The 144,179-nt window shown below is 43.9% G+C and overlaps 1 protein-coding gene across 2 annotated transcripts; it reads right to left on the bottom strand.

Annotated features, from left to right (window-relative positions):
- Positions 1–17,174: 17,174 nt before the first annotated feature.
- On the bottom strand, positions 17,175–116,603 carry P3H1 (prolyl 3-hydroxylase 1). 2 transcript variants are annotated; one of them, XM_083162779.1, is made up of 15 exons: positions 116,067–116,603; positions 110,903–111,055; positions 94,003–94,192; positions 91,543–91,674; positions 80,107–80,246; positions 74,085–74,174; positions 72,800–72,852; positions 69,598–69,719; positions 64,943–65,070; positions 54,138–54,233; positions 40,247–40,397; positions 33,193–33,310; positions 23,119–23,194; positions 18,810–18,950; positions 17,175–18,669 (listed from the first exon to the last, which is right to left on the bottom strand). In XM_083162779.1, the coding sequence occupies exons 1-15, from the start codon at positions 116,571–116,573 to the stop codon at positions 18,412–18,414; spliced, it is 2,355 nt and encodes a 784-aa protein (XP_083018905.1). In that variant the 5' UTR covers positions 116,574–116,603; the 3' UTR covers positions 17,175–18,411. The 2 variants fall into 2 exon arrangements, with proteins under 2 accessions (XP_083018905.1, XP_083018906.1); XM_083162780.1 differs by lacking the exons at positions 17,175–18,669; positions 23,119–23,194 and having other exon boundaries at positions 18,823–18,950.
- Between the last annotated feature and the right edge of the window lie 27,576 nt (positions 116,604–144,179).

Raw genomic sequence — 144,179 nt, forward strand, 5'->3', positions numbered from 1 at the left:
TACCGTCTTTGCAAGTCTCGTGCATTCAGAGGCTTTCAGCGTATTATTTATCCAGTGCTTCCTGGCTCCTGTTCCGCCGGTCTCATCCCAGCATCTGATCCATACTAGCTGGTACTGCTCCACATTCCAGCATTCAGTTCTGTGTAGCTGGTACTGCTCCACATTACTGCATCTGCTCCTGTGTAGATGGATCAGAGGAGCTGGAATGGTGACCCCCGGGTGCATATCACACACCTATAATGATGCCTCTTACTGAAGTCATGGCATGATGCAACCATACTGGTTTGTCCTAGGGGAGTGTAAAATTAGGGAGTCGTGCAATGAATGAGGATCTTGTCTGTGACATTATAGTGAGAATACTAGGCTGACGCAGCCTGGCTGACTATTGAAAGCTGACTATTGATATTTTGTCAGCTTTTAAAGTAGGAAGGTTTTTAAGTAGGGAGAAAACAGTTACATAGCTTAAAGTCTTGACTGGAATGGAACAAGTGTATGTAACGCCTGTCTTCTTCTTATTCATCTCATTACAGGTTTTTAACTTTACATGCCATTGCCAGTATTGAGTCACCATCACTCTGCCTTGCATACTGCATTATTATAGGTATTTAACTTTACATGCCATTGCCAGTATTGAGTCACCATCACTCTGCCTTGCATACTGCATTATTATAGGTATTTAACTTTACATGCCATTGCCAGTATTGAGTCACCATCACTCTGCCTTGCATACTGCATTATTATAGGTATTTAACTTTACATGCCATTGCCAGTATTGAGTCACCATCACTCTGCCTTGCATACTGCATTATTATAGGTATTTAACTTTACATGCCATTGCCAGTATTAAGTCACCATCACTCTGCCTTGCATACTGCATTATTATAGGTATTTAACTTTACATGCCATTGCCAGTATTGAGTCACCATCACTCTGCCTTGCATACTGCATTATTATAGGTATTTGTGCAATTGTATTAAGAATTAAAGTGGGTTAGATTGTATTAGTGGCTGGGATGGTATGTAACCTCTTACCATTTATTTGTTTATCTTAGTTTTATTGCTAGTGGGAGAGGGGCTCTGGCTGGGTGGAGTCTCAATCAATTAACTTAGAAACAGCTTTTAGTATTTAGTGAGAATACTAGGCTGACAATTGCTATTTTGTCAGCTTTTAAAGTAGGAAGGTTTTTAAGTAGGGAGAAAACAGTTACATAGCTTAAAGTCTGGACTTAAACTGGACAGAAACTGCCAACCAACTTGACATCAAAGTGATTCAGAAAAACAGAAATCTACAGCAACTCAGAAAACCAAGGGACTGCTTTGAGTGAGCTCACTTCATACTGACAACATACTATTATTTATTATTATTTATTAACAGTTTCTTATATAGCGCAGCATATTCCGTTGCGCTTTACAATAGCAGACAGTGATACAACAAAACAGTGTATTTACAGACAGTCAAAATGTAGGAGGGCCCTGCTCGCAAGCTTACAATCTATAGGACTACTCCTGGCTATCTGACTATTCATCCAGAATATCACCATTTCTGCAACTGTTAAACCTTTATGCTTGTATTTGCACTGTCTGTTTTGAAAATGCACAGCTGTACCGCTAATGACTTCACCACTCCTGCTCTTCCATTGATAGTAGGTGTCCCCCATTATTTTATTCTTGGCCCTCTTCTTCTCTATCTCTATACGTCCTCTCTGGGTGAGCTTATTTGCTCACTTAACTTCCACTATCACCTTTATGCTGATAATACTAAAATCTACCGCTCCTTTCCTGATCTCTCTCCCTCCATCCTCACTCATATCTCCTACTGTCTCTCTGCTATCTACTCCTGGATGAACCAGCGCTTTTTTAGTAAATATCAAAGACTAAGCTGACCTCTTCCCACCCTTCAGCATAAAACCTGACCATCTCTCATCCTAACCTGCTGTTTATGCCCACTACTTTCCCTTCTGTGTCACCCCTGTCTGTCTAACCCTCTTCTTTTAGAATGTAAGCTCTCACAAGCAGGGCCCTCTTTCCTCATGTGCCTTTCTTAGAATATATAAACCTCTGCCACCCTGATGATTGCTTCAGTGTCCTGTCCCCTGATACAACTATCGGTATTAACCATGTACTTGTCCTAAACTGTCTTGTACTGTAATTTGGTATGTGTTTTTGCTCATAACCGCGTCCCCGCAAAGGGACGCGGAATACATGTAAAGTAATCTGCGTCCGCTCGCCACGCTTCGGGCTTCCACGCTGCGATGCTATTACCCGGGGCTAAGAGATCAGTGAATAAATTACATAGCAAAATCGCATCGCACGGCCGTTATAATGGCCCATGCGATGCGATGCAATTTTCCTACGGTGCCGTATGTAAGAAACTTGGGCGCTGTGATAATACACAAGTACTAATTTCTTTTCTCAAAAGGGTGCAGTGGAATTGCCTACACTATGTAGACATGCTTGACTTTGCCAATGTGGGAAGTACAGAGAGCGGGACTCAGCAGGTGCCTTCCGATCCACTGTCCCAGTCATGCTCTAGACAGGGGACTTCACTGGCGGTCTCTGCTCCTTCATGTGACAGCTGCACTTCTGCCTTCTGAAGTCACAGGATGGTGAGGTCATCATCATCTTGTGAATCCTCCTCCGACGATTGGGCTCCTTTACTATGTACACTGAAGGGAGGCATGCGGCTGCCCCAGGTCTCCTTTGCAGTGGCCAACGGGTCCCAGCTGAATCGGCCATGGAGTCTCCTCTTGAGCGGCTGCTGGATTGGCCACTGGGTCTCCTGTTACGTGGCTCTGGCAGTGGCTGGGCTTCTCATTTGGAGCTGGGTCTCCACTCACCTGTGCTGAAGGGGGCGCGACGCTCCGCTGCCCGTGCGACAATATTTAAAAAAAAGTTATAAAAATCAAGAGTGTGTGATTCCTTTGGGGCCCCCGAAGCCTCTGGGCCCCATAGCAGCTACATCCATCCCCTGCACCCTCTTTAGTTACACCACTGGGTGTAACTGGATGGCAAGGATGTGTTAAGTATTGATATTGCCTATTTGTAAATCCTTGGTGTGATCTCAATAAAGGGAAAGTGGACATAAAAGCGACTATTGGGCAGGGCCGGATTAACAATGGGCCTGATGGAGCTACAGCTTCAGGCCCACTCTCCAAATAGGCTCATTTTGTAGCTGGGGGCCAGGGCTTTCCAACGAGCCCAGCCTCGCATCACTAGCCCCCTGAGAACCGGAGATACCGCCAGGCAAACCTAGAACATTTTCCCCATAGGATAACATGGGAACCGCTAATTCCAACCTCCACCCGGTTCCAACGGCTCTTGTATCACAGAAGCTGGAGGTTGATCTCAGTCGAACCCAAATCGCTGGGCCTTCAATCTGATACCTGGTCCATATGGGTTCATTGGTTCTAGAGATATTGCGGGTAAACCGATTTTGTTTCATTTCTGAAATGTAATTTCATGGCTGTTCATGTTGTTTGAGGACAGATTTCTCTGGAACCAAACGGCCCAGTTTCACGAGACCAAAATCATTCGAAGCCTACATATAAATGGGTCAGTTGGTTCTGAAGATATAGCTGGTTGTTTAAAGGGGGGCTGGGGTGGTTTTCTCTCCCCCTCACACCAGAAAATGCTGGTGTAAAAGGAGCCAGTCCGGGAATGTCCCTGCATGATCCTGGGACCATATTCGCGGGTAAGTCCCTGCATTTTCTGGTGTGAAAGGGGTATTATTTCAAATAGCTCGGACATGCAGTGCTCTGAATACAGCCGGACAGCCCCTGCTCTCTGTCCGGCTGTCATTTATGTCTGGCTGCGGCTGTCCCCCAGCTACCGCGAGCATGTATTCCCCCTTGGCAATGAGCATGTAATCCCACATGGCAACGAGCATGGAACCCCTGGCAATGAGCATGGAACCCCTGGAAATGAACATGAAACCCCTGGCAATGAACATGTAGGTAGCAGCACTTATGTAGCATAATTTTTAATCAGCATTATGGTGTTTGGCATAATACACAATGGAGATTATAGTGTGTGGCTTAAAATTTAATGGGCATTATAGTGTAAATTATAAATGCGCGCCGAAGGCTCAATCTGTTTGGAATAGTGCAGGTATGTCCAAACTATGGCCCTCCAACTGTTGTGAAACTACAAGTCCCATCATGCATTGCCACAGTTTTGCTATTAGGGAATGCTAAAACTATGTTGGGACGTGTAGTTTCACAACAGCTGGAGGGCCACTCTTTGGACATGCCTGGTATAGTGTGTATTTTGGCTCAATCCATGTGGCAAAATGTGAATTTTGCCTTAATCTGTGTGGCATAACGTAAATTTTGATTAAATCTGTGTGCCATAGTGTGAATTTTGGCTCAGTCGGTGTGAATTTTGGCTCATTCCATGTGGCATAATGTGTAAGAGGCAAGTACAGTATAAGGGGGTTACTATCGTGTTGTGGTAAATTTAGGTGACCACATAAAAGGTGCTGAAATGTTGTCTACCAAGTTTCGTCTTTCAGTATTTTTTTTTTATGACATGAGTGCCGCCTCACCCTGCAAGTATCTTAGGACACTGAGATCCTGCGGGTGCACCTTTGGAGTGCACCCACCAATATATCTCCCTGCATTTTTCTTATGCCGACCCCTGCCTTTTCCAGGCATATATAATTAGTTGAAAGTATTCACACAAATAGAGACACACCCATGAGTAGACCACCCAAACAGAACACTGGTCACGCCACCCACATTATTAGGTGCTGACCACAATCCCTATTATTGCGCATTATAGGCCCTTGATCATTTTCAGCTCCAGGCCCATTTAGACCTTAATCTGGCTCTGCTATTGGGCCATAAACATATCTTTTACCAGAGTTGTTGTATTCCAGCAGGTAATACTCAGGGCATTCCATTTCTCCCACATGCTTCCATACAGTGAATGGCTGTCAGCACTTTGATTGGTGGATAGTTCCATCTACCAATCAGCATGCTGAGAGTCATATTTCTGGCTATCAACTGAGAGGGAGGTATAGAAAGCTGCTCCCCAGCCACACTGGTTGTGAAGTCTGGATCCTAGTAATAGAATATTACTAGAGAGGAGACATGCCAGAATGCACTTCTCTCCAAGTTAGATCTACTGTAGGAGAGAAGTTGCCTTTGATTTGTGGACAATAATGTAGGCTATACAGATTTGTATATGTAAAGACTCGACTGGATTTAGGAGTATTTCAGGAAACACGTCTGGTCTGTCACAAATGTGTGCTGAAAATGATGACTTCCTTCTCCAATGGATGGTTGCGGACACATAGAGGCAGCAGAGTAGACACAGTTTGACTCTGCTTCGGTCCTCTCCGGCTATAGTCACCTACATTGAACTCTGGATACTTATGCACACCTTCAGGCCATGAACTCCACCTCTCACTGACCGGTCTACCCATCTAATTGGGTGAAACTAATTAAAGCCTTCCAGTTCATTCCAGACCCAGAGCAAGATATCCTTACTGATCAGCTTTAATCCTTATGTGTGACATCATTGCTCTTTACTTTCTTCCTTTATGTTGTGTATGTCAAGTGTGTTCGGTATTCGGTATACTCTATCTTGTCCATTGTTTTGTGGACTATCACAGTGCCTGTTCTGGATTTTAATGTCAGTTATCAGAACTGTCCAATTAAAAACTTTACTATCGGGAGATATTATATTAAAACATATTTTATTAAAATAATTATAGAAAAATTAATGGATTTAGTTGAATGAATAGAAGCAAGAATATCTAAACATGTTTGTGATTTCAGACAGTAGCCAGAAACAAAAAAACAAGAGATTGTATGGTTTATTTTGTCTTTAGCTGCAGAAATATTTTTGTGCTTAATGGTTGATAAGACTATTATAAATAGATTTTTTTTAAAATTACTATTCTAAAATTCTATATTTCATAAATGGTGTGGTTTACAAACCACCATAAGAAAATTGGGTACTTATGTAATATCTGGGCTCCCATTTTTCTTATGAGACCGCGTCCCCTAGCGGGGCTCGCTGCGCTCACCACGCTTCGGTCACGGTGGCTCGCTGCGCTCGCCACACTATGTAAAATCAACTCCATGCATAGTTGGATAGTAGGGGGTATGAAAAAATGGGGTGCATTTAACATGGGAGCCCAGATAATACATAAGTACCGAAAATTGAGGTTATACAATACACATTATATAGTAGTCCATTCTGAGGGTGGGGCAACGGCATACCTCCCAATATTTCAAACTGTACGTTCCGGTGCTCACCCCAAAAAAGGTGTGGTCTATGGGGAAAGGGGCATGACCTTGCGAGGATGCCACAGGCCTTATTACATCACCACAGGGGCATGGCCAGCACTACCGTGTTTCCCCGATTTTAAGACCTCCCCCAAAAATAAGACCTCCCCCAGATTTTGGACGCTGGTCCAAAATAAGCCCTCCCCCGAAAATAAGATCTATCCAAATTTCAAAATTTTCCATTCAGCAAATCCCCCCTGATGTCCCCGTCCACCAGCCCTAACTCCCCTCACCTGCATGGTATAGATACGGTCAGCAGTGACTTCTACTGAAGCCGCTTCTGCCGTACTCATGGTCCCAGTCATGCATTGCAAGCTGCGCATGACGTCGTTGCGCAGATTACGCAGCTGCAGAACGGCTGTGGCGCAGTGCTGGAAAGTTCTGTGCTGTGTGTCCTGTTACCCTGATTTATCGCGATTCAGTAAGTTTATTAAGGAGCACTGGGGGCAAGTTAATTAAGGAGCGCTGGGGGCATGTTAATTAAGGAGCACTGGGGGCATGTCTATTAAAGTAAGCCCTCCCCCGAAAATAAGACCTATGGTCTTTTTTGTTGGTAAAAAAAAAATAAGACAGTGTCTTATTATCAGGGAAACACGGTATGTAAGCTGATGGCCATGCCCCCCCCCCCCCCCAGCTCCTCTGAATAGAAGCTGTGTGCATGCTGAGCAGACAGGGGGACTCCCAACTGTCCCCTTCCTGCCATGGGCAGGACAGTGCCAAAAAAAATTGGACTGTCCTGGAAAAGCTGGACAGTTGGGAGGTATGCAACTGTACCTAATGGAATGTGTTGTAAAATGGAAGAATCTTCAGATTGCATTTTAAAAGAACATATTTCAATCTTGCCACTAGACTATTCTCATAAGAAAAACAGACCAAAAATTGTCATGTTAGAAAATGTAAAATTAATATAAATCTACCATAGATGGTACATTACTGCCCTCTTGAGGACAATTGGAGAAAACCATGCATGTATACAGTACAAATGGAAACCATCTTGTTATTTGAAAAAAAAAACTGTTTTTAATTATATTGAAAGTGGGTATGATTATCAGATAAGATTTCATCTGCAAAATATATATTGCATAATTTTTGCACTGTCATGTGGCCTACTCCACATCTTGCTCATTACAAAAATAAAATAAAAACATGCCTATAACTACTTTGGCACACAAACGGGAAACATTCACAGCCAAGCATCCCTGAAAGTGACATCATCAATAGCATGCCAGCCACATCAGAATAAACTATTGGCAAGGATGTAATGGGAGCCAGTTTAGGTCCGATTTTGTGAAATGTCCAAGTTTTCTACAAATGTCAAGTTCATTAAAAGTCAGATGCTACAAATGAGAGTTGCAGGTAAAAATTGGGATCCAGAAGTTTTGCCCAAAACTTACAACTTTGCAAATGTAATGGGAACAGACCCACAAAACAGCATCAACATAAATTAGAGAAGTTTTTTGGGGATGCACTGTATTTGGCAATGTTTAAATTAACTTAAAAACACAAAATGATTTCTAACTTTAAAAATGCAAAATATACTTAATCTGTCAAAATAGGTAATGTGCAGGTTTTTTTCTTCTTATTTTTTTTTTTTTTAAGCACATTGCGGTGTGAATCAGATGAATAAGCTGCTTCTGCTGATTGTATCCAGTGTGCCTATATTCTGCAGGTAACTTTTGCAAAAATGTTTCCATACAAAATTTTATGATCATGTTTTCCATCCAAGTAATTTAACATAAGTTGTTATGCAGATATCCCACTTTTCTGCAGGTCCTACTCTATTGCTCAAAATAATTACCATAAATAGCTATAACATGAGTGTTTAAGATTAGAAATGCCACCTGATCTAAAGCACACAGCAACTTTGCTTTTAAAGGTGAGCCAGTTACCATCACACCTGTTGTAAAGCACCTGGGAAAACAGTAGGCTTAAATGCATTGAAAATATACATGAACTAAAACGCCTGTTTTTTTATTATAGTTAGTCAATATAATGATCGATCAATCGCTCTTGATTCTTTTGAAGATGTGATGTTGCTATGGGCAACCAGTCTATAGCTATTATTTTACAGAAGGTGTAAGTAGATTCTGACTGGTTGCTATGGGCAACATCCCATCTTCAAGAGAACTCCCATTTTAGTAAATAAAGTACCCCATAGATTAAAGTATGTCAGCACTCACGGACAGTGTCACAGGCAATAATTCTGTTTCTATGTTTTGGTTTACAATAAACCATGGTCTGGAATACTTGATTGGCACGGGTGTATTTCACTATGTACGCAAGGTAAAAACAAAACTTTTTATATTTGTATTCCTGATGAACGCCTAATAAAAACTAAAACAAAGAAGCAGAATTACTGCCTACAATTATGTCTGTGACTGCCACCAGACTTGTCTAGGTCAACAGTCAGTAGGTGAAACACTAATGGTCGAAAGTGAGTAGACAATATGAATTGTCAATATACACTTGGTCAACATAGTAAAAGGTTGACACAAGTTATGCACGTTTTTTGGTGTCTGTCGACATGGGACACCACGTCCCCATGCTTCGGAAACACTATTATACTATAACTATGTCCACTTGGATCGTGATGCAAGAACAAATATGTTAAAAAATCATGAAAAACTTGTGTCAACCTTTTCCTGTGTCAACCCTGTTCATATCGACATTTTGCTTGTGCCAACCTGTCAATGTTGAATTAGTGTATGTCAACCAATCTTAGGTGTCACTGTTATTACCATTAATGGTCAACCAGATACCGTGCTTTTCCACAATGGCAGACACTCAACCCTGGTCCTTAAGGCACACTAAAGGACCCCAAAACACTAGTGTGATTTGACACATTTTCACCCGATTCGGATGGATCAGGATGAGAAATCTAGTGAAATCAGGCCAAGTCGCATGTGTTTTACATCCGCTTTGTATTGATGCATGGTCCCATGCGCATCAGGTCAGAGGTCGGACGTGTTGCACTTAAGTTGTATGTGCAACCTTCAGCAGCACATCGTGGGTGCAATGTATTACATCCAACTTCCCTTGAACTATCCTGGCAGCCGTTTTACATTTGATAAGTGGCATGTAAATAATGGCCCATCAAGTGCTATGTCCGATGTGAGCCTCCCAACAAGCTGCCAGGGTAACTCAAGGTAAATATAGTCCAAATTGCCCATAAAACAAGTCGGACTAATGAATGGGGGCCTTAACATTGCTGGTTTCAGAGATATCCAAAGCTTTGCCTTTTGGTCTATAGATTGTACACAAAGATCCAAGTATCATCAGCTGTTATCACTCAAAACAATTAGACTCACTTTGCACATGCTCCAAAAGTTTGCATGAAATTGCCAAATTGGGTTTTGACGCTGGTCATTTTGATCATGAGTCAAAACCTTGGGAACCAATCGAGCACACATCTTTTGCTTTGCTAATTCTTTTGTCACAATCTCTTGCACAGTAATTTTTGGAAGTCCAAACCTTTCTGCTACCATTGTAACACAAACGACGGTCAGTGTTCATAACATCATGCATTTTGTTCCACATTTTGATCATTTGGGCTTGTTAAAGGACATCCAGAGCTTAGTTCATCCTTAAACTTTTCTCAGAATCAGCTTTATTGGTCAGGTGTGTAACACCCGTCGGGGTGATAAGGTAAGTATATAGGAATTTTTCACTTAGATTAACAATTTCTATTCAATACTCTATCAAGGATAACAACGTTTCAATGAAACAAGATCAAGATAAATTTTATTATACTGGAATCTCGAAGTCACTCTGGAAACTGGAGAAAGAGAGTCCAGCAAACTCAAATCACATAACAATAACTTTTTCAATGCAGTATCAAACAAAATATTAGAACAAAGTGTATACACCTTTATGTCTCTAAATAGTGATCACTATTTCTGTGGCAATGAAACGTCTCAAATAACGTAGATGTGACTATCGCCACAGAATGACTATGCAATAAATACTTTTACTGTTTTTTTATAATACTAAACAATCTTTTGCTTTTTATCTTATTACAGGATATATCAACAACTACAGATCGAACAATCCCACCCCGGGTATACCCAACATCAAAGGTAAGTAATATGTGATCCAATGGGACCTTACAGTAGTTCATAGAGTTTATTCCTCTACAACTGCAACCTTGTGAGCAATTGGACACTCTATCTCTCTATCTCTGCAGAGGCTGCCAATTAATGTATCTGATACAGTTTAGAACAATTTATATGAGCTTCACTGTGCACAGGCTAGGTATTCACTAATTGCTCGGTATAGGGATTATTGGCTATTGTCTCTCTCTCTATCCGGTTCTAGTTGAAGTTGTCCTCCTGAAATCTTCCGGTAATTATGGGTGCTAGGTATATATGGAGAGGCGTCCCCTGATCCTGTACTTGCGATCGGGTTTAGCCTGGTTCTTCTGTTTATGTTGACTTGCAGGAATAGCCAATAACTACTATTAAAGAAGGCAGTCAATGTTATTTTATCTTTATTAAGGCGTCCCCAGACCCACAGAGGAGTCGGGTTTAGCCTGTCTGCGCTGTCTATTCTGATTACTCTAACCAAGAGAGGTAATTCTCCAGTGCCTCTATAACGAGTGGATACTGTATTATCACTAACAGGGGCGTCCCCTGACCCACAGAGGAGTCGGGTTTAGCCCTCTTCTATAGGACAGTGTCAGTATTGGGGGCGTATCCACGTCGTGATGCTAGGTGGGGGGCCGGCCGGAGGCGGGGATTAACACTCACCGCGATCCGGGAAGGGAGCTCCGATACTTCCGGCTGTACCCCTGCGACGAAGCAGGCCACTCTGGACGGCTTGCGGCGGTGATTCCTCGTAGCTCCCGCTGCGTCGGCTTTTATGTCAGGAACAGCCGGGTGTACTTTACTACTGATCGGGAGGCTTCTCCTAGACCTCTGGTAAGCCTGTACGCGGTAACTTTTAGTTATATTCAGCCGCTACTGCTGCACACAGTTCCTCTCTCTCTGTACTCTCCGGGGAACTGCACCACGGAGCCAACAGCCGCTTCTAACGTCCCCCAGTCCCGTGCCTACCGTTGCTTGTCCCTCTCTACCTCGAGCTGTGTAACTTTATTCAGAGACTTACAGCAACAACCGCTGCGTCCCTGCATGAGTCCCTCCGACAAAGACAGCACATCAGTCTAAAACATTTTTAGGAGCCCTGCTGGGGTTCCCAACGGGTCATTACATAGCTTAACAAATAAAAACTATTTACAGGTCACACATATAAATGTGGGGTTCTACAGGTATACTAGGAGTTTGATTTGGATTGCTGTGCAACAGCTGGTAGGTAACAGTTCAAGGTAGGTAACAGTTCAACAGTAACAGTACAGATATACATAACACATACAGGTATACGCTAATCCTGGGGATTATAGAGTCAGGGAATATATATTTTCACAGTGCCTACGCAGCCATCAGCAGCACCACTAGTCGTTGCAACAGCCAGGCAGGTAACAATACAAGCAGACAGTAGTTATCACACAGGGAGCATATACCCACCGAGCAGCCCAGTGCCTAGGCAGCCATCAGCGGCACCACTGGTCATTGCAACAGCCAGGCAGGTAGCAATACAAGCCCCTCTCGAAGAATTTAAACCAGCTGTAAACTTGCATCTTGGAAAAAGATTCCTCCCCAAAGCCCTTTTGAATCATAGGAAGAGTCTCTGTTCCCAATTTCCCGAGTTTAACACAAATATGCATATTGCTCGATGGTACCCTCTTAAACCTTGACCGAAGTAAAAAAAAAATGGACACTTAGTTTACAGCTCGATCTGTAAGCTGTAAAGGCTCACAGGCAATGGTCACTGACAGGAATGTGTAGCTGAGGTACCCCTCCACCCATCCCACTCCTCAGTGCCGCCATGCGCCTGTTCTGCGTGGTGTGAAAATAAAGAAACAATTTTGTACTTTGCAGACAGACCCTGTATAAAACACATAAATGTGTCAAAACATGACATTTGTAAAACTTTACTTGTTCGGACTCTGAAAAAATTGTCAAATTACAAGAAACATTTTAACAAAAAACTTTCTTGATTGTAGAACATCTGTTTTACAATGGAAGCAGCATTTTTAGGTACTCTTAAAAATTTGTATATTTTTCACATCAAAATTATTTAAAAATAAAGAAATTAAGAAATTTAGATTTTGCTTCAACTCACTGATCTATTAATACTCCCTTGCCCTACAAAATTCTCTCAAGCATTGGTCCTCAATTATGACTTCCATGGTTTGGTCATTAGCACACACTTCCATATTTCCATTTGCTTCCATGTTTCTAAAGAAACACCATGCATTTTACACAAAATGAAATCAGACAAAGATTTATAAAAGAAACATTTATTGAATGTGAGCTTTTGAAATAAGGCACTTAAATAACCAGAATTGGACTGTGGTACATACAGGTCACTCGCAAACAAAATTGACAGGATTTATTTCTAAACTTTTTTTTTATACCGGTTAAACTGCTGCAACCAGTTGTAGTGTAAAAAAAGTACAGTAAAATTTCTCACACATTAAATATTCAACCAATTGAAAACTTCTAGATTAGGGAAGGTCAAATTTTAAACATTCACAATGTCATTGGAAGAACCTGGTCATATTGTATTACTTAGTGTGCTTCTGCCATGTGTGGTATAATAGATTGAACATGTATAGTTCGGGAATCGGTACATCTGTCAGACCAGACTTAGGTATACAGTCATTAGGTCGACCCCGGAAGGTCGACTGGCCCCAAGGTCGACATGGGCCAAGGTCGACCGTCATTAGGTCGACATGAGTTTTTCACAGTTTTTTTACCCGAATGTCGACACGGACACAGTTGGAGTTCAACTGCAGCCGCTCGCTATGCTTCGGGCACGGTGCCTCGCTACGCTCGGAACACTATTTCATTCTCCCACCACGCCCTAGTGGATGGTAGGGCATGAAATACCGCCTGTCGGCTCAAAAAACAGTGAAAAACTCATGCCGACCTAATGACTGTCGACCTGGAACCATGTCGACATTGGCCCATGTCGACCTTTAACTGTCGACCTTGGGGCCAGTCGACCTAATGACTGTTGTGGTCTGACAGATGACCGTTTCCCATAGTTCGACCCCAAAAGGTTAGCAAGCACAAGGTCAACATATAGAAAAAGGACAAAACAAGGTTGATGTGATAATGGTCAACACAGGAAAAGTCAGCATGGGTTTTTCATGTTTTTTTGGTTTCAGTTTTTAGATTTGATAACACGGACCCCAATTTGTGTATCCCCTTCCTCGCCAAGTTTCAGGCAAGGTGCCTCGCTCCACTACAGCTGCACTTGGTACACTTTACCATTCCCAGCTGGAGTCCATGTCAACCTTTTCGTGTTGACCATTGCCATGTTGACCTGTTGCTTGTGCCGATCTGGTCAAGGTCAAGCACACGGTGTCATCCAGTAGCCTGTTGACCTAGAGTCACTGTCGACCTGGTGTCAGTATTTATTTACACATGACTCATCTTGCAGCAATAACATTTTAATCACAGGCACTGTATACAAAGATGCAGTAACCATTATTGCATCTATCTCTGGGGAATGGGTCATATGGTGGACTGCACTAAGGTCCACATGCATGGGACAACCACTGAAGATTGACATAAGCCAAGGTCATCATGGGGTGTTTCACTTTTTTTACCCGAATGTCTACACAGTCGACATGGGTACCGTATCGGTGCACCGCTGTACTCGCCATGCTTATTCAAAATACAACATATATAGATGCATTTGAACATTAAACAAAATTAATTTTGCTATTTAATACAGGAGACTGCATAGTGGGCTTCTGTATACTGGATATTATAACAATGAAGAGATATAGCATCAGTGACAGAGGCCATCAAATAGAATATTCATGTGTAAATATTAAAATTGCTGAAAATTTCTCATTTAAAAATTTACTGTAAAATTCAAATATTAAAACCTTTAAAAAGCTGTAATTTGGCCAATCTTTCTCAAAATTTGCTTACAATTTTTTTTTAATTCACTAAGAACATGATTTAAATGTATCCAAAATGAATAAATTGTTAATTCCTCCCCCCCTCCCCCCCCTCCTTAAAACATTGGATCACGACATTGGAACATTGCGACTTATTTCCCAAGGGGTTTCTCATCTGTGGGTATCAATTTACATTTCCTGAGTGTCTGCACCTGCTGGATGGGGTAGACCTGCCATGCTGGCCAATCAGCAGCACAGAAGGTCCCGAGAGGGTACAGGGTGGTAGAGGGGCCAGGAGGTTGATCACAGTAGCTAGAACATTATCTCTAGGCAACAGGCTACACTTATCTGACTGGTCACATTGTTTGCAACAAGATCAAAAAAGGCAACCAATCCAATCAATTGGTTATTTATTCTTCTTTAGGACACCTTCCTTTAAAGTAGTAAATCTATGAAAAATATTTTTTAAATAAATTGCTATAAGCAGCAGCTTTGTAATTTCTTTTAATTTACACCATTGTTAGCATGCTGAAGAAACAAAAGTAAAGTTCTGCACAATGGGCCCGATTCAGATTCAAATGCAAGGAGGCAGCATGTCGCAAAATACATATGTTCTATTTTGGGTTGGGGGAAGGGGTGTAGATGGTTAGTTTCCAAAATGGAGACATCACATTTGCTTTTTTGGGGTGCAGAAGCCAGGATCTCAGTTGGAAAACAGACTTCTAGGCCTCTAGTGGGAGGCTAGTTGGGGCCCATGGAGTCATTCAGCAGGCTAATGGTGGTGCAAGTGATCGGATGCACCACCTACTCTGTATGTATGCTCCACCTACTCTGCCAACACATGAAATGATGAGCATCTAAGTCTGACAGCTATACTTTCCCGCCCTCCAGAGATATTTTGAGAAGAGATAAATAATTTGTAGGACAGCGAAGGAAAAGGACTATAAAATGTATACTTAACTTGCCAATTAAAAAAAGTAAATAAATCCTTTAATGCAAAACTGCATTTGCTTAGAAAAAAAAAAAAAAAAAGATTTAATTAAAGGAATTTAAAAAAAAGTTCAGTTACGAAGGAGGAAGGATTGTGGCTATACTCTGCACATTTTAGGTAACATACAACCTAATTAAAACCTTTAGCAATTTAAATGATATTGGTCTTCTAAAATAGTGAAGTATGTTCATGCAAGCAACCATTTATTTCATCCAGGGAGTAAGTGAACTGTGGCACTTCTAGCAGAACATTTTCTTTGTTAAAGAAAATATCTTCCCTATGACCGCTCTTAGCTTTAGAACATGTAATTTTTCAAAGAGGTATTGAATGTTATTACAATATTATAAAAAAAAAAAAAAAAAAGAATACCTAGACCTATGCAGTAATGCATTCCATTAAAAATATAAACAATGCGTACCTCTGGTAATACTGACAAGTCACATAATTGTAACAAAATAACGATTAGGTCACTGCGCAGTAAATTGATAACTGGCCGCACTTAAAGAGAGCAAAGAGGTCTTCACAAGACCAATAAAATTAATAGAAAAGTACAAATTGCTCAATCAATAATGCGCCATAATCAAATTATGTTTAACAAACACACAAATCAATACAACGCTTACAAGTTATATAAGCTGGAAAGTCCAATTTGAGAATTGATTTAATGAGTTTGCCCAGATTCTCACAAGATGATTGCCACTTTCGATGTAAACTCCCAATGAAGGGTACCGGAAAAGGAAGCACAGATAAAACCACAGGTGCACTACATTTTACACATAAAAGCTTTTATTAACAAGTGCACTCACAATTTTAAAAAGGGTTTAAAGCATATCTACCACTCAGTGGTACTGAAGAAAGTCCAAAGTCCTGACTAATCAGCAGTGGAGGATACAACCAAACAAGGCAAGGTCCTTCCCAAGGTCCCCCAGTTAAGTCTTTCCACGCTCGATCGATCCGTGTTAGAAGCCAGTCCAAAAAGTAGTGTCTTAATGCATTTCAAACCATAAAGGTTCTTCATCAGAAATCAAAAGAAGGGGGGTTAGCTCTTGGCCTTACGGCCAGAGATAAAAGGGCACCTGGTGGGGTGTTTGTCAAGCTGCTCCTACTGGGGGGCATCAACCCCTAGAGGGTAAATACAACAAACAAAGGGTGGAGCGCTATGAAGTATGGATCAAAATGGTTAATGGTAAAAAAACAGTTAGTCATTTATTATATAGTATCTAACAAATGATACGGTATAAAAACATATATCATGTATAGTTAATAAACTTATATGTTGATTAAAATATTGGAAGTTGTATACTTATTGGTATGGAGTCCAATAGGGAGTCTCAGTGGAAAATATTGGAGATAATTCATTTGGGCTTGTTTTGTAGGGCTGGATAATTGTTGGGTCCATAAACCTCACTGGATCTTTATTTACGCTGGAGGACGTGGATGAACCCCGGATTGGAATTTGGGGTGTCCTCTACGATTGCACGTATTTGTAATCCGTAATTGGTAGGTGGTGGAGTCCCAAAGTAGATTTAAAAGGATAATGCCTTTCTCAGCTCCTGGCCCAGGAATATTGGTGGTAGTATCAGTCTCCAAGAATAGAATATCCAATACCAAATAGAAGTATTCACAACAAGATCAAATCAACAGGTGCTTCTTCATCAGAAATCATTTTACACTGCATCTTTGTCTCATATTTATTCACAATCTAGTATAAATATGAGACAAAGATGCAGTGTAAAATTACTTCTGATGAAGAACCTTTATGGTTTGAAACTCGTTAAGACACTGTATTAGGAATGGCTGCTAAAACAGATTGACCTTACCTGGTGGACTTTGGGAAGGACCTTGCCTTGTTTGGTTGTATCCTCAGCTGCGGATTAGCCAGGACTTTGGACTTTTTCAGGACCACTGAGTGGTAGATATGCTTTAAACCCTTTTTAAAATTGTGTGTGTATAAGGTAATGCACCAGCAGTTTCTATCTGTGCTTCCCTTTCCAGTATCCTTCATTGGGAGTTAACATCGAAAGTGGCAATCATCTTGTTAGAATCTGGACAAACTCATTAAATCAATCCACTAAATGGACTTTCCAGCTACTATAACTGTAAGCCTTGTATTGATTTGTGTTTTTTATTAAACAGTTTGATTAAGCAATTTTTACTTTTCAAGTCACATGGTAATACCGTAAAATGGTCTCCCCCTACATTAAAATAGTTATTTATATTACATTTCATTGTAAATGTAGGTGCCCTGGTGCACCCAAGCAGAACATGGCAAGCAACATACCTGTCCAGCTCATCTTATCACACTATACAAACTTTAGCACCCACATATTGTAAGCCACAGATCTGTGCTCCAATCTTAAAAAGTAGGTTTGTGACCTCCCAAAGGACTATTTCCTTTGCACCTTGGAATTGACCCTTATTGTTTCAAGAACATAAGCTAGCAACACCAAGTTCATAAGTACAGATCAGATGATATGTCCAGCTCTCAGTTGGGAAACCAGAAAATTTGTTTTCCATTGGAAGAAGGCAAAAAATTATAACAGCAGCTTGTTATGATCACAGAGTGTATTCGCCAGCACCTCGGGCAATATATAATTAAGGCCATTTGGGACAAATTTACATATAGAAGTCCTGGGGATGAGGCATTTCATAGAATTCCTCTTTATACTGGTGTTCAAGGATAAAAAACTGCTCGGTAAAGACTCAGCAGGAAATATTGCACAATTTGCTGTAAGAAGAAAAAGCACCTGTATCAATCATCTATACATCCAAAATTATTTCCACATAAAAAAAGTACATATAAAATGATTTCTTTTTTTATGTGGCAGAAAACTTCAATTAAAGTTTTCATTAATCGCTCCTCAATGTGATCAGCTGTAAATGCCATGATGAAACATTTTCAAAGGGAAGAAATTATTGGTAAAATTTGGCAAGTTTAGTTTCAGGCGTACACCCTGGCAAACTGATTAATCAAGTTCAGTGATAAAAGCGCACAAAATGAGGAGACTCACTTTAGAGAAAAATAAAAATTATGAAAATACTTAATGACTGTTTGGTTTCTCTCATAGTGATATCTGTGGAAATGTGTCCCTGATTCACAGATTTCGTTAAGGCAGAAGTCTTTAGGTCTTATGCAGGACAAGGTCTGAGCTAGTGTTATAATTCTGTCTTTGTATTCACAGAGTCCAATGATGGCCGGTGTACTCTTTCTTTAGGGGAATCCATCTCCGGTGCTTTGGGGGGTTCCGGCGGTGTGAGTGCAACATCAGGTGGTTCACCAATGGAGGTCTGCTCTCTTTTATCATCTTCTGAAGTTTTTGTTTCCAATTTCTCTACTGATTCATTTTCTGGAAATAAATTTGTCTCTTCGACATTAAACAGCATCTTTATTAAGTCATCAGCTTGCACCCGTTCCTATGAAAAACATTAAAGCACATGTTTAAGTACGATCACTCTAATGTGCCCTCACATAGACATAACATAAGACCCAATTGTTGCATACTGACCCACCACAGACACACAGAAGTGTTTCCCACGTGCAAAGTCTCACTTACTCGCTCATTGTGTCTGGGATCAAGCGTAAACCACAATGCAACTGCACATCTTTGGCCCTTCGTCACTGCTTTCACTCCATGAGGATTCTCAGACCCAGAAGAGAACCCCACCATCCGTCCACACTGTGGCTTCACTTCAGCCTGAAAAGAAACCAAGCAAAACAGATTACAATATATTTTATTCAGGTTAATTCAATAATGAACATTGAAAAATATATTTCTCAGTTGCAAATCACAAGCAGATTTTTTGAGAATTTTTTACTCATTTTACAGACACTGGGCAGATGTTTGAAGCAGTAATAAGGGAGCCGGTGGAGAAGTTTCCCATATGAACCAATCAGCTGCTCTGTATAATTTTAAGTATGCAAATTATAGATGTTACTTCAGGGCTGATTCTTTGCCATGGGCAACTTCTCCAGTGTCTCATTTCTCCCTTATCACTGCTTCAGACGTTCTGCCCCACAGGCTGTAAAATTACAGTTAGAATGGGATTGGTTAGTACTTTATACATATACTGCGATTCCCGGAATCGTAGCTGAGCTCTAGCTGGCCATACAGTAGACACAGTTTTATCCAACTAGTTGGCTGGTTGGAAAGAACCTGGCAATGCTCGCAAACCAATGAAAATGGACAAAAAAGATCAAATCCAGCAAGTTAATTAAAATGGTTTAAAATGACACAGCTTGTCTGAACAATAATTTTTGTCCATTTTCCAGGGGTGGGTGTGGAGTATTAGACAGAACGTGTCTAGATAGTCAATAGGTCAACATGAAAGAGGTCGAAATGGTTAAAATGGTCACAAGGTCCACACAAAAAAAAAAAAAAAGGGACGACATGGGGTTTTTATGTTTTTGTTGTCAATGCCGACATCTATCGACATGATACCCCGATAGGTGTAATGTGTAATGGATGCTTTGCTCCGCTTCACACACTTTACTGTTCTCAATCCACGTTGATGGTAAAAGTATTAAAAAAAAATAAAAATAAAAAAAAAGTGTGAAAATTTCAGGTCAAATTTTTGCTCAAGGCAACAGTGCATGTCTATCCTTTGTCTGCGTCGACCTATTGACTATACAGACACTGAAAATCTATCAAGTGGTACCATTTTCAGGGTTTAATAGCAAAAGATCGGAACTAAGGGCCTTATTCTAGTTCACTCTTTCTGTCAAAATCCTTCTTAGATGGACAAAACCATGTGCAATGCAGGGGGGCAGATGTAACATGTGCAGAGAGAATTAGATTTGGGTGAGTTATTTTGTTTCTGTGCAGGGTAAATACTGGCTGCTTTATATTTACACTGCAATATAGATCTCACTTTGAATTAAAACCCCACCCAAATCTAATACTCTCTGCACAAGTAGCATCTGCCCCACCTGCAGTGCACATGGTTTTGTCCATCTAAGAAGGATTTTGTCAGAAAGAGAGTGAACTAGAATAAGGCCCTAAGTCACTGGTGACCTGGAGTTATTAACATCACGGTGAGCATATTCCTACTACACAGGCTGTCTGGTATCCATCTGGTCATAACAGCCTACATCTTTGCCCATTTGTTTCGGAATACTTATATTGGCATTATCCCTGGGCACCGCTGTTGTGCTTGATATACAAGAACTCTTTGTCCCCCCTGCTCTATAGACTTGAGCTTTGCATATAAACCTCTAAGCCTCATAAATATCTACAAAAAGGCGATTTGCTTTATTAAAGAAGGGGAAAACACTCAAAACTAAAAAACATCCTTAAATAGAGACGCTATATGCAATTGGAATGCTTAATCCCCATGTAAGCTTCAAGTGACTTTGCCATCCTAAAGAGGATATACAAACATAAACATTGTTTGTTTAAATGTATACTTGCCATATTGTACTAGTGTCCTCAATATTTTCTATTCAGAAAGCATTATTTATTTTATTGTATTATTAATAAATGTATTGATATTTATGACAACTGCGCTCTCTTCTTTTATGTGAATTATTTAATAGCAAAATGCAGATTGTCAGAATGGAAAATCTGGTAATGTATGGAAGCAAAAGACACATGGGCAGATTCAAGGGGGGGCACCCAGGCAATGCGTGCCCCCCCCCCCCCCCCCCTTCCTTGTCTCTGAGGACTGGTGCTTTCCAACGAGCCTTGCCCTGCGTCGCTAGCCCCCCGGGAAACGGAGATACGGCTGGGCAAAGCTGGAACATTTTCCCTATAGTATAACATGGGACCTACTTATTCCGACCCCCCCCCCCCCAACTGGTTCCGATGGATGCCAGTCCCCCCCCTGGCATCACAGAAGCTTGCGGTTGATCTCATTCGAACCCAAATCACTGGGCCTTCAATCTGATACCAGACTGGTTCATATGGGTTCCGGAGATATTGTGGGTAAATCGATTTTTATTTCAGAAATGTAATTTTCATGTTCTTTGAAGGAAGATTTCTCTGGAACCAAATGGCCCAGTTTCACAGGTCCAAAATCATTCGAAGCCCACTCAAAAGTTCTTCAATATGATATTGGGTCAGTTGGTTTGGAAGATATAGCTGGTTAAATAATACAGCTGGTTAAAGGGGTAGGGGGAGAGGGTGGTGGTTTTGTCTCCCCCTCACACCAGAAAATGCAGGGCCTAGGCTGGTGTAAAAGGGGCTAACCTGGGAATGTCCCTGCATGATACTGGGACCATAATCCTGGTTAGTTACTTCATTTCCTGGAGTGAAAGGGGTACTATTTCAAATAACCGGGACCTGCAGCGCTCCGAATACAGCTGGGCAGCACCCCGCTCTCTGCCTGGCTGTCACTTCTGCCTGGCGGCGGCTGTCCCCGAGTTACCGCGAGCATGTATTCCCTCTTGGCAATGAGCATGTAATCCCACCTGGCAATGAGCATGGAACCCCTGGCAATGAGCATGGACACCATTGGCAATAAGCATGTAGGTAAGCAGCACTTATGTAGCATAATTTTTAATAGGCATTATGGTGTTTGGCATTATACGTAATGGACATTATGGTGTGTGGCTTAACATGTAATGGGCATTAAAGTGTAAATTTTTAATGCACGCCCTTTGGCACGCAAAGTGCCTGTTTATGAAGCATTATGTTAATTTTGGCTCAATCCGTGTGGTTTGTGAATTTTGGCACAATTCGTGTGGCATTATGTAAATTTTGGCATCATGTGTAAGGGGCAGGTATAATGGGTTCTAGTATTTTGTTGCATAATGTGTTGAAGTTGTATATGGTGTGGTACACTACACTCAAGTACACACCATGTTTTGAGTGGCCACACACCCTTTTCCGAAGCGCGCCTTTGGCGTGCTCACACATACAACATCCTTTACTTTTGTCGCCAAGGTGGGCCTGTTCCATCAACACCAGGGCCTATTTTCTGCCATCTCTCTGTTCTCTCACTGCTCTCTTAGTGGTGTCAGTGTACATGCTAAGACCCCCCACACCCCAACCCCTCTCCTATCTTGGTGCCCCCCCTGTCTTTTTCAACTGGATACGCCCCTGAAAAGACATTCAACAAGTTGGATACAAATTTAAGGTTTAGTGCAGGTGTGGCTGGACATTTGTAACCCAGGATCTACTTTTTGTACACTTACTTACCGGTGATCTACTAGCATCTCCCCTTGAGCAAACTATTCCTCTCCCAGTGCAATACGCCCCTTACACATTATTCAACATGGAATGCACCAAAATTCTCATTCGGCCACACAGCATGAACAAAAATTCATATTATGCCACACGTAATGAGCCAAAATTCACATTTTACCACATGGAATGAGCCGAAGTTCATTTCTTGCCAAACAGAATGAGCGGTAGGAGGGGGGTCAAAAGTGTAGCTTCATCCCACTTGCTGCCTGTGATGAAGGATTGTGCCCCTCACCAAAAGTGTGTGTATAAAATTATATATACACATACATACATACATACATACATACAAATATACATATGTACACACAGACACTTTTAAGAGGGGTCAAAAATCCCTCCCATCACATAATTCTATTGAATACTATGGCGGTGTTCAATCTTTGACGATATTTCCGACAGAGGAAATATCAGCACTCACCTATTCAATGCTGCCATTAACGACAAAATTCAAGGTTATCAGATGTCTCTTTTGAAAACTGGGATATGTTTGGTCGGAAACTGCAGCTGATTGTCTAATTCGCTGCTGTTTTTCACCAATCCATTGACTTTCCGACACTCGACAGCCGGAACATTGAATTCCGGCTGTCGAGTTAAAGTCAGAAGGTAACAGGATTCTCTAACAAGTGTTATGCAGTATTAGTCCTGTTATATAACAAATGGTAATATGATAAATACGTACAGTGACTGTTTTAGCATCCAACTCTGTAAAATAGAAGTGTCCTCCCTCAAAGTCTCCATTTAAATACAATATGGCACTGAAACCGAAGAGATCCACCAGTTAGAAAGCTCAATTAATGAAAAATAAAATGTACAATTTGCTTGCATTTGTGGTAAAAATTTGAATTAACACAGAATACAAAAAGCTTTTAAAGGTACACCATATTCCCAATTGTAAGGCACAACAGAATATGACGGCACTATATAAGCAAACATTATCAAATCTTATAAAGAGGACAAGGAGAGACATTGCCAACAACAAGAGACTATATTTCTTTTCATAGAAAGTACTAGATCATTAGCTCTGAAGTACCTGAAACTGGTCATGTTTTCACTGCGCTAGATCAAGGATAATGAAAAGCTGCACAATCATTTTTCAATCTAGGCTTACCATGCTATCGGTTTAAAGCAGGTTACTAATGAATTACACAGGTTCTGTGGCTGGTTGATTGGGTGCCGGACGAGAGCCAGACAGTCAGGGTCCCGAAAGGCATTCACCCAACGTCGGGATCCCGACTGTCAAAAAAACGACAGCTGGGTTCCCGACGGCCGTATGCTATTTTCCCTTGTGGGGGTCCACGTCCCCCATAGAGGGAGAAGAGAATAATTGGCTTGCATAGCGAGCCATCGTACCCGCAGTGTGGCGAGTGCAGCGAGCCCGCATGGGGCTTTGTTGCGCTCACCATGCTGTCTGGGTCCGGCCAGTCGGGATCCTGATGTCGGGCTAATGACTGTCGGGATCCCGACTGTCGGACCCCTATACCACACCCGGCTGATTAAACTGGCATTTCAGCTGGTTGTAATCAGACAAAAGAATCTGTGTAATCCATAAGCACCCAGTTAAAAAGAATAGTATGGCAAGCCTGCTTGGTTCTGGTCAGTGTCTCAATAGATAGTCAACACCAAAAAGTGTTTTTTTTTTTCTTATTTATTTTTTTGAACGGTTTCATACTTTACCATTCACATGGACTACAATTGAGAACAGTTAAGTGCAGCTTCGCTCACTATGCGAGGGTACACTAATTAGGGGTCCATGTCGACATTGACACAATATATGTGAAACGCTCATGTCGACCTATTGCCTGTCTATCTAGACAAGGGTTGGGCAATGGTTGGTCCTCCAGCTGTTGTTGGACTACACATCCCAGCATGCCCTGCTACATTTTTACTATATGGCTATGCCAAAACTGTTACAAGGCATGCTGGGATGCGTAGTTTAAAAACAGCTGGAGGGCCAAAGATTCCCCATCGCTGATCTAGACACTGAGTGGGGAATTTACTATGATGGGAGTTCTATTTCACATCGGATGTTGCTATAGGCAACCTATCAGACTCTACTTCTTTATTTAGCACTTTCTAAAAGATACTAGATAGTATCTGATTGGTATCTGAGCATGTTACAATACCCATTGACACTGGCAAGCTACAATATCTACAAAGAGGTCTCTTGGAATCCCTCATGGTGAGTGAACTCTGGATAAGGCTGCAAATATCGGGAAGAGCCAGCAGTTGGGGGCAGCCACGGAAGGCTGAAGGTGGTGAACTGGACATATCCTAAAATCTTTTTTGTATCAGTTATGTATTATGATTGGCAGTCACTAGCATTTGTTTATGCCTATCACTTTGACAGTAATCAATATGGTTTGGTCCTGGACCACCAACGCAAGGCACCCCTGAATGAGCCTTGTGGCACCCTAGAGTGCCTGGGTACACAACTTGGGAGCCACTGGTATATAATATATTTTTTTTACTGGCCGGGGGAATTTTTAATTGATTGAAGTAATGAATAACTGTTGAAATTGGTGAATAATAAAAAAAAAAACACAATAATAAAAAGGAAAAAAAGATTTTGGCATTATTGTAAAATTTCAAAGCAACTATTGTGGATTGTAATAACAAAGTCAGCTTAACCCCTTCCCGACATTTGACGTACATGTACGTCATGGTCGGGAAGTACTTCCCGACATTTGACGTACGTCATGGCTTCTAACAGTCACTGCGTCTATAGACGCGGTGACAGTTAAGAGATGTCTGCTGTCCCTGACAGCAGACATCCCCCCTCGCCGCCCAGGGGGGGCAGGGGTGCCCCCCCCGGTCGGCGATCGCTGTGATTGGCTGTTCAAATCTGAACAGCCATTCACGGCGTTTCCTGTGTTACCGGCGGCTAAGCCGCTCGGTAACACAGGGATCGGTGGTGATCGGTGCTGTTAAGTACAGCACCGATCACCACCGATGAGCAGCACCCCCCTCCCACCCACCCGGCACTAACCCGCCCGGCAGCAGGCTCACCCGGCAGGCAGGAGCGCACGCATCCCCCTCCTCCCTCCCCCCCCCCTGCCAGCCGCAGCAGCAGCATGAGCTGCATAAAAAGTTAAAAAAAACAATGTTAATGAACTGAAATATATATATATATATGTGTATATATACATATATATATATATATATGTGTATATATACATATATGTATATATATATATATATATATACACACATATATATATATATATATATACACACATATATATATATATATATATATATATATATATATATATATATATATATATATATATATATATATATATATATATATATATATATATACATATATATATATATATATATACATACACATATATATATATATACACACACACACACACACACACATATATATACACACACACACACACACACACACACACACACATACATACATACATACATACATACATACATACATACATATACAGAGCGAGTAGGACTGGCACTCGGAGCTGAGGGGAAATGGGTAGGGGTGCCTTCCACAATAAGAATATAGCTGCGAGTAATCCAAATAAAGGAGAACAGGAGGCGGCACTCTCAGTGTAAAAGCGTGTATTAAATCATCAAACCAAAAAACAGCAAAAGTGCAGGCGACAGCCAGTGTGTCGACAGTTTCGGAGCCCAAAGCTCCTTCCTCAGGACAGGCTGGTCACATAACCGTGAGACAAAGCGTGTGATACAGAAAACAAACAAATAGGCATACCAAACACATTTATATAAACAATCAAACTTACGTGATCAATGTGCCGCTCTGGAGTCGGAGATGGGCTTCCGGCAGCGTCACCACGTGACCTCTGACGCGTGTGAGTTGTCAGGGCAACCCGCTGGCGTCCTCTCCAGGCTTCCAGACGGCAAGTGCTAGGGATCAATACAAGGTGCGCGTTGCTATGCAGCATACGGGCGCACACAGGACAGTGCTGTGTGACAAGATAAAAAAGGGGAAATTGTTTAAAAATGTTAAAAAACATGGAACTCATTAAACGTAAACATAGTATGTTGGAACATAATAAATTAAAGATTATTCAGCAATGATCAAGTGTGATTGTTTGTAACCTGGGCAACTTCTGCTGCATATGCATAAATAAGACTTGCTCACACATACATAATACTTCAGTTCCGTAGGTAAATGCATATAGACAATATTTATAAATAAAGATTACTCGTATAGTGTTCCACTCTATGTCGTTTTTGGGTGATAGTTAGAATATATTGAATCACATATATATACCACGGGTTCTTAATGCCACATGGCCATTGGTCACCACTGATCATGAGTTACCATGCTTTGCACGATCTTCCCTGATGCCTAGCTTTAAAAGAGGCCGTAATATCCGGGACATCTTGGTTAAAACCAATCTGATCCCACCAAGCCCCATTGGTACCCAAATGAAAGCCCCTGGCTGTTACAGGTGCCCCATGTGTGAAACCTGCAGGTATTTAGACACAGGAACGTTTTTTAAACATCCAAGATCTGGCCACAGACATAAAATCAACCAGGTCGTAACCTGCACCACTCCATTCGTGATATATATTATCAAATGCCCATGCGGGCTATATTACGTGGGCCAAACCAGCAGACCCTTTAAAGAACGGGCAGCAACACACCGGTCAGCAATTAAAAACTGCCTTGCTGGCAAAGATATTGACCAACCGGTCGCCCGCCATTTTAAGGCCCACCAACATACATTGGTTAGCCTACGCTACCAAATCATCGAACATATTCCACTGCATCCTCGTGGCGGAGACAGATTAAAAAGACTCCTACAACGGGAGACTTATTGGATCCACGTTCTTGATACAGTTGCCCCTCGTGGCCTAAATGAAAAAACTTCCCTTAACATTTTTTTGTAACATTTTTTTGTAACAATTCCTTATACTTGACATACACACCTATCTTTATGTATAAAATCAAAGATTGGCCCCAATATCTAACTTACTATCCAGTTTAAGGTCCCTTTGTAAAAGACTCCCCTATAGATATATGTGATTCAATATATTCTAACTATCACCCAAAAACGACATAGAGTGGAACACTATACGAGTAATCTTTATTTATAAATATTGTCTATATGCATTTACCTACGGAACTGAAGTATTATGTATGTGTGAGCAAGTCTTATTTATGCATATGCAGCAGAAGTTGCCCAGGTTACAAACAATCACACTTGATCATTGCTGAATAATCTTTAATTTATTATGTTCCAACATACTATGTTTACGTTTAATGAGTTCCATGTTTTTTAACATTTTTAAACAATTTCCCCTTTTTTATCTTGTCACACAGCACTGTCCTGTGTGCGCCCGTATGCTGCATAGCAACGCGCACCTTGTATTGATCCCTAGCACTTGCCGTCTGGAAGCCTGGAGAGGACGCCAGCGGGTTGCCCTGACAACTCACACGCGTCAGAGGTCACGTGGGGACGCTGCCGGAAGCCCATCTCCGACTCCAGAGCGGCACATTGATCACGTAAGTTTGATTGTTTATATAAATGTGTTTGGTATGCCTATTTGTTTGTTTTCTGTATCACACGCTTTGTCTCACGGTTATGTGACCAGCCTGTCCTGAGGAAGGAGCTTTGGGCTCCGAAACTGTCGACACACTGGCTGTCGCCTGCACTTTGCTGTTTTTTGGTTTGATGATTTAATACACGCTTTTACACTGAGAGTGCCGCCTCCTGTTCTCCTTTATTTGGATTACTCGCAGCTATATATATATATATATATATATATATATATATATATATATATATATATATATATATATATATATATATATATATATATATATATATATATATATATATATATATATATATATATATATATATGTAAAGATATTCCCGACATAAGACGTATATATACGTCATGGTTTTAAACTGTCACCGCGTCTGACAGCAGACATCCCCCCTCGCGGCGATCGCTGCGATTGGCTGTTCAAATGTGAACAGCCAATTGCAGCGTTTTCTGTGTTACCGGCGGCTAAGCCGCTCGGTAACACAGTGATCGGTGCTGTTAAGTACAGCACCGATCACCACCGATCGCCAGCCCCCCCCCCCCCTCCCACCCGGCAGCCCCCCTCCCTCCCACCCGGCTGCCGCAGCGCCAGCACCCCTCCCACCCCCCCGCCAGCCGCAGCGCCAGCCCCCCTCCCAAAGCTGGTGACCAAAATGGGGTCACTTGTGGGGGGGTTCCACTGTATTGGTGCTTCGGGGGTCTTGCTAATGCGACATAGCACCCACCATTCATTCCACCACCAAATATCACTCCTTCCCTTCTGAGTCCTGCCATGCACCCAACTGGTATTTTTTGGTCACATGTGAGGCATTGCCGTACTCGGGAGAAATTGGGGCACAGATTTTGGGGTGCTTTGTCTCCTTCATTCCTTGTGAAAATGAAAAATTTTGAGCCAGAACTGCATTTTTCTGTAAAAAATTAAATTTTTTTACACAAAAATGCAGATCTGGCTCAAAAATTTTCATTTTCACAAGGAATGAAGGAGACAAAGCACCCCAAAATCTGTGCCCCAATTTCTCCCGAGTACGGCAATGCCTCACATGTGACCAAAAAATACCAGTTGGGTGCATGGCAGGACTCAGAAGGGAAGGAGTGATATTTGGATTTTGCAGCACAGATTCTGGTTGAATGACCCCCGAAACACCCATACAGTGGAACCCCCCCCACAAGTGACCCCATTTTGCAAACTACACCCTTCAGGGAATTCATCTAGGGGTATAGTGTACATTTCAAACCCCCAGGGGTTTCACCAATTTTGATACAACTGAGCTGTGAAAATGAAAAATTATTTTTTTTCATTTTCACTGCCCAGTTGTACCACAATTGGTGAAACCCCTGGGGGTTTGAAATGTACACTATACCCCTAGATGAATTCCCTGAAGGGTGTAGTTTGCAAAATGGGGTCACTTGTGGGGGGGTTCCTAACTTTTAGCATCTTATGGTGCCTAGAAACCTACATGGTGCCTAAAAAATAATCTCATAAAAAGGAGGCTCCAAAATCAAGTAGGTGCTCCTTCTATTATGAAGCCTGTGGTTTGGTCACCGTGCACACTAGGGCCACATATAGGATATTTATGAAAACCAAAGAATTGGGGGAATCAATTTTTAGTCACATTTCTCTAGTAAAATCTACTGTATTCGTTAGAAAAATTTATTAAAATTGAAACTCTGCAAAAAAAAAGAAATTTTGAAATTTCACCTACACTTTGTTTTAATTCCTGTGAAACACCTAAAGGGTTAACAAACTTCCAAAATGCTGTTTTGAATACTGTGAGGGGTGCAGTTTTTGAAATGGCATCATTTATGGGGGTGTCTCACATACAAGTCCCTCAAAGTCACATCAGAACTGAACTGGTCCCTAAAAAAATCAGTGTTTGAAATTTTCTTGAAAATTTGAGAATTTGCTATTCATATTTTAAGCCTCCTAGTGTCCAAAAAAATTAAAATGAGGTTGAAATAATGATGGCAACATAAAGTATACATATGGTCTATGTTAGTTATTAACTATTTTGAGTGGTAAGATTATTTGTCTCACAAGCAGAAAATTTAACATTTTGCAAATCGCAAAATTTTCCATTTTTTTACGACATTTTGGTATTTTTCACAAAAAAACACAGACTGTATCGACCAAAATTTACCACTAACTTGAAGTACAATGTGTCACGAGAAAACAATCTCAAAATCACTGGGATAAGTAAAAGCAAAAAAAAGTTATACCCACTTAAGTGATTCATGTCAGATTTGAAAAAAAGGGCTCTGTCAGGAACGCAAAAACTGGCTCTGTCAGGAAGGGGTTAAGGTACTTGTATATTACAGCGGCGCCCATGGCATCGCATATCATAAGGCATGCGATGGTATGCGATGCGACGCGATATTGTACAATGTCATACAATGTAAAAATTGTATGACATTATGTATGGCATGCGATGCGATGAAAAATTGTATAAGCACCCTAATGGGTGCTTACAATGTTAAATGCACCCCCACGCCACCCCCCCAATATAAACGTGAACCCGAAGCGTGGCGAGCGGCGGCGGTACGCGTCCTCCGACCTTTTCATACCCCCACTATCCATGTCGGCGTGGAGTTGAGAATAGAAAGTGTGGCGAGCGCAGCGAGCCACCGAGCCCGAAGCGTGGCGAGCGCAGCGAGGGGATGCGGATACCTTCACAGGTATCTGCGTCCTCTCGCGGGCTTCACAGGTATCCGCGTCCGCTCGCCACGCTTCGGGCTCGCAAACTTTCTATTCTCAACTCCACGCCGACGTGGATAGTGAGGGTATGAAAACGTCGGAGGACGCGTACCGCCGCCGCTCGCCACGCTTCGGGTTCACGTTTATAGTGGGGGGGTGGCGTGGGGGTGCATATAACATTGTAAGCACCCATTTGGGTGCTTAAAAGCACCCTTTAGGGTGCTTATACAATGTTTCATCGCATAGGGGGCCAAAATCGCGTCGCATCGCATGCCATTGGGTGCATGGCATGCGATAAAAACATTGCGTGAAGTACATCGGGGGCGCCGCTATAATACACAAGTACCCAACAGAATTCCTCAGACGAGTAACAACTTGTGAACACACCTAAAAGCTGGAAATGCAATTATGAAGTATAAATTCTATTAATACAGATTAATACAGATATTGGTGCTCCCACACGAACACCATCACAAACAGTCTTGACTACAAAGCCCCAATATTAGAGTTGTTAGTATGAGATATGGAGAATGGGGTATCTTCATAATTGCATTTCCAGTTTCATCATGCGGTGTAGGAGCCACTGGCCCGGTCTGTCCTGTGGAAAAAGAATTACATTTACAAGTGTATTTCTTGAAAATATCCACAGAACATATTTGGCATAAAAGATTGTCTGTCTATGGTCATAATCACATTAGTAGTTTCCCAAACTCCACCATTTAAAAACACCCATGCTTGAGCACAGTTGAGCTTGGGCAAAAGTGACACACTATATTGTTCACAAGATTGCTCAGACAGGACTTTGAGCAATATTGTGAACAATGTCACCTAGTGTGTACACTTCATGTCATTAATGATGCACGATCCCTCATGTCATTAGTGACAGCCTCCCTTGCCCGAACATTTTTGGACAAGGGATTCCTCATTAATGACGGTCATGCTGCAGCATGACATTAGCTCCCCCAATGTCGGCCTCCTCGAACCTGGCATTGGCAAGTGTGCATGCATTTCCTAATGCCTCCCCTCTCCGCCACAAATGACGGTGGAGATCGGGTAAGGTGTATACACTATAAGTTTAAGTGAAAGATTTCTTTCAAAAAGATCTTTCACTCTGTCTTCTAGCGTGTACACGAATTGTCGTTAACGCACGCGCTACCACAGATTGTTAATCATCCCCTCTCTCATTCAGCATGTCCGGGCGAGAAAGGTCCTCATTAAAGATGTCTAAGATGGCCATGTGGCAGCATTGCTCCTCCCCAGCGCTGTTTACTTCAGAGCCGGCAACGGGTCTTCGCCACCGATATTGGCATTGGTAAGATTGCCTAATGTGCATATGGTGCTTTAATTAGTAGATCTATTTGATTTAACTATCGGTGCTCAGCCATCGACTGCCTTATAACATGGACCATTAAAGGTGCTTTGAGGACTGCGCTTGGGAACCTCAGCAGTATGAAGCAAGAATACAGAATAAAATACAAAAAGAAAACCAACACAGACACCGACACAGATATTAAGACACTGATGCAGACATACACACAGGAGTCATTCCATGTCCGTTCACCCAGACATGTCACGCACCGACTGGCAATTCTGAGCGCTTTTTCAAAACTTTGATCCCATTTATCTGAAAAATTATGAGGCCTAGAGAAGAAGTATTTTACATGGGTTATACAAAGTACATGAAAATAGAGGAAAACAAACAAAAAAAAAAGCACTTGAAGTGTCAATATGCCATACACACTTTGCGCAGGATTGCCATCATTTACATATATGGATAAGATTTCTCCAAGAGGAGAAAATACTTTAAAATGTACCTATATGGTCTTATTCTGGTTTGTAGGGTATGGCACAGCCAGAATGTGATCTATTGGGTTATCACTCTGCTGAGGACACAGGCCCTGGGTTTGGCACACCTAGAAAATAAAATGATACACCACTGTTTTGTAGAGCGGTCCCGTTCTCTGTGCTCTGCAGCATTTCAATCATGAGGTTCCCTCACATTCGTATACTGTATGTATACCATCAGGTTCTGTAAAAATCCAAATCAAGCCCATAGCTAACAATGCAACCGTACCCAATCTAGAACCATCATAGAAATTAGGTAATGTCCTAAAATAAGAACAGGCCTGATTTTGAGGCACATAATGCAAATTAAATTCCGGATACCCATAGTGACAATGTGCTCAAATTCTGATTTAGAAGCATAATTGCTGCTCTCGTTATAAGAGCAGTGCTCCCACCATATGTAACCCATAATATGTGCAGGAGATCAACATATATTTTGCATCCACTGCGCAAACACACTCCATTTAGCAGTTGCTAGATACGGACATATATGTTGTGAATGTTCAAATATTCTCTGTCAAGTGCTCAGGAATTTGTGAGCACTATATATACATAACTGGTAGTAAATAAATATACAAAGTTAATATTCACTTCAGACACAATACAAAGTGAAAATAAATTGCAGTCCCTTTAATATAGTCATAATAAAACAAAAATTACCTGTAATCCCGAAAGGTATATGCAGGATGCTCCTTTATACACATCAATGCTTCTGCGTTAAGAATGCAGTTATCAACGTGAACAGGATGACTCAGATCATTTCGATCGGCTTGTTTCTCTGCAAAATGATTATGTTTTAAATTCAAAGAGGGGAGAGTGGGGGAAGAAATCAAAAAACAAACTTTACATAGACCAACAGTACTAAAGTAAGTGGGCCCACACATCAGGATCAGGGAAATCCAATATAATTAAAATTTATGGACATGCTGAATCCAAAACAGAACAAGATCAGCAAGTTATGGATTTTTAACATGTTCTTTGCAACTTCCCAGACAGACTACCAATCCTCAATGTTTGCTTATCTGCGTTTTTGATCGCTGAGAAGCATTATCAGTACAGAGAATCCAACCATAATTTATGGCCCCCATAACTTAATTAAAGAAAAACACTGGGGAAATATTGTTTTTAAAAAGGATGTGTGTGGTGGCCCACATCCCCCTCTTCCTGAATTTTAATATCACAGAAAGACCCCAGGGTAAAGAATACTCTTTGTTTCTGAGAGGTCACCCCTATGTTGCTGTCTTTTCTTTTTTATTGGATGCTACTTGTAGCACTTGTATATGTAGAAAACTGCGGATTATACTTACCGATAATTCCTTTTCTTCCTAGAGATCCCATGGCAGCCAAGACCTTGGGATTTCATCCCTCTCCTACTAGTTAGACAGGCTGTTTTTTCCTTAGGACCTCCCTCTTCCAGTATAAATCCCAGCTCCTCCCCATCCACCTGGTCTTTTAAGTGTCTCCTTTACTCAGTCCTGGAAAAAACACCACAAGGGGAGGGAAAACTAATGGCTGCCATGGGATCTCTAGGAAGAAAAGGAATTATCGGTAAGTATAATCCGCAGTTTTCTTCTACGATCCCCATGGCAGCCAAGACCTTGGGATAATACCAAAGCAAGAACAAAAAGGGAGGGAAACTAAATCAATGCCAAAAAATATTTTTTTAATCCTCAAGGACACTTTGAAGCACTTGATCTCCAAAGCAAGACTTTGATACATTAAGAGCATAATGCTTTGCAAATGTATGAAGGGATGACCAAGTTGCCGCACCGCAGATATCCTTAACCGAGGCTTGAGCCTTCCTTGCCCATGAGGTCGCCATAGCCCTGGTGGAGTGTGCCTTTATAACACTGGGAACTTCTTTGTCTTCCCGCTGATAGATGAATATGATCAGTTCTCTGATCCACCTCGCCATCGTTTGTTTAGAAGGTGACAGACCCTTTCTCACCCCTTCTGGGATAATTAATACATTTTTCGACTTCCTTATGTCCTTAAGTCGGTCTAGGTAGATGGTGATTCCTCTCACCATATCCAATGTGTGCCATTCCTCCTCCTTCACATCCTTTGGTTCAGGATGAAAGGCTGGAAGTGTAATTTCTTGGTTGAGATGGAACGAACTGATTACTTTCGGCAGAAAGTCTGGGTGTGTCCTCAACACTACCCGATCAGCAAATATTCTCAGATAAGGCTTCTCAGTATACAGAGCCTGGAGTTCACTGACCCTCCTAGCGGAAGTGATTGCGACTAGGAATACTATCTTCCAGGTGAGAAGTTTCAAAGAAGTCTCTGTTAATGGCTCAAATGGTTCTCTCATAAGAGCATTCAAGACCAGGTTTAGGTCCCATGGAGCAACCAACGACCTTACTGTGGGTCTAATTCTTTTAACCGCATTGCAGAACCTCTTTATGAGACTTTCCTCTGCCAGTTTTCTATCAAGTAAGATACTTAAAGCAGAGATCTGCACTTTTAATGTCGATAAGGCCAAACCAGCTGCATAGCCATTAAATAGAAACTGAAGCACTTCGGGATTGGAGGCTCGCTCAACCTTTTCTTCTGAGCCCTTCCAGTGAATAAACGCCTGCCATACTCTGTAGTATGCAAGCGAAGACACTTCTTTCCTAGCTTTCAGTAACAAGGAGGTAACCGGTTCTGAAAGACCCTCTTCTCTCAGCAGCTTCCTCTCAATTTCCAGGCCTTTAGAGATAACATCTCTGGATTTGGATGATTTACAGGCCCATGAGATAGAAGGTTTGGAATGACCGGGAGAGTCAATGGTTCCTGTATTGCTAGCTTCAGAACCGTCGAGAACCAAGATCTTCTTGGCCAGAAAGGAAGTATTATGATGACTGTCACTTCTTCCTGTATTACCTTTTTTAGCACTCTGTGAATCAACGGGAATGGAGGAAAGATGTACCCTAGACGACATTTCCATGGAATCGAAAAAGCATCTACTGCTGATGTTTGGGGTAGATAGTACCTTGAGAAGTATTTCCTCACCTTCCTGTTGATATTTGTAGCCATCAGGTCTATATCTGGGACCCCGAAAGACTTGACTATCTGTTGGAACACTTCTACATTCAGCTCCCATTCGCCGGGGAGGATTTCGCTCCTGCTCAGGAAGTCTGCCAACACGTTCTCTTTCCCTGGCACATGAACTGCCATAATGGAAAGAACACTCTCCTCTGCCCACATCAGGATTTGACATGACTGACATCAGCGCCCGACTCCTGGTGCCGCCTTGATGATTGACATGCGAGACTACTGTCATATTGTCTGAAAAAACTCTGAAATGCTTTCTTCTGACTCTGTGCTTTAGGCCTATCAAGGCTCTCCAAACCGCTTCCGCCTCCCTCCAGTTGGAAGACTTTCTGCTCTCTTCCTCTGACCATGACCCTTGGATAGTTTGATCTTCCATATGGGCCCCCCAGCCTGAGGCACTTGCGTCTGTAGTTAACACCGAGAATCGAGGAAGATTTAGAGACACTGCCTTGTGCTCCATCTCACGATCTGTCCACCATAACAGAGAGTCTCTTACTGCTTTCTCCACCCTGATAAACTTTGTGAGTGGCCATTTTCTCTTTATGAAGGGAAGAAGCGCCCACTGAAATTTCCTTAATCTCCAGTGAGCCCATGGGATTGTGCCGATGGTCGACATCATCATGCCGAGAAGTTGAAGACATAACCTCAGCTGTGAGGATTCCATTCCCATAATATCTTCTGCCAAATTTCTGATCTTCTGACATCTTTCTTTTGACAGACGAGTCTCGAATCTTTCTGAGTATCAGAACCCCTAGAAACTGGATTGATCTCGTTGGTGTTAATTGACTCTTTTGGAAGTTTATTATCCATCCTAAGCTTTGAAGCATATCTATCACCCGCTCTAAGTCTTCCATTACTTTTCTCTTTGAGGACGCCGCTATCAACAAGTCGTCTAGATAGGGCCAAATACGAATCTTTTTGCTTCTTAGAACGGCAATTATTGTAACTAGAACCTTCGTAAAGACTCGGGGAGACGTGGCTAGGCCAAAAGGCAGGCATGTGAACTGGAGATGCTCCTTCATCACAAAGAATCTCAGAAACCTTCTGTCCTGGATCTTGACTGGCACATGGTAATACGCATCTTTTAGATCTAGCGAGACCATAAAGTCTCCTTCTTCTATCCCCGCCAGGATAGTCTTCAGGGTCTCCATCCTGAATCTTCTCACATCTATAAAGCCGTTCAATCTCTTTAGATCTAAGATAATTCGATCGCCTCCCGTACTCTTCTTCACCAAAAATGTTTGAGTAAAAACCTTTCTTTTCCTGCCGGACTGGAACTGATTCTACTGCTTTTATCTCCTTCAGCTGTTTTAACAGTTTTCTTAGCTCCATCCTTTCCAGCGCTGTTTTGGGTCTTCTGGATTCCCAAAAGACATCTCTTGTAGGCTGTCTCAGAAACTCTATCGCATATCCTCTTTCTACAATGTCTATCACCCATTTGTCTTGTATCAGGTCTTTCCAGAGGTTGGCAAAAACCAGTAGCCGTGCTCCCACCTCTGGTATTCTGTGGCTGTCATTGCCGCCCTCCTCTTCTTGCAGACTGCCGAAAGGACTGTCTTGATAAGGGAAAGGAGCCCCTCTGTCCGTATGGTCTTCCCGGCCTGTAGGACTTAGCCTCTCTAGAAGAGACTGGGTATGGGAACTTGTTCTTTTTATCCTGAGGTAGTCTTAGTGATTTTCCTCCTGTAAGCCTATGGATTAATGCATCCAACTTTGTTCCGAACAAGTGAGAGCCTTCGAACGGAAGTGCTACCAATCTGTTCTTCGAGTTAGCATCGGCGGCCCACGATCTCAACCAGAACGCTCTCCTCGCCGTTACGCCTGCCGCCATAGACCTGGCTGCAAAAGATACAATGTCCAGTGAAGCCTCACAGACAAATTCAGTCGCCTTCTGCATGGTCTCGAATTTCTTTAATAAATATTGCTTGGAGATTCTCTCCTCAATATCTGAATGTAACTCTGTTCCCCATAGTCTCAATGCCCTAGAGACTGATGCCACTGAGACTCCTGCCTTAAGGGACACCGCAGCTGAGAAATGAAGCTTCCTGAAAGCTCCCTCCATTCTCCTATCCATAGGCTCCTTGAATGAGGCCCCATCCTCAAGCGGGAGAGTGGTTCGGGAAGTAAGTTCTGCTACTGCCGCGTCTACCTTGGGTAGGGAACACCAGTTTAGGAACACATCATCTTTGACCGGATACATTCTGTCTATTCTAGACAGTTTACCCTGTCTCTTGTCCAAGTTAGACCACTCCTTTGTAATTAGATCTTTCATGACCTTATGAATTGGAAAATGTCGGTTCTTTTTGGATCTATCTTCAAACAGAATGTTCTCCCCTGTTTCCGTACTAACTGGTTCTTTATAGTTCATGGTTTTGTAGATAGCTTTCAAAACACTCTCTCAAAACTGAAGCTCCTAGCCTCCTCCTTAATCTCTCCAGATTCCTCAGAGGACACATAATCTGGATCCGGAATTCCCCCTGACGCAGCATCATCATCATCGTCATCATTATCATCGAATCCGGCCTGATCCCTAGATCTCTTACTCTGTGTTCCCAAATATTCTTCTTTGGAAACAAAAGATATTCTCATCCACTCCATTAAATCCATCAGGATTTTTGGTTGCTCGGGAGTAGGAACTTGCTGAACATCACATTTATCGCATACTGATTTTGTCTGAGGTCCGGAGAATACTTTATCACAGACCATGCAGCTTTTATCTATATTTTTCTTTTTTGCAATTTTCTTCTTGGGAACCACAGGATTGGCAGGCACACTACAAAACAGTAAAAGCCTGTCACTATCATAATAAATAAATAAATAAAACTTCCTACCTAACCAAGTAATACCGGAGCTTACCTCACAGGGGCACTATCTGTCTTTGGGGGGGAAGGCGAATCCATTTTAGCAAAAATAAGCACGCAGTCCTATAACAGATATACTGAATTAAAACATGTCCAACAGACATCACTCCAGGAGCTAACTGCAGCAGCAGCCAGCTCTTACCTTATCCAGCAGTATAGAACACCAGATGCAGCAACTTCTCTCACCAGCAGCCAACTGCATACTGCTGCTAGAACGTACAGGGATTTAAATAGCCTGTATGCTGAACTTTCCCGCTGCGCCCGCACCGGAAGTGCGTCACGCTCCAAGACTTATGGGCAATGTAGTCCGTACAGACTGCCTCTATAAGTCAATCCCGGAAGTCGCGTCTGTAACGCTCTGACTTCTGGGAACTGTAGTCCGCGACCACGCATCCCGGAAGTCGCGGACACGCTGCCAGCCGCTGTAGCCGGCTTGTATGAAGCTCCAGGAGACTTACCCCCGCCGGAGCTCCGAGTTTCCAGCACCCCTGGACAGGACTCAATGCTGGCCACGCTCCCAGGTCATTTCTCATGGGCAGGAGACCGCAGGTCCACGCTCCCATGCTGCTCTGTCCCCCAGAGTGCTCCCTATACCTTAAGGTAAGCTCCCTAGAAAAAAACAAACCTGCTCTGCCTCTCTAACTAAACAAAAGGAGACAGGAAAAAAAAAGACAAGGTGTATGGGGAGGAGCTGGGATTTATACTGGAAGAGGGAGGTCCTAAGGAAAAAACAGCCTGTCTAACTAGTAGGAGAGGGATGAAATCCCAAGGTCTTGGCTGCCATGGGGATCGTAGAAGAAAATATGGTCTGCATTGGGCTCTTGCGACCCTTGTGTTTCTATTTATGCTACTCTGTTGGTTGACCACTTTAAAATAAAGAATTATATAAAAAAAAAATAAGAATGAAGTGTGTTCTTTAAATTGCTCTTCATTGGGTAGAAGTTGGCTTTATCTTTGTGCATGAGTTTGTACATCTGAATCTCCATTGTACATCCATTTCCTAGTCTATAGAACAGAGGACCGGGCAGGGTACCATTCCTTCTGCATTTATAATAAATACATTAATTATAAGAATAATAAATCACCACTAATCAAACAATGAAAAAAAATATTTATTTTAGGTGGTTCTGTAAAGCTGGAGGGGCACTTGGTATTTTCATTGTGCATGTGTGGGATAGTAGGAAGACCTGACTGCCATTTACACCTGTGACTAAGTAAAAGTATAAAGTAAAAAAGATTAAAAAAAAAACACTTAAAAAAAGGTCTAAAATTTTCATAAGGAACAGAACAGAGACTAAAATTATTATTAATGTGAACACACACACACACACACACACACACACACACACACACACACACACACACACACGTGGGCCATTACAAGAATACATTAAATAAATTATTGTCACCCTTTCTTTGTTTAGTAAATGTGATGCTAAATAATGAGTTTAATAATAATAATAATAATTTTATTTATATAAATCATTTAGTCTTCAGTGGGGCAGGCATACACAAATAGCGGTGGGGTTTACCATACCATCAGGTATGTCCAAACTGTGGCCCTTCCAACTGTTGTGAAACTACACGTCCCAGCATGCCTTGCCATAGTTTTAGTATTCCCCAATAGCAAAACTGTAGCAAGGCATGATGGGACTTGTAGTTTCACAACAGCTGGAGGGTCATAGTTTGGACATGCCTGCCATACATAGTGTTTATGTAGTTAATAGTAATGAAGTTGTACAGGAGATGGCTTATAAGATCAGGAAGAGATTTTCAGAGACAACTACAGAAATGATTACCCTACAGTACGGTACCTTCAATAGCTGTCCTGCAGACCAAATGAGAATAGGAAAAATACAGCGGGACTTCCAAGCGGAAGTAAGACTCCACCACACGCCTTACTTTCTCTGTAACATTATAGTAGAGGTGTGCACTCTTCAATGGGACTTTCCCTTCTTGTCCCAGCTGAAATTACACAAATACAAGATTACTAGGTGTACAATGGAGGATGAATAAAAACACAATTATAATAGAAACAAAATGGTTGCAGTGTGTCCCTTTTTCCCCTAGAACAAAATACATTTGTGTAAATATATGCACTATGACAACACAGACACAATATAATGAAGCAACAGTGGCAATGAAAATGGGAAAATTAAACCCATCCTATATTGTGGGGAACACGTTACTTTACATTTGGGTAATGGGACTACAACACAATTAAGTCATGATCCATGACGCTTAAAGTAGTAGCTATTCAGACTGAAGCAATCTTTTGCAATAACTGTGCGTTACTTGTTTCCTAGCACGGCTCCCAGATTTCTTACGTAGGCAAACGTAGTGAAATCGCATCGCATGGTACTCTTTTTACCGTGCGATGTATGCAATGCAATTTCATGCCCTCCTGTCAGTCAAAACTCCAGAGGCACCAAGACAACATAACCACAGCCTACAGGAGCCATTTTAGCTGCTGTGGATCGTGTCCCTGTCCATCCTTGAAATACAGTAAGTTTCTTTGCCTGTATCCAGCGCCTGGGTGTTGGTGGGGGGGATGCCAGATGAGTGTCGGGGGAGGGGGCACCAGATGATTATGTGCAGGGGGCACCAGGGGGGGGGGGGGGTCATGTGCAGGATGTGGGTGATATAATCATGTACAGGGTGGGATGATTATGTGCAGGGGTGTTGAAGGATGTACAGGGGGGTGTCATGTGCAGGGTGAGGGTGAGGTGATGATGTGCAGGGGGGGTGATGTGGAGATTATGTGCAGGGGTGTTGAAGTTTTACAGGGTGGTATCATGTGCAGGGTGGGGGTAATATGATTGTTATACACCACATTGTGGTGTAATGTTATTGTACTGTTGGAGCACACTGCGGTGTCAAGTCATTGTTAATAATGTAATGGAAGTGTAGGTTGCTGTGTCATGTTATTGTTATTGTACATGGAGTATAGGTGTACATTTTTTCCTTAGATGTACATGGAGTATAGGCGTACATGCCACGATCAATGGGCAACAAATTTTTGGCTCGTTTTATCGATATTTACAAGGAAAACGACTGCCTCTGGAGGACCGATCATAGGGACTATCGCAATCAGGCAAAAAGGAATCAGGCATATGAGAAATTGGTTCTTTACAGTAGAGCCCGTGACAGTGCTTCAGACTCTCGGTGGATTCGGAGGAAGATCGCAAATATGCGAACAGTGGTGGTGAAGGAGTATAATCAAGTCCTGGAATCGCAACGTTCAGGAGCCGGGACTGATGACCTTTACACGCCAAAATTGTGGTATTATGAGCGAATTAGGTTTATCGTTGAACAAGCTTCAAGGAGAAGATCAGAGGGTACTCCTATGGATGAAGACTCTCCGTCAAGTGATTCACTTGAAGATCCGGAGAGTGTGGACATAGTAAGTTTTGATAGGACATGTTTTGTATGTAACAAACTGTTAAATTGATTGATATTATAATATTTTAATTTTTTTCTAGAAAGTTACCCCTGTGCCGGAAGCAGAGACTGGTCCTGTCGTGGAAGCAGTGGCTCCTCCGGAGGAGAGTGCGTTTGGACCTCCCCGAAGGAAGCCAAGGAGGAAGCAGCCCTCCCAGACGTCCAGCTCTGTTGCAAGCGGCCAAGAGCATTGTTGTAGGCATGCGGAGGAAGCGCTCAAAAATCCCCCGGATTCATTTAAAAATTTTGCCAACAATATTGCCTGTGAGATGCGGTCCATGGATCCAGACCAGTTCCGCATCTTTAAGCGGTTAGTACATTGCGGTATGTCATGCGCAGCAGACAAAAATTTGTCTGATGAGTGTGACATAACGCCATGTCCTATAAGCCACAGGCCATTGCCCCCACCACCCAACTACCCACATCACCGCCCTATGTACATTGCACCGGGTAATCCTCCGCCTCCACATTCTTATTTTTATGTGCCAGGGCCCCCTATGCCATCCACCACTGCCACCTCTTCATTGTCTGGTGGTGTGAATCCCCTACCCCAGAGGATGATGCTTTTTTTAATTAATTAATTTTTGAATTTGGCTACATTTTTTTATTTAATGGCTTATAACAATGCTCTTGTTCTTCTCCTTGATTAGTTTGTTCAACGATAAATTTCTTTGCTCATTTTACCTCGATTTCGGTTTGTAAAGGTCACAGTACGGTACTTCTGAGCATTGTGATGTCCGTACTTGTTATTCTCCTTCACAAACCACTGTTCGACATTTTTGCATCTTCTTCCGAACCTATGGAAAGTTTGCAGCACTGTTTACAATGCTCTACTGTACGAATCAATAGTTTCGGTTTGCCTGGTTGTGGTAGTCCCTTTAACAGAGGCAGTTGTTTTCCTTGTAGATTTTGATAAAACGAGACCTCCTAAAAAAAAAAAAAAAAAAAAAAAAATCATATAATATATATATATATATATATATATATATATATATATATATATATATATATATATATATATATATATATATATATATATATATATATATATATATATATATATATATATATATATATATATATATATATATATATATATGAAGAAGAAGAACGAGGCGGCACTCAGCAGACTTAAAGTAGGTAGGTCCTTTACTCCAACAAGTTTCGGGGTCACCCCCCGTCGTCAGGGACAGACAGCATACAATTCACAAATCTTAATGGAAACTGCCACACATACATATACCAAACAGGAGCCCGCCCCCCATGCAATTACTCTCTGATAGTACTCACCTGCCGGGCACATGGGATCAACCAAACACACAGACAAGGCCAAACGGTCCCCCAGGTATAGGTGTCCCCCCCGCCCAGCAGCCGGAGAAATAGGTTCCATATGCCACCATCCCCGTGGTCAGCCGCCAGCCGGAAGTAACGGTACAGCGGAGAACAGACAGAGACCGCATACTACACTTCCGCCAACCAGTCAGCTAGCGTCCGCCAACCACACCCGGAAGTGCGGCAGGCGGCCAGCCAGCTCAGCGGTACAGGGAAATGAGCAGCCGATGACTGTGAAGAACATCCGCCAACCAACTAAACCGCGGCCTGCCAACCAAACCCGGAAGTGCGGCTGGAATCCCTAGATCTCCAGACGGAGCGCTAACTGAGAACTAACAAAAGTTGGATAAAAAAGGAAACTTTAATGCAAAATAGACATAGAAGAATTGTACATATATAAACACCTAAAATATATGCATTTGAAACCAGAAACGGCTAACGCCCACATGCGAGGACCAGCAGGGTGCAGAAATCCCCATCCTGCAGCCCACACACCGGGCGACGCCAATCCCACAATCAAATGCACATAGTGCAAATGCAATAAACAATTTATCATAATGAAACCAAACCCATAAAGACAAAAACACTCTATAGAATCAGGGACAATATATAGAAACCTATCGGACTAGATCCAATCAGATAGGCTCAGGTGGTAAGATTAATGTAAAAAACCTCATCAATATTGAATATAGTCAACAAAATAAGTACCTAGCTTTATACTAGAAAAACTAAGTACAAAAAGTAAAAAGATGTTTTTACTAAAAGACTATATGGGGATGTAACTAATACATAAGCAGGGGAATATTTAGAGGATGGATTGGTGTAGAGATAGTGGATTCACTGCTTATAGGTAACACTGCAGCCCCAACGTCTCATTGAGACCCTTAGGGGCCAGTGTACCAAGCATGTAGATCCATCTACTCTCTCTCTGCAACAAAGCTTTATTGCGGTTACCCCCCCTCAGGGATTTGGGGACCTGGTCTATGATGATGGATCGAATTTGAGCCACAGAATGATGATAGGCCAAGCAATGCCTGGCAAAGGGTTGGTCCGAATGACCTGATTGTATGGCCTGGTTAATGGCTGTCCTATGTAGGGCCATGCGCTCTTTAAACTGGCGCTGAGTTTTCCCCACATAGGACAGCCCACAGGGACAGGTGAGTAAATAGACAACATACATCGAACTACAGGTCAAAGGATATTTGATAGGAACCAACCTCTTAGTTTGAGGGTGTGTGAAATTTTCGCCCACCAACATAGTTTTACACGTAGCACACCCTAAACAGCGAAAGCATCCGCTCCTCCTGGTAAGGAAATGAGAGGGTGCCGACTTATCCCAACCCGTGATGTCCAGTTTGACCAGGTGGTCTTTTAGATTGGCCTGCCTGGAATAGCTGGGCATCAGATGAGTGTTAAAAAGAAGAGGAAGGTCTCTATCTGTGGAGACAATAGGCCACCACTTCTTTGCTTGTTTAGTGGTGACTTTGCTGTCCATGGAGAATTTATTGACCCAAGGGAACTTGCCTTTGGATTCTAACGTATCCAAATTAGGTTTGGGAAGTAGGGTTTGATCCCTACTAATCCCCAATACTTTGTTTTTAATTGGCAGAAGGGCAGAACGAGGGTATCCCCTCTGAACAAATTTGTCCACCATGGACTCTAAAGCTGCTGGTACTGCTGCTTCCTCTGAAGTGATCCTTCGTACCCGCAACAATTGTGAGTACGGTAGACCTTTACGAACCGGTATAGGGTGGGAGCTATTGTGAAGTAAAAGGGTGTTTCTATCAGTGCTTTTGGTAAACAAAGCGGTGACTAATTTTCCCGACTGGAGAGAGATATCCACATCTAGAAACTGCACATGTTGTACATCCACATTAGAGGTAAATTGAATCACACCACCTAAATCATTGTGACCCTTAAGTAACTCAACCAAGGAAGTCGGACTTTTGGACCAAAAAATCAACAAGTCATCGATGTAACGGTAATATAAAACTACCCCATCAGCTAACTTGTCCCCTTGGAAGAATAAAGATTGTTCCACACTGTACATAAATGTGTTGGCGTAGGCCGGGGCCACAGCGGACCCCATGGCCACGCCCGACCGCTGTATGAAGAACTTTCCATCATGTAGGAAATAGTTCCTAGTTAATACTAAGACCAACAATTTTACAAACAGCTCTACAGGTGGACCAAGGTATAATGGATTATTAGTCAAAAGAGATCTCACTGCCTCCACACCTGCATCATGTGGGATACAGGTGTAGAGGCTAGTGACATCCGCGGTACATAGACAGGTTATAGCAGACACATCATGGGTGAGGTGCAGGTCCCTCAATATCACCAGCAGTGTGGTAGTGTCCTTTAAATATGCAGGCAGGGCTTGGACACATGGATTTAATAATGAGTCCAGAAACACAGAAATTGGATGGAAGAGGGACCCCCTGGCCGAGATGATAGGACGACCAGGAGGGTCCCTCAGGCCCTTATGTATCTTTGGAATTGAATAGAAGAGCGGAACTCTAGGATAGTCCACTGTAAGGGCGTGTTTCAAGTCTGTCGAAATGTGTCCTTCCCGTACTGCCTGCATCAAGATAGCATCAAGTTCCACTTTGAAGCCCCAAGTGGGGTCTTTGTCTAATAAGCCATAAGTATTAGCGTCACTAAGTAAGCGGTCACACTCGAGACGATAATCTTGCACATTGAGGACTACCACCGCTCCACCTTTGTCTGCCCCGCGTATGATAATATCTTTGCGAGCAGACAATGAACGGAGAGCCGTTCGCTCAGGTGGCGTTAAATTGTGGTGGGTATATTTCCCCAATGCGGCATGCTGAAGGTTTTCTCCTTGTTGCTCCATCAATCGGGTGAATGTCTTGACCGCCGGACTGATGGAGATAGGATCAAATTTAGATCTTGGTGCTATTCTTTTTAGTTTCGGAGGGATGTCACTAGTGGATGTGGCAGGCATGTTAGTTATGGGGTTTCTCCCAAAGTGATCTTTTAAACGCAAGGAGCGATTCAGTCTAAAAGTGTCCACTCTCCACTCAAATGGATCCATACGTTTGGACGGAATGAAAGACAACCCTTTTGCCAGCAATTGTAATTCCACTTCTGACAATGGCACAGACGATAAGTTGAAAACTAGGTCCTTTTGCCCTTTTGACCTTTGGCACCTCTCTTGCCGGTGATTTTGGCCTGAGCGCCTCGTCCTCCTCCTGTGGTTGGCACTGGCTCCTTGAGTAACATGGCCCTGGTTTTGGTTCCTAAAGGGCGACCACTGTTGCCCCTTGTTGATGGGCCTGAGTCAGCCTCACTCTGTGATGTGCTTGAATCCTCAAGATCTCTTGGGCCAGGACGCGGAGTCCGTTTTCTGTATGGCCTAGGTCTCCCCTGTGACCGATTAGGATTCAACCAATCATAAACCCGCTTTTGGTCGTAGTCCTGTTGGACCTTGGTGAGTTTATCTCTTTTAAAGGCAATGAGATTAGCCTTATAAGTGTCCATCTGGGTTTGCAGCTTGTCCATCCAGTTATTGTCAGAATCTGCCACAAGCACCTGTAAATGCACTCTCTCAAATTGCTCAATTTTTTCTTGGTAGATGGTTTGTTCACGAGTGGATTCCTCCACTACCAATAGAAGCAAGTCCATGGAGCATTTGTTTAACACCGCCAACCATCGGCGGCAGAAGGCGGCATTATGCCGACCGATGGTTGGGGTATTTTTAACGCGAAAACCGCGTGGTATTAACTTGCTTCTATAGTAGTCAGAAAGACTGATACTGTGATACTTGAAATCACATTCTTTCTGTTTTAAACGGAGCAATTGTTTAAATAGTGCTTCAGGTACCATAGTAGTTACATCATCAAGCATGCTTTGTTTGTTTAAAATAGAATCCGCATCACTATCAGACAAGCTCAGGAATTCCCTGACGTCCATCTGTATAAATTCTAACGCCTGCTCCATTTCTTGTGTGGCAGACGACATGATAGATGTAAACAGGTGCTTATAATGTGGCAGATGTAATCGCTACACAGCAGAGGGTGAACAGAATTTGGTATGACTGATGGCACAGTCTTACTTACAGTTCTGGTGCCTTGGTAGGTACTTCATGGATCCAAACTGGAAAAATGAATGTCCAATATAGCATGCGGGAGACCCGGCACTCAGATGAATATTCCACTAAACTGGATATGTAACAGGAACTCTGGCTGTGGTGCCTTCCTAAGGAGGTCAAAATAGATCCACCAAACAACAAGAAGAAGAACGAGGCGGCACTCAGCAGACTTAAAGTAGGTAGGTCCTTTACTCCAACAAGTTTCGGGGTCACCCCCCGTCGTCAGGGACAGACAGCATACAATTCACAAATCTTAATGGAAACTGACACACATACATATACCAAACAGGAGCCCGCCCCCCATGCAATTACTCTCTGATAGTACTCACCTGCCGGGCACATGGGATCAACCAAACACACAGACAAGGCCAAACGGTCCCCCAGGTATAGGTGTCCCCCCCGCCCAGCAGCCGGAGAAATAGGTTCCATATGCCACCATCCCCGTGGTCAGCCGCCAGCCGGAAGTAACGGTACAGCGGAGAACAGACAGAGACCGCATACTACACTTCCGCCAACCAGTCAGCTAGCGTCCGCCAACCACACCCGGAAGTGCGGCAGGCGGCCAGCCAGCTCAGCGGTACAGGGAAATGAGCAGCCGATGACTGTGAAGAACATCCGCCAACCAACTAAACCGCGGCCTGCCAACCAAACCCGGAAGTGCGGCTGGAATCCCTAGATCTCCAGACGGAGCGCTAACTGAGAACTAACAAAAGTTGGATAAAAAAGGAAACTTTAATGCAAAATAGACATAGAAGAATTGTACATATATAAACACCTAAAATATATGCATTTGAAACCAGAAACGGCTAACGCCCACATGCGAGGACCAGCAGGGTGCAGAAATCCCCATCCTGCAGCCCACACACCGGGCGACGCCAATCCCACAATCAAATGCACATAGTGCAAATGCAATAAACAATTTATCATAATGAAACCAAACCCATTCTTCTTGTTGTTTGGTGGATCTATTTTGACCTCCTTAGGAAGGCACCACAGCCAGAGTTCCTGTTACATATCCAGTTTAGTGGAATATTCATCTGAGTGCCGGGTCTCCCGCATGCTATATTGGACATTCATTTTTCCAGTTTGGATCCATGAAGTACCTACCAAGGCACCAGAACTGTAAGTAAGACTGTGCCATCAGTCATACCAAATTCTGTTCACCCTCTGCTGTGTAGCGATTACATCTGCCACATTATAAGCACCTGTTTACATCTATCATGTCGTCTGCCACACAAGAAATGGAGCAGGCGTTAGAATTTATACAGATGGACGTCAGGGAATTCCTGAGCTTGTCTGATAGTGATGCGGATTCTATTTTAAACAAACAAAGCATGCTTGATGATTTAACTACTATGGTACCTGAAGCACTATTTAAACAATTGCTCCGTTTAAAACAGAAAGAATGTGATTTCAAGTATCACAGTATCAGTCTTTCTGACTACTATAGAAGCAAGTTAATACCACGCGGTTTTCGCGTTAAAAATACCCCAACCATCGGTCGGCATAATGCCGCCTTCTGCCGCCGATGGTTGGCGGTGTTAAACAAATGCTCCATGGACTTGCTTCTATTGGTAGTGGAGGAATCCACTCGTGAACAAACCATCTACCAAGAAAAAATTGAGCAATTTGAGAAAGTGCATTTACAGGTGCTTGTGGCAGATTCTGACAATAACTGGATGTACGGCTGGCTGACCCTGTCCCTGTCCAGGATGCTCCTGCGCCGCTGACTATATGCTGCCTCACTACAAAACGCTCCTTGATAAAGGTCCATACTGGGACCGAAACGTCGGGGCTTGTATACTTTGATTGCCTACTGCTGTGTTGACCCAGCTGGAATTAAAAACTGTTTTTCGTTTTATCACATGGCTGAATTGTGATTAAAGGAGAGTGCTCTGCTTCCATACCTATTGGTGTGGAAAACCCTGTCATATATATATATATATATATATATATATATATATATATATATATATATATATATATATATATATATATATATATATATATATATATATATATATATATATATATATATATATATATATATATATATATTTATTTATTATTTATTTATTAGCAGTTTCTTATATAGCGCACACAGATTCCGCAGCGCTTTACAGAGAATATTTCACCATTCACATCAGTCCCTACCCCAGTGGAGCTTACAATCTATATTCCCTACCACATGTACATGCACACAGACATTCTAGGGTTAATTTTGTTGGGAGCCAATTAACCTACCAGTATATTTTTGGATTGTGGGAGGAAACCGGAGTACCCGGAGGAAACCCACGCAAGTACGGGGAGAATATACAAACTCCGCACAGTTAGGGCCCCAGGGTATTGAACCCATGACCTCAGTGCTGTGAGGCAGTAATGCTAACCATTACACCATCCGTACTGCATATATATATATATATATATATATATATATATATATATATATATATATATATATATATATATATATATATATATATATATATATATATATATATATATATTTTAAGAAATGTGTCTTCATTTATTTATTTTGATTACTCATTTTATTGAATGGTTTTCTAAATTTTTACATATATATTTTCATATACATTCTCATAGAGGGGGTAAAGAGAAAAATGAAAAAGAAAAAAAGGAAAGTTTAGGGTAGGGAAAGGGATACACAGATATTTAATATTCAGTGTCCAACTCATTACCATATAACCACAATACATTACTTCCTATTTCTAGGAGAATGTTCGTCTTTATTTTTACTCTTTCATCTCATCCATATTGTATCTCTTATAATTCATATGTAAAAGGCGGAGGAAAGTTGGTCTTTGTCTTCTGCAATACTCGCCATAAATTCCATATGATATATATCCCAGATGCCTGCAAGTATTGCTGTCCTAGAAGGTATAGTTTGCTTTTTCCAGTGTAGCGCAATCTTTATTTTAAGGGCACTGGTCATAAACCATATAAGTTTTTGTTTTTGCTTTGCTATGTCTGGAATATTTTGAGGAAGAAGAAAAGATTGACAGGCATATCTATCTGTTATTTGTGTTATTAATCTATGGATGAATTTCCATAGTCTGACTATTTTAGGACATTCAAAAAAAAATATGTAACAGAGCCTTTTTGACCACACAATCTCCAACACCGATCAGATGTATTTGGATATATAAGTGCTAATTTCTCCGGTGTCATATACCAGCGAATATATATCTTAAAAGCATTTTCTCTATATCTAATTGAGGAGGAGACCGACACTAGGTTCTGTTTGACCTGGTCAAACCGAAATTGGTTTCCCAAGCCAATTCATGAGAGGCTGAATCGGTTTCCGATAATTCAACATAAGATAATATACTGTAGATATAAGACCTCTAGATGTTGCTCTTTTATAATAAAGAGTCTCCAATACTGATTTCCCTCTTAAATTTGACGCAGGATAGCATGTCTTAAAAAAGCTACGGAGTTGAAGAAACTGATAAAAGCATTGGGTAGGAATGTTATATTTTGTTTGTAAGTCTTTGAAAGAAGGAAATATATGTGTTGGAGCTATATCATTAATAAATAATATTTAGTCTTTATGTGTTGGAGCTATATCATTAATAAATAATATTTAGTCTTTATTCCAATATTTAAAGAATAAAACATTTTCCCTTTCAGCTGGAAAATCAGGATGATCTCGTTCTGAGGCTAATGCCTGCGGAGAGGATAACATCCGATACAATTTAGTTAACCTATCCCAAAGGGCAAGTGTAAATGAGACTACTGGTGAGTCTCGTATATTTACGGGGCGCCGATTTCATGGGATCCAGAGCAGTGTGGACACAGAGTACATCTGAAGCCAGCTGCACCCATCTCCGTGTATCTCTTCCTGAATGCCATAGCACGGCTTGTGAAATATGTACTGCGTAATAAATTTGAACTCCAAGACCTCCTCCTTTTGTAATATTTTCAGAAGTACTCTCGGTTTTCTTCCTGCCCACAGAAACCTTATAAATATCTTATATAAATTATGTAATACCAATGCCGGTATCTTTATTGGTAGGGAGGACGTTCATCTTTAATGCATTTGCTCTACCAGTCCACGAAATGAACTGCTCTGACCATCTACTCAAATCGTGAGAAATTTTGTTTATCATCCTAGGATAATTAGCATCATATAATTGTCTATGTCTAGTAAGATATATACCGAAATATTTCAGTTGAGATTTTTTCCACACAAACTGAAAGTTTGATGATATATCTCTTTTCGGTACTTGTGTATTTTGGCGGCGCCCATCGCATACCATAAGGCATGCGATGGTTTGCAATGCGATATCGTGCGATATTGTACAATGTCATACAATTTTAAAATTGATAAGAGATAGATATTCTGGTTGAGAAAGCCGCCCTGTGTGCAGCGAAACGCGTTCCCCAAAAGGACATCAAAGGAGGACACCCCTGCAGCCGACTCACCTATACCATCAGAGCCGATCCTGCCTCTTTTATCCACCGCAGACACACACTGTCTTCACGGACGCAGTGACAGAGCGCCGTGTGAGCTTTTCAGACTGAAAGTCTGCAGCGAAGGAGGCGGCTGCTATCGGGACATTCCCCAAGGCTGATCCTGCAAACACAGCCAAGCAGCATCCAGGGGTGAGCTAGCGCTGCGGCGCAATTTTATCAAGTACTGACCGCATCAACTGTGTACAGTGCCGTGCAACTAGCACACAGTGGAGGCAGGACGGACACTGTCACCCAGTCACCCGACAGAAGTCCTTGCCCTCCACTTGCACGGGCACCCACAGAATCCATCAGCGCTTTCTGGTACAGAAACCAATGTGCCCTACAGTTCATATTTGAGAACCACAACTGCCAATTTGGACGTTTGTAGTCCTTATCAGGAATTGCATTGGGACTCAATTGATTGATTTATGAGAACAAATCCCCGACTTCTGGTCACGCTTACATCCCAGAGTTAGGTATAATGGTGCACCATTTACTGTGATTTTAAATGCATTGTATGTTTATTGTTATTATTATTGTGTTTTGTTTTTAATAAATTTTCCTATTTCTTGTTCACCCTTGAGCGCCCCGCAATTTTCTTCGCATGACATTGTATATGGCATACAATGCCATACAATGCGATGCAATTAAACATTGTATAAGCACCCTAATGGGTGCTTACAATGTTAAATGCACCCCCACGCCACCCCCCCACTATAAACGTGAACCCGAAGCATGGCGAGCGCAGCGGTACGCGTCCTCCGACCTTTTCATACCCCCACTATCCACGTTGGCGTGGAGTTGAGAATAGAAAGTGTGGCGAGCACAGCGAGCCACCGAGCCCTTAGCGTGGCGAGCCCCGCGAGGGGACGCGTATACCTGTGAAGCCCACGAGGGGACGCAGATACCTGTGAAGGTATCCGCGTGCGCTCGCCACGCTTCGGGCTTGGTGGCTCGCCACACTTTCTATTCTCAACTCCACGCAGACGTGGATAGTGGGGGTATGAAAAGGTCGCCACGCTTCGGATTCACGTTTATAGTGGGGGGCGGGGTGGAGTGGGGGTGCATTTAACATTGTAAGCACCCATTAGGGTTCTTATACAATGTTTCATTGCATAGGGGGCAAAAATCGCGTCGCATCGCATGCCATCGGGTGCATGGCATGCGATGCGATAAAAACATTGCGCGATGGACATCGGGGGCACCGCCAAAATACACAAGTACCCTCTTTTCAATTGTGAGGAAAGATGAAAGTCCAAACCTCTGTTTTCATTGGATTAATCTTGAAGTTAGAAATTACACTAAATTCTTGTATCATCTGGAAAAGATTAGGCAGGAATGTCTGTGGATTTGAAAGTGCGAGAAGGATATCATCTGCGTATCATAAGGGCAAATATTAAAGGCGACAAGGAACATACTTGTCTTGTTTCATTTTAATAAAAAATGGAGAGCACCTTCATATACGTGTTTCCAGGGCAGAAGGAAAAATGCTCTTGATGGTGACTTAGCTTCCAATGTGATAGCCCGGGGTGAGGGCTACGGTGGGGACCACTGCAGCTTCCTGAATTGCTTATACTATGCTGTGACCTGTATGCTGCAAATTTTGTAACCTTCATTACTATTCTGATCACGTGCTATGCCTTTTTACCTGCTGTACAAAATAAAAGAGCAAGGGCCAAATGTAATAGGGTGTGAGAATCAGAATGTGAGGGGTAGATGTATGAATCAGTTATAAGGGAAGTGATAAAATGCCTGGTACTTTTTCACCAACCAATCAGCTCTTGACTGTTAAGTTACAGGCTGAGTTTAAAAAGGGATAGTTAGGAGATGATTGGCTGGTGATAAAGTACTAGGTACTTTAACACTTCTCCCTTACCACTGCTTCATATATCTACCCCTAAGAGATTTTTGTAATTTTTTTTAAAGCAGCTATAATTTACACTGAAAACAGGTTGATTTTGCATATAATTGATTGCCACTTTAAAAGAAAATGGGAAAACTCCCCCAAAATCTCACATCCTATTACATTTGGCCACAAGACTTTTATCTGTTCCAGTGTATGTGGATTCATCACAATATATACCTTGCAGCACTTGCAGGTGACTTGTGAAACAAAAACACAAAATTACCCTGGATGTCTGTAATAAGATGAATCAATACATGCCACAGGTGAAGGCTTAATCAGAATTATAAATACAATTATTTAATAGATCTTAACCTAAATCACCATACAAACAATATTAACTTAAGTCAGCACTTTCGCTATGTAAATTATTTTTGTTATAACATCATATATTCTTTTACAGGCTAAAGTAGAGGTCGTCTTTTATTTGGTAACTTACCCTTAGGGCTTTATACACAGTTACTCCATAAAACTTCTCGTTAGGAGTGTGAGGGGAGGTTGTACCCCGATATCCATCACCTGCAGAAGCTGCTGCCTTTGGCACAAAAGAAACAAAGTCCCAATGAGGATTTCTGTATTATGGCAACACTAAACCAATTCATTAATTTTAGATTGTTGATTAATGCATCACATATAGCTATTGACAAGCAACAAAATACTGTGTAAGGTACCCATCAGTCACAACTAAAGTGTTATACTTGCATTGATTTTTTTTTTCCATTAAAAAGTACTAGTAAAAGAAAAACAACTCTGCCTTCTGAAGACATTTTATCACAAATCCCCAAGGACGGTCCAAGGGTGGCGGTGGTTGTGATGCCAGACCTTCCCATCACTGTACGGGAAGAGGTGGCTCCCACCATTTGCAGTATTAGCCTCTGCATTTGCTAGAAGGATCAGTCTAGTTCCAGATTTGAATGTAGAAGGTGTCAATGTTGTACACCAGGAGGAGGATATTGATGTAGCTGGCGCTGAGGAAGAAGTTGACGAGGAGGATGTTGACGTGGTTTGCTTAAAATGAGGCACCGGGGGGGGGGGGGGGGGGGGGGAACAATTGTTGTCCATGGGATGAAAAAGCCCATTGCCATGCCTGGGCAGAGGAGCAATAAATCAACCTCTTCGGTCAAATTTTTTTTTATCCAAATCCAGGCAACAAATGTATTGCCATATGTAGCTTATGTAAAGCTCCAATAAGCAGGGGTAAGGATCTTGCCCACCTAGGGACATCCTCCCTTATACGTCACCTGAAGACCCTTCATAAATCAGTGTTTAGTTCATGAACTGTGGCTAGGACCATCAGCAGTCCAGGGACAAATCCCTTGGTCCTCCTGTTGTATCCAAGTGCATGTAAAGCACTCAAGCAACTCCATCCTCGTCAATTTCCTCCTTGATCCGGATCGGGGGGGGGGGGGGGGGGGGGAGTCCTGCAGGCCATGTCACCGACTGACTCCTCTTCTATCTGGGATTCCTCTGGAGGATCCTGCAGCGCTATGCCTACTACTGCCTCTGCTGCTGTGAGTCAGTCATCATCCCAGAGGAGAAGTCGTAAGACCACTACGTGTTTCACTAAGCAATTGACTGTCCAATAGTCATTTGCCATGAGGACGAAGTACGACAGCAGTCATCCTATAGCAAAGTGGATAACTGTGGCCTTGACAGCTATGTTTGTGTTAGACATGCGTCCGGTATCCGCCATCAGTGGAGTGGGTTTTAGATGGTTGATGGAGGTATTGTGTCCCCGGTACCAAATCCGGTCTAGATTCCAATTCACTAGGCAGGCGATACCCAGGATGTACAGAGATGTCCGAAAAAGTGTCCTCAGTGCCCTGTACCCACTGTCCACTTAACCACGGACAAGTGGATCAGGGAAAACTAAGGACTATATGAATGTGACAGACCACTGGGTAGATGCATCACCTTTCACAGCAGCAGCATCTCCTGCACACCAGCTCCTTCTAAGGCAGGCTACGCTGTGTATCACTGGTTTCACTAAGAGGCACAATGCAGACAACCTCAGAGAAACGGAGTGAAATCATCTTGCAGAAGCAGCTGGAGAAAGTGATGGAGTAGCTAAAGCGTTGCGATTCCACAAAGCATGTAGCGCTTGTGGATGAAGCCCTCCATACGCTTTGCCAGGATACAAGGGTGGTCAGTCTGTTAAAGTCAGAGGAATACATTCTGCCACCGTGCTCGATCCTCAGTTTAAAAGCGTATGTTGTGTCTCTGTTTCCGGCGGACACAAGTCTACAAAAGGTTCAAAGACTTGCTGGTCAGGAGATTGCCATCTGAAGGGGACCGTGACACGGCAACAGCAACGCCTTCATTTTTTCCCACACCTGTGGCTGCGAGGAAACCGCTGCAATTTCCCACACGACCCGCTGGCGGGAGGCAGGGCAGGCAGGAGGGAGTTTGGACATCTGGTCCGGACTACAGGACCTGCAAATGATTGCGGACATGTCTACTGTAGCTGCATTGGATGTTGTCACCATTAAAAAAATGGTGGATGATTACTTTGGTGACAGCATCCAAGTAGACATGTCAGACAGTCCTTACTTTTACTGGCAGGAAAAACTGGCAGTTTGGAAGCCCCTGTACAAACTGGCTCTATTTTACCTGAGTTGTTCTCCCCTCCGAAAAAGTTTTTAGTGCCTAGTCAGTGAGCGACGAAGGAGGTTGCTTCCGCAAAATGTGGAGATGGTCATAAAAATGAATTATCAATTATTCAATGAAGACCAGGAATTGCCTCCAGAGATTATAGAGGGACCTGTGATTATGGAGTCCAGCGGGGACAAATTGATAATCTGTGAGGATAAGGAAGTACACACTGAAGGGGGCGAGGAATCAGAGGAGGAGGATGAGGAGTGACTATGACATCTTTTCTCTGTAGAGCCAGTTTATACAGGGAGAGATGAATTACATTTTTTTTGTGTGGGGGCCCAAACAAACCAATAATTTCAGGCACAGTTTTGTAGGCCCTGTCACTGAAATTTTTGGTTTGTTAAAGTGTGCATGTCCTATTACCTTATTGCAATGGGCAGTGGAACAGGACTGCAGCGTTTTCACAGGGTAAGCCATCCATCTACCAGTAAGGAAAAAATAAAAAAGACACAGAGCCTTGTGGGGGCGGTCCTTATACGGGCAATGTCTTTTTGTTTCCTTGCCATATATCTACCCAGGAGGGCTTAACCCAGAAGTATGCTGCCATGGGGAGGTATAGGAAATACATGTAAAAACATCAGGTAAGGCAAAGGTTCCCAAACGGGGTCACCACAATGGTCCACATTTTAATTATATCCATCCCCAGCCACAGGAGACTTAGTACCTCAGTCTATTTGATCTAACCATTTGTGCTGAGACTTAAAATCTGGACCGCTGGCGTGCATTGAGGACTGCATTTGGGAACTACTAAGTTAAGATAAAAATTCACATGTCCCTTTGATAATAAAATCATGTAGAAGCTAGAGTGGAGTAAACGAAATATAATCATATGGAACCAAAGTCTATAAGGCACCAACACCAGTTAGAGATAAACTCCAAACAATAAATAACATTTGATATGTGTCTTCCAACTGTACTCCTGCTTTGAGATAGATGCTGATCCTATGACTTAACAAGCTTTCAAAAATCTGTAGTGTTCCCGCTAGGCTGTTTTAGCGGGGCGCTGCGCCCTGCCCGATTTTTAAAGGGCAGAATGCGCCTTGCCCCTCTAGCAGCGCCTCGCTAAAACAGCCTGCTGCCTACCCGCCGGAGTGCACCGGTGAAGCCCAGTGCCGCCATAGATTGCGGTGCACGTCGCTTTCCCGGCAGCTCGGGTACGTAGTTACGGCCGGGAATGCCCCCTTCAGTGATGCGCGGCCCGGGCACACCCCCATTTGTGACGCGTCGGCTTTTAAAAGCTGCATAAGCATAAACCTTAAGGCCAGTCTGTCGGACGGGCCTTAAGACTAATCTTTAATAATTGAGCCACACAGAACCATACACCGACTCAAAAAACGATCCAATCACTATTTACGACGTGTAATGATACAATGGGGGAAATTTACTAAAATGGGAATTCTATTTCAAATGGGATGTTGCTATGGGCAACCAACCAGAATCTGCTTCTTATTTAGCACCTTCTAGAAGATGTAATTAGTATCTGATTGGTTGCCCATAGAAGTCACATCTTAGTAGATTTCCCCAAATGTATTATACCGCACATACATAATTCTGATAAATGCTTACGTGCAATCACTGGATGAGTGGGATATAGTTGCTAGGTCAACATACATTAGGTCGACCACTAAAGGTCAACAAGGTTTAGGCCAACCAATGAAACAGGTCAACATGGATAAGGCCGAAAGGGTCAGAAGGTCGACACAAGCATTAGGGTGACAATAGGAAGGTCGACAGAGCAACAAAGCTAATAAAGGGGTTGGAGAATTTAAGCTATGAGGACATATTGAACAAACTGGCATTGTTAATTCTACAAAAGACGTTTAAGCAGAGACATGCTAAACATGTATAAATCTATCAGGGGCCAATATATATACGGAACTGTCATATTTCTTTAGCCAATTGGCTGATTTCCGATAAATCCTTACATAATTCTGTGCCTCTACAATGCTGTCATGTATGTGCGGTCTGCTGCCTACACATGTGATGTGATGACCTTCTGCAGTAACTTGCTGGGGTCCTGTAATTATTGTTTTATTGTCTGATTGGGTCCCAGAGCAAAATAATTTGAGGACCCCTGGACTAGAGGAAAGAAACATGCATACCCTTAGAATGAGATTTTTATTTTTTACGGTCAGGGCAACCAAATTGTGGAACTATCCCCCTGGTGGTGTCGCCAGACACAATCAATACGTTTAAAAAAGGTTGGACCAACATTTATTGGGTAAAAACATCAAGGGGTAGAAATAACAATCATAAAAACAGAATACACAAGGGATCATACACACTGAGGAAGAAGGCATATGACTGATCAAATAGATCAGGTGTGATTTAAAGTTTAAAGGCAAGGTAGGAATGATGTAGTCCACACACCAGATGGAGAAAGAAAATCACCACGCTGATAGTTCTTGGATTTGTAGTTTAAAACAAAAAGTGGATTTTTGTAAGAACTTACCGTTCAAATCCACCCTGGTGACACAGCTCAACCATGGGATATAGGAGGGTCGAAAGGAGCCAGACACCTATGCTAAAACTTTGAGAGAGGCAGGCTCCTCCCTTCTGCATCCCAATTCAACTTCCAGAGCACACTAGGATACATAGACTCAGTACAACGCCTGAACATATTAATATGCACAATAACATAATAACCATATAACATGACAACACATGAAACGGTAACTTACTGAGCGTAAGGGAGGGATCGCTGTGTCACCAGGATGGATTCAGAGAAAGGGATTCAAATGGTAAGTTCTTACCAAAATCCCCTTTACTCTTTCATCCATCCTGGTGACACAGCTCAACCATGGGATGTTCAAGAGCCGGTCCTTTGGGAGGGTACACTCAGGCCCGCAGTTCTCATCACTGCTCACCCAAATGCAGCGTCCTCCGACACAATCTCATGGAACCTGTAGAATTTGATGAAAGTGTGAACAGAGGACCAAGTGGCAGCCCTGCATACTTGCTCCGCCGAAGCCCCGTGACGCACAGCCCAAGAGGAAGCAATGGACCTGGTGGTATGAGCATTAATTTTGGAGGGCACTGGTCTGCCAACTTTAGTGTAGGCAAAAGCAATAACCAACCTTAACCATCTAGCAATGGTCTGCTTAGAAGCTGGCCAGCCTTTATTATGTACATCATAAAGAACTAGTAACAAGTCAGTTTTACAAAACTCCTTCACGCTGTCCACATAAATGTGCAAAGCGCGAACAACAACCAATTTATTTAGTTTGTCCCTATTTCTGACCTTCTCTGGAGGACTAAACCCTGGAAGCACAATTTCCTGGTTTAAATGAAAAGTGGATACCACTTTTGGCAAGAATTTTGGGTACTTATGTAGTATCTGGGCGTCCGATTTAGAAATCGGATCGCATCGCATGCGACCAAATCGTATGCGATGGTCAGATTTTTCCATAGGATTCAATGTTAAAATGGTCTGAGTCCATTTTAACATAGAATTCAATGGGAAAAGGGGTCCTTTTCCTTTCCCCACTATCCAAGTGGGCATGGAGTTGGATATAAACCTGTGGCGAGCGTAGCGAGCCACCGAGCCCGAAGCATGGAGAGCGTAGTGAGCCCCGCGAGGGGACACAGAATACTTTTTAAGAAATATGCGTCCCCTCGCTGCGCTCGCCACGCTATATAAAATCAACTCTATGCCCACTTCGATAGTGGGGAAATGAACAGGACCTTCTTAACATTGAATCCTATGCAAAATCGCATTGCATCGCATCTGATTGTATGCCTTAAGGTAAGGCATACAATCACAAAATCAGACGCCCAGATACTACATAAGTACCGAATTTTGGAACTCTTCTCAACACAGCCCTATCTTCATGGAACACCAGAAAAGGAGACTTGCAAGACAAGGCCCCTAATTCAGATACACATCTCGCTGAAGCGATAGCCAACAAAAGCATCACTTTCCATGTCAAAAACTTAAAAATCAGCCAATCTTAATGGTTCAAATGGTGGTTTCTATAGAACAGATACACCAGAGATAGATCCCAAGGTGCCAATAGTTGACTATACGGAGGCTTCAGATGGGTAACCCCCTGGAGGAAAGTCTGCACCTCCGGCAACAAGGCCACTTTCCTTTGAAAGAAAATAGAGGCAGACAACTGGATTGTAGGCTTAAGCCTGTGGAAAATCCATCGTGGAGAAACTCCAGAAGTCTCAAAACTTTAAACTAGATGTGTGAACTTTTTGTCTCTCACCATCTAATGTAAGTCTTCCAAACTTTATAATAATTAGATGCTGAAACGGGTTTCCTAATCATAGTTTGGATCACTGCGTCTAAGCTGTCAAATTGAGCCGAGCTAGGTCCTGATGAAGAAAGGGACCTTGCTTGAGAAGGTCTGGTCGAAGTGGAAGATGCCACGACGCTGTTGACAAGCTCAGAATGGCCAATCCGGAGCTATTCGAATGATCGTTGCTCCTTGCAAACTCACTCTCTTGAGAACCCGTGCCAACATGGTAAATGATAGGAAGACATATGCTATGTTGGAGGCACCAGGGCACTGTCATGGCATCCACCGCCCACACCAACGGATCCCTGGTTCTCGCACAGAACCTGGAAACCTGACGGTTTTGTCTGGAAACAAACAAGTCCACAAAGAGACACAATTTCCTGGAACACCTCCAGATGCAACGCCCATTCTAATTCCAGGAGATCTGCTCTGCTGAGAAAATCTGCTTCCACATTCCGAATCCCCGGAATGAATACAGCCGATAAAGCTGGAATATTGGCCTCTGCCCACTTGAAAATAGAGACACTTCCTGCATCCTCATCCTGCTGCAAGTGCCTCCTTGGTGACTCAGATAAGCCACAGCCATGGCATTGTCAGACTGGATTCGAATGGGCGATCCTCTCAGAAACTCTTCCACCTGCAGAAGCGTCTTCCAGACCGCACACAGCTCCAGTACATTGATTGGCAAGGACGACTCCACACTGGACCATAGACCCTGCAACCTCAGGTTCAGGGTTATTGCTCCCCAGCCCCTGAGACTGGCGTCGGTGGTGACCACCAACCAGTCCCATGACCAAATTGAGTGGCTCAATTGGAGTGATTCCAGATACGTCCCACAGTAATGAATTCAGAGTTTCTTGAGTCAGAAGAACCATTTATCGTTTCATGTACTTCGGATTCCCCGACCAACTGGCAAGAATGTTCCATTGGAAAGGTCTCGAGTGAAACCTTGCTTACTGATGGGTCTCGAAAGTTGCAACCATCTTGCCCAGCAGTTGCCATACTGAAGGACCGGGCAACTGTAGAATGGCCAACACGAACTGACAAATGTCTCTGGCCTTTGTCTCTGGAAGAAACACAACCGATGAAGGTGTGTATCCAAAATTACTCCCAAAAACTGTAGCCTCTGAGTGGGACACAGCTGAGACTTTGGAAGATTTAATATCCACCCATGGCTCTGCAGGAAATGAATTGCAGCTGATTGATTCTCCTGCGACTTCTCGGCTGACTCCGCCTTGAACAAAAGATCATCCAAATACAGAATAATTACAAATCCCCGGAGTCTGAGAGCTGCAGCCATGACCGTCATTATCTTCGGGAACACCCTTGGAGCTGTCAAGCCAGCTCGAAGGGAAGGGCCCGAAATTGCAGATGTAAGTCTCCTATCGTGAAACGCAGCAAAGACTGATGTTCTTTGTATATAGGCACGTGCCGATAGGCGTCCCGAATGTCCACAGATGCTAGGAATTCTCCTGGTTCCAAGCTCAAAAGAACTGTCCTCAGAAATTCCATACTGAAGTGGTCCACCCACAAGTGAAGGTTCAGCAATTTCAAGTTCAGTATAGGCCTGAAAGAGCCATCTGGTTTGGGTACCAAGAAAAGAATGGAGTAAAACCTCTTCTAACTTTCCTATTGCGGTACCGGAAACACCACACCCTTCTCTATGAGAGACTTTGCCGCCCCCAAAAGGGCCTTTTTTAAGTGTGCCTCCCTTGGTAAAGGTATAGGAAGAAACCTTTTTGGAGGAACCCCCTTTAAGCTGATCCTGTATCCTTGAGAAACCACATAGAGAACCCAAGGATCCTGGGTGGATAGAGCCCAAGCCTCCCAGTACAGCAGTAGGCGACCCCCCACTCTGATCCCAGAATGGGGTGCCTCCATACAGTCATGAGGAGGGCTTCTCCTCTTCATAATGGTCAACAGCATCCATTTATATAGCTCAAGATATAGATATAGCTCAATTTGGGTGCCTCAGACCTACTTTAGTACATTGTAACTGTCCATTGAATTATATAAAGTTCCAGAAAGCTTTAAAAAAACTCCAGGAATATAAAACAATATAAATGATGAAAAAATAAATTGAGTAAATGTCCTTTGACACAAAGGCCTAAATGACGGATGTCAACGATGTTTTATATACAGTTTGCACTGGGATGGTAAGTATTATATTACCTGCTGATGATATGAAGCGGTGGTGTAGTCACTGTTGAAGTGTCCGCTTCTACCGGCGTTGCTCCGATGGAGGGGGAGCCGGAGCAGGGAGCAGACACAGCAGTGGAGCAGGTGATGGTAAGTAGGTTACCGATCCGCTAACAACCAGCGTGGCTCTGGTGGACAGGGAGCCGGCGCTGGGAGCCACCGTTCGATTTACTTCTCTGCTGTCCACAAGTCGGATATCACTCACCGTCTCAGTGCCGGTAATAACGCACTGAGGATCGCCGCAGATCTCCTGACAAGTGCGGTCATGCGTGCAGGTGTGAACCAGGGGGAGGCAGTCCCAATGGTATATGGAGTTGGTGAAGGATTAGTGGATGTCTCCGACACAAATAGTAGCTTAAGACATAAGACCCTCCTGGCCGTCACTGAAATGGCTGACACTTTAGACGCCATCTTAACTCCCTCTTCTCCAGCCTCACAAGTGTATTCAGCCGCCACCTTTAACTTCTCTGCCAAGGCCAATGCTTCTGAATCCGGCTGAAGCAGCAAACACAAGGTATTTGCCCAAACCATCATGGCCTTGGAGACCCAGGCTGAGGCAATAATGGGTCTCAAAGTAAAACCAACACCTTCTAAAACTGCTTTCGAACAACCCTCTAACTTTTTATCCACAGGGTCCTTGAATGCACCACCCCCTTGCACAGGCAAATCCGTTGCTTTAGACAGCCTGGCAACCAGGGTATCTACCAGTGGAACCTTTTCCCACAATTTTACATGCTCTTCTGACATGGGATACAAGCTCAAAAACCTTTTGGGCATAAGGAGACTCTTATCAGGCATTTTCCATTATTAATACCAGGGACAGAGGATTCAGTCTCTTCCCTCTGTTCCCAAAAACATCTGATCAACACACTCTCCTTCTTCATCAGAAACTGCATTAAGAAGAGGTGGTGTGGATAAAGAGTGTATGGGGAAAACCTCAGGATCCTTAGTGAACTGCTCCATAAAAGCATTTATCTTGTGTACACTCTGAGCAGTGTCCTGCATAGCCTGTATAAATGCAGGGTTCCCTTGATACAGAGAAATAGAGCCAACATAAGGTTGTGGGGATGAAAATGGCCTAGGAGATCTAACAAACTCATCCCTCTGTCTATTTAGAGCTTGTACCAAGGCAGACAGACCTTCCCTCTGGGCATGCACCCAACTAGGCACAGGATTCAGATGTAGGGCATATATCCCCATGGTCCATCTGTTCAGCAGTTAATTTAAGCCCGCAAAACTTGCAGTTAATTAACATGGCAGACGCTCCCTCCCCAAGCACAGCAACATTACACGCTTCTGTCATGATAATTTTTCACAGTGCAATAAGCCAGGCGTAAGTACAAAGCCAATATATCAGTGTACTTAGCTGTCTGCCGCTGTAACTGACCCTCAATGGTCACCAGGGAAAGCGCTGCCTCAGAAGAATCTGTCACTCTGCAGAAATAAATCTCCTTCCAGCTCCGCACAGTGGGGGAAGAAAGAGCGCCAGGGCAGAGTAAAGGAAGAGACCAAGTCCCTGCTTCAGCGGGGAGGGAAGCTGTTTGGCACCTTCCGCCTGTAAGCCGCTCCTACCGCTGAGCTCCTGTAACAGGCTTCAACACCAAAAGGCGTTCATCCTGTAAACCCTTTCAAGATGGTGGCTGCCATTGCGGGGTGTCAGTCGCCCATTATCCACCCTAAGCAGGGAGCCGGCTAAGGAGTTCCCCAAGGCCCAGGAGACCTCTCTGAAATGAGGTCCAAGCGCTGTGCTGAGAGACCAGACAGCGTCTCAGCACACAGAGAGCTGACAGGACGCGCTTCTGTCAGCCTCTGCTGCGCTGTCAGTGTGAGGAAATTCCCCTGGAAGCCTCACACTGCATCCTGCACTAACTAGGTGAAATATTAATTAAAAAAAAAAAAACCTAGCTACTCTAATGCATGGCTGCTTCAGAAGCCCTTCAGAATAGGACCCACTCCAGTGGGCACCTAAAACGAACTGAGAAATGCAGAAGGGAGGAGCCTGCCTCTCTCAAAGTTTTAGCATAGGTGCCTGGCTTCTTCGGACCCTGCTACATCCCACAGTTCAGCTGTGTCACCAGGATGGATGAAAGAGAAATCCCTGTATTTATAAAAGTGTAGATAATTTGTATAAGAGAAGATGACTTACATTAGTAAGACGTAACAGTTCTCTACATTCGTCTTCAGAGATGATCCCATCAGTCACCACTCTCTGAGACCCATTGAGTGTATTCGAGTTCATCACTACGCTGACTTCATCAAACAAAACTGGACCACCTGTAAAAGGAGATTTTATTCAGACATGGCGGTAATACAGGCAGACATACAGCAGTAAGAGAAGAGATGTCAAATGTTTCAGTATTACTTATATAAAATACAATTGTTTTAGAGATCTATTCTACTTTTCAAAGTTAATTTGAGTTTGACAATCAATAAGGCTACAAATGCTTAAATATAATAAAGGTACCCTCTTTAGAATCGCTACTAATAACATTTGCAAGCATTAATACAGTAGGAAAGTTTGTCACTTCTGTAGTGCACCAAGAAAAATAATAACAGTCCTAATTTATTTTATTAGGTATTGAGATAAAAATGCAGAGTATAACACCACACATACATACATTTAAGTGAGACCAACACCATAAATCGTTAAAAAGTGTGTGCGCTTCAGTGAACAAGATCATTGAATTTGATTTTGTTAGAATACCAGCGTTTCCTTGATATATCCAATATATATTATTCCATATTAATAGGCTTCCCAGCTAATTAATGGATATACGTGGAATCTTTGTGCTTATAAATCACATTTGTAAATGTATAACTCGTTCAGTTAGTGTTTTCTACATCTACTGAACCGGATAAGCAACATATGTTGCACTTATATGAAGAACGAGTTATACATTACAAATGTGATTTATCAGCACAAATATTCCACTTATATCCATTAATTAGCTGGGAAGCCTATGAATATGGAATAATATATATTGGATATATCAAGGAAACGCTGGTATTCTAACAAAATCAAATTAAATGATCTTGTTCATTGAAGCACACAGAGTCTTTTTAACAATTTATGGTGTTCTTCTACCCCGCATTTTATCCCAATACCTAATAAAGATTGCCTTTTAGGACTTTTTTTTTTTTTTTGACAAGCTGTCTTTCCTACTGTATTTGTCCTATTTTCTGTCCAGTGGTAGCACACCCCTTTAATCTACATCATATGAACACCAGTTATGGTATAGAGATCAAACAGGGGGCCATCCAACACACCCAACAAGTAGGGTATACGTAATAATCCAATTGTCTTGTGCGACAGACCTACCAACCCAAATTCTATATTTGCAAGCATTACAAAGCTGGTACAAATACAAAGATCATGACACTTGGCCAACATTATGAGAAGCCATAGTGCATCGTTATCCTTGGTCGTCAAGTGGTTAATTCAACTCATGGGTGTAAAATCCAGGGACTAATCTATGCTTAGTGACTTTGTTGAGGACATCCAATGAAACATAATAAAACGTGTTAGAATGAGGTCACTGAGAAACCTCATGCTTTCAGACCCTGTCTCACGCAGGATTCTACCAAGGCCTTTATTCCCTCTCTAATAATCTCCAGACTGGGATTACTGTAATCTCCTCCTATGTGGAATCCCTGACAAATGGCTCTACTCCAATGCTGCAGCTCGACTCATCCTTCCTCAAACACTACATCCATCTCCCATCTTCTACAAGCTCTTCACTGGCATCTCTTACCTTTCAGAATCGAATTCATGCTTCTCGCACTCACTTATAAAGAGCTCATCTACTTTTCTCCCATTTCCATCTCTGATCTCATCTCCCTTTACATTTCTACCCGTCTTCTTCGCTACACTAATGCAAGCCATCTTCCCTGACTACTGATTACTTCCTCCCATTCCTACATCCAAGACTTCAGGTGCTGCTCCCTACCTCTGGAATTCTCTATCTCTCTCGTTCAGACTGTCCAAAAAACTTCAAATGGTTTCTCAAGACCCACTTCACCAAACCCAGCCAAATCTCACCTTAACTCGGTTTCATCCATATGGTCTACCCGATCTGTGTCACCCATTTGTCTGCCCCTCCCCTCTCACAAGCAGGGCCCTAATCCCTCATGTGCGTTTCCCTCTCTTACTTAAACCATCTTGGATGGTACTAAATCCTACGCTGATGGTTATTCCAGAGTCCTTTGCTGATGCAGCTATGCTTATTTACCATGTACTTTTCCTCTATTGTATTCAACTGTAAGTCACTGTTTTGCTTATTCATTTATGTACTCTGTAATTGGGTGCTGCAGATCCCTTGTGGCGCCATATAAATACAGGATAATAATAATGTTGTTACACTATAACCAAGAGTCATGGCAAAGGTAAAATCCCTATAGCTGGTAGGGGCATGGCCTGTAATAACTTGTGGTAAGTACCATTTTTCCAGTGAATATCCTAAATTCTATCCATTTTACCCAGGAAGTTACACCATTGGTGTTCCTGTTCCAGTGGGACATCACCTCCTACCTCCCAGGAGTGAGCTAGTGGTCTGTTTGGACTTAGGTCCAAGTCAGACCGATCGCACGGCTGCGTTTTCGCAGCGCGGGCGATTATAGAATAACCGCACATGTGTATGGTACACAGTACGCATGCGTGAGTCGTTTGTGCAAGGGGAGACTGCAATGGGCTGCCTGCAGGACACCCTGCTTGCATTTGGGGGCGGTATGAAAGACACAGGCGCTGGGGAAGTTTTCCCCCCTCATGTGCACAGCTGTGATCACATTCGCAGGCGTACACATGGACAGGGGGAATGCAGATGCTGTGGCCACGTTTACCTGTTTGTTGCACTCCGAAATCTCACAGCCTGGTGATCGGTTCTGAATCAGCTTCTTTAGTGTAGCCAGGTCATCTGCCTCTAAAACCTGGTCTTCCTCAGCTGATCTCTGATGTGCTGTTACCTGCTGGTTATCTCAGGGTCGTTGGCTGCATTCTCCAGTGTCCTAGGAGTGAGTTCCCCTGTTTGTATCCGCCTCAGTTCTTGCTGACAATCTCCGTTGTTTCTGTAAAGTGTGTAGTGGGCTACCTGCCATTTTGCTGCTGGGCTCCTATGTTGCTTCTGTAATCTTGCTGGATCACTTTACAAAGGCTCAATCTCCTACAAAGACTTCTGTAGTCAGTGACAATTTTGTTTGGATGATGTGTGATGAAGTTCAGCTCCTGGACCTCTTTGGACCCAGTTGCATACTGCCTGCATGGCTTCTCCACTCTGGGCTGATATATTCATCTTTCATCATTTCCCTGTCTCATGTGGAAGCGTACCTGGTGACACTGCTATTTTATATCCTGAGCCAAGGTTACACATACTGCCCTACTCCTAGTATGGATTGTTTTGGACACACGCCAAGTACAGTGTTGAAGCAGGGGTCAAGTCTACTTTGCTGATCCTGTTCCAATGGCAGGTGGTGGTCTCTCTCGCTCTCAGATTTGGGAGGGGGTTGGAAAGGTTGTACCTGCGATTATCAATTCTGAAGTCTCAAGAATCAATCATTGAATTTATCATCTTTAATGGCTGCAATCACACCAGATTTTTTGACTCTTCAAAAGATACATTTGCCCATCCTACTAATTGTGATAAGGCTCCAGGATTTCAAGATTTCCTGTCCTCGGACTTTGAAACGGTTCAGTCACGGAGCGACCCTGCATTTGGTCTGTTCAGATTACTTCAGTGTACCGGCAATATTGCCGTTTCGCTGACTTCATCGGGGGGGGGGGGGGGCACAGCAGAGCTTTATCGGGGGGCAGAAGCAGTGCTTAGAGCTGGCGCTGATCCAAGCACTGCCTACTCCATTAGCGTGAACGTGAAACAGGTCACTTGACCTGATTAACCTGTTCACTGTCGTGTTGCTACCAATTTGCGGTACCCGGTAACCCCTTGCACATAGCAACAAACCGGCATGGACCTTGTAATTAGGCACAATGTGAAACGGGTATTATGGACATTCATTTATTGCCCATGCCATTTATGCATCTTTCCCAACATTTATATGGGTTGGGGGGGGGGAGCTTAGGTTGCTTTGTGTAGTTGGGGGCTAGAAGGGGTCCTTGCTTTGGGTAACCTGTCCATAATTCAAAGTATGCCTGTTATGCCCCATTTTGGCCACAGGCTCCAGAAACCAGAACTGGTTCCTTTGGGTACTTGTTATATATATTTATGGTGTTTTCGGTATCTTCTTTTTTTAAATTTTCATCATGTTTGGTTTTTTAAGCTGCCTTATGTTATTATGTATGCTGCATTTACCACTTTATTTTATAAATGCTTTAAAGTGGCAATTTATTTTAAAGTGGCAATTTATTTTTAAACAGTATGCGCACAAATATACTGAAAACTATATCAACATGCTGACTGTCAACACTCTAAATGTTGATTTGAGCCACACCTTAATATTTATCTAACCCTTTCATACATTCAAAATGATATATGTTTTAGAAATGTAGCAACAAACCCAAAAACTGAGGATCTACAGAGATGGAGTACAACTTGATCCAAAAAAGTAAAACCTAGTAGTAAAATAGTAAATATATATTGAATTATACCAAGAAATTTTAAACGTTTACAATCATCCTGCTACGGGAAGCCCTCCACCTCCGGGAAAAAAAAAAAAAAAAAAAAAAAATCGCTTGAACGGGCAAATATCACTCAGTGTATATACATGCTGGGGAAAAACACCCAGTGTGTATGCCCCTTTACACCTTGCAGAAAAGATACGGGGTGATGGGAATAATGAAGCGGGGTGTCTCACCTTCTCTTACAACTTGAGAAAAATCCATTGTTTCCCTGGTTTTCTCTTCCACAAGGTTCTCAATCTCTTTCATTAAATTACCAATTTCCTCAGATATTCTGGCTGCTGTCTCACGTTCCACCCTAGGAAAAAAAAAAAAAATTCAGTTATAAAAAACTTAAATCATGATGGTCATTCCTTTTGTGTAGTTAACAGAACATTTCTACTTCTACAGTTACCAATTAGAGAAAAATGTATTTCACAACTTTACGTATCTAATCTGTAAATATAATCCTCTGCACTACATTTTTGAAAAATCTTATTCGACTAGTACAGTTCAAAAGGACTGGAGAATTGCGGAACTAGTACAGATATATTAAAAAGGTAAAAGATGAGCCAACGCATTTAAGATTTGTGAGCTTAACACTGATCATAGGGAAATTTGAGGGAATTTTAAGAGATGGTATAATTAATATTATAAAACAGTAGTAATCAATATTGATTTGTAAAGAATCATTAGGTTTGTTTGGCATGAACAAGTTTTTATGAAGATGTTAGCAGAAATCTAGACCTTGGCAATGCTGTAGATGTGGTCTTCTGGAAGTTTGCAAAAGCAATTCCTGTGCCACATGAAAAGCTGGTTAAAAAAAAAAATTGAAAATTTGGGGCTAGGGGCACACATTTGCAACTGGGTAAGCACGATAGAGAACAGAGGGTGGTGGTAAACTGTGCATTTCCACAGTACCACAGGCTTCAGCGTGAGGGCCTCTTCTATTTAATATATTCATTAATGATACAGAGAATGGGATAGAAAGCAGAATCTCAATATTAGCAGAGGATACAAAAATGTGCAAGGTTACATAGTTACATAGTAGGTAAGGCTGAAAAAAGACTTGCGTCCATCTAGTTCAACCTGGTATAGATATCCATTGCTGATTTGGTAGGTTCTGGTATTTTACAGACAAATTATATTTCTTATTTGTACCCATGGATGTTTTTCTCCAGTAAATGTTTGTCCAACTTTGCCTTGAACGCATTTAATGAGCCAGCCGTTACAACCTCTCTGGGAAAAGAGTTCCAGAGTTTGACTGTTCTGACCGTAAAGAAATTCTTTCTACTAGCTGAATGAAATTTTTTTTCTTCTAATCTATACTCATGCCCTCGTGTCCTAGATTCCTTTCTAGTAGAAAAGAGGGTGTGTGACAGTTCCTTATATTGGCCCTTGATAAACTTGTACATGTTGAGCATGTCCCCCCTTAAACGTCTCTTTTCTAATGTAAATAGTCCCAAATTGCTTAATCTCTCCCCGTAGCTTAAATTCTCCATTCCGCTAATAAGCTTTGGTGCTCGCCTTTGGACTTTTTCTAATTCTATGATGTCCTTTTTATAGTGTGGGGCCCAGAACTGCACTCCGTACTCGAGGTGAGGTCTCACCAATGCTTTATACAGTGGCATAATTGCTTAGAACGGTTGAGGATGTCAACATTCTACAAAGTGACTTAAGGTAATGCATCTTGAAGAGGCCAAACCTGTGTGCAACTTATACTTTAAACAGAGTAGAATTGGGCAAATCAAACCTGGAAAAGAACCTAGGAGTCCTCACTGCACCCTAGTTCAAACAAACTGGGGTGCAGTGCTCTGTGTCATGGAGCAGCCACTACGGCTAACAGGATACTAGCATGTATAAAAAGGGGCATGGAAACTAGGGAAGTGAATGTAATTTTACCACTGTACAAGGCATTGGTTAGCCCTCACCAGGAATTTGGATTGCAATTCTGGGCCCCACATTACAAAAAGTAGAAGAGAAACCAAGCAAATAAAAGGCTTGTAGTCTTTAAGCTACGAAGAGAGACTGGCTAAATTAGGAATGTTTAGGCTAGAAAAAGAGACGTTTAAGGGGAGACATGATTAACATTTACAAATCAGCTGGCAATATTCTAAACTCAGCCCAGATCCGAGATTCAGAGGCAATATCAGCCATAGGGGAATCTATATAATTCAAACGTACCTTTTCAGAAAAAATTATGTATATTTAATTAGTTTTTTAAATTAATAGATGGTACTGTATTGGGGTCTTTAACAGAGCCGTTTAAGTCGCATGTCTGGTTGGCTGCCTGTCATTTGTCTACTACCATCTATTTTTCTGTCTGTGTATCTTTTGCTCATTATCAACATTGACCTTTTAAACTGATATTAATAAAATAGAACAGAAGACACTGCGCTGTAATGGAATTATTTTAATAAAAATATACTAAAATATGAACACTATTGTAAATTAGTTTGTGTCTAATTTAATCAATAAAAAAGTATCATCTTAGTCTACAGGACCCGCTAGGTGGTATAGAACTTGATGGACTGTTATTATTCAATAGTGAGGAAATCGTATTGACTGTCACAGTACAGGTGGATGCAGTGGGTCACTATTTCGATTTACCATTTCTTTCATTAATATTTTTCAATCTTTGTGCACACTGCAATCTTTAATTGCTTTTTAATTAATTGATTATATACCGTATGAAATGTACCTGTTTTATATTTCTGTTGCCACATATTTGATATTTTTCAGCAGTTATAACTCTTTCTATGTTTTCTATTTTCCTTGTTTTAATCATGTGTCTGATGTGGGTGGAGTCTGTGTTATATAAACAACCTTTATTTTATACATTGTTGATCCCGGAGGACGAGCGATAGCTCGAAACAAGAATTGGATGTAACCTCATTAAAACTACACAGTGGTAATTATAAAGTCTTTGAGTGGTCCCTCTGCTTTTTTCTAAGTTTTGCGACTTAGTCACAAAAGGACACCAGTGCACGGATCAAAGTGTTACCTGGGAGTGCCAGACATATATCCTGTATCGGGAAACCAGGGAAAGCACCACCGCAGCTGTGAGTAAGAGGTGTGCTGGCCCTAAAAGTGACTTTGTATTTGCATGTTGGAGTGGAGTTCTCCTGTGACTTAGACTCCTGTACCTGAGTCTATTTGATTGAGTTAGTGCCGCCCCACAAGCTACTTGAAATTTGGAATCCTGTATCGAGAAACAAGGGAAGGCACCACCGCAGCTGTGAGTAAGAGGTGTGCTGGCCCTAAAAGTGACACATATATATATATATATCCCTCTCTCTCTCGATAGAAACATATACACACATATAAACGATTAGATATAGTACATCAGAAAATGCAGCATTCATTGACCATGCTAACAATAAATATAAATTAACTTACTTTTGTTTTTCTCGTAACCTCTTGGGCATAACATTTTCTGGTGTCCACGTATCCTGTAATGGCAAACATCTGTTTATATCCTCTTAGAGACTGTACAGTGATAGAGGAAAATAATGTCTGACAATGAACAACTTTAAATCTTTGAAAGGTCAAAAACACTAAGGAGACCATTTATTGTGCATTTTAATGTGAATTATGGGAACGTGAATACACATTCACAAAGTGAAAATCGATTAGTATTCTATTGCTGGAACAATAAGAGTGGATGACATCCCAACAGTTAGGATTCTGAATGACATGGCTGTTCTGCCGTGTGGGGGTCCACGACTTCCATAGAAGTAGAATAGAAACTGTGGTGAGTACAGCAAGCCACTGAGCCCACAGTGTGGCAAGCCCGCAAGGGGCTTCATTTTGTTCGCCTGAGTTCTGGGTAGCTTTTCTAGCCTATCCATTTTAAAACATCCCCATGAGCTCAGAAGCAGAACGAAAGCTCAGTGTATACATAGGTTATTTAGGCTTATTTTCTACTCTACTCTGACTCTTTGGGGGTATACTAAGATGGGAGTTCTATTGCACATGAGATGTTTCTGTTATATTCTACTGCTCTTCCCTGACCCCCCACTTGCCCCCACCCATCATTACCCCCCCTCCCTACCCGACTGTGCATTCTCATACAGGTGACTGTGCCACCAGCACGCTGTGTCCTTTAGCCCTGCCCCGGCTATCAACAGCTGCTGCAACACAGATCACAACAGTGCAGTCATTCTTTTTACTCCGCTTCAATAAATAACATTGCTTTTCAACACTGGCTCACAGACTTGTCTGTCACAGCACGTTCATAGTAAACGCATATCACACCATATGTATGTTAGTGCCTGAGCGCTGGTCACCAAGCATTATATATTATTCTCTGAGTTGGGACCCACTCGACACAGCAGCCGGCAAATCTAGGTTTGAGCGCCACCATCAACTATTATTAGCATATTCTAGAAGGGGTTAATTAATAAGTAGAACCTGATTGGTTGCCCATAGCAACATACCATGTGAAATGTAACTCCCATCTTTGTAAATTTCCTCTTTAGAAATTGTAAAACCAAGTCAAGACATGCTTGGCCATCTGATAAATGGCAGGACATGGGCTGTGCTACAATACAGAATTACATGTAAATTATTCTGGCAAAAAAAAGTGTGAAAGTGTTGTCATTCTATATAAAAGGATTAAAGAAAATGTGCCTATAGGGAAACAAACACAAACAGAATAATAATAAAGTCACATGTCACTTACAGGGTCAATAAAGGGAATTCCAAAGACATCATAGGCAAGAAAGAGCAACTCCTTCTCCAGCAGACTGCGCTTAATGTACATCTTTACATTCTAAGGAGGGAAATAGATCAGTAATATTAGTGTCGAGAGAGAAAACACACCAAGTAATCAGGTGGCTCATTTTTTAAACCCAACCTGTAACAATTAGGATCCAAATGGTTGCTACTTTACTGTAGCTCTCTCAAAAAGGGCATATGTAATAGGGACCAAGTTTGCTGGAGGTACGGGATGCTGGACTCCAGCAGACTTGGTCCCTTGGTTTTGCCTTTTAAATGAGTGCTGCTTTAATAAAAATCATATCATATAATCCCAGGCAATTGTACATACGAGCAGATCAAGTAAAAACACTATTGGAGCACTCATAGCATATAATATGTTATGGTCAGTAAATAAAAAAAACATAAGAGTATTTATTTAAAAAAGAGCCAGTAACACAGGTCAGGAACATACAATGATAATGGATAAACAGATAGAGACCACAGCTTATGACTTAATTAACCCTTCGAGTGCCAACGTTGTTGTGAGAGATACTCAAATTATCCGCTAAATGCCAGTGTCCCCCACAGTGATTGTTCTTTTAGATTAAATAAATACAAATACAGCCAAGTCAATTAATTGAAGTCTAGATAAATACGGCACACACACACACACACACACACACACACACACACACACACACACAATAAAAAGAACAGTTGCTGTGAGCGACGCTGGCATTTTTAGCGGATATTTTGAGGATCTCGCAGCAATGTTGGCACTCAAAAGTCTAAACCACTATTTCCAGGGTGAGGTGCTTTTTGTTTTTACTTAGAAAGGTCTTTGGTGGCTACAGTCTCAGGAGTTATACTTTAGAGATTGACAGTGTTCGTTTCTCTAATTCCACCTCCTCTTTGCTACCTCCATCAGTTGGCGTACCTCAGGGTTCAGTCTTGGGTCCTCTGCTTTTCTCAATCTATACCTCATCTCTTGGCAAACTAATCAGATCTTTTGGATTATAGTATCATCTGTATGCGGATGATACTCTGTTCTACCTATCCTCCCTGGACTTGTCCCCATCTGTATTGGGCCATGTCTCTGAATGCTGGATGTCATCTCGCCACCTCAAACTGAAGATTTCAAAAATGGAATTAAATTATAGATTCACAGGGAACACTGAGGTCTGCTTACGCTGGGGATAGAGTGAGTGATAGTAGGAGTCTGCACTTTTTTGGAGTGTGACAGGCAGAAAAAGACTCAATCCATACTAATGCCAGTCACACCGAAAACGTACCCAATATCTCAGCGCAGGGTGGGCGCTCAGTGTTCCCTGTGAACTCGAAAAAAAGGAATTATCGGTAAGTACCAAATTCTTGTTTTCTCCTTCTTTTACAGGGAACACTGAGGTCTGCTTACGCTGGGGACGTCCCAAAGCTACCCCCACGGGTGGGAGAGTGATGAGAGCATTGCAGGACCGCCCGACCAAAACTGGAAGCTGCTGTTGCGAAGGTGTCAAACCTGTAAAACTGTATAAAGGTCTGTGAGCTAGACCACGTGGCAGCTATACATAACTGTGTAATTGAAACGCCTCTGGCTGCTGCCCAAGAAGGCCTTACCGATCTAGTGGAATGTGCTAAAATAGACAAAGGAGGTCTATTGTGCGAAGACAAATAGGCCTGTTTAATGGTGAGACAGATCCAACGCGCCAGCGTCTGCTTAGAAGCAGGCCAGTCTTTCTTATTTGCATCATACAAGACGAACAGGGCGTCTGACTTCCTTATTTACGCCGTCCTGTCCACATACAAGCATAACGCTCTAACTACGTCCAAGGACGACGACTCTCCTGACAACCACAATCAGCTGATTCATGTGATACGCCGATACCACCTTAGGGAGAAAATCTAAATGTGTCCTAAGCTCCGCTGTGTCCTCATGGAATATGAGTTACGGGGAGCTACAGGAGAGCACGCTAAGCTCTGACACCCTTCTGGCCAATGCCAGGGCCAGAAGCAAGATTGTCTTCCAGGTTAGTAGACGCAAATCTTTTGATTCCAAAGTGGAGGACTGGAGAAACGCCAGTACCAACGGCAAGTCCCAAGGTTCCGTCTGAGCCACAACTGGGGGCTGAATACAAAGTACACTTTTTAAAAAGGTCTGAACCTCTGGTAGTAAGGCCAAACACAAAGTGCTGAAACTTGGACTTTCAGTGAACCTAATCGTAGGCCTGCTGAAAATCCCGCCTGAAGAAAACCTAAGAGGCGTGCCAGACAGAACAATGTGGTGGGAAACTTTTTCTGTTCACACCAGCTGACATACAGTAGGAGCAAGTTTCATCTTTGCTCCTTTGGTCCTGGCTAGCCATGGCTATTCTATTGTTCTCAGCTGCAATACATAGTACATAGTAATGGTTTAGAATTGGGCATAAAGATCCATCCGGTTTTGGTACGACGAACAAGTTTGAATAAAATCCCTGACCACGTTGGCCCGGGGGGGAACCGGAATGATCACCCTGGCTTGAAGTAGGGTATGAATGGCCTTATGAACCCCTTGTCGCTTGGCTGGTTCTACAGGCAGTCCTGTCGTAAAAAAACGGTTTGGCGGGGGGGGGGGAGGCGAATTCCAAGGCGTACCCTCGGATAATTGCCCGCACCCAGTTGTCTCTATATTCCTTTCAAACTCAATGGCTTCAGACTTGCAGACGACCGCCCACCCTAGGATCCCCCAGGTGGCCTGGAAGGCCGTCATGCCAAGGGCTTGTCTGCGGGTTTTGCTTCTGGACGGCGGGAAGCTGTGGAGGAGGACAGATTAAATGAGGACATATTTCTGCCGCGTCCTCTGCCTGAAGCAGAAGAACCTCTGGGCTTGCCTCTAAACTTAGAGGAGCCCCGAAAGGATGGTCCTGAGAACACCCTCTTGGGCGGAGGTGGACCTGAGGGAAGAAAAGTGGAGTTTCGACCTGTGGCCTGGGCAATCAACTTGTCAAGTTCCTGTCCAAACAAGACCTCCCCAGAAAATGGCAATGCCTCCACCGCCTTTTTATCTCGGCTTCAGCCTGCCAAGATCTAAGCCATAACGTACATCTTGCAGCAATGGAAGAGGCTGAGATTCTGGCTGCCAATTCCGCCGAATCTCTGGCCGCTTCCCCGAGATAGACAGCGGACTCCTTTGTGTGTTCCGCCAAGGGAACTAATTCCGCTCTAGGGCGATTAGATTGAAGGCCCCAAACGAACTCTTCTGCCCATACTTCCACTGCCCTATTAACCCATGATCTAACCAGAGCCGGGCGAATAAGGACCCCTGCATTATAGTAAATGGACTTAAGTGTCGTTTTTAACCTGCGGTCAGAGGGTTCTTTAAGCGCCACCGCAGTTGGGACTGGCAACGTAGTCTTCGATAGTCGTGAAACCGACGCATCAGCTGGAGGGGGGGGGGGGGGGGGGGGTTCCCACCTTATGCGCGTTTCCTGAGGAAAAGGGTAATCTATATATTAAAACGCTTAGACATCTGGAATTTTTTATCCGGAGTCTTCCATGCCTTAAGCAATGTAGATTCTAACTCTTCAGAAAAGGGAAAAGTAACAGAAGACCTTTTCTTTCTACTGAACAAAGATACTGGAGCAGGAGATTCCACCTCCTCCTCCACATTAAGGGTAATCTTTACTGCGGATATGACAGCCTTAATGACTTGAAGCTCCCCAGAGTCCTGATCCTCAATAACCTGCACCTCCGGTTCTTCCTGCAAAAAATTCCCCTCCTCAGGGTCTATTTCCTCCCCCTCTTCTTCAGTAAAATCCTGTAACAAAGCAGGCATAGTGCGCTTTTTTATTACTCCTACAGGGGGAGCCACCTGCTGTGCAGGTACCTGCACTGTCTTAACCAAGGAATCAACCGAATGGACCAAAGCTCGGGCCCAGGTAGGTTCAGCTGAAGATACAGCTGCCAGGTGGTTGTAAAACACCTCTCTGTCCCTATGGGACTCTGCTAATTCAGCTGCAAGAGCTGACATGATAGAGGACATATCTGTAGCAGGGGGAGCTTTTTCACCTTGAGTCTCAGGAGAAGGAGAAACCCCTGATTTAGAATAACAGGGTTGACACAGATTTACCCCTTTGATATGCTGGGTAAACTGTGCCTCACAGCGTTTACACACAAACAACTTTTGTGAGCCCATAGAGGAGGTGCTCTTTGAAGCCATTGTTTAGTCCACACACATACAGTTGAAAGTGAAAAACTAGGCAAAGAATAAGGCAGATGGGGAAAGGAGCCACCAATTCCGCAATGAGCCCAGACCCCACCGAACTGTGCTACACCACACACTCCCACCCGCAGAACAGCAGCACTTACAGTCTCCGTTGTGCGGTGTGGGAACAGCGCTGGATGAGTAGAGCAAAGCCCTTCCATCTCCTGAAGCCTGCCTCGTGGGGAAGATGGCGCCGGGTTGTGCGCTCAAGCCTCTTCCGGGTAGCACATCCGGGTCGGCTGTCCCCAGCGCGCGGTATTTGAAGGCAGCTTCCCGCCGGTTAGAGCGCCAACCTGACCGGCACCACAGCGGTTTTCAGCCTGGCTCCCACCTGGCACTGTGTGGTTACTAGCCCGCGGGTCCCGAGGCAAGCCGAGCGCAGCTGCGACGGAGACCCTCCGGTGCAGTGGCACCCAGTGGCTCTGGTCGCAAAAGACAGCGGCTCCTTGTCTCCCTGTGTAGGTCATTAAAAAAATAAAAAAAAATCCAGCCCCCTAAGGAGACCTGTGTCCGGGGTACCGACTCCTCCGGCACTTTTTTTAAGACTTGAGTCTGGGAGGGGGGAAAGAGGGGAGGAGCCTGCCACACAAAAGAATATAAAGTGCCGACTCCTATCACTCACTATCCCCAGCATAAGCAGACCTCAGTGTTCCCTGTGAAAGAAGGAGAAATATAATATTATATATAAAAACGCAGTTACCAACCATATATCATTATAGCTGTTGAGAATAGGACAATGACTCCTACCACTCAATCTCGCTGCCTAGGTGTCATCCTTGACTCTCAACTTTGCTTTGTTCGCCACATTCAATCTGTCTCGAAATCATGCCATGTGCACCGAAAAAAAACACTTAAAATTCGCCCTTATCTAAAACAAGACACTGAAAAACAACTCTAATCCATGCTCTCATCATCTCCCGCATTGATGATTGCAATAGTCTCCTTATTGTCCTTCACCAATACAGATTCTCACCACTACAGTCAGTCATGAATGCAGCTGTGAGGCTAATATTCCTAACCAGACGTTCATTGTCTGCAAAGCTACTCCACGAGTCACTGCATTGGTTACCTGTATTCTACAGTATTCAGAAAATTTTACTCTCACACAAAGCCATAAACCAAACTTCACTAACCTACTCTCTTCTCTTATATCAAAATATCTTCCAACCCGACCTCTTCACTCCTCACAAGATCTACATCTCATATCCACACTCATTTCTTACTCACATTCACTTTCGTCTGGCTGCACTCTCTGTGGAATGCTCTCCCATGCACAATAAGACTCTCCTCCAGTCTCCAAACCTACATGCGTTCCCTGAAAACTCACCTCTTCAGGCAAGCTTATCAAATTCCAAAACAAGCCACTTAACCTTCTTATACCGTTCCTTTCTAATCACATCACCACTGTAAAGTCCATACATATCCACACCTTCTCACATTTTCCATCCTCCTGACCAAACTGCTGGGTCACTGTATCATACAACACAGGAACCTTTGCATTCTGGTGGAACTAATGCCTATTTCCCTATATAGAGTGTAAGCTTGCAAGCAGGGCCCTCATACCTTTGACTGTCTGTAAATACCAAGTCCTATTGTAAAGCGCAACAGAATATGCTGTGCTATAGAAGAAACGGAATAAATAAGATGGTGGTCCTTATTGTATACTGCAACTTGCGAAATCCAAGGAAAAGACATAAAAGTACATTTGCAAATCGCACATTTTTGACTGATAGTAGTAAGACTTATTTCTTCTATTTGTCACACTTACCTCTCTTGGTTGAATTAAATCAGCTTTGTCCACACCCAGAACAGCAGTATAATAGACCAAATTCTGGTTCATCACCTCATCCGTGGAGTGGAATAATAGGTACGTTTTGGCACACTCAATTGCTTTTGTATAATTATCAACTGCAAAAACAGCAAACAAAGTGCATAAAAAGTACCATAGGCATGATCTAGGATTTCAGCTTCCTCAGCCAGTGTTAAACACAATCAGGGGTTTATTCTTGTTGATTTGCAAGGCTGCGAATTCAGCCTTGCGAGTCCACCAAACCCCACCTTGCGAATGGTGGCCTGCCTGCCACCCATTCGCAGTGTGTGTTCGCACGCACTGGCTGCGAATGGATGTTTGACGCAAACATCTATTCGCAGACTGCGGGGGAACACCCACATAATTCAATGGTCACCGACCATCGAATGATGTGAAAGGCACATCTAAGGTTGCTCAGACCAACCTTAGATGTACATGCACATTCTGAAGGAAGTGGGCAGGTAGCCGACATCCGGGAAATCCGGTGATAATGGGCGATTTCCATGGGAACACCCATGAAACTGGGCATTCCCATGGGAGAGTTCCCCCGTCCCGCCAGCATACCCACAATGTTGGGTGCGTGCACCTGCCAAACGATCTGGTCGCTGTGGACGCACGCACCTGGTGCATGCGCATTTCAAAAACATTGCGCTTGCATGCGAATTCACATGCCTTTCCCCTGCTTCCTATCTAAAGGGCACAGTGTTGTGAAGTGTTGCTGGCAGACTTGTATGTGCAAAACAAATACATCATTTTTTATCTGGTCTTTGTTTGTGCAATGAGAAAAGAAGGTTGCGAAGCATTAGAGAAGGTGTATACTGTATTATTTATTAAGAATATTCTGATTATATTACACATGGCAGTTTTAGAAAAGGTTGTTGGAACTAGACGGTCCCCAAGCATATAAATAATAATTTAGCAAATGAAATATGGATAGAAATGTAACAAACATTTGAGATGTTTGTTTCTCAGATGTCTCTGACCTTTAAGATTTTATGCAATAATAATGCATGGTATAGGGCAGCGGTTCTCAAACTGTGGGTCCTGACCTTCTCAGCATGGGGTCACGACTCCATGTTGCTGACCATCAGGCTGATTACTTTATGAATCTCAGTCAGTGATTCAAGGAGTCTGGAATGGTCTGTTATTTTAGACTCCTCACATCATGTTGTGCCTCCACAATGCTGCCATATATGTGCTGTCTGCTGACTACACATGTGATGTGATGACCTTCTGCAGTAACTTGCTGGGGTCCTGTAATTATTTTTATTGTCTGATGGGGTCCCAGAGCAAAATAGTTTGAGGACCTCTGGTCTAGGCAATTTCTCTACCAAAGGATAAGGGGGTATGCAAGTAACCAAACCATCACTATATCTATTAGAATCCAAACCATAATAATATTAATAAACAATATTCAACAACAATTATCTTAAGATCATGCTCTGGTAGTTAAGCACCAATTAATTTTCCATATATCCTATTGTAAAGCACAACAGAATTTGCTGTGCTATAGAAGAACAGTAAATAAATAAATAGAATTTAAACATAGAATTTGACAACAGATAAGAACCACTTGGCCCATCTAGTCTGCCCTTTTTTAAACATGTTACCTCCAACCATATTTGATCCTTATTGTTTTGTAAGGATATCAATATGCCTATCCAAAGCATGTTTAAATTGTTCTACTGTATTTGCCGCTACCACCTCTGATGGGAGGCTATTCCATTTACTACTCTTTCTGTGAAGTAATTCTTCCTCAAATTTCCCTTGAATCTTCCTCCCTCTAGTTTCAGTGCATGTCCTCGTGTTCAGTTGCTCCTCTTCCGGTAAAGAATGTCTCCCACCTGTACCTTGTTAAAACCCTTGATATATTTGAAAGTTGCTATTGTGTCCCCCCTTTCCCTTCTGTGCTCTAAACTATACATATTAAGATATTTTATTCTTTCCTGGTACGTTTTGGGATGCAGGCCATGCACCATTTTAGTTGCCCTTCTTTGTACAGTCTCTAATGTATTTATTTTCTTCTGGAGATATGGCCTCCAGAACTGAACACTGTACTCTAGATGAGGTCGTACCAATGACCTATACAGTGGCATTATTACTTCTTTCTTTCTACTGCCGATACCTCTCCCTATGCAACAAAGCATCTGACTTGCCTTTTTCATTGCTTTGTTACATTGCCTACCTGCTTTTAAGTCACCTGAAATAGTGACATCTAGATCCCTCTCTTCCTCAGTAGATTCCATTATAGTGCCATTTATACTATATTTAGTCTTTGGATTTTTGGAGACCCAAGTGCATGATTTTGCATTAAACTGTAGTTGCCATGCTCTTGGCCATTGCTCTAATCAGCCTGCACTCCTCTAATCTACCTGGATCATCAATCATTTGTTTTACCCCCTCCTGGTGTGTCTACCCTGCTGCAAATTTTTCCCACAATTTCATTTGCAATATGACCAATAAAGATATTAAAAAGCACGGGTCCAAGTACAGATCTCTTTGGTTCTCCACTTGTAACCTTTCCCTCCTTTGACTGCACTCCGTTTACTATAACTCTGTTTTCTGTTGTGCAAATAATAGGATTTTGGGTACCTACTGGTAAATCCTTTTCTCGTAGTCCATATGGGATACTGGGTTATACTATGGGGATAGAGATCCTCCGCAGGAGAGACAGGCACATTAAAGCTTTCAGTGTGGGTACACTGGCTCCTCCCCTCTGTCTCCCTCCACTAGTCAGTTAATGAAAAACTGTGCCGAAGGAGAGCTATGTGAGGAGGTATGTGAACAATAACGTGGTGAGATTCTCACAGCACACCCAAACCAAAATAATAAACAGAAAACAACAAAGAGGTAAATCATAACAACTTCTGAGTTCACCACAATTCTTGAAGAAGGTCAATATATGACAACAGGGCAACAAGCCCTAACCGTGTTAGTAACAGCAGAAAGCCGCACTAAGGCGGGCTCCCAGTATCCCATATGGACTACGAGAAAAGGATTTACCGGTAGGTACCCAAAATCCTATTTTCTCTACCGTCCAATGGGATACTGGGTTATACTATGGGGAGGTACCAAAGCTACCAGAACGGGCGGGAACGTGTGGAGTCTGCTGTAGAACCGCTTGTCCGAACTGGGAATCCTCCCTGGCCAGAGTGTCAAATCTGTAGAACTTGAGAAACGTGTTACTCCCTGACAAGTTGCGGCCCTGCACAGCTGCAGAGCTGAAACCCCTCGGGCAGCCGCCCAAGAAGTCCCAACAGACCTTGTGGAATGGGCCTTCAACGCTGGAGGAAGGGACAAACCAGCCGATGCATAGGACTGTTGTATCGTGCATCGAATCCACCGGGCTATGGTCCTTGTAGATGCAGGAGAGCCCTTCTTTTGTGCATCATACTATACAAAACAGGCTATCCGACTTCCGGATTCTAGCCGTACGTTTTACATACACCTTGAGGGTATGTACCACATCCAAAGAGAGAGGTATATCAGGATGTACCGTGCTGGAAGGGACCACAATAGGCTGGTTCAGATGGAATGCGGACACAACCTGTGGCAGAAACTGCGGCCTGGTCCTAAGCTCTGCCCGATCCTCGTGGAATACCAAGTAAGGGCTTTTACAAGACAAAGCCCCCAGCTCAGACACCCGCCTGGCTGAGGCTAAGGCCAGTAGGACAACAGTCTTCCATGTAAGAGGTTTTAACTCTGATTGTTCCAATGGAACGAACCAAGAGGACTTAAGGAAGGTGAGGACCACATCCAAGTCCCAAGGTGCGGTGGGTGGTACAAAGGGAGGCTGAATCCTCAGCACTCCTTGCAGAAAAGTGTGGACTTCCGGCAACAGCGCCAGTTTTTTCTGAAAAAATACTGGCAGGGCCGAGATCTGTACCTTTAAGGATCCCAACCGGAGGCCCAGATCCAAGCCAGCTTGAAGGAATCTTAACAGATTGTTAAGACGAAATACTGCTGGCGGCAAAGCATTTTTCTCACACCAGGCTATGTACTTCTTCCATATCACATGGAAGTGAGAGGCCGTGACCGGCTTTCTGGCACGTGTCATGGTGGTAATCACAGAGGGATGTAATCCCCTGAGGCCTAATATCTTCCGCTCAACCTCTAGGCCGTTAAACGCAGCCGCGGTAAGTCCTGAAAGACAAACGGTCCCTGGAGGAGAAGATCTTTTTCTTGGAGGAAGACGCCACGGGTCTTCCACCTGCATGGCCTGAATGTCCCCGTACCAGGCCCTTCGAGGCCAGTCTGGGGCCACTAGGATGGCTTTGACTCTCTGGTGGCGGATCCTTTTTAGCACTCGTGCCAGCAATGGGAGCAGTGGGAACAGATACACCAGCTGAAAATCCCACGTCCAAGTCAGGGCATCTACTGCTGTTGCCCCTGGATCCCTGGTCCGGGCACAGTACCAGTCCAGCTTGTGGTTCAACCGTGAGGCCATAAGGTCGATCTGAGGGAGCCCCCAAAGATCTACTATGTCCTGGAACACCTGGGGGTGAAGTCCCCACTTCCCGGGGTGGAGATCGTGACGGCTGAGGAAATCCGCTTCCCAGTTGTCGACTCCAGGTATAAAAGATGGCCGACAGGGCTTTTACATGGCGGTCCGCCCAGGAGAATATCCTGGTGGTTTCCCTCATACAGGGCATGCTCCTTGTCCCTCCTTGGCGGTTGATGTAGGCAACCGTAGTTGCATTGTCCGACTGGACTTGCACCGCCCTGCCCCTCAGCATAGGCTCCGCCTGTAAAAGGGCATAGTGAACAGCCCTCAGTTCGAGGTTGTTTATATGCAGCGTGGATTCCATTGGAGACCAACGGCCCTGCAGGCGGACTCCCTGTATCACGGCTCCCCTGCCTCTGAGGCTGGCATCCGTGGTAATAAGAAGCCAGTCCTGTATCTGGAAGCAGCGACCCGCCAATAGATTTGGCGAATCTAGCCACCAATGCAGGGAGCGTTTGGTCGTTGCAGACAGGCAAATCCTTCTGTGCATCTGGCGGGGGGATCCTGACCACTTTGTGAGGATATCCAGCTGAAAGGTCCTGGAGTGGAACCTGGCGTACTGGATGGCCTCGAATGAGGCCACCATCTTGCCCAGGAGCCTGAGGCAGAGGTGCTCCGAGAACCAAGGGCTTGATAGGACCTCCCTTACCAATTCCTGTAAGTCTGACGCCTTTTCGGCCGGCAGGAACACCTTCTGCTCTATTGTGTCCAGAGTCATACCCAGGAACACCATTCTGCGGCTCGGGAGCAGCGAGGATTTTGGGATGTTTAAAATCCACCCGTGGTCTCTCAACACTTGCATAGTCAGGTCTAACGCACTCACCATGGCTTCCTCCGATCCTGCCTTTATCAGCAGGTCGTCCAGGTAGGGTATGACATTTACCCGCTGGAGCCTGAGAAGGACCATCATTTCTGCCATGAGCTTGGTAAAGACGCGTGGGGTAGTTGATAGCCCGAAGGGCAGCGCCTGAAATTGATAATGGCAATCTCCCACCACAAATCTTAGAAAGACTTGATGGGGAGGCCAAATTGGGACGTGTAAATAGGCGTCTTCGACGTCGACAGAGGCCAGAAATTCCCCTTTTTCCAGGGAGGCAATCACCGACCTGAGCGACTCCATTTTGAATTTGAACACCTGCAGGAAGGGGTTCAGCGATTTCAGATTCAAAATGGGCCTCACTGGCCTTGCTCCTGTTTTGGTACAGGTATGATCACCCTGGACAGGAGGAGCTTGTGGATAGCGCCACTGAGGCTGGGAGTGCTGACTTGAAGTAGCGTCGAGGAGGAGGCACGGCAAACTCCAGCCTGTAACCTAGCGAAAATAGACTTCTGGCCCAGGGATCTAGGCACGAGGCGTCCCACACCTTGCTGAAGTGTAGCAGCCAGGCCCCCACCTAGAGACTGTCCCGTGGTGGGTGCACCCAGTCATGCTGCCGGCTTGGAAGCGGCAGGGACGGTGGAACGGTCCCGATTACCTGAGGAGTTAGGCTTCCTGAACTTCCCTCTAGTGCCTCTGCTGGCATTAGAGGCGGTTCTGGCCTTAGGGCGGAACTTGGACCCACGAAAGGACTGCTGGGAGGGACCTGTGAAGGGGCGTTTTGCCGGAGTGGGTGCTGATGGGAGGAAGCTGGATTTCCCTGCCGTAGCCTTAGAAATCCAGTCGTCCAGCTCACTACCAAAGAGCCTCTCCCCTGTGAAAGGTATGCCTTCCACACTCTTTTTGGAATCCACATCAGCCACCCACAAGGCCCGCCTAGCTGACACGGCCATTGCAGAATTCCACGCATTTATAGCGCCCAATTCCTTCTGTGCCTCACAAAGCACCCGTGCCGTGTCCTGAATGTGACGCAGGTTTTCACCTATCTGAGCCTATCTGAGCCACGGTCATGTCCCCCAACAAACCCTCTTGGATCTGCGTGGACCAAGTATAAATGGCCTTAGCCATCCAGCAACTGGCCAATACCGGGCGCTGGCCGTGAACATGGACTTAAGTGTCGCTTCCAGTCTCCTATCTGCACCATCCTTGAGGGTAGATACCCCAGGAACTGGTAACAGCACCTTCTTTGAAAGGCGGGAAACTGAGGAATCCACCACTGGCGGTTCCTCCCACTTCTTCCTACCAACAGGATCAAAGGGATATGTATTTGTGAACCTCTGACAGCTGGAACCTCTTTTCAGGATTCTGCCAAGCACTCTTAAAAGGTACTTTCTAATTCAGCCTGTTCTGGGAAATAGACTGGCTGTTTTCTCTGAGTCATGAAGAAGGAATCTCCCTCAGAGGGTTCCTCCATAGGGAGCTCTAACACTTCCCTAATGGCCTTAATTAAAGCCTCAGAACAATGACCTAAAGGCTGCTCCTGAACAGCATCCTGATCATCAGCCCCATCTCCCACTTCAAGGATGTCATCATCATCAGAGTCCGGGGCCACTGCAGTAGCAGGCCGCTTTGGGGGCTGAGCAGGGGGAGGGGTGAGAATATCAACCCTGGCAGACAACATGGCTAATTCCCTTTGCACCCTCTGCGTCTGCTGTGTATTTGCAGAGAGCTGGGAAGCAACAGAGTCCATCAGCGTTTTTATGCTGTTGGCCCAGGCAGGCTCTATATTATCAGCCTGTGACCCATCCACAAGTTGTGGGGGTACCCCACTGACCTGAGTGGCTACACCACTGGGTTGTGGCATCATACACGGTTCACAGGTAACCTGTGACTGTGAAGCTGGAATGAACTTTGTGCTGCACACCATGCATGTTAACTTTTTAACCATGATGAAGTAACAGGACAACCCCAGCAGCACTCACACGCACACTCAACACCCACACTAGATGTGCTGTAACTCTACACAGTATAAGTGTAAAACACCTCTGTATTAGAGACTATGGTGTTGTGTACAAGTGGTTAACTAGCCAGTGGGTTAGACTCAGAGCAATATGAGGAGAACAGTACACCCCAAACCATAACTCACGGATTAGAGTGAGCTGGTAACGCACAAACCACACAGTGATAATATCTACACAGTGTAATATAACACAGCTAGGCAACGCTGCTGCGCTGTTATAACTTGCTGTCTCTGCCGCTGCTGCAAAGGATCAAATCCACCACGCCGCTGAGAGTTGTAATGGCGACCTCTGGATGCGTGAAGAAGCAGGAAGCAGAGACAGAGCCTGGTCCCGCTCTGAGCGAAGCCCCGCCCCCTTTACACGGAGCTGGCGCTTCCTTATATTTATACTGGCATAAGAAGCATTTTACATATAAAATGATTTTAAAACGTTCTGGGCATCCCTGGTGGTCCAGCTGCATCACCCTATGCCAGTGTGATGGTGGGGGGCCGCCGCCATCTTGCCGCACGGAGCGGTTTGGGGTGTCCCCTTATGGGACCCCCAACCTGTACTCACCACTGACGTCTTCGGACCAGTCAGGGGGTGTGCGGCAGCTGGGAGGCCTGCTTGCTACAGCGCAATGCTGTGCGGTGACAGGCCTCACTCAGGACAGACTGTCCTGCAGCAGGGTCAGCTCTGCACCTGAAGAGGCCGGGGACTGAGCCTTCCCCTGACACCCTCGAAGTAGGACAGCTGCCTGGTCAAAGCAGCGCCCCAAAATAACAAACTAAATAAAATTTGAAGAAAAAATCTGGAGCATCCAGAAAGCACTGCCTCTCCTGAGGCACATTTTTCTAAACTGACTAGTGGAGGGAGATAGAGGGGAGGAGCCAGTACACCCACACTGAAAGCTTTAATGTGCCGGTCTCTCCTGCGGAGGATCTCTATCCCCATAGTATAACCCAGTATCCCATTGGACGGTAGAGAAAAGATCTTATCCATTCAACATCTTAGAATCCAATCCCAAGCTTTCAAGTTTATTTAACAGTCTGTGATGTGGGACAGTGTCAAAAGCCTTACTAAAGTCTAGATCAGCTACATCTACAGCCCCACCTTGATATATTACTTTAGACACCCAGTCAAAAAAGTCAATAAGATTTGTTTGACATGATCTTCCCCCAGTAAACCCATGCGGTTTTCGGATCCTGTAAGTTGCTGGTTTTGAGATACTCTACAACTCTTTGTTTTAAGAGTGTTTCCACCAAAGATGTAAGGATCACCGATCGATAGTTGCTTACCTCTTCCTTGCTTCCACTTTTGCTCAGTGGGACTACATTTGCCATTTTCCAGTCCTCTCGTATTACTCCAGTAGCTAGTGACTGGTTGAATAATTCTGTTAATTGTTTTACCAGCTCCCCTTTAAGCTCTTTTAGTATCCTTGGATGTATCCCATCTGGCCCCATTGATTTATGCACTTTCAGTTTTGAGAGTTCTGTTAGGACTTTCTCCTTGAAATGAGTCTGAGGGTACAAAAACCCAGACTCCTTTCAAAATGCTATACCTTTGATAAAGTCGTCAGAACACAATGAAACATGTTAGGCAGCACTTCATCTTTTAATTGATCTTGGAATCTAAAGGTTGTACTGGATCTTCTGCTATAACTCATCTCCATGCTCATCCCAGGGTTTTAATTATGGAAGCCTTCCAAGCACCTTACCAACTTACCTGGATAGACTAAAAGATCTTAACATGTATAGTTTGGAGCAGAGAAGGGAGAGAGGTGGTAGAGGCTAAGACAGTAGAACAATTTAAACATGCTTGGGATAGGCATATGAATATCCTTACAATGAAATAAGGATTAAAAAGGGTTGAGACCTGAAGGGTAAAAAAAAAAAAAAAAAGGGCAGACTAGATGGGCCAAATGGTTCTTATCTGCGGTCAAATTCTATGTTTCGAACTTATGGGACACCACCACCAGCATACTGTGGATTACAAATACTGCATACATCGTGAGGACACCACCTTAGTTCGAGGACTGCATTTATCCGCCAGCGTTATACAAGTATCATGCATGGTTTATGGACTCCCTCAATTTGTTCCTGGTAAATTCACCCAGTGGGGAAACGAGCACATTAAGTTCATAGCAGACTAACAAGAACAAGTTGAACTCCAGTATCCATAAGTATACAAACTTTAATGTCTATTATATACCTATTGGTACACTTACTGTATTTTACTATATATATTTATCTTTATTTATTTTTTGATTTGTGATTGCATATTTTAGGTTTAATTAAAAAAAAAATCCTTAGGTTTAATTAAAAAAAAAATCCTTTTATTGTAATATCCAATTGACCCTCATACTTTCAGCGCTAGAATATATATATATATATATATATATATATATATATATATATATATATATATATATATATATATATATATATATATATATATATATATATCAGGAAGGGATTCGCTGGGGCACTTGGTAGTAGCACCAGAAGAATACAGGCGGCACTCAAGGGTTAAATGGAGTATATCCAAAAGCAAATTTTATGACATTCAATAAAGTGATACAGACGGCGTCATGTCGACGTCTGCATAGGTCAGCCATCGGCGCCAGTTTACGTGGAGAAAAAATAGAACAACCTGTGGCCAAACATTTTAAGAACAGTGGCCATACCCTTAATGATCTTAAGAGCAAAATAATTGATCATATTCCCCCTCTAAGCCGTGGTGTTGACCGACAAAAGCTACTCTCACAGAGGGAATCACAATGGATTTTCAAATTAAATACCATGGCCCCTACTGGCCTTAATGAGAAGATAGCATGGAATGCATTTGTATGAAGAATTACAGCAACGTGAATCTTAAAAATTATGTCGTGCTGCTGTCTCTATACCTTTCCCCTCCCATATTTATTATGTGCAATGTTTACAGTTGTGCACTCAGCATGAAAAATGTCCACCTCAGGGGAACATAGGCTGCTGTATATTTTGCATTGATTTACCGCTTTTCCTAAATTTGCCCTTCACCCAGAAAAGTTCCGTTTTTTTAAATCCCCCTTTTTTTAGCACTTGCAAATAGTTACAACAGCTCTATGATTGTTTTATCACTTTTTTTGCAGTTTATTTACACACCTCACGTTTCCAGCAGTGAGTGTACTGCTGGTCCTCTTCACGCACTTCCAGACCCGGCTATACGTGGTGAGTTAGCGTCCTAGGTAACCCAGCAACGGCCCTATGACATCATTGGGCGGAGCTGTGATCCCGGAAGCGCCGCCAGTGGACTCCGGCGCCTGGAGTGAACGCGCACATAGACAGAGCTGCTACATAAGGTAGGACAAACACCCTGTTCTTTTCTTTCTACTGCACAGCACTTTATGCACCCCTGAGACGCACACGTCCTGATGAAAAAGCCTGGTCGGCTTTGAAACGTCGACATGACGCCGTCTGTATCACTTTATTGAATGTCATAAAATTTGCTTTTGGATATACTCCATTTAACCCTTGAGTGCCGCCTGTATTCTTCTGGTGCTACTACCAAGTGCCCCAGCGAATCCCTTCCTGATCTATCCATGTGAGGAGGGCACCAAGGACTTGTACCTGCTCGACGAGAGTGCCGGACAACACCCACAGCTATATATATATATATATATATATATATATATATATATATATATATATATATATATATATATATATATATATATATATATATATATATATATATATATTCTGCTCACTAATCTAAATCACTCTCTGTTGCCTTAGATTAGCTGCACCCTGCTCCGAGAACAAGGCAGGCAGGTGAGATGCGGTGATGTAATCAGCCTGCCCCTGGAAGAAAGGTGGCCGCCCCCATTTGTATGAGGACACCCAGCGTTTTCCTCGGTACGTCCACCCTCAGTTCCCATTGTGAATGCGCAAGGGGCGAATGAACCAGAATCACCCCATATGTATTTCGGATGCCTCTATTCCTTCATTGCGAAGTCTCTTTATACTGTATAGGTTGTAACATATACAGAAAAAAAAAAAAAAACAAGTTGGATTCCGCAATTGTGTACTTACTACTATAGTATGCAAATTGTAGGTAGTTGAAATGTGACGGAAGGAAATCTTCAATGGGCTTCTCCTTGCCAGTTTGAGTAGCCAGTTGTGACACACAGGCTTGTCTGCAGCTCATTACTTGCACATAGTGATCTGCAAAATTAGACACTGGGTAAACATCTCATCATGACATTTATTTTTAAGAATTCGTCCAATTTGTTTATTTTAATAGTTATACGCCTTTCAGACTACACAAATAAGCCAGGTCCAACCCGGGTTGTTGCGGGGTCGACCCGGGTCTCTGTGCGGTGTGAAAGCACCATTTGGAAAAACACGGTCCAGCAGCAACACAGTATTCTGACCAGTGTTAAACTAAGGGTTTTATTCACATTTTATTTTAGTAATATTGACTACAGTTACTACTCTATATAACAATACCATCACCCTAACCAAGCTGATGTGAATGGTTTATATAGATGGTGGATATAACACTTGAAGGGTCTGATTGAGGTGTATACAATGGTGATGTTGGACAAAGTCCACCCTACCCCACAAGCTCGTCTCCTAACTGGTCTTCCCAAGATCAGACTCTCGCCACTGCAATTCATTTTAAATGCTAGGCTGATCTTCCTTGCAAGACGCTCATCGTCTGCTGATCAGCTCTGCCAGTCCCTTCATTAGTTGCCCGTATCTAATATAAAACACTTCTACTCGCACCATACTGCACCAGCTTATATGTCTTTATATATCACAAAATATCTCCCATCTCGACCTCTCCACTCTGCACATGATGTGCGTCTTTATGCACGGATCACTAGCTCCCATTCACTATTACAGGACTTTCATCTGGCTGCTCCCATCCTATGGAATCCCCTTCCACGCACAATAAGACTCTCCACTAGCCTCCAAACTTTCAAGTGTTCCCTGAAAACTCATCTCTTCAGGCAAGCCTATCATTTTTAAGTTCTACACGCATAACCCTCTGAGGCACTTATGTATTATTTAGCTTCCCTTCTGGACTTGTAACTTGCTGGGACTGCTATGCTATTACTGGTGCCTGTCCTTGTGATTCCCTTCTATATCCCTATAGATTGTAAGCTTGCAGCAGGGCTCTCCTACCTCCAAGTCTGTCTGTTGTTACCCAGTTTGTTTTATCACTGTCTAACATTGTAAAGCGCAACGGAATCTGCTGCCCTGTATAAGAAACTGTACATAAATAAATAAGTGGAGTGACTATTTTTTGCTACTGCGCATTCGTTCAGATTGTGCCCGTAATTATAATTCCAGACGCACGCAGGGAGAAGGTCCTTCTTATGGCAGTGTTATAGGAGTGTCATGGAAAGTGGCTATATACCCTGATGCCCAACCACTCATATAAGAGCCCATATGCCATAGGAGTGACATGCAGTGACATTTACATAAAGTCAGCATCCACCTCAGATCTGATACAGTCGTTGGAGCAACCTATATTAGTCTAACATACATTGGGTCAACACCCTAAAGTTGACAGTCCATAGGGCAACACTGTTTTTAAGGTTTTTTTGTGTTTTTTTTTTGCACAAAAGAAAACAAAAAAAATTCATACCCTACCATCCACTAGGGCAGGCATTCCCAACTACGGTCCTCAAGGCACACCAACAGTGCAGGATTTAGTGATATCCAGGCTTCAGCACAGATGGTTTAATCAGAATCCCTCAGATACTAATTAAGTCACCTGTGCTCAAGCCTGGATATCTACAAAACCTGCACTGTTGGTGTGCCTTGAGGACCGTGGTTGGGAATGCCTGCACTAGGGTGTGGAGGGAGAATAAAATAGTGTGCCGAGCACAGCGAGGCAATGTACCCGAAGCATGGTGAGGGGCCTCGGTACACTTGTCGACCTTTGTCATATCGACCTAAAGTCCATGTCGACTTTTTATAGGTGTCGACCTATGGTCTGTCCACCTAAGGGTGTCGACCCAATGACCCATTCCCCCCTCACAATCAGTAACAAATTGTGGGACCCAGATATTCCTATAGTCAGGGCTATTTTTGTGCAGGCTCCAGCAGGAACTGTGGCCCTTATTCTAGTTCACTCTTTCTGACAAAATATTTCTTAGATGGACTAAACCATTTGCACTGCAGGTGAGGCAGGTGTAAAACCCCACCCAAATCTAATTATCTCTGCACAAGTAACACCTGCCTCACCTGCAGTGCACATGGTTTTGTCCATCTAAGAAATATTTTGTCAGAAAGAGTGAACTAGAATAAGGGCCACAGTTCCTGCTGGAGCCTGCACAAAAATAGCCCTGCTTATAGTTACAAATTTAGTTAAGAAAGTTCACTTATTTAAATATGCTGTGTTTCAACATGCAATTCCAAAAAGATTTATGCCAGGAAGTTGTAGTACCTAGAACATTTTATTTATATCAATCAACATAATCTTGGGAGTAGGGTTATCCTTTAACTGTTTTATGACTGCTGACATGTCATGAATCTTACCCGTAATACTCTGGAATAAATCTTCATTGTAATCTAGATAGTTGTAACCATCATAATCATAGGGTCCTTCACAAAGGCTGCGACACTCAAGGTCCAAAATAAAATATTCCTCTAAGGCTTTTTCAAAATGTCCAATAGAAGATGCAGACTCCTCATCAGTGTAGTAGCCTACTCCCAAACGGAACTCTTGCTGCAGCGGAAACAAAAAGTTAGTTACATTGTAGTAACCTACCACAAATCGTGTATAGTGTATTAGTGTTCAAGTAAAATTGTTCTGCATTATAGTAGAAGAGATAGAATGCATTAACTTTGGCACATTTGAAATTCTTAAAAAATAATGGCAGTGAGAAGAAAAAAGGAACTTGCACCTAAATGTGCTCCATACTTGCCTACCTGACCCTCTCCATGCGGGAGAAAAAGCTCTGTTTCTGGACATCCCTGGTAATGTATGATTGCCATCACCTGTGGGGAGCTAGGTAAAGGTGTTTCACCACAGGTGAAGGCAATCATACATTACCAGGGAAGTCCAGGAAGAGAGCATTTTCTCCCGCAAGGAGAGGGTCAGGTATGCAATTATGATGTGCCCTCTCCTGCCCTTTAACGCATTAAAAATAATCTTGTCCCACAAAATGAACTTTTGCTTGCGCATAAATAGGAGCACTCATATGCCAGGCCCGTGCTCAAAGAATGTTTCGCAATGGTTTAGAACTTAAGGTCCGAACACATCCTGCGTTTTTGCCCAGCGTGCATGGACAATGATCATGGGGAAAATCTCTGGGCTAAAAAAAAAAAAAAAAAAAAAAAAAAAAAAAAAAAAAAAACTCAGTGTGTACACACAGAGCATTTTTCACAATTTTCTCCAGGGTGGACAGCTTTCCAAGCAGGACGCTACGGAAATCCATCCACTTCGCCGCTCATCTGCTGGTAATACCAGCAGGTGAGCGGAAGAGCACATCAGTGCTCACCTCTTATTGCTGACCCCCGTACACACTTGGCAGCTTTCAAGCTGAAAGTCGCCACTGTGTATGGACCTTTAAGAAGTACAGAAGTATATTGATGCTGTATATTAACCTTTCTTTTACAGAGATTTCCTTCAGGTGGAGCTTTCATATCTCATACCCTTTTCAGATACAATAGCCCCAAACTCCTGAGATTTACTCAGCATTTTCCATGCCAAGTTAGACACTATGGGAGTGTGCATATCATGTAGACACACCGAGCTATATGCCGGTCTGATCAGATAACATATCGCGCACTCTGAAGATTGCACAAGTTCACCCACAATTTAGCAATATGAGGGCTTCTCATGTGCAGGTTGACTCGTAAAGTAGAGGCAGTAGGATACTCTGTTTGTTACCAAATGTAAATCCACACCTCATGCAGTATTTGGTACCCTGTATTTTATTACATAACTAAATTATGACAGCAAAGCCAAGAAAACATCGGATTATACTCACCGATAATTCCTTTTCTTCTTAGAGACCATGGCAGCCTTAACATTGGGATTTCATCCCTCCTCCTCGTAATTAGACAGGTTACTTTTTTCCCAGGGACCTCCCCTTCCTGTATAAATCCCTGCTCCTCCCAGACCCTGGTGTCTTTTCGAGTGTCTCCTTCCATTCCTGGGAAAAAAGAACACAAAGGGAGGGCAAACCATGGCTGCCATGGTCTCTAAGAAGAAAAGGAATTATCGGTGAGTATAATCCGATGTTTTCTTCTACGATCCCATGGCAGCCTTAACATTGGGAAATACCAAAGCCAATAAGAAAGGGAGGGACACGAAAGCATGTTCTATAGACTTTTACTTTTTAAACACACTCTGCAAAACTTGACTCCCAAATTGAGTTCTTGATACATCTAGCTCATAATGCCTTGAAAAGGTATGGACTGAGGACCAAGTAGCGGCGTCGCACAGATCCTTGACTGATGCATTCGCCTTCAGAGCCCAGGAAGTCGCCGTAGCCCTCGTGGAGTGTGCCGAAATGATCGCCGGAACTTCTCTTCATTCCAATTTGTATGCAAATGAGATAACTTCTCTCAACCATCTAGCGATGGTCTGCTTGGTAGGTGTAAGCCCCTTTCTGGCTCCTTCCGGGATGATGAACAGGCTTCTTGATTGCCTAACGTCCTCCATTCTTTGTAGGTAAATGGTAATACATCTTACCACATCTAGTCTGTGTAACAATTCTTCTTCTTCACTCTGTGGGTCAGGATAGAATGAAGGTAGCGAGATCTCCTGATTGAGGTGGAATTCAGAAATCACCTTTGGAACGAAATGTGGATTCGTTTTTAAAACAATCCTTCCTGGAAGTATCTTTAAATAAGGTTCTTCCGCCCAAAGGGCTTGTAGTTCACTGACTCTTCTTGCCGATGTTATGGCAACTAAGAATACTGTCTTCCATGTTAAATGTCTCAACGAAGTCTCGGACAAAGGTTCAAATGGAGTTTTCATTAAGGTCGTCAAAACCAAATTCAGATCCCATGATGCTACTAGCGCTCTAATTGGAGGTCTCATCCTTTTAATTGCGTTACAGAATCTTATAATCAACTGCTCCTCTGCTAGCCTTCTCTCCACCAGGACGCTCAAGGCTGAGATCTGCACCTTTAATGTAGAGTTGGCCAGACCTTCGGAGAACCCTCTACACAGGAACTGTAGAATCTCTGCTGTGGATGTCTCTTGGATTGGTAATGTCACCCCTCTCCAGTTGATAAAGGTACGCCATACCCTATAGTAGATATTTGAAGAAACTTTCTTCCTTGCTTGTAGCAGGATCGCCACCACTTGGTCTGACAGACCTTTCTGCTTCAAGGAGTTCCTCTCAATCTCCAAGCCGTCAAAGCTAGCGTAGCTGGATCCGGGTGAAGCACTTGATCCTGTCTTAACAAATCTGGTCTCAGTGGGAGGGTCCATGGACCTAGAATCGCCAATCTCTGTACTGTTGCGAACCAGGATCTCCGAGGCCAGAAAGGAAGGATTATTATCACCTCTACCTGATCCTCCATTATTTTCTTTAGCACTTTGTGAATCAATGGAATAGGTGGGAACACATACCCTAATCGGAACACCCATTGGACTGACAAGGCATCTGCTGCTGATGTTTGGGGTAGCCAAAATCTGGAGAAGAATTTCTCTACCTTTTTGTTCAAATGTGTTGCCATGAGGTCCACTTCTGGAACTCCAAACCGGCTGGTTAGTTCCCTGAAAGTCTCTCCATTCAGCTCCCACTCGCCTGGGAGGATCTGCTTTCGACTGAGAAAGTCTGCTAGCACATTCTGTTTCCCGGGCATGAATAAGGCTGTTAGTGAATTCAGATTCTCCTCTGCCCATGACACTATTTTCGCAACTACATACATTAGGGACTTGCTCCTCGTGCCCCCCTGATGATTTAGGTAGGCCACAACTGAGGTATTGTCGGAGAAGATTCTTAAATCTGACTTCCTGATTCTTGGAGAAAAGAACTCGATTGCTCTCCATACCGCCTCGGCCTCTCGCCAATTGGATGAATTCCGACTTTCTCCTTTTGTCCATAGCCCTTGTACCGTCTCTCCTTCGGAATGGGCTCCCCAGCCCGATTGGCTCGCGTCGGTTGTAATGACTACAAACTTGGGCACCTTCAACGATGTCACCTTGTCCCTCAGGGTTGGCTTGCTCCACCATGACAGAGATTTCCTTGCTTTGTCCGGAATTGACACCTTCTCTGTTTTTGTCCATCTTCTCTTTAGGTATGGCAACACTGCCCACTGTAATTCTCTCATGTTCCATTGAGCCCATGGAACTATCCCGATCGTGGATGACATCATTCCCAGAAGCCTCACCCAATCTCTGAGAACTACAACTCTTCTTTCTGCTAAGGCGACTGTTAGTTCTCTTATCTTCACACATCTTTCCTCTGACAGGGAAATGTTGAACTTCACGGAATCTATCATCACTCCCAGAAACTTTATTCTTTGTGTTGGCTCCAGCTGGCTCTTTTCTTCGTTCACTAGCCATCCGTGCGACTGCAAGTGCTCCCTTACTATCTTGAGCTGTTTCATTAGAATTTGCTTGGAAGGAGCAGCTATCAAAATATCGTCCAAATAAGGCCACAGCAGAATCCCCCTCTTCCTGAGATTCGCTATCACTGTTATTAGCACCTTGGTGAATACCCTCGGGGATGAGGCTAACCCGAAGGGGAGGCACGTGAACTGATAGTGTTTTCCCTTGATTGAAAACCTGAGAAATTTTCTGTGACTGATGTGGATCGGAACATGATAGTAGGCGTCCTTTAAGTCTAGAGACACCATGAAGTCTCCTCTTCTTACTCCTGCTGTGATCGTCTTCATAGTTTCCATTTGGAATTTTCTTACTTTCAGGTATTGATTCAGACGCCTTAGGTCTATTATAGTTCTGAAACCTCCTGTATTCTTCCTGACTAGGAAAAGATTGGAGTAAAACCCCTCCATCCTTTGTTCTGATGGAACCGGTTCTATTGCCCTTATTAGTAACAGATTGACTATGATTTTCTTCAATTCTCTCTTCTCCAACTTTGTTTTCGGATCTCTTGATTCCATAAAATAATTCTTGATAGGTATCTGAGCAAACTCCAGCTGATAACCCTCGGACACTATGTTCTGAACCCAAATGTCCTGAACTGAATTCCCCCAAATGTTGGCAAATAGTAACAGCCGGGCTCCTACCGGGGGAAACTGCTGACTGTCATTGTCTGCCACCTCTTCGGAAGTTTTGACGAAAGGACTGGCGAGAAGAGGCGAAAGCCCCTCTTTGATTGTATGGCCTACCCGGCCTATAAGACTTGGCTTCTCTGAACGCTTGTCTGGAGCCTGAAGGATATTGGAAACGAGTCTTCCTATCTTGAGGTAATTTCAAGGATTTACCTCCCGTGAGCCTATGAATTAGCGCATCCAATTTGGTCCCAAATAGGAATGCTCCTTCAAAAGGTAATGATACTAGACGGTTTTTTGAATTGGAGTCAGCAGCCCAGGGCCTTAGCCATAAAGCTCTTCTTGTGGCTACTCCAGCTGACATAGCCCTGGCTGCAAATGTTGTCACATCCAATGAGGCCTCGCATAAGAACTCCACCGATTTCTGGATCACCTCTAAATTCTTTAATTAGATATTGTCTGGAGATTTTCTCCTCAATGTCATTATGAAGAGTGGCACACCATACCCTAAGGGCCCTGGCTACCGATGCCATAGAAACACCCGCCTTCAAAGACACAGCCGTGGAGAAGTGTAGTTTTCTTAATGAGTTCTCCATCCTTCGATCCATTGGATCCTTGAAGGAGGCTCCGTCCTCCAACGGTAAGGTAGTGCGAGATGTAACCTCCGCCACAGCTGCATCAATTCTTGGTAGTCCGCACCATTTAATAAAATCATCATCTTTAATGGGATACATCCGGTCAACTCGGAACAACTTGCCCTGTTTTTTCTCCACATTCGTCCATTCTTTATTAATGACCTCTTTGATTACACGGTGTACCGGAAAGGATCTTGTCTTTTTCGACCTATCCTCAAATAATACATCCGCCCCCTCCACGGGAGTTACCGGATCTTCATAATTCATGGTTTTATATATATTTTTCAGAATAATCTCAACTGTCTCAAAATTGAATATTCTAGTGTCTTCCTTAATTTCACCAGGCTCATCATCGGCAACCTGTGCCCCGTCATGCTCATCAGAAGTATTGGGATCCTCATATGGCAGACCTGCCTGATCTCTGGACCTCTTAGAGCCCTGATCTTCCCTGTATTCTGTTTTGGAAACGAAAGAGTCTCTCATCCAGTCCATCAAATCCTTAAGCATCTTAGTATGACTATCACTACTTGCTCCTGAGTCCTGTTTAGGTTGTACTTCACACTGTCCACATAGTGTTTTGCCTTGTACAAATTCAAACTTTCTGTCACAGTTCATGCAGCATGTTTCTCTATGCTTTTTCTTAATTGTTTTCTTCCTAGCTCCAGTCTGTACCTCATTTTCCGGCACACTATGGAGAAAGAAAGCCTGTCACTATGCTATAACAAAAAAACCCTATTCCTATTAGCATAAAAAAATAACAAGGCTCACCTCACAGGGGCACTCTCTCTAGTGGGGGAAGGCAGATTCTGCTGTTCCATACTGTCAAAGGACCTGAATGAACATATTCCCATGAGAGATATCCTATAAACATCTGAGGTATCCGAGTAGTAAGGAAGTGTCCTACCTTAAACCGGCTAAACAAAGTCACTGCCACTGGCCTCTCAGAAACGCTGTACCACCGCTTGCTCAGAGATCCCTCTGCTTCCATACAAGCTGCCATAGTGCCGTTCGTACAGCGGCTTTTGACTGTGCAGAGCGCGCCTGGGCGTGCTGTTGCCGGAAATGGCGTACCGCAATGCATTGTGGACGCTGTAGTCCTGCCGCAGCGGAAGCGCGTCACCGCCACGCTGAAAGCCTAGCGTCGGCGGAAGTAGCCTCCGGCGCTCTGAATCCTGGTGCTTGTAGTCGCACATGCTGCCTGGACGCCGCAGCTCTCTGTAGCAGTACCATCTGGATTTCCGCAGCGGTTTAAAGGTGATATACATATATGCTTCTTGGGAGACTTACCCATCCGCTCCTGCCTTTTTACATGGACAGTACTCTTTAGAGCCACGCTTCCATGTTGCTCTTCCCATAGTGACCCCCTGTATCTATGAAGTGAGCCCAAAATAAAGTAACCACTCCTGCCTCTAACTACACAAGGAGACAGGAAAAAAAGACACCAGGGTCTGGGAGGAGCAGGGATTTATACAGGAAGGGGAGGTCCCTGGGAAAAAAGTAACCTGTCTAATTACGAGGAGGAGGGATGAAATCCCAATGTTAAGGCTGCCATGGGATCGTAGAAGAAAAAATACTTTTAAAAGTTCCACTAATGTAACCGATTACATGTAAAAAGGGCAAATTAGAGTTCATGTTTTATGTAGAGGACTAGTAAGTGAGTTTGGCCAGAAGTTATTTTGTAAAAAGAACCTAATTTAACACATATTGATAAGCGTTAATAATATAGCAATAATGATGACAATAAGATAATACACATGCTTACCGTATCACTCTTATTTTCAGGACTATGTGAATAAGACACATTTTGGGGGTGAAAAGAGAAAGACGCTCGGTGCAGGCGCTCTCATGCTCCCTGTGTGCTGCGACCCATAAAGGGCAGTATTCAATGTGGCCGGCGAGGGGGTTAAACCGTTGGGATCACCGACCCTCACCGTTTAACTCCCACGGCCGCTCACCGTATTCAATGTTCCGGAGGAACCCTCGCTGTCAGATGACTGTGATGATTCCCTCCAAACAGCGAGGTTCGCGGCTAATGCAGGGAGCCGTGAGCCTCGCTGTTCAGGCAGCCGCACACATTGCGGTAATAACCCAGCGAGGTGGAAACTGCGTGTTCAGTTGAATACAGACATTGAGAGCTGTGACAGCGAGCAGTCAGCACTGCTCGCCATCACAGCTTGCAAAAAGCATTGAATATACCCCAAAGTATGGAGGCTAGACCAGAAAAAAAATGCATCTGTCCACTGGGCAGTTGCTGTAAGCGGATTCTGCTTACACCAACAAAGGCTGCGAGTAAAATCACACATATGTGACTTAATGACAAACCAGTAATAGTGGTCATAGCTTCTTGGGCAACTAATTGAGTCAGTCCTTAAATCTGTTCTGGGATTACATATAACAATTATTTAATGCATCATGGTAGCATAACATATGCAAACAGCAATTTACAATTGATTACAAATCACTTAATCTATGGCAGGCATTCCCAACTATGATCCTCAAGGCACACTTATGCTGTGTACACACAGGGGCGCTAGGGGCTGAAATCGCTGGGAATATGGTCGCTGAGCGACTATATTGCCAGTGATTGGAGTGTGCACCAGCGATAAATCGCCGGGTGCGCGCTCCCGTTTTCAGCCCCTGAATGATCGCTGGTCAGAGGAGCATGCTCCTCTGACCAGCGACATCCCCTGCCTCTTCACCCAGCAGTGTTTAAATTTTCATCTGCGACCATCTCTGGTTACAGATGAAAACGGGACACGGGGCAATATGATTGCTGAGCAATATATTGCCAGCGATCATATTGCTCCGTGTGTACGCACCTTAACAGTGCAGGTTTTGTAGATATCCAGGCTTGAGCACAGGTGACTTAATTAGTATCTGAGGGATTCTGATTAAACCATCTGTGCTGAAGCCTGGATATCCCTAAAACCTACACTGTTGGGAGTGCCTTGAGGACCGTGGTTGGGAATGCCTGATCTATGGAATACTGCCACAACAAATTATATAACACACAGAAACAAAAGGATGAATATCTCACTGGAGGCATTCAACAAAGAAATAGATCTTATTTTAAACATTGTATAGAAGCCCATTTCTGAAATGGTCAACAAAATACATTAACATCCAGAAATAAGTCCATTAAAACGGCATATGAGCGGCATATGAGCAGCTAAACGATGTCTGTACAACAACTTTTTTCATATTTTAAGCAAAGTAAACAAAGTATGGTCCTGGTGAGATTAGCAATGTCCCATTTGGCTTAAGGGCAGTACACACGGTGAGATATTGGGTAATGGACAATTTAAGCAATTTCGAATAGATGCACGAGAGATTTTGTCTTGATGTGAGCCAAAGGAGAAGTAGCCCATGGCAAACAATCAGCTGCTCTGTATAATTTTATAGTATGCAAAATTGTAAATGTTACTTCAGTGCTGATGGGTTGCCATGGGCCACTTCTCCTCTGGCTCACTTCTCCTGCTTTATCACTGTTTCATACATCTACCCCTGAAGGTCACCACACAGACTTCTTGGCCTCGCAGCCAAAGCCTCCATCAGTCAATTGTTGTTGGTCACGATGCTGGATCCCAGCCTGCGGGAACTGTTGCAGTGCTGGGATCCCTGCTACATCCAGGAGGCATGGGGTTTTTGGATGTGAATCCACAAACTGGTCTGCGCTGTGTTTGAGCGGCCCAATACGGTAGATAACTGTGGGGGTTGCTAGAAAGCAGGATATATCGGGCGCTTGTAAAAAATAGTAAATAAAAATACAAAAAGAATTTTGCAAAACGGAGATTTTTTGTGGTGGAGAGTGGTAAAAATGGGAGAGATAAAGTCAACCAGATGGTTGCTGAAATTATTATTGGGGGTGCTGTTTTGAATAAAGTGGAAGAAGGGGGATAAAGGGGGGATAAAAGTGTAATAATGAGTCAAGGATAGGAATAAAAAATAATAATAATAAATAGTAAAAATAAATAAAAATAAAAATAAATAAAAGTAAATAAAATAATAAGATTAAAGAAAAATAACTGGGCTGAAAATTAACGGTACTGATAAAACAAATAGAATAGAATGAGAATGAATGAAAGAGATATAAATCGAATTCAGTAGGAAAGAAATAAATAAATAATGAAGTTGAAAGAAATAGACGGACAAACAAAAAACACTTATTGCGGCATGTTTACAATCCTTTGTTTGAGAAGGTAAGGGGGGAGCAGTCCAGTATCTCTAACTCACCCTAACTAGTCCTGCCTGGGGTCCGTTTTGGTGGACGCTTCGGGCGGCAGCGGGCGGTAGCAGACGGCACGGGTCCTGCGCTATCAATTGCCGGCTTCTGTCATAAAGCTTGTAGCGTGCGGCAGAGCGGCGGCTTGTAGCGGCTGTCAGACTTGGCTTGCTGCTGGTTCTGCTGGGTCTTCTGGTCCCTCCTAGAAACACATCCTACGCGTTTCACATCGGGTAGATGCTTTGTCAAGGAGTCATGCTTTGTCATCCTTGACAAAGCATCTACCCGATGTGAAACGCGTTGGATGTGTTTCTAGGAGGGACCAGAAGACCCAGCAGAACCAGCAGCAAGCCAAGTCTGACAGCCGCTACAAGCCGCCGCTCTGCCGCACGCTACAAGCTTTATGACAGAAGCCGGCAATTGATAGCGCAGGACCCGTGCCGTCTGCTACCGCCCGCTGCCGCCCGAAGCGTCCACCAAAACGGACCCCAGGCAGGACTAGTTAGGGTGAGTTAGAGATACTGGACTGCTCCCCCCTTACCTTCTCAAACAAAGGATTGTAAACATGCCGCAATAAGTGTTTTTTGTTTGTCCGTCTATTTCTTTCAACTTCATTATTTATTTATTTCTTTCCTACTGAATTCGATTTATATCTCTTTCATTCATTCTCATTCTATTCTATTTGTTTTATCAGTACCGTTAATTTTCAGCCCAGTTATTTTTCTTTAATCTTATTATTTTATTTATTTTTATTTTTATTTATTTTTACTATTTATTATTATTATTTTTTATTCCTATCCTTGACTCATTATTACACTTTTATCCCCCCTTTATCCCCCTTCTTCCACTTTATTCAAAACAGCACCCCCAATAATAATTTCAGCAACCATCTGGTTGACTTTATCTCTCCCATTTTTACCACTCTCCACCACAAAAAATCTCCGTTTTGCAAAATTCTTTTTGTATTTTTATTTACTATTTTTTACAAGCGCCCGATATATCCTGCTTTCTACATCCAGGAGGCGTCTTTTACTGAGACATCTCCTGCATGTCTCTCCTTCAGATCAGATTGAAATACAATGCTACGTGCATGCCAATTTTGGAATATGGCAAATATATGCGAATTATACTCACCGATAATTCCTTTTCTTCCTAGAGATCCCATGGCAGCCATGACAGTGGGATATTCCCCTCCTACTACCAGATTAGACAGGACTTTTTTCAGGGACCGCCCCCCCTGGGTATAACAGCTCACACCTCCCTTTCCTCTGTGTCTTTCGAGTGTCTCCGCACCAACGTCCCTGAAAAAACTTCTAACACAAAGGGTGGGAAATAAGTGGCTGCCATGGGATCTCTAGGAAGAAAAGGAATTATCAGTGAGTATAATTCGCATATTTCTTCTACGATCCCCATGGCAGCCATGACAGTGGGACATACCCAAGCTGTACAATAAACGGGAGGGAGCCAATATGAATGCAATAGTAATTTATTCAAGAGACTTATCTTATGGACAAGGCCTCTTCGATTACAAGATTCCCAAAGTGGGCTGTAGACACATTCAAGGCATAGTGGTTAGTAAAGGTATGGACGGATGACCATGTAGCGGCTTGACAGATGTCCGATACCGACGCCTTGGCCCTTCTAGCCCATGATGTGGCCACTGCCCTGGTTGAATGTGCCTTGATGATTGGAGGCGGTCTCTTATCTTCATTTTTGTAGGCGAATACGATAACTTCTCGTATCCATCTCGAAATGGTTTGTTTCGTGGCCCTAGAGCCCTTCTTCGGACCCTCAGGAATAATGAATAAGTGATCAGACTTTCTGATCTCCTTTGTACGGTCCAGATACACTGAAACTGCTCTCACCAGATCCAGCGTATGATAGGCCTTCTGTTCGTCATTAATCGGCTCAGGGAAAAACCTAGGCAAGGATATTTCCTGATTTAAGTGGAACGCTGATATGACTTTCGGCATGAAGTCTGGGTGAGTTCTCAGCACAACCCTGTCAGGGAAGATCACTAGGTACGGTTCCTTGATCCAGAGGGCCTGAATCTCGCTGACCCTCCTCGCCGATGTTATAGCTATCAGGAACAGTACCTTCCATGTTAGGTACTTTACAGTATTCAGGGGTTCAAATGGCTGTAGCATCAGTGCTTTTAGCACCAAATTCAGATCCCAAGGGGCCACTAAAGATTTTCTTGGGGGCCGTATTCCCTTGATTGCTCTGCAGAACTTCTTTACTAGCTTCTCTTCGGCTAATCTTCTGTCCAACAGTACACTGAGAGCAGAAATTTGTGACTTAATGGTGGCTACCGCCAGCCCCAACTCGAACCCTTCATACAGGAATTGCAAGACTTTGGCCGTAGAGATATCGGCAAACTGACCCTCAAACTTCCCCCATGAGATGAACTTCTTCCAGGTTTTGTAATATATGAGCGAGGAACCTTCTTTCCTTGCCTTCAACAACAATTCGGTCACTTGTTCAGACAAGTTATGACGCTTCAGGGTCGCCCGCTCAATCGCCATGCCCTCAGCGAGAAGCTCTCTGGCTCTGGATGACATATTGGTCCCTGTTTTAACAGGTCTGGTATCACCGGCAACACCCAAGGTGGTTGCACCGCCATTCTTAACACTGAAGAAAACCAGGCTCTTCTCGGCCAAAATGGAAGCACTATCAGTACTTCCACTCGGTCCTCTCTGATTTTCTTGAGCACTCTGCTGATCATGGGAAATGGCGGGAAGACATATCCCAGAGTGAACTCCCATTTCACTGAAAACGTGGCCAGTGCCGTGGCTTGTGGGTGAAAGGATTTCGAGCAGAATCTGCTCACCTTCTTGTTGGAGAATGAAGCCATCAGGTCTATCTCGGGTTCGCCAAATCTGGCGACTATTTGACTGAAAACCTTCGAGTCCAACTCCCATTCTCCTGGCAGAATCCTCTTGTGACTTAGAAAGTCTGCTACAGTATTTTCTGGACCCGGAATGTACACGGCCGAGATTGATTGCAGGTTGTTCACTGCCCACGACATGATCTTCTCCAACACTCTCAGTACAGGTAAGCTCCTTGTACCCCTTTGGTGGTTTATATGTGCCACTACTGTCATATTGTCTGACATGATCCTTAGGTTGGTATTCCGAAGTTTGTCTTGTAGGCAACAGATTGCTTCCCAAACGGCGAGCAATTCTCTGACATTGGATGACCTTGCACTCTCTTCTGTGGTCCAAGACCCTTGTACCGAGCTCTTCCCGAGGTGAGCGCCCCAACCTTGAAGACTCGCATCGGTCATCATCACCACAAATTCTGGGTTTGAGAGACTGGAGCTTCTTGTCCTCAAGCCAGAGCTCCACCACCTTAACGAATTCGTCTTGGCATTCAGGACTATCTGGAACCCCTCGTGGGTTTGATTCTTCATGAATGGGAGCAACTGCCACTGTAGCTTCCTCATTTACCACTGGGCCCATGGAATGATATGTATACATGATGTCATCATCCCTAGAAGCTGTAGCGCCATCTTCAGGGAACATCTTCCTTCTGTCAATAACAGTTGTGTCAGATTTTGTATTTTCAGACAGCGGTCTACCGACAGGCTCACTGAAAATTTTACTGTGTCTATAAGAACACCCAGGAACTTGATTGTCTGGGATGGCTGCAGCTGACTTTTTTCTTGGTTGATCACCCAACCATGCTCCTGCAGAAATTCTATTGTAGTTTTGACACTTATCTGGACCTCTTTCACTGATCTTCCTGCCAGCAATAGGTCGTCCAGGTACGGCCAGATTTGGATTCCCTGCTTCCTCAGCTCTGCCACAAGTGTCACCAAGACTTTTGTGAACACTCTCGGCGATGTCCTGAGCCCGAAGGGAAGGCAGGTGAATTGATAATGTTGGTCGAGAAGCGAGAACCTGAGAAACTTTCTGTCCTCTAGTGACACGGGGACGTGATAATAAGCGTCTTTCAGGTCTATGGACGCTAACCAATCTTCTTGTCTGAGACCCATAAGGATAGAACTTATAGTTTCCATCTTGAACTTTAGTTTCTTGATAAAGAGATTCAATCCTCTCAGGTCCAAGATGGTCCTGAAACCACCTGTACTCTTCTCCACTAAGAAAAGATTTGAATAATACCCCAGACCTACTTGGTCTTTCGGGACATGTTCTATTGCTCCTATTTGTAGAAGCTGTAGAATCTTCAAGGTGAGAGTCTCTTTTTCCAGTTTCTTCACTGGAACTCTTGACCTGACAAATTTGTTCTTCCAAGGCCTCCTTAGAAATTCTATTTGGTAGCCCCTTTCCACAATGTTGCTGACCCATCTGTCTGAAATCGATGTCTTCCAGACTTCCGAAAACTGAAACAACCGGGCTCCAACTCTCACCATTGAACCACCGTCATAACTTGGAACCTCTCCGATACTGCTGACGAAAGGACTGGCGAGTCATATTCGGATTCCCCCTACGGGAGTACTGGCGACCAGGCCGATAACTTCTTGCCTCTCTATAATTCTGCCTGCTAGACGTAGGGATGGGAAACCTATTCCTCCTGTCTTGGGGTAGTCTCACGGATTTTCCCCCCGAAATTCTCTGGATCATCGAATCCGATTTTGAGCCAAACAAGAACCCGCCTTCAAAGGGTAGTGCCGTTAGACGATTTTTGGAGTTGGCATCCGCACTCCAGGGTTTGAGCCAGAGCGCTCTCCTGGCCGTCACCCCTTGTGCCATCGCCTTAGCCGAGAACGACACCGCGTCCAAAGAGGCCTCACACAGGTACTCGATAGACTTCTGTATGGTCTGTAAACTTCTCAGCAGATATTGCTTGGAAATCTTCTCGGTTATGTCTGTATGGAGCTCCGACGACCATAGCCTCATTGCCCTTGCCACCGAAGCGATAGCCACACTGGATTTAAGCGACAGCGCAGAGGTCTGGTGTAATTTCCTAAGAGAATTTTCGATCTTCCTTTCCATAGCGTCTTTAAACGCCGCCCCATCTTCCAGCGGTATGGTTGTTCTAGACGTCAGCTCTGCCACCGCTGCATCAACCTTGGGCACTAGACACCACTTCAGGAAATCCTCATCTTTGAAAGGATACATCTTATCCACTCTCGCCCATCCAGCCATCCTTTTATCCGTGTTGACCCATTCCTTATTGATCATCTCACGGACTACTTTGTGAACCGGGAATGTTCTTCCTTTCTTCGATCTATCTTCGAAAAGTGGATCTGCTGTGGTGTCTGAAACTTCCGGGTAATTCATGGATTTGTAAATGCTTTTCAACACACTTTCCACCAATTCGAGGTTAAAAGATCTCACATCTTCCTCTATTTCACCTTCCTCAATGTCCTCTGCCTCTAATGGTTCTAACTCCTCCGAAGAACCACCCCCTTCTGTCAGCATTCCAGCCTGCTTTTGCATCCAATCCATTAGTTTTTTAAGGACATCCGATTGGTCCGACTTATCCACCTTAGGCTGTGGGATTTTGTCACACTCTTCACACAGAGTCCTCTTATCAGCACTAGCAAATGCTTTGTCACAACTCATGCAGGTGCAGGTAAGGAATTTCTTCTTAGCTGTCCTTTTCTTATGAACAGGTGATTTAGGCACACTGAAAACAAAGCAGAAACCTAACTAGTATCATGCAAAAATAAAATCAACTAATGCCCAAAAACCAAAGGGCTTACCTCAAAGTGGCAATGTCAGGCTGCTGGGAAGAAGGTCCTTGCTGCTGCTGGCTTTCTTCCATGGTTCTGCTGCTTGTACAACACCATAGTAGCTGCACTGCATGTCCGTTTATATTAGGACAGCTTTAACTCTTCACATGCCAGCAGCGCTTCTGTCTGGCGAATCCAGCGCTTATTTCCGCAAAGCGGAACCAAAAATCAGGTCCCCGTTTCCGGGGACAACATTCGGGCACACACTTGGTGCACCACGCCGGCGGAAGTGACGTTTTATGCGCACTTCCGCCGCACGCGTCTTAGCACCCGCCAGCTCTCAGCGTCGGTTCCCAGCCAGACGCTTACACGCGCTGACAGCCACGCGACAGTCCTCCCTGCCAGCTCAGTCTCCCAGCGTGTTCCACCGCTCAGACGCCTGAAGGTAATGCCGCCATACACCCACACAGAAACGGGGGTTTTAGTATATGACATGCTGCCGGGATTTTAGCAAGCAACTGGCGCTAAGCACAGTCCTTACCCTTAGCAGCTGCTGGAGGCAGGTATCTCAAAGGCCCCACTCCTCCGCAGCTTTCCTTCTTCCCGGGAAGCCATCCCATAAGTGTAAAGAGGTAGCCCTGTTTAAAAATAAAATAACGCCCTGCCTGTCAAATCTAGACGGAGACAGGAGAAAAAGACACAGAGGAAAGGGAGGTGTGAGCTGTTATACCCAGGGGGGGCGGTCCCTGAAAAAAGTCCTGTCTAATCTGGTAGGAGGAGGGGAATATCCCACTGTCATGGCTGCCATGGGGATCGTAGAAGAAAATTATTTTAAGTGTCATTTCAGAGGGTTACTGATGGGAATACTGCTGGACAGACAGAAGAAAGCCTTTTATTATCACCAAATATAATTCCATGTAAAACTGATTTTCTTAACCTTTGAAGTTACTATCAGCAGGGCACAGGGGTGCAGGTGTGCCAATGGTGCAGCAAATGCCCAGCCATGCTGGAAAAGCAGGCGTGGCCGGGACGACAAGTAGGAACTGCAGGGTTGTCAACATCACTAATTGGGGGCAAGTTCTGGGCTTCCCCCAAGTTCTCCATTTGAATAGATTCCATGGGCATAGCACTGGCATGCTGTTTTACCAGGGTGCCAGGTCTTAGTATATTATTGTCCTTTAAAAATCAGAAAGAGCACAGCGCAATGCTAAAACGTCTTAGTGTGGAGATCAGGAGCTGAATGGTTGGCACTTTATCGCTCTCCAAGCTTTGATAAATTGCATACCGACGGACAGGATACTGACAGTCACGATACAGATGCCAGCATCCTGACTAGCACCAGAAGACCGGCACCCTAATGCCGATATCGATGACACAGATGCCAGAATTCCAATTGTAAATATGCCAGGAGGGTTAGCACTCTCTACTTCGGGATGCCTGCGTCTGTATTCTGACCACAGGCATCCATATGTATTCCATCTGAGCCTATGTATGAAATCAGCCTGAGCAGGAAGCATAAAAACATCAATAGCTGCTTAGCAGTGTTGCCTATAGCATTAGCCTCCAGAGAAGATCAGTCATATAATGCAGTAACTGACACGGAAACCAAATGGTTTTCATGTTCTGGCAGCAAGAGTAAAGAACCGCCAACCAAACAGAGGTGCTTACTGAGGTGCAAACATTAATAATCCTACCTCTACATTCCACTGGAATGTACAGATGGACAGCTTTTACACTCACCATATGGGGTTTGGCTTCAAGATCTCTGAAGTCCGAATCTGATACACCAGCCATCATCTTGTAATACTCCAAGTTCTGTCGCATCTCCATATGTTCAGGGTTCCCCACGTAAAATGTGTGTGCTGCCGACACGGCTTTATCTAATTTGTGGATCTAGGCAGCAAAAAGTAGTTATCAGAAAGAAGCTGAATGGCACAATGAACATATATGTAAAAACATAAGATATATTATATGACAATGTTATATACCACACACAACTTATATAGATTTAAATGAGGCTTCTTTTTTTTCATATAATTTGTCTAATACAAACAGTGTTACTTTTACCAAATTAGGTTACAGTGAAGATTATTTTTTTTTAGCTTTTTTTATTTTGTTGTCCCAGAAAAATAGGAAACATATTAGGCCGGATTCAACCTGCTCGCTGGGCTGCAAGTGTTTAAAGCCCAGCGAGCAGGTAAACACTGTCCCATGAGCTCCCTCGCCTCGCACCGGGTGAAAATCACTCACCATCGACTGATTTTCCCCCTGCTCGCAGCGCCAAGTGTAGACTCACTCCGCGCTGTAAAGGCCGTTGGGGGGGGGGGCACTGCTGTCATCAGCAACCGCCCCCAAGCACCTGCAGGGTGTCATTTAACCCCTTGGGTGGTATGCCCAGACATACCACTAATATAGAATAGGTGTGCGCCAGTGGTGTCCAGGTGTGCACTACTGGCACAGCACCTCTAGAGCCACCCGGCCCAACCCTTCCAGTCCCCCCCCCCCCTCCTGTCACCTTTGCTCCGGCGATCGGATTCGGTACATCACCGGAGCTCCCCTGACCCGCCCGACAGCCAGCCGTCACTCATTTTACAGTGACGTCGGCGGCAGGCTCGGGTATTGTCGGCGCGGCTCGTGGGGACTCGGGAGCGCTCAGGCACCCGAGTCCTCCCGAGCCGCCGCGAACATCCCCCAGCCTGCCGCCGACGTCACAGCTGAAACTGACAGGCGGCTTAGGCAGCGGGGACAGCGGCAGCAGGGAAGCTCCAGCGTACTAACTCCGGAGCTTCCAACTTTCTGTGGTGGGTTTTGCTGAGGCAGGACAAACCCGCCCTGGTAGGTTTGTCCTGTCCCAGCAAAACCCACCACTCAAGGGGTTAAACTTTGCTGGCTGCCTTTGTATGGATGGCTCAAGTAAGGCGCACGGTGTACCATGCATTGTCGTTTATTCAGACAGGCTGTGGATTTGGGTCTGAATCGTGCCCCATGTGTTTTAAATATCTCACTATCAAACGTGCTGGAATTACAGAACAGTCATTTTATATGTTTTATGTGCTCGAAAATGCTTTACAGCAGAAGGTGACTTTATTTAAGAAAAAGATTAACAAATAAAGTCATCCTTGATCACAGTATCAAATTGAACCTGAAAAAGATGTTCTAGAGGTGCACAATGATGTTGCCTTTATAACTATGTAGTGCCAAAACTGGTTTGCTGTCACGTAGCTCCCGCAGCCGGGTGTAAGGGGACGAAATTAAACATTTTGACACGGGCGGTTGGGAGAGCGCATCTTCTTATACCAGCCTGTGCCTGACACAGGCTGGCCGGGGGGTCGGGGACCGCGCTGCGCTGGCCTGACAGGATGGGGGAGACGGCTGGTCGGGCTGCCGACGAATAGATTCAGTACTTGTGTACTAGCATGGCGCCCACGATAATTAGTCGCCTGATTTTTTATCGCATCGCATGCCATACACCCGATGGCATGCGATGCGATTTTGACCAATATACGATATTAAATTGTATAAGCACCCTAATGGGTGCTTACAATGCTCAAATGCACCCCCACGCAACCCTCCCCCCCCCCCCAAGTATAAACGTGAACCCAAAGCGTGGCAAGCGCAGCGAGCCCGCGAGGGGCGGCACTACGCGTCCTATGACCTTTTCATACCCCCACTATCCACTTCAGCGTGGAGTTGATTTTAGAAAGTGTGGCTTGCTGCGCTCGCCATCGAGCCCGAAGCGTGGCGAGCGCAGCAGCCCCGTGAGGGGCCGCGGATACCTGTGAAGGTATCCGCGTCCCCTCCCGGGGCTCGCCGTGCTTCGGGTTCACGTTTATACTTGGGGGGTGGCGTGGGGGTGCATTTAAGCATTGTAAGCACCCATTAGGGTGCTTATACAATTTATAATCGCATCCCATCGCATTGTATGCCATATACATTGCCATACAATTTTAAAATTGTATGACATTGTAGAACATCGGCCGATATCGCATTGCATGCGATATGGTCTGCGATGCGATGGGCACCGTGCTAGTACACAAGTACCCTAGATTCTGCTTCCTCCCTCCATGCTAAATATCTGGTCGACAGGAAGCAGAATCTGGTTGCTGTGGCGACCTGGCCCCCGGTATTTGTCGAGCCCTGATTTAAAGCCACCAAATCTGCTTAATGAAAATAGATTAGTAATAAAAATATACTGCAGCAGCTGTTTTGAGCCTATTTGTAAGAGTAAACAAACTCTAAAATATGTGGTAGCCTATCAAATATTAATTTGCTCCCACCTTATATACAAGGGAAATGGAGTAGAATAAAAAAATGACACTACAACAAGATTGAGACTAAGGCCCTCATTCTGGTTGACTCGCAAAGCTGCAGATTTCACAGTTTGCGAGTCAATTAAACGCTGCCCGCATGACAGCCCACCCGCCGTTTGCACGCAAAATTCCCCACAATGGATGTTTTGCATAAATATTAATTTGCAGCTTGCGTGTGCAGCAGAAATCATTCAGGCACTTGCAAATCTAAAATCAGTCTCTGCTGACATATCTGCGGCGCCATTGTCCAGGAAGAGGGCGGGCAGCTAAAATTCGGTGATGTCATCTGCCCGTGCCCAGCACCCGCGAATTACCATGAGAACGCCCATGAAGCGCTGGGAGTTACCGTGGGCGCAACCCATGTCCTCCGCCCTACACCCCCCATCCGCATAGCTGCATGCGAACGGGCCAGTAAATAATCAATTCCCTGTGCCCGCTCACACAAAGAGGCTGCACGTGCAGATAAATGCTTATGCCAGGGGTTCCCAATCTTTTTTGAATCACGGCACCCTAGAGTATCAGAATTTTTTCACGGCACCCCTGGGCTCCCCCCAAAAAGAAGAATAAATATAACATTAAATAGAATATGCAATTCTTAGGGTCAGTTATGTGGTAAAGGGAAGGATTTGCATCTTTTTGTACACATTTTATGATTAGCAGCGACCAGCACTGTTTTTCCCCCATAAATTATTAAACATAAATAAGTTGAATTGGTCCTGGACCACCAACCCGGGGCACCCTTGCAAGTGTCCCAAGGCACCCCAGGGAGCCACGGCACACAGTTTGGGAACCACTGGCTTATGCAGAGTAGCTAAACATCTCTCCCTGTGTGAACGCACAGGGAGCGTACAAATTAGAATAACCTCCTAAATGCTGAGCTGTGGCAGAAATATCTAAAATTAGATTAGAAAAAAATACTGCAGCCCATGACAATTACGGTGAGATGTACTAAGCCTTGAAAAGTGATCAAATGGAGAGTGATAAACCACCAACCAATCAGCTCCTACCTGTCATTTTTCAAACACTGCCTGAGACATGGCAAGTAGGAGCTGATTGGCTGGCTGTTTATCGCTCTCCATTTTATCACTTTTCCAGCTTAGTACATCTGGCCTGAACAAATTCAGGAAGAGGATAACTGCGCTTAGGGTAAGACAAATGTAAATCTTAAAATAACTAATTTAATTAAACATATAATGACATGAAATAAAAACCATACATAGAAACTGATGTGGGGTGTTAAAAAAGTGAATATTAAAATATGTGGTACAATGACTTGAATTAAGGATAGTCACCCTTTTAGTCCACCAGTACTGGGGAAGTCCATCCGAATTGGTGTGGACGTGAAGATATAATTTCATCCTTGAAAAAGCCGCATTTAGCACCCCAACTCAAGCTTTCGGACAAGTCACCCTCACCACATTGAAGTGGTTGTCACTCAATCCAATCCAGCGGAGGCCCTCCACAGAATCACCACTGCACCTGTGGCATCTGTTTCCATCTATCCACCGTGGCTCAGAGACTCTCTAAAGGAACGCCACCTCCTAAAGGACCCGGTTATCACACTGAAAAAAAGTGGAAGGTACTTCACTCCGCAATCACTGGAAATTATATCCTCACGTCCACACCAATTCGGATGGACTTCCCCAGTACTGATGGACTAAAAGGGTGACTATCCTTAATTGTTATTTTAACATTGACTTTTTTACCACCACACATCAATTTTTATGTATGGTTTTTATTTCATGTTATTATATGTTTCATTAAATTAGTCATTTTAAGATTTACATTTGTCTTACCCTAAGCACAGTTATCCTCTTCCTGCATTTGTTTGTCTACTATTGTGAGTGACTACCCATTTTTATACTGCTGCTTTTACCAAAGCACACTCATATCAAAAGCGGCTTTTTTTCGATATCTACCTTTTTTCCCCTAACAGAGAACTGCTACTTTTAGATCTGACTTTGTAGAAACTTGCTATAACTGCCAACTGTTTATACTACTGCATTGAACACAGAACCTCTATTCTGACCTGCTCAAGAGATGGGAACATCATTGTATACAAGAAAATACATGAAGTAATGCCACACAGGTATAAACAGAAAAGATTGGGGGAGCCCTGTGGAAGGCAGCCTGTAGCATGCCTGTGACATTCCTTGTGCGAGTGTGGGAAGGAGGCTGGAAGCACTGGAGGCTCTCTCCACCTCAATACGTGGCAGTGCTATGTATGGGGGAGGGATGTCTCTGAGGATGCAGAGGAAACTTCTGTTCCAGACCCTGTGCCATGAACCCTTCCTGATATTTGTCCATCAATGTGCATTTATGCCAGTGAGAGCAGTTAGCCGGTACTCAGCAAGTCACTATAGGGGAGAGAGGCTCTCAGTGCCGGTCATATGTTGGACTAGTGTATGGAACCAGAAGCATCCTGTGGCAACCCAGGAGCAACTACAAGTCCCACTTGCTCCGACAGCCTGTAGTTATGGCATGCTGGGCATTGTAGTTCAGTCATGTAGCCAGAAGCAGCTATGTATCTACAGCTGTGATTTGTCTGCTGACAATAGTCTCTGCGGGGATGATAGGGACTGTCACTATAGTACCTTGAAGTAGGCCACCTGCAGGTAGTTGTAGGGGCTCCTCTTCTTGAACTCCAGTTCCAGTTCCTCGCTGCCGGCATAGTAACTGGAGGGTGCTCCGATCTTCTCCAGCTCGCAACTCTTTACGCAGCCGGCCCGCTCCAGCACCCTCTGGAAGAAGCTCAGGTCCTGGACGGGACCCCAGCCAGCGGGCTGCTGCGAGAAATCGCTGAGAGAGGCGCAGTGTGTGCGGCAGTCTATGCGGTGCCGCCGGAGCAGCTCCCGGTTACGCAGAGCCTTCTCCATGTAGAGGATGACGGACTGCCAGTCCCCTCGGTAATAGGCTTCCACCCCGCTGTCATACAGGAAGTCAGAAGGCTCCAGGCGTGCAGATAGGAGCTGTGCTCCCAGCAGGAGCAGAAGACCACCGTTCATGAGCAGGGAGGGCGCCATGATAGTGCTGCTGCAGGGAAACAGTGTCAGCAACCACACCGAGGAGAGCTCAGCAATCACCGCTGCAGCAGAGGCCATAGCCACGCCCACAAATGACAAAATCACACCCACTGCATGATTTGTAAGGAAGGCAAAGTCACATCCACTCCATTTAACCACGCCCAATCTACATAACCACGCCTATAGTGCTCAATACACACTCGAGCGGAGACCGATGAGCCACACTCCAATTAACAATTCCTGCTTGGCTCTCAGGCCAGCTGCAAAGTGTGACCCATGAAAAAAAGCAGCATTAAGGGGGTTATTCTAGTCCATTCTTTCTGACAAAATCCTTCTTAGATGGACAAAACCATGTGCACTGCGGGTGGGGCAGATGTAACGTGTGCAGAGAGAATTAGATTTGGGTGGGGTTTTTCTTCAAAGTGAGATCTATATTGAAGTGTAAAATCATGCATGTCAGTATTTTCCCTTCACAGAAACAAAATAACTCACCCAAATCTAATTCTCTCTGCAAATGTTACATCTGCCCCCCTGCAGTGCACATGGTTTTGTCCATCTAAGAAGGATTTTGTCAGAAAGAATGAACTAGAATAAACCCCTAAGTGCTTAAGCCAGTGGTTCACAAACTTTTTTGAATCACGGCACCCTAGAGCATCAAAATATTTTCAAGGCACCCCTAGGCCAAATGCTGCTTATCGAGAAATTCAGAAAAAAAATATAAACGTAAGTACATTATGATTGTGTTTATATGTCACAGTTATTTGGTGAGGGACAGGATTTGCTTCTGTTTGTCCACATATATTATGGTTGGCAGCCACAAGCTCTGGTTTTGCCTGGTACACTGACCATAAATAATATGAATTGATCCTGGTCCACCAACCCAAGGCACCCCTGCAAGTGTCCTGGGGCACCCCAGGGTGCCTAGGCACACAGTTTGGGAACCACTGGCTTAAGCCACTAAATGGACTTTTTAACGTTTTGGGGAAATGTATGAAAGGGGCTTTTAACGTCCCCCTGAGGCAGCCCTGAACGTTAAGTTCAGGCGCTGTCCTCCTGCTTGAAGTTGTGAGCTTTAACGTCGCAGGCAATGTATTATTGCCTTCCCCGACGTTAAGCCCGCTGCTTCTCTTCGCAAGCCTCAGGCTGGCGTTAGGTGTTTTTTTTACCCCCCCTCCCCCCTCACTGCTATAGCTTCCGGAGCTTTCCGGCCACCACCGCTGCTGCATCTCCTCCCATGCCGCCAGCATGCCGACACCAGTAGACAGCATGTTGCTGCTGCCGGCTTCCCTGCACCTCTCCCCCCTTCCATTTGTTTAGTTTTTCTATTTTTTTTTTTTTGTTGTTGCTCCTCTCCCCCCCTTCGATCCGCCAGCATGCCGACAATTGTCTCCTGTCAGCATGCTGGCACTGGCGGCTGTCCCGCTCCAGTCCCCCCCCCCCACAGGCAGATGCTGTCTCCACTTACTAGCGGAGAGCCGGAGACGCGGCGGGAGAGCTGTGAGAAATCGCATTCAAAAGACCAAGCGGCTGATGATTGGCTGAGCTCTCAGCCAATCATCGGCCGCCCGGTCTTTTGAATGTGATTTCTCACAGCTCTCCCGCCGCGTCTCCGGCTCTCCGCTAGTAAGTAGAGACAGCATCTGCCCGCCCGGTCTTTTAAATATTATTTCTGACAACCCTCCCGCCGCGTCCCCGCTCTCTTGGGGACCCTGCGGCACAGTATATTAAAACAGTGGGTCCCTACAGTGCACGATCGGAGAGCTGTGGGGGGGGACTGGAGCGGGACAGCCGCCGGTGCAAGCATGCTGACAGGAGACAATTGTCGGCATGCTGGCGGATCGAAGGGGGGGAGAGGAGCAACAACAACAAAAACGGAAAAACTAAACAAATGGAAGGTGGGAGAGGTGCAGGGAAGCCGGCAGCAGCAACATGCTGTCTACTGGTGTTGGCATGCTGGCGGCATGGGAGGAGATACAGCAGCGGTGGTGGCCGGAGAGCTCAGGAAGCTATAGCAGTAAGATGTCCCTGCGGTGATGTGGATTAACTCGGCGGGGTCCCTGCACTGCATTGGAAATAACTAATGCTATCCCCGGGCAGCGGCGCGGGAAGCGCAGCTGGTTTTGAAACCACTTGCCGCAAGATGATTGGCTGAATCTCAAGCCAATCATCATGCAGCAAGTGGTTTCAAACCCAGCTGCGCTTCCTGCGCCGCCGTCCGGGGGATAGCACTAGTTATTTCCAATGCAGTGCAGGGACCCCGCCGAGTTAATCCACATCACCGCAGGGACCCCTCTCTGATCGCGGCTTCCACATTGCCGCACGGATTCCCTGCCAGCTCCAATAGCTGGTGGGGTGATTTTTAACTTTACTTTTTTTTCTTTTTAATTAAAGATTAATACACCTGCCCCTATATGCCGCCTACCAGGGGGACAGGGGAAGCTGCTGCGGGCAGGAGGGGGAGATACGGCCAGAGAGAGGCGTTATCTTGGAGACAAAAAAAAAAACTGACAGAAAAAAAGGTGAGTTAACAATTAGCGTTACTCACTAACTTAAAGATAATACGTTAGGTTGAAAACTGTCCCTTCTCCTGAGCATTATGCCAGGAGAAGTGGGAAACGTTGGATTACAAACGTTAAGGGGAGTTTGATACATCTGCCCCTATATCCGGTACTTGTTTCTTACGGTACCGTAGTGAAATCGCATCGCATGGGGTTTTTGCGTGGCATGCGAAGCGATGCGACTTTCCTTTGTAATTTATTCACTGCTCTCTGGCAGTGAATAAATTACATACATCATACAGTGTCATCAGGGCTGGATTAACAATGGGCCTGATGGAGCTACAGCTCCAGGCCCACTCTCCAAATAGGACCATTTTGTAGATGAGGACTAGGGCTTTCCAACGAGCCCAGCCCTATAGCTCTAGCCCTCTGGGAACCAGAGATACATTTGTCCGACTAGTCATAAAGATAAGTTGGACCCGATTGTCCCAGCAGCTCCCCGGGAGGGATCACATACGATGGCACTTCATGTGCCAAGTTTTGCATGTGATAAATCACATGCGATTTATCACATGCAACTCCCCGGGAGCTGCAGGGACAATGGGAGCAGGGAACAGCAGCGGGGATATGCCCGCGACCAGAGGGGGGCGCAGGAAGCCGGGCAAGAAGCCGCTGGGCAGGGAGCAGGGTGGGCGGCGCAGAGTACCAGGGAGCCGGGCAGGAGAAGACGCTGCAGCAGCAGCGTGAGTGGCGGGAGCAGCAGAGCACTTCCAAAAAAAAGAAAAAGCCCATACAAACGCATAGGAAGCCATTGATTGGCTGAGACCTCTCAAAGGCTTCGTATGCGTTTGTATGGGCTTTTTTTTTTTTAAGTGCTCTGCTGCTGCTCCAGCGTCTTCTCCTACCCGGCTCCCTGGTACTCTGCGCCGCCCCCCCCCCCCCCCCAACCCCTGCTCCCGCTGACAGCAGCGGCTTCCTCCTCTGCCCGGCTCCCTGCGCCTGATCCCTCCGCCCGGCTCTGGTAGGTCCCCCGTTGCGGGGGAGCACGGCTCCGGGCAGCACCTAAGATTTAGCAAATCTTAGGTGCAGCCCGTCCGACCGCCCGACTCCGATCCGATGCGCACGGGGCCGCGCATCGGGTCGGAGGGGATGTCTCCATATGCGATTTGGGACGATTTCACGGCCCGATTCATCTGAATTGGCCAAAATAGTGCCCAAATCGCATAATGACCTTAATTCAGATCTGATTGCAGTACAAATTTGTTTGGAAAATGGACAAAACCATGTGCACTGCAGGTGGGGCAGATGTAACAGGTGCAGAGAGAGTTAGATTTGGGTGGGGTGTGTTGAAACTGAAATCTAAATTGCAGTGTAAAAATAATGCAGCCAGTATTTACCCTGCACAGAAACAAAATAACTCACCCAAATCTAACTTTCTCTGCACCTCTTACCTGCAGTGCACATGGTTCTGCCCATTTTCCAAACAAATTTGTACTGCGATCAGATCTGAATAAAGACCAATGTTAGTTCCAGAGATATTATTTTTTATTTCTGAAATGTAATTTAATGGCTGTGCATGTTCTTTGAGGGCAGATTTCTCTGGAACCAAATGGCCCAGTTTCATGGGACCAAAACTTGAAAGTTCTTCAATATGATACTGGTCTCATGTAAATGGGTAAATGGGTCAGTTGGTTCCGAAGATATAGCCGGTTAAAACGGAGGGGGGGTTAGGGGGGGTGGTTTTCTCTCCCCTTAACACAAGAAAATGTGGGGGAATGTCCCTGCATGATTCTGGGACCATATTCCCTGGTAAATCCCTGCATTTTCTGGTGTGAAATGGGTATTATTTCAAATAGCCTGTAGTGCTCTGAATACAGCTGGGCAGCCCCCTGCTCTCTGCCCGCCTGTCAATGACTGTCACTTCTGCCCAGCGGTGGCTGTCCCCCAGTTAACGCGAGCATGTATTCCCCCTTGGCAATGAGCATGTAATCCCACATGGCAATGTGCTTGGATCCCCTGGCAATGAGCACGGACCCTCTGGCAATGAGCACATAGGTAAGCAGCACTTATGTAGCATTATTTTTAATAGGCATTACGGTGTTTGGCACAATAGGTAATGGACATTATGATGTGTGGCTTAACATGTAATGGGCATTATGGTGTTAATTTTTATTTTCTTAAGCATATTGTGAATTTTGGCTCAATCAGTTTGGTATCATGTTTATTTTGGCTCAATCTATGTGGCAAAATGTTAATTTTGCCTTAATCTGTGTGGCATAATGTGAATTTTGGCTCAGTCAGTGTGAATTTTGGCTCATTCCATGTGGTATAATGTGTAAGAGGCAAGTACAGTAAGGGGGTTTCTATTGTGTTGCATGATTTGTATAAGGGGTATATGGTGTGGTAAACTTAGGTGACCACATAAAAGGTACTGAATGTTGTCCGCCAAGTTTTGGCTTTCAGGATTTTTTTTATGACCGGAATGCCGCCTCACCCTGCAAGTATCTTAGGACATCGGCATCCTGCGGGTGCACCTTTGGAGGGCACCCAGCAATATATCTCCCTGCATCCTGTGAGTGTCGATAGATATAGATTTTACAAAGACCCTCGAGTGCCAGTCTGTTTCTTACTACATTACAACAACCTGAGGGGCACCGGGGCAGCTGATCTAGAGGAGTAAGTGCCGGACCTCATTGCTATATATATATATATATATATATCAGCAGATGGACCGGCACTCTATGCTGGAAGCTGGGTAACTTGTCCTGGTGCCTTCTCAGCTTTGTAGAAAAGCAAGTAATACAGGAAACTTGTGGAGCGGCACTCAGGTAGCAGGTATAGCAATAAATGACACTACTATGTCATAGTTTTCAACGTTTCAGTGCTCTTTTTATTGGCATTATCCTGACGATAGTGCCAATAAAAAGAGCACTGAAACGTTGAAAACTATGACATAGTAGTGTTGTTTATTGCTATACCTGCTACCTGAGTGCCGCTCCACAAGTTTCCTATATATATATATATATATATATATATATATATAGGTATGTGTTCTGACGAAGGGGATCAAACCCCGAAAGCTTAACTGTAATACACTGAATTTCTTCTGCTGAATTGTTGCCTCCGGAGTGCCATCATTTATTGGAGTTTATGTAATATATATATATATATATATATATATATATATATATATATATATATATATATAGTAATCCAATGAAAGCGGCACTCACTCAGACTTTAGATAAAAGGTCCTTTAATGGTCCATTAAAGGACCTTTTATCTAAAGTCTGAGTGAGTGCCGCTTTCATTGGATTACTATTACGAATATCATCTTTGGCTGACTATTCAAGGAAGGCACCCCAGCATTTGCGATTTGTGCACTAGCTGCACTTTATTTCTCACGAGTGCCGGACTCCCCTGTTCCTGTATATATATATATATATATATATATATATATATATATAGTTGAAAGTATAAAGACACACCCATGAGCAGACCACCCCACCCCACATTATTAGGTGCTGGCCACAACCCCTATTATTGTGCATAATAGGCCCTTGATCATTTTCAGCTCCATGCCCATTTAGATCTTAATCTGGCACTGACCTTATGGCATGGTATGCGATGGGCGCCGTGATAGGAAAAAAGTACCAAAGTTAGCTCCGGGTATTAAATATTGGCATGTAACGCATGTGCACCTTACACAGCGTAATTTTTTGCCAGCATTTAAAAATGAGACCAGAAGGATCGTAATTGTGGTGCTTTTTTAAATGCCTGGATACATTATGATTTACTACCCCATGCTTAATATTATGAATATGTTCTAAAATTCGAATTTTTAGGCATCTTTTAGTTTTGCCGATATACCTCAGCCCACAGCTACATTTTAATAAGTAAACAACATGTGTAGAGTTACAATTAATAAAATCATTAATTCTAAACTGGCCGAGAGCGGCATCAATAACAGGACCCTTCTCCATAAATTTACAAGTTTTTCAACTATTACAGGGATAGCTGCCTTTCACGGACAGAAAGGTACTGTTAGTGGGTCTGATCTGCATACTTTCCAGTTGGCTTTTTGACACAATGGATTTAATAGTATTCGCTTTTCTAAAAACTATTTTAGGCACAATTGAAATGTGATCATTAAGTACAGGGTCCAACTGGAGTACATTCCAGTGCTTGTTAAAGATCCTTTTCAGTTCACAATCTCTATTACTGAACTGTGTAATTAGCATAACATTACTATTTCCTCAGACTGAGTATTGTTGTTATATTGTAACAATTTCATTCGGTTCATGTTTCTAGCCCGCTGTAAAGCTCCATCAATGATTCTGGATGAATACCCCTTTTCCTTAAATCTATTGATGTATATATTGGCCTGCTCATCAAACAAGGTCATACTAGAGCAATTCCTTTTTAGCCGCAGAAATTGGGAAAAAGGAATATTATCCTTCCAGTGACCATAGTGGCTGCTACTGTAATCAAGATAGCTGTTAGCATCCACCTTTTAAAAAAAAAAGTGGATGTCTCAATGGTGGGAATTTGCGGGAAGTTGTTGACAGTTAAGAGAATGTCGAGAAATTCAATGGTATCCTTCTGTAAATTATGTGTAAACCGAAGGTTAAAACGATTGACATTCAGACTAGTGATGCCGCTCTCGGCCAGTTTATAATTAATGATTTTATTAATTGTAACTCTACACATTTTGTTTACTTATTAAAATGTAGCTGTGGACTGAGGTATATCGGCAAAACTAAAAGATGCCTAAAAATCCAAATTTTAGAACATATTCGTAATCTTAAGCACAGGGTACTAAATCATAGTGTACCCAGGCATTTCAAAGAGCACCACAATTGCGATCCTACTAGTCTAATTTTTAAAGGTATAGAACTAATTAAGCAGGGCAAGAGAGGTGGTGACATTGATAAGCGTTTGTTAAGAAAAGAGACACAATGTATCTTGAAACTTAATACGCTCACCCCAGCGGGGCTTAATGAAGGGTATGAGATAACCCTGTTTATTAATTGATTCTTATACATCAATATTTCAATTTGTTTTTTTTCTCTACCTGACAGATGCTTTGAATCCCACCTCCATATCTATGTTTCACGTGCTGATCTGCCCATAGGATTGCTAGTACGGCTCATGTTAGCAGGAATATGTGATATGTTATCTTTCTCTGGTTATGTTTATATAATTGCTTTTATGTCTATATGTATATTATATGCATTTTATTAAGTGCCCACCAATGTATAAATGTGCGGCAACTTTTTATGTTTTAAGTATCTTTTATGAGTACTTGTACCTTTACCGCTGATTAGATACAGCGTGTTCGTGTTAATCAGTGATTGTATTGTTTCATAGGTGGTTCATTCTGTAAAATATCGGGTGAGTCATCACAGTAGCCATGCCTTCTGATGAAGTCCTAGTGATGAAACGCGTCAGGGCGTGGCTTGTGATGCTCAACCCGCTCTCCGTGCTGTCCCCCATTGCTCAGTGTCGGCACCGGTGTCTCCGTGTCCTCCTGCATCTAGCAGCGCAAGCCAGCGCATGTCAGCTACAGTGCCTTGGAGTCTCCAAAACGTCTTCGGTGGATCAGTGAGGAGCTTTGCCATTTGTGTATATATATTTATGCCATGTGGTAACCAGACCACAGTGTTATACAACTTGGTATGAGCAATTGCTTTTATTGTGGATCAGTGTTTTTGTGGGATCCAATAAAAATACTCTTTTAATGCACCATGAAGCACCCTCTTCTATCCTCTTTGTTGTAGATTTGTCTCTGTCCTTTTGGACCCTGGGCAATCGTGTTTTCACGAGAGGAGGAGCTGCAGTCTAAAAACTGGGACTTTGGTGAACTCTATACCATATTATTTGGTTCGTTTATTTAGCTTATTTTGCCTTTAATCAGCGCTCTAAACAACGCCTTCTTATATATATATATATATATAATTTGTAATCCTGGCACTCAGGCTGAGTAGGTAAAGACTTAGGTGTCCCTCAATCCTTGGTAGGAGATGTAGCAGTAACATAAGCAGAGGGCATTCAATAAATACAACAATTGACACAAGGGATTGTGAGTCAACGTTTCGGGCCGGTGGCCCTTTATCAAGATATATATATATATATATATATATATATATATAGATATATATATAGATATATATATATATATATATATATATAGATATATAGATATATAGATATATAGATATATAGATATATAGATAGATATATATATAGATATATAGATATATAGATATAACAAAATGGTAGTGGCACTCGTGGGTCTTTCAGAATCAAACAAAGCAGTAGACTCCAAAGTCCAGCAACGTTTCGGTTTATTACCGTTATCAAGCCAAGGAGGCTTGATAACGGTAATAAACCGAAACGTTGCTGGACTTTGGTGTCTACTGCTTTGTTTGATTCTGAAAGACCCACGAGTGCCACTACCATTTTCTCCTATACCACTGTGCGGGAGCACACGAGGAGGCACCGGGGCGACATTACTGATTGTCTTGAGGAGTGCCCTGATAATTATATATATATATATATATATATATATATATATATATATATATATATATATATATATATATATATATATATATATATATATATATATATATATATATATATATGGTACTCTTTACCTAGCACGGGCGTCGGGGGTAAAAAATCGCGGGCATCGCGGGTAAATCAAAAACGGGTGCGACGCGATGCCCGCGATGCCCGCAATTTTCCCATAGGGATCAATGTTAAAAGTCAGATTGGTCGCGATTTTAGCGTTAATTGGCTCAATGCCCGCAATTTTTACATAGGAATCAATGTTAAATGGGCCACAGAGCCCTAATAGTCCCCCTGAAGTGTGAAATGGCCCCCACAATTTTTAACGCCACCCCACGATCAACGTGAACCCGAAGCGTGGCGAGCGCAGCGAGCCCGCGAGGGGCGGCGGTACGCGTCCTCCGACCTTTTCATACCCCCACTATCCACGTCGGCGTGGAGTTGAGAATAGAATAGTGTGGCGAGCGCAGCGAGCCACCGAGCCCGAAGCGTGGCGAGCCCCGCGAGGGGACGCGGATACCTTCACAGTTATACGCGTCCCCTCACGGGCTTCACAGGTGTCCGTGGCGACGCGTTTACCTGTGAAGCCCGCGAGGGGACGCGTTTACCTGTGAAGGTATCCGCTGCGCTCGCCACGCTTCGGGCTCGGTGGCTCGCTGCGCTCGCCACACTATTCTATTCTCAACTCCACGCCGACGTGGATAGTGGGGGTATGAAAAGGTCGGAGGACGCGTACCGCTGCGCTCGCCACGCTTCGGGTTCACGTTGATCGTGGGGTGGCGTTAAAAATTGTGGGGGCCATTTCACACTTCAGGGGGACTATTAGGGCTCTGTGGCCCATTTAACATTGATTCCTATGTAAAAATCGCGGGCATTGAGCCAATTAACGCTAAAATCGCGACCAATCTGACTTTTAACATTGATCCCTATGGGAAAATCGCGGGCATCGCGGGCATCGCATCGCACCCGTTTTTTAGTGCATGCGATGGTCGCGATGGGCGCCGTGCTAGGTAAAGAGTACCATATATATATATATATATATATATATATATATATATATATATATATATATATATATATATATATATATATATATATATATATATATATATATATATACAGTCTGTACCAAGGGCTTGTAACGGACCCAGAGGAATAAGGCGGCACTCCACGGATTTGAGTAAAGTTCAAGTGAGGATTTTATTGTCAATAGACACAATACATGTTGCCAGTCGTCAACGTTTCAAGGCCACCTGGGCCTTTTCATCAGGACGTGCAAATCTGTGCATAAAGTGCGGTGCAGTGAAAAAAGATGCAGAAAAGTGAATATTCTTACCTATAAGTAGCCTTGTCTATGTAGCGTGTTACAGCAGCCGCAGCGTCTCTGGGACCAGCTTCCGGGGACTCCGGGGTCCGCCCACTGTGACGTGCGTCGGTTCCCCTGGTAACCCTGGACGCTCACCTCCCGTCAGTGCTTGTGCGGCTGTTTTGGAAAAGAAGACCAACATTCAATCGTTGGAAAGTGCTTGTGCAAACAAAACAGTGTTAAAAAATCATTGCGGCATACTTATAAAAGGGTGATGCAGGGGGAAAAGGTTAAAATATGGATGCTCTATAACTATGTAAATGTTTAAAATCTGAAGGCGTACGGTCAATGAGGGGTATGTATGTAAGACTTGCTGCACTTTGTGGACTCATTTGCACACATAGGACGATGTATAAACGTATATAATGTACATAATACACAAATTTCATAAAGCGCATGGATTAGAGCAGAAAAAGTTGAAATCTCATTTAAATACATTTAAACAAAGGCATTCCAAGCCATTTTTTCATTTAACCCAGCCGGTGCCAGAGTATTTAACTTAAAAATCCATTCAGCTTCTCTTTGGTTTAATAGTCTTTGACGGTTGCCTCCTCTACTGAGGGGAGGAATGTGATCAATGATTTGACATCTTAGGCTCGCCAGCGTATGTCCATGTTCTTTGAAGTGTCTGGCTACCGGTTGATCCACACTCTTGCCTTGTAGTGTGGCTGAGATGGATGACCGGTGCAGAGCCATACGGTCCCTTAAGTTACGGATTGTTTGACCTACGTAGTACTTCCCACACGGACAAATAATGATGTAAATAATGTAGGGTAGTTTGCAATGTAGCACATGTCTGATCTTAAACCTCTGGCCCGAGTGTGGGTGTTTTACATCATGACCTGCTAACAGGTAACCGCAGGTCGTACAAGAAGGACATTTATAGCAGCCTGGTTTTTTTGATTTAACATTGAATAGTGTTGTAGGAGGTTTCTTTTCAATGTTTGTTTTTACTAGGAGATCCCTCAGGTTTTTGCCCCTTCGATAACTGGGCATAAGGGTTTTCTGTTTGAAGCAAGGCAATTGTTTATCTCCTGTCAAGATAGAACCGACGGCTTTCAATGCTCTTGGTAGTACTCGTGTAGCAGGTGTATATGTGGTCACCAGTGGTATTTTGTTAAATGGCTCATTTTTCTTATCTTTGTTGAGTAATAATTTCCATCTTGGTGTCTCCAATACCTGCTGTTTTTGTGCTTTAAGTGTTGTGGGGTTGTAGCCTCTTGATGTAAATCTCTGTACCATCATATCCAAATTCTCTTCCAGCTTGTTTCTGTCACTGGTGATCCTCGCTACTCTGATCATTTGAGACTTTGGTAAGCCCTTTTTCAGGGCTGTTGGATGGTTACTACCAAATTGCAAGAGGGTGTTTCTATCAGTTTCTTTTTGGTAGATGGTAGTTGATAATTGATTATTTTCAAAGATGATTTTGACGTCTAGATAGTTAACCTCAGAGTGGCTGATGGAATGAGTCAGTTTGATGGGGTTATTCAGCTGATTGATATTGTTGATGATATTTTCTAGATGTGTTCTTTCTCCTGACCATAGCAGCAATAGGTCATCTATATATCTTGTATATAGTATGATTGATTGGCTGATGTTAACATCGGAAAAGAAAAAATCATGTTCTTGTTCAAACATGAACACATTCGCGAGTGCAGGAGACACATTCGATCCCATGGAGCAGCCGGTTAGTTGTAAGAAGAAGGATCCGTTGTGTATAAAGTAATTTTTCGTTAAAGTTTGTTCCAAAAGTTCTAAGTATAGTGGGATATCCAGACCATCAAATTTGACTTTGTATAAAAACCGACGCATGGTTGAAAGTGCTTGTGCATGGGGGATCACGGTGTAAAGATTTTTGACATCCATTGTACACATTAGCAGATTTTGCGGAGGATTTTTAATTTCCGCTAATTTTAGCAATAATTGCGTTGTGTCTTTCAAAAACGTGGTTTGCTGCATAATATATGGCTGTATAAGGATATCCAAGAATTGTGAGATGGGCTGAAACAGTGACCCCCTGGCAGAGATTATGGGTCTCCCCGGGGGGTTTTTTAGATCTTTATGGACTTTTGGAAGAGTATAAATTACTGGGATTATCGGGAACTCCTGTGTCAATGTGTGATAAGTTTTTTTGCTGAACAGTCCTTGTGTGAAGGCTTGTGTCAATATCTGGTCCAATTCTTTTTTGTAGATGTTGGTGGGGTCGCCTGGTAATTTCCTATAGGTAGAGGCATCAGCAAGAAGGATGTCTAAATTGGAAATATATTGTTGGGTGTCCTGAATCACTATTCCCCCGCCTTTATCAGCGGGGCGGATAATGATATCAGTGCGCTTAGAAAGATTTTGCAATGCATTGGCTTCTTCTTTGCTGAGATTGGACCATTCTTTGGGTGTAGTTTTATCAAACCTCTGGACTGACTCATCTAACAAACGTGTCAGTGTTTTAATCGATGGATTCTGAGACTGAGGGTCAAATGAGGAATGTCCATGTTTTTTTAAGAAATTTTCATGTGGATCAGGTGCTTTTTTAGGAATATGTTGAAAAAATTCTTTTACCCTCAATGATCTGCCAAACTTGTGCAGATCGATGTTCCATTGAAACTCCCGATGTTGATTGGAAGGAACAAAGGATAAACCTTTATTAAGGATTTTCTCTTCATGCAGGGTGAGGGGTTTCGAGGAGAGGTTGAAAATCATATTCTCTTTTTGTTTGTTATTGGCGGTTTTGAGGATCCTTTGCGACTGGCCGCCCCTTCTGGAATTTCTGGAGCTTTGCCTCCGGTTTTGGCCCGGGTTAGTCTGCCTAAAGGGAGAGCCTGATTGTTGGTATTTTCGTCAGAGTCGTCTACTGCGAAATCGCTGTCGCTTGTATAGCGATAGTTATCTCTCTGTTTACGGTCTCTCCATGATGTTTTGGATTTATATTTGTTGCGCGGTGCTTCGGACCCACTAAGCCATCTATACACTCTCCCGTCGTCGTAATCAGCCTGGACTACTTCCCATTTCTTTTTCTTAAATTTTTCAAGATCTTGTTTATATTGAAGGATCTGGGCTTCCAATTTATCCCACAGGGGGAGATGTTTTTTATCTTGTAGTGTGGATATATGTTCTTCACGGATCTGGGCTATTTTGGTTTTGGTTGTTTGTAATACATAGCCCGATTCTTCAATCACCAGGACCATCAGGTCCTGGCTACATTTATTAAGGATAGATATCCATTTTAGACAGAATTGTGGGTTATTTCGTCCGATGGTTGGGACATTATTAATTCGAAACCCGCGTGGTACTCTCCGTGCTCTGTAATAATCAGAGAGAGTGGAGCCGTGAAGCTGGAAGTCCGTTTCCTTTTTTTGAAGTTTGAATAGGATGTTATAGATGTCATCAGCTGACTGTGTCGACTGTAACGGGTTGGTGTCCTCTTTAAAAAGAACTGATTGCACATATTCCTGGGTGTAAGAAAAAGTCTCTGTGAGGTGCTGTTGAATCTCCACAAAGGAGAGGCCTTCTTGGTGTAGATTATCCATAATGTCGACACAAAGTGTCTGGTGCTGGAAAGTGCAAGTGCGGGTGGTAGAAAATCACGTTTCCTGATTCTTTTTTGCAAGCAGCCAATAGAGTAATTTCCACAAATGGTTCAAGTTGGAATACTCAAAGAAGTTTTGTATAAAGTTCCGGTGCCTTAACACATTAGGGAAAAACCACAGTCAGTCCCAAAAATGATAGCGGAGGATTTGTTCGGCACTCCGGACGAATCGTCACATACCGTGGTGCCTTCCTTCCAATAAACATACAGTCTGTACCAAGGGCTTGTAACGGACCCAGAGGAATAAGGCGGCACTCCACGGATTTGAGTAAAGTTCAAGTGAGGATTTTATTGTCAATAGACACAATACATGTTGCCAGTCGTCAACGTTTCAAGGCCACCTGGGCCTTTTCATCAGGACGTGCAAATCTGTGCATAAAGTGCGGTGCAGTGAAAAAAGATGCAGAAAAGTGAATATTCTTACCTATAAGTAAAAGATTTTTAAGTTAAATACTCTGGCACCGGCTGGGTTAAATGAAAAAATGGCTTGGAATGCCTTTGTTTAAATGTATTTAAATGAGATTTCAACTTTTTCTGCTCTAATCCATGCGCTTTATGAAATTTGTGTATTATGTACATTATATACGTTTATACATCGTCCTATGTGTGCAAATGAGTCCACAAAGTGCAGCAAGTCTTACATACATACCCCTCATTGACCGTACGCCTTCAGATTTTAAACATTTACATAGTTATAGAGCATCCATATTTTAACCTTTTCCCCCTGCATCACCCTTTTATAAGTATGCCGCAATGATTTTTTAACACTGTTTTGTTTGCACAAGCACTTTCCAACGATTGAATGTTGGTCTTCTTTTCCAAAACAGCCGCACAAGCACTGACGGGAGGTGAGCGTCCAGGGTTACCAGGGGAACCGACGCACGTCACAGTGGGCGGACCCCGGAGTCCCCGGAAGCTGGTCCCAGAGACGCTGCGGCTGCTGTAACACGCTACATAGACAAGGCTACTTATAGGTAAGAATATTCACTTTTCTGCATCTTTTTTCACTGCACCGCACTTTATGCACAGATTTGCACGTCCTGATGAAAAGGCCCAGGTGGCCTTGAAACGTTGACGACTGGCAACATGTATTGTGTCTATTGACAATAAAATCCTCACTTGAACTTTACTCAAATCCGTGGAGTGCCGCCTTATTCCTCTGGGTCCGTTACAAGCCCTTGGTACAGACTGTATGTTTATTGGAAGGAAGGCACCACGGTATGTGACGATTCGTCCGGAGTGCCGAACAAATCCTCCGCTATCATTTTTGGGACTGACTGTGGTTTTTCCCTAATGTGTTAAGGCACCGGAACTTTATACAAAACTTCTTTGAGTATTCCAACTTGAACCATTTGTGGAAATTACTCTATTGGCTGCTTGCAAAAAAGAATCAGGAAACGTGATTTTCTACCACCCGCACTTGCACTTTCCAGCACCAGACACTTTGTGTCGACATTATGGATAATCTACACCAAGAAGGCCTCTCCTTTGTGGAGATTCAACAGCACCTCACAGAGACTTTTTCTTACACCCAGGAATATGTGCAATCAGTTCTTTTTAAAGAGGACACCAACCCGTTACAGTCGACACAGTCAGCTGATGACATCTATAACATCCTATTCAAACTTCAAAAAAAGGAAACGGACTTCCAGCTTCACGGCTCCACTCTCTCTGATTATTACAGAGCACGGAGAGTACCACGCGGGTTTCGAATTAATAATGTCCCAACCATCGGACGAAATAACCCACAATTCTGTCTAAAATGGATATCTATCCTTAATAAATGTAGCCAGGACCTGATGGTCCTGGTGATTGAAGAATCGGGCCATGTATTACAAACAACCAAAACCAAAATAGCCCAGATCCGTGAAGAACATATATCCACACTACAAGATAAAAAACATCTCCCCCTGTGGGATAAATTGGAAGCCCAGATCCTTCAATATAAACAAGATCTTGAAAAATTTAAGAAAAAGAAATGGGAAGTAGTCCAGGCTGATTACGACGACGGGAGAGTGTATAGATGGCTTAGTGGGTCCGAAGCACCGCGCAACAAATATAAATCCAAAACATCATGGAGAGACCGTAAACAGAGAGATAACTATCGCTATACAAGCGACAGCGATTTCGCAGTAGACGACTCTGACGAAAATACCAACAATCAGGCTCTCCCTTTAGGCAGACTAACCCGGGCCAAAACCGGAGGCAAAGCTCCAGAAATTCCAGAAGGGGCGGCCAGTCGCAAAGGATCCTCAAAACCGCCAATAACAAACAAAAAGAGAATATGATTTTCAACCTCTCCTCGAAACCCCTCACCCTGCATGAAGAGAAAATCCTTAATAAAGGTTTATCCTTTGTTCCTTCCAATCAACATCGGGAGTTTCAATGGAACATCGATCTACACAAGTTTGGCAGATCATTGAGGGTAAAAGAATTTTTTCAACATATTCCTAAAAAAGCACCTGATCCACATGAAAATTTCTTAAAAAAACATGGACATTCCTCATTTGACCCTCAGTCTCAGAATCCATCGATTAAAACACTGACACGTTTGTTAGATGAGTCAGTCCAGAGGTTTGATAAAACTACACCCAAAGAATGGTCCAATCTCAGCAAAGAAGAAGCCAATGCATTGCAAAATCTTTCTAAGCGCACTGATATCATTATCCGCCCCGCTGATAAAGGCGGGGGAATAGTGATTCAGGACACCCAACAATATATTTCCAATTTAGACATCCTTCTTGCTGATGCCTCTACCTATAGGAAATTACCAGGCGACCCCACCAACATCTACAAAAAAGAATTGGACCAGATATTGACACAAGCCTTCACACAAGGACTGTTCAGCAAAAAAACTTATCACACATTGACACAGGAGTTCCCGATAATCCCAGTAATTTATACTCTTCCAAAAGTCCATAAAGATCTAAAAAACCCCCCGGGGAGACCCATAATCTCTGCCAGGGGGTCACTGTTTCAGCCCATCTCACAATTCTTGGATATCCTTATACAGCCATATATTATGCAGCAAACCACGTTTTTGAAAGACACAACGCAATTATTGCTAAAATTAGCGGAAATTAAAAATCCTCCGCAAAATCTGCTAATGTGTACAATGGATGTCAAAAATCTTTACACCGTGATCCCCCATGCACAAGCACTTTCAACCATGCGTCGGTTTTTATACAAAGTCAAATTTGATGGTCTGGATATCCCACTATACTTAGAACTTTTGGAACAAACTTTAACGAAAAATTACTTTATACACAACGGATCCTTCTTCTTACAACTAACCGGCTGCTCCATGGGATCGAATGTGTCTCCTGCACTCGCGAATGTGTTCATGTTTGAACAAGAACATGATTTTTTCTTTTCCGATGTTAACATCAGCCAATCAATCATACTATATACAAGATATATAGATGACCTATTGCTGCTATGGTCAGGAGAAAGAACACATCTAGAAAATATCATCAACAATATCAATCAGCTGAATAACCCCATCAAACTGACTCATTCCATCAGCCACTCTGAGGTTAACTATCTAGACGTCAAAATCATCTTTGAAAATAATCAATTATCAACTACCATCTACCAAAAAGAAACTGATAGAAACACCCTCTTGCAATTTGGTAGTAACCATCCAACAGCCCTGAAAAAGGGCTTACCAAAGTCTCAAATGATCAGAGTAGCGAGGATCACCAGTGACAGAAACAAGCTGGAAGAGAATTTGGATATGATGGTAGAGAGATTTACATCAAGAGGCTACAACCCCACAACACTTAAAGCACAAAAACAGCAGGTATTGGAGACACCAAGATGGAAATTATTACTCAACAAAGATAAGAAAAATGAGCCATTTAACAAAATACCACTGGTGACCACATATACACCTGCTACACGAGTACTACCAAGAGCATTGAAAGCCGTCGGTTCTATCTTGACAGGAGATAAACAATTGCCTTGCTTCAAACAGAAAACCCTTATGCCCAGTTATCGAAGGGGCAAAAACCTGAGGGATCTCCTAGTAAAAACAAACATTGAAAAGAAACCTCCTACAACACTATTCAATGTTAAATCAAAAAAACCAGGCTGCTATAAATGTCCTTCTTGTACGACCTGCGGTTACCTGTTAGCAGGTCATGATGTAAAACACCCACACTCGGGCCAGAGGTTTAAGATCAGACATGTGCTACATTGCAAACTACCCTACATTATTTACATCATTATTTGTCCGTGTGGGAAGTACTACGTAGGTCAAACAATCCGTAACTTAAGGGACCGTATGGCTCTGCACCGGTCATCCATCTCAGCCACACTACAAGGCAAGAGTGTGGATCAACCGGTAGCCAGACACTTCAAAGAACATGGACATACGCTGGCGAGCCTAAGATGTCAAATCATTGATCACATTCCTCCCCTCAGTAGAGGAGGCAACCGTCAAAGACTATTAAACCAAAAAGAAGCTGAATGGATTTTTAAGTTAAATACTCTGGCACCGGCTGGGTTAAATGAAAAAATGGCTTGGAATGCCTTTGTTTAAATGTATTTAAATGAGATTTCAACTTTTTCTGCTCTAATCCATGCGCTTTATGAAATTTGTGTATTATGTACATTATATACGTTTATACATCGTCCTATGTGTGCAAATGAGTCCACAAAGTGCAGCAAGTCTTACATACATACCCCTCATTGACCGTACGCCTTCAGATTTTAAACATTTACATAGTTATAGAGCATCCATATTTTAACCTTTTCCCCCTGCATCACCCTTTTATAAGTATGCCGCAATGATTTTTTAACACTGTTTTGTTTGCACAAGCACTTTCCAACGATTGAATGTTGGTCTTCTTTTCCAAAACAGCCGCACAAGCACTGACGGGAGGTGAGCGTCCAGGGTTACCAGGGGAACCGACGCACGTCACAGTGGGCGGACCCCGGAGTCCCCGGAAGCTGGTCCCAGAGACGCTGCGGCTGCTGTAACACGCTACATAGACAAGGCTACTTATAGGTAAGAATATTCACTTTTCTGCATCTTTTTTCACTGCACCGCACTTTATGCACAGATTTGCACGTCCTGATGAAAAGGCCCAGGTGGCCTTGAAACGTTGACGACTGGCAACATGTATTGTGTCTATTGACAATAAAATCCTCACTTGAACTTTACTCAAATCCGTGGAGTGCCGCCTTATTCCTCTGGGTCCGTTACAAGCCCTTGGTACAGACTGTATGTTTATTGGAAGGAAGGCACCACGGTATGTGACGATTCGTCCGGAGTGCCGAACAAATCCTCCGCTATATATATATATATATATATTCCAAAAGAACTAGGGCACTCACCAGACAGTTTATCTGTATAAAGTCCTTTTATTGTCTCATCCTAGAGAATCATTCAGCCGACGTTTACAAAAGTGCAACTGACCTCATTCCCCATTTTTCATCCCTCTACACGGTGATACCGCATGTAGAAGGGATAGATGGTGTTAGAAGTAGATTAGTAAGAGCTAAACACACTACACCACCAGTAGAATTTGTGTGTACATTAATTGAACAGGTTCTTACTAATAACCATTTTGTGTATGGTACCAGCTATTATATTTAATGCAAAGGGACTCTAATTTAGCCCCAGTTTATGCCAACATTTATTATGGCGGAATATGAGGAGAAGCACATCCTTGGAATATATGGTGCAAACATCATGCATTACTACTGTTTTATTGATGATGTATTCCTGATGTGGCGGGGTACTGTAATGTAATTTGAGCAGATGGTTTGTGAATTAAATAAGCTCCAGTCACCCATTCGATGTACTCATTCAGCGATTGACTTTTTGGACGTTACTGTCTATAAAAATGGTACTAGCATTGGCACCAAGTTGTATAAGAAATTGTCTGACCAAAAATCACTGCTTCATTACACAAGTTACCATCCCACAAATTTAAAGAATAGACTAATGGTGTCGCAGTTCCTCAGAGTGCTGCGAACAAACTGATGGTGATAACTCTCAGACACAGATTGATGAGATGAAAGAGAAATTCTCGGATAGGGGTTACTCACCAGACATCATTCACAGCAGTCTGCGACGAGCGATAACTATACATCGGAATGAGAGCTCTTGGGCAGCGAGGAAACCTCCAGAGCATATGATGGTACTTGTGTACATTCACGGCTCCCACGATGAGCATCATACAGGGAAAAATCGCATCGCATGCGATCTGATGCGATGCAATGTCATTTTTCAGAGAAATTATGGACATGAGTTGAAATCATGTAAAATGCACCCCAAATGTCATTTTTCACACTGTACCACCCCCACTATCAACGCCAACCCGAAGCGTGGCGAGCGCAGCGGTATGCGTCCTACGACCTTTTCATACCCCCACTATCCACGTCGGCGTGGAGTTGAGAATAGAAAGTGTGGCGAGTCCGAAGCGTGGCGAGCGGACACTGATACCTGTGAAGCCCTCGAGGGGACACGGATACCTGTGAAGGTATCCGCGTCCCCTCGCTGCGCTCGCCACACTTTCTATTCTCAACTCCACGCCGACGTGGATAGTGGGGGTATGAAAAGGTTGTACGACGCGTACCGCCGCCCCTCGCGGGCACGCTGCGCTCGCCACGCTTTGGGTTGGCGTTGATAGTGGGGGTGGTACAGTGTGAAAAATGACATTTGGGGTGCATTTTACATGATTTCAACTCATGTCCATAATTTCTGTGAAAAATGACATCGTATCGCATGCGATCTGATGCGATGGCATGCGATTTTTACCAAAAATGCACAAAACCACGGGAAAATCGCATCGCATGCCACTACATTAGGCATGTGATGGGACCCGTGAAAGTACACAAGTACCCATATGATTATAACCACTACGCATGACGCTCATGCATACTCTTTTAGGAAAAGCATCAACAAACATTGGGACATTGTCGCAACAGACTCCAAATTAAAGTTGAATAACAAAAGACCGATGATAGCTTATCGTCGAGGACAGAATTTACGTGACCTGTTCATGAGAACAATGTTGAATTTCAGGAGCACAGCAAGCAACCAAGGGCTAAGGCCCACATGGGTTGCTATATGTGTACGGGGTACACCACCTGCCAATCTATGAATACGGGTGAGTTCTTCAATCACCCCCACAGAGGTCAAAAATCAGACATAGATTAACGTGCTCATCGGATCATGTGATTTAGCTACTTAAATGCCCATGTGGAAAAAGCACAATCTAATCCAGTCCAATCCAGGCCCCCAGCAAGTACCTGTGGAGGTAAGCGGGTGGAAAAAGGGAACCGGCGTGTGCACACGCCACAGTAAACGGAGCCAGAAGAAGACCGACACGGCGCTGGTGAGTACGGAAGTAAGGAGGAGCAGGGCGAGTCTGTCAGGAGCCAAACAGTTACTGCAATGGACGGCGAGGCATCCCGAAGCGGTGAGCTGCAAAACTCCAAGCAGACGGGGAGCAGTGTCTGGCAACGCTGAAGCAAGGTCAGCCGTGTACCATACACGGCTATCGGCGCTCTATCAGCTAGACCGACACAGCACCCCACTCCGGGACCCAGGTAACCCCAGCCATCCCACCCAGAAAACCACCCCGCAGACCACCAAGCAACTTGCGCATAAAAGGTACCCACCATCCAATACATTTTTTCAGAACTACTATTACACAAACCTACCATAAGGATTATAAATAGTGGGACGCCGCTTACAGTTTTGTCATATTTTGTACACCATCCGGGACTGAACCTGGGAGGGGGCAGAGGAGTAGGAGGGGGCAGGGGAGTGGGAGGGGGCAGAAGAGTGGGAGGGCCTCTTCTCTGGCCCTCATGCGTGCCCTGGCGCGTGCTGAAATGTTTCATGGTTCATGATTTTGTATTGAAGTTTGCGGATCATGAAAATGGTGAAAAAAAAAACATCTCGCATTAGTCATGCTCATAACAGTAGTAATGTAGATTTTTCATATAACTACTTAAAATATCATGCAAATGAATAGATATGCTACACAAAAAAGCATACATTAGCCATATATACACTACCCATATAGGCCCATATATACACTACCCATATGGGCCCATATACACACTACCCATATAGGCCGATATATACACCCATATACACACTACCCACATAGGCCCATGGATTCGGTATGTAATCCCGGCGGTCAGGATCCCGGAGTTCAAAATCCCAACGCTGAAATCCCGACAAGGGGAGGACGTGGAGCGCCCCCCCTTGCGGGCTCGCTGCGCTTGCCATTAAGCGGGCCCGGTGCCTCGCTACGCTCGGCACGGTAATTTACTCTCCCTCTATGGGACACCCACGGAGGGAGAAAGATTCGGAATTTCGGCGGCCGGGATTTCGGCGGTCAGGATTTTGAACGCCGGGATCCCGACCGCCGGGAAATTGACTGCATCCCAGGTCCATATATACACACTACCCACATAGGCCAATATATAGACCCAGTTACTCATGCACATATATAAAAACATTCCTTAAAATTAAAACTTTGCTAACAAACGCATACATATTTGTGAAAATAAAAATACTTACAGCTGCTAATATATCGCCGAATGCTACAGAGGAGCTCCGGCTGTTCCCTTTTCAGGTCGGACCACCTCCGCTCGAACTGGGCCACGGTCCGCCGTACGCCCGTGCGGGCGTAGATTCTGCGCCGGGCAGCATTATATGCCCTGCGCTTTTCATAATATGTGACGTAGGGGCCCCTGGGCCCCAGGCACTGGTCCATGACCTGAACCAGTGCCAGCAGCTCCCGCTTCCTAAATGGGGCAGCTCTAGTGGAAGTCATATTGGCAATGGCTCAGCAAATAATTCCAGGTACATATATAAGTTTATATGCTTTTTAATATCTTGCTATATTGCATTTGAGGTTATTAGCATAGTAATGGCCATTAGTATCGGCTTGTCCACCGCGTCCAGGTTACCTCAATAGGACAAGTCCCTAACACTACTCTGGGACAGGTCCAGGGCACAGGGCCCCCCAGGCCAGCCCAGCAGAACCACCCCATGGCATCACATTAGTGTGAAATTAAAGTGATAGTAAAAGGGATAGGGGAAATTATATGTGATAGGACTTACCTACAGTAGGTAAGAAGTAATAATAAATGTGAAGGGTGCTACATATATATTAAACAAACTAAAGGGGTGATTGAAAGTATACGATATGATGCCATGGAGCAGCCCAGCAACAGCAGCCCAAAGAGCCCTGCGCCCCAAACACAGTCCCACAGACTAACACTCAGCATATATGTATAGTAGGACTTACCCTCATAGTGCCAAGCTGAGGTGTGCAGTCTTGAATGTTGGGACTCCAACCTAATTAAAATCAATTTGGGACAGGTGGGTGGGGTGCAAGTTAAGGAGGAAGGCGTCTCTAGTTCCTTCCAGTGTGTATGAATACACAATATATAGTACATAGGGGGAGGGGCCCTAAACTGCACACCCTGGACATATGAGGTGCTACCTGCTGAGACTTGTAGTGCAGCAAGCAGGAGGAGGAGTTTGCAGGTGCACACTAAATATATATGCTAGACCTTTTAATATCTTGCTATATTGCATTTGAGGTTATTAGCATAGTAATGGCCATTAGTATCGGCTTGTCCACCGCGTCCAGGTTACCTCAATAGGACAAGTCCCTAACACTACTCTGGGACAGGTCCAGGGCACAGGGCCCCCCAGGCCAGCCCAGCAGAACCACCCCATGGCATCACATTAGTGTGAAATTAAAGTGATAGTAAAAGGGATAGGGGAAATTATATGTGATAGGACTTACCTACAGTAGGTAAGAAGTAATAATAAATGTGAAGGGTGCTACATATATATTAAACAAACTAAAGGGGTGATTGAAAGTATACGATATGATGCCATGGAGCAGCCCAGCAACAGCAGCCCAAAGAGCCCTGCGCCCCAAACACAGTCCCACAGACTAACACTCAGCATATATGTATAGTAGGACTTACCCTCATAGTGCCAAGCTGAGGTGTGCAGTCTTGAATGTTGGGACTCCAACCTAATTAAAATCAATTTGGGACAGGTGGGTGGGGTGCAAGTTAAGGAGGAAGGCGTCTCTAGTTCCTTCCAGTGTGTATGAATACACAATATATAGTACATAGGGGGAGGGGCCCTAAACTGCACACCCTGGACATATGAGGTGCTACCTGCTGAGACTTGTAGTGCAGCAAGCAGGAGGAGGAGTTTGCAGGTGCACACTAAATATATATGCTAGACCTTTTAATATCTTGCTATATTGCATTTGAGGTTATTAGCATAGTAATGGCCATTAGTATCGGCTTGTCCACCGCGTCCAGGTTACCTCAATAGGACAAGTCCCTAACACTACTCTGGGACAGGTCCAGGGCACAGGGCCCCCCAGGCCAGCCCAGCAGAACCACCCCATGGCATCACATTAGTGTGAAATTAAAGTGATAGTAAAAGGGATAGGGGAAATTATATGTGATAGGACTTACCTACCCTTTAGTTTGTTTAATATATATGTAGCACCCTTCACATTTATTATTACTTCTTACCTACTGTAGGTAAGTCCTATCACATATAATTTCCCCTATCCCTTTTACTATCACTTTAATTTCACACTAATGTGATGCCATGGGGTGGTTCTGCTGGGCTGGCCTGGGGGGCCCTGTGCCCTGGACCTGTCCCAGAGTAGTGTTAGGGACTTGTCCTATTGAGGTAACCTGGACGCGGTGGACAAGCCGATACTAATGGCCATTACTATGCTAATAACCTCAAATGCAATATAGCAAGATATTAAAAGGTCCAGCATATATATTTAGTGTGCACCTGCAAACTCCTCCTCCTGCTTGCTGCACTACAAGTCTCAGCAGGTAGCACCTCATATGTCCAGGGTGTGCAGTTTAGGGCCCCTCCCCCTATGTACTATATATTGTGTATTCATACACACTGGAAGGAACTAGAGACGCCTTCCTCCTTAACTTGCACCCCACCCACCTGTCCCAAATTGATTTTAATTAGGTTGGAGTCCCAACATTCAAGACTGCACACCTCAGCTTGGCACTATGAGGGTAAGTCCTACTATACATATATGCTGAGTGTTAGTCTGTGGGACTGTGTTTGGGGCGCAGGGCTCTTTGGGCTGCTGTTGCTGGGCTGCTCCATGGCATCATATCGTATACTTTCAATCACCCCTTTAGTTTGTTTAATATATATGTAGCACCCTTCACATTTATTATTACTTCTTACCTACTGTAGGTAAGTCCTATCACATATAATTTCCCCTATCCCTTTTACTATCACTTTAATTTCACACTAATGTGATGCCATGGGGTGGTTCTGCTGGGCTGGCCTGGGGGGCCCTGTGCCCTGGACCTGTCCCAGAGTAGTGTTAGGGACTTGTCCTATTGAGGTAACCTGGACGCGGTGGACAAGCCGATACTAATGGCCATTACTATGCTAATAACCTCAAATGCAATATAGCAAGATATTAAAAGGTCTAGCATATATATTTAGTGTGCACCTGCAAACTCCTCCTCCTGCTTGCTGCACTACAAGTCTCAGCAGGTAGCACCTCATATGTCCAGGGTGTGCAGTTTAGGGCCCCTCCCCCTATGTACTATATATTGTGTATTCATACACACTGGAAGGAACTAGAGACGCCTTCCTCCTTAACTTGCACCCCACCCACCTGTCCCAAATTGATTTTAATTAGGTTGGAGTCCCAACATTCAAGACTGCACACCTCAGCTTGGCACTATGGCCCTTATTCTGATCGGTGCGGAAATTCCCGCATGCGGACGGACCGCCGATGTTGATCGTCTGCGCATGTGCAGAGGTCACTCTGCGCATGTGCAGGCGATTTCGCCGCACGGATTCTTTATACGCCGCACAGGGGGCGTAGAGGGGCGTGAGGGGCTACTTAGCCTCATTACCCTATGCATACGCCCCGCGTTTCATGGGCGTTCCCATGCAAACGCGGGGCGTATGCATGGTAATGAGGCCGTGACGCGTGGGTACGGGGCGGGCATCTGACATCGCCGGATGTCAGCTGCCCGCCCCTATACATGATTTCACACGGACAAGTGTCCGTGTGGTCTTGTGTTGCGGGACCTGGTGGAGCGTGCGGCCCTGCATTCGATGTTCGGCGACCATCGAATGCAGGGGCTGCTCCCACCATGGAGGAGGCGTATCCCCGTCCAATTTCATGCGGATCGCCACATATCCGCATACGGACGGCAGGTGGCGATCCGTATGGAAGGCGGGGATTCGCCTGCACGGTTGCGGCCGCATATTCTGATCGGGCCGCACCGATCAGAATAAGGGCCTTATGAGGGTAAGTCCTACTATACATATATGCTGAGTGTTAGTCTGTGGGACTGTGTTTGGGGCGCAGGGCTCTTTGGGCTGCTGTTGCTGGGCTGCTCCATGGCATCATATCGTATACTTTCAATCACCCCTTTAGTTTGTTTAATATATATGTAGCACCCTTCACATTTATTATTACTTCTTACCTACTGTACGTAAGTCCTATCACATATAATTTCCCCTATCCCTTTTACTATCACTTTAATTTCACACTAATGTGATGCCATGGGGTGGTTCTGCTGGGCTGGCCTGGGGGGCCCTGTGCCCTGGACCTGTCCCAGAGTAGTGTTAGGGACTTGTCCTATTGAGGTAACCTGGACGCGGTGGACAAGCCGATACTAATGGCCATTACTATGCTAATAACCTCAAATGCAATATAGCAAGATATTAAAAGGTCTAGCATATATATTTAGTGTGCACCTGCAAACTCCTCCTCCTGCTTGCTGCACTACAAGTCTCAGCAGGTAGCACCTCATATGTCCAGGGTGTGCAGTTTAGGGCCCCTCCCCCTATGTACTATATATTGTGTATTCATACACACTGGAAGGAACTAGAGACGCCTTCCTCCTTAACTTGCACCCCACCCACCTGTCCCAAATTGATTTTAATTAGGTTGGAGTCCCAACATTCAAGACTGCACACCTCAGCTTGGCACTATGAGGGTAAGTCCTACTATACATATATGCTGAGTGTTAGTCTGTGGGACTGTGTTTGGGGCGCAGGGCTCTTTGGGCTGCTGTTGCTGGGCTGCTCCATGGCATCATATCGTATACTTTCAATCACCCCTTTAGTTTGTTTAATATATATGTAGCACCCTTCACATTTATTATTACTTCTTACCTACTGTAGGTAAGTCCTATCACATATAATTTCCCCTATCCCTTTTACTATCACTTTAATTTCACACTAATGTGATGCCATGGGGTGGTTCTGCTGGGCTGGCCTGGGGGGCCCTGTGCCCTGGACCTGTCCCAGAGTAGTGTTAGGGACTTGTCCTATTGAGGTAACCTGGACGCGGTGGACAAGCCGATACTAATGGCCATTACTATGCTAATAACCTCAAATGCAATATAGCAAGATATTAAAAGGTCTAGCATATATATTTAGTGTGCACCTGCAAACTCCTCCTCCTGCTTGCTGCACTACAAGTCTCAGCAGGTAGCACCTCATATGTCCAGGGTGTGCAGTTTAGGGCCCCTCCCCCTATGTAACATATATAAGTTTTGCTGGTCACGGATTGGTCGAAAACATTGTTTTTTTGTTGTTAACTATTAATCCATCTAAGATTAACAATATGTATGCGAATGAA

This window comes from Crinia signifera, chromosome 19 (assembly GCF_055691185.1).
Source record: "Crinia signifera chromosome 19, ASM5569118v1, whole genome shotgun sequence".
Taxonomy (NCBI): domain Eukaryota; kingdom Metazoa; phylum Chordata; class Amphibia; order Anura; family Myobatrachidae; genus Crinia; species Crinia signifera.

What these genes read in the sequence shown, in the direction of transcription:
- P3H1 (XM_083162779.1), bottom strand. Translation starts at nt 116,573, where the DNA reads ATGGCCTCTGCTGCAGCGGTGATTGCTGAGCTCTCCTCGGTGTGGTTG. An exon ending in TTTATTCCAGAGTATTACGG is followed by an intron (nt 91,675 to 94,002) that starts GTAAGATTCATG and finishes CTAATTTTGCAG; the next exon opens with ATCACTATGTGCAAGTAATG. An exon ending in TATACCTTTCGGGATTACAG is followed by an intron (nt 23,195 to 33,192) that starts GTAATTTTTGTT and finishes CTTCGGTTTCAG; the next exon opens with TGCCATATTGTATTTAAATG.